The following is a 142977-nucleotide window of genomic DNA, read 5'->3' as shown; positions in this document are numbered from 1 at the left end:
TTTTCTGTGCTCCGACCTTCCTCCGCTGATAGAAAAGCTCAATGAATGAATGAATGAATGAATGAATGAATGAATTTAGTGGTGCTTTGTTTTACCGACCGTTCATGCATTCGCGTAGTCTTCTGCGTGGTTTTGAATGTATTCGCACGTACGCAGCAGATGCCAGCAAAAAAGTGCCTTTTTCAGGAGAAGCCGACATCTGCAAATGCACGTACGTAGCAGATGCTTGGAAAGCTGACTTTTCTGCTAAGGGTATTTTTATGATAAGAAGCCTACATCTACAAATGCACGTACGTAGCAGGTGTCTGTAAAGCGGACTTTTCTGCTAAAAGTATCTCTATCAGGAGAAGCCCACACCTGCAAATGCACGTACGTTGCAGTTGCCTGTAAAGCTGGCTTTTCTGCTAAAAGTGTCTTTATCAGGAGAAGTCCACACCTGCAAATGCACGTACGTAGCAGTTGCCTGTAAAGCTGGCTTTTCTGCTAAAAGTGCCTTTATCAGGAGAAGTTCACACCTGCAAATGCACGTGCGTAGCAGTTGCCTGTAAAGCTGGCTTTTCTGCTAAAAGTATGTTTGTCAGGCGAAGCCCGCATGTGCACATGCACGTACGTGGCAGGTGCCTGTAAACCTGGCTTTTCCGCTAGATGTATCTTTCTCAGGAGAAGCCCACATCTGCAAGTGCACGTACGTAGCCGATGCCTGTAAAGCTGGCTTTTTTTTTTCTTCAGATGTGTCTTTATCAGGAGAAGCCTGCATCTGCAATTCTCGTCGCTTTACCGACGATGACTGGTCCACTGAAAGTACTTTTGTCGATCGAAAACTTGCAGTCGAATACGTTACTACGTGAATGTCCTGTGTTGCTGGAAATGAGTATGATATATAGTGATGCTAATCTCAGTAAAGCACCCGCCCCCTCGATCCTGAGAACATCGCTCGTCACCTTCATTACATCCGGTATTTTTGCATGCGCAAAAACGACATTATTCCTGGAACGCTGCGTGCTCGGGTGTAATAGTAGGGGCATCCACTAGTAAAGTAGTGTCGCGACGAATAGTCTGTATCGAGGACACGACATGCGTAGTGATTATATGTGTTGTGGTGCAGAGATCCCTTGTGCGAAAGACCGCCTTGGAAATGTAAAGGCGAGTATCAAGCATTACGTAGACTGTGCAAAGGTTGTGGATAGGAATCACACGTGCTAGGAAACGAGGGGACGTCTGAAGCGAGTGCTTGGCACTCGAACTTTCAAATACTTGTCGCTGTCAGCACCTTGGTTTGGTCGCGCGGTACTGTGGAGAAGTTGGAAACTTTTGGCCAACTCTTAGAACCTGCACGATTGAGGACGAACTGTTTTTGCGGGTGTTCCATGTCACCCTCAGTAGTTCACGAAAATGTACGCATTATGTTTTTATTTCTAGATCTACTTATCTCCTATGCGACAAAGGTGGCCTCACGAAATGTAACAATACGTTTTTCTGAGAAGACGCGCGAGCACTTTACATAAGAGGATGCTTATATGGAGGATATTTTAACGGGCCGTTGCGATCCTAATGTCGATAGTCCACTACATGCTATCGCACAGTACAAACCTATTAGTAGGAGACCAGTTCTCACCTGGCACTGGTCGGGGAGTGCTCTTCATTTTTCGAATGCAGATGCACGTGCTGAAGAGTATGACGAGCACGGCCAGCAGGATGGCCCCCGCCGGGATCATGATGGCCATGTCCATGTAGATAGGTACCTCGTCATCCGCCGGCTTGTTCTCGATGGCCGAGCTTTCGTGTCCCGACGCTGCGTTTACATCGTGTATGGGTTAATAATGCACAAGGGTCAATTCAGTTTCAGTTTATTATAAGTCCAACGTATATTAGTTACAGACGATATGCAAATGAGACTCCCAAAGTCAAATTACTGCAACGGGACATTACGTGGAGTTTCAGTCATTTGGAAATCGGTAACAGCCAAGATGTTTGCGGACAAACTAAATAGTCATGACGGCCAGCGCGAAAAAGACTCGGGAAATGAAGCACGCGACACAAGGCGCTTGTGTTGTGTACTTTCTTCTTGTGCTGAGTCTTGTTTGCGCTGGCCATCATGAGTGTATTCCAACTCGCCCAATTTGCAACCTTATTTCAATTCAATCTAAATAGATTTATCAACGGGTAGTCCACAACTGGACCAACCACAAATAGGTATCTGGAGGCTGGGCCACAAGTAGACTACAGCCTACCATAATCTATATGGCCGGCTGTGGAAGTCATGTGACTTTGCAACTAGCTACCGGCGGGCGTTCGCTTACCAGAGCTCTCTGTCCTAACCAAAAGTATGGCGCTCGGGTCACCACGTCCCAGCACGTTGGAGGCTGTCACGTAGACTTGGTACACGTAACCCGGATGTAAGTTGGTCAGCGTGTACGTGTTGTTGGCTGTGTTCACGATCGGCAGTTCCAGCCACGTGCCACCTTCTTGCCTGTAGTGGATGTTGAAACCTGCAGCGGGAAAGGAAGCATTCATATGACACGTTCATTGAATCGCCGTGCTCTTCCTTTCTGGTCTTGGTGGGATGCTTGTGTATTTAAAATTTGTTGAGCGGAATCGCGATTTCGTTGTCGCGCAGTGTTTGTGTGCTGACGCGTTTCGCAGATAGCTGTTGAAGGGGGTCGCTTCATCATTAGTTTAAACGGTTTCTATGAACAGTTCTGTTCGTGAACATTATTACATAATCTTTATTTTCCACTTTACGTTCTTGTGATAATTACGGTAATTAAACTCGAAAGAAAAGAAGTATCCATTGCAGACGCAAAGATTAATAAGAAAAGTAAGGAGCACGACTGGAGTACGTCATCTATTTTTTGTTGTACACAGCGCACGTGTACACAGTTTGGATTGGGCTACAGAAAAATAAAAAAGAAAAAAAAAAGAAAACAGTTTGAACACTTGTGGAAATCCTGTAGACTTCTCATTGGTCCAAAGTTTTTAGTTCCAGGTTTTTCACGTCCCTTCGATGTGCTCCTGCGTTTAACTTAAATGAATTTAGCTTTTTGGGCATGCGGGAGTTCGTATAGCAGGTAACGTTTTGTTGGGTGGGTTCAGTTTTTTGAGGTAGAAGTGGTTAGCAATAATCGAGGGTACTGATTGTACCCACAAATTGAAGAATGTCTTATTGCACCTTGCAGGCTCTCCGTTCTTACCGGTGACGTCGCTGCTGGACCTGATGACCCACCGGAGCGTCATGGTATCGGCCGTCACTCCCGTCACGAAAAGCCTCGGTGCTTCGGGTACATCTGCGTACAAGAACGTGACAAAGCATTGCACGTGAGTTGCAGTACGTTTACTGGCTGACAGCGCTTCTAATTCGATGTATTACCTTGACAGGGGATAGCGGAAGCAAGATGAAGTTGCATCGAAGCGCACGCAATACAAATGGTATTTACAGTTTGCATGATAGCTTGCCAAGTAACTACGCTTTCCACAGGTGCAATACATATTCATTTCGCAAGGTCCTGGATTTAAAATGATGAAGGGGAGGTTTAAACGCCGGTGTTTCTCTGTACGTTTGCATCGCACATCTAGTAAATTTCTCCAGTACACTTCGCATATATATATACATCTTGCCAGTGCAGGGTATTCCTGAATCTGTATCTTATTTTCTTAAAGAGCCATTGCTACGTTGGATTTCTTTTGTATATTTATACAAGTATTTCAGCCTCTTCGTTCTCCGTACACTTTGAACCAGTAGGGCCGTGGAACGATAAACATTCTGTTCGCAATAGACCGCGATGGCATAAAGAACAGTTAGAGCAAAAGGGAGAAGATGCAGGGAAGACGCGATTGGCCTGGGTGTTTCGTGCATGTATCGGATGACGGAAGGAAAGCGTTCACACCTTCTGTTAGGTTGGGGGTTCGGAGCCCCGCAGCACAGGAACCACTCGAGGCAGCGGCTAGCAGGAGACTGTTTTATTGCTTTCTTTTAGAAGCGGACGAGAGGAGGCAGAGGAAGTTACAGCGAGGGCAGAAGACGTAACACGATATGCAGGAGCTGGGGACGAGAGTCTGAGGAAGGCGCCATGCGCGTGAGCGCGTCGGGCAGCACCGGCAAGCGAGGCACAACCTCTGGAGTGGCCGTGCGTCGGTTGATGTGCGCGTACACGACATCCCTTACCCCTTAGACGGGGTCACCGTATCGGTCAGGTGGACGCCGATCACGTTGGGGCCTCGGTGCAGTTTGGTGCTGCGCGGACCCGCTGGGTTGGTCATCGCGAGCTTGCGTCGCACAAGTGTCCAACCTGGCCTCAGCTTCGCTATGCTCGGAGTCGGGCGTTGTGGGCAGATCATGCGGCGGCGTCGCTTCCGCTGGGAGCGAGATCACGTACGGAGCCGGCACTGTCTCTTGTTGATCACTTGCTACTGGTCCGTTCGTTTGATCGTTCCGCGGCGAATCTTCTGTCGGGTAGGCCTCTGCACCTGGCTTTATGTGATCAAGGTGCCGACGAACCGTTCCGCTTCTTGACTTGATTAGCCAAGATCGATGTCCGAGTCTCTTTAACACGGTTCCGCCAACCCAAGCAGGACTCCCTGCAAAGTTGCGGAAAAAGACCGATTGCCCGATTTCTATCTTTCTTGGCAACTCAGCAACGCTGTGGTCAATGGTCACCCTCTCAGCTGGTCGCGGCTGAATGCGTGTCAGTGCCGTTGAGAGCTCGCGGCCGAACATGAGTGCAGCTGGCGTTTTGCCCGTCGTTACTGAAACGGTGGTGTGCTGTTTCAGCTGAAAACGAGCCAGCCTGCACGCAAATGTACCTGACTGATCCTTTGCAAGTGCCTGTTTCGTTTCATACACCATTCTTTCGGCTTGCCCATTCGTGGCCGGATGATAGGGTGCACTTGTGATGTGCGTCACCCGATTCTTCTTCAGAAATTCTTCCATTTCCGCAGAAACAAAGGACGGGCCGTTATCCGTTACCACCCTTTCGGGAATGCCGAAAATTGCGAACAGGTTTCGCAGTTCCTCGATCAGTGTCGGCGACTGTATGTTCCGCATGGTGCGCACTTCGAGCCACTTGCTGTATGCGTCCACTACAATTAGGAGCATCCTTCCCTCCACAGGCCCAGCGAAATCCGCGTGGATTGTGTGCCCTGGTGTTGTCGCACGTTTCCACTCGGGAGCTGGTGCTTTAGTTGGAGTTTTCTGGTGCTGGCAGCAAGTTGCACAACTCTTGACCACCCGCTCTATGTCGTTGTCGACACCGGGCCACCAAAAATAGCCTCGAGCGCACGCCTTCATAGCTACCACGCCCCTGTGACCTGCATGTGCTAAGTCGAGCACGTCTTTCCTTGCTTTCTCTGGAACGACCAGTCTGGCACCACGGATCACGCAGCCTTCCTGTAGCGAAAGCTCGTGTCCAAGCTTTGTGAACGCCGAAAATTCCTGCTTGGGCAACCGGCGTAGCTCTCCGTTTGAGACGGCTGTCATCACGCGGGATAACAGTGGGTCATTCCGGGTCAGCTCAGCCAGTTGACGCGGTGACAGCTCGAAACGTGGCGCGGACGCAAGCATAAGCACATCTCCCGGGGAGCATGGCTCATCTACCTGCGCGGGCAGTGGCAGCCTGCTGAGCGCGTCAGCATTTTGGTGCAGGCGTCCAGGCCTGTAGACCAAATCGTAGTCGTATGTGGCCAATTTCAGACACCATCGAGTCATCCTCGGTGACAATATCTGAGGGATTTGCTTCTTTTCCCCCATGATGCCTAGGAGCGGTTGGTGATCCGTTAATACGGTCACGTGCCGGCCAGCGACATACTGGTGAAAGTGGCTGACGCCATAAACTACCGCAAGACCCTCTTTATCGAGCTGCGAGTAGTTTTTCTCAGCGGTTCCCAAAGTTCGTGACGCGAATGCAATGGGAGCCTCTCGGCCGAACGCATCCTTTTGAGCGAGAATTGCGCCGATGCCGTATGGTGACGCATCCACGGACAGAATGAGAGGCCTTTTTTCGTCATAATGCGCAAGGACTGTCGAAGACCGAATCATCTTCTTAAGCATCTCGAACGCATCCTGATGTTTTTTCTCCCACTTCCAGGGCGTGTTCTTCTCGAGAAGCCCATACAACTCTGCAGCTACTGTCGCTCTGTTCTCCAAAAAACGATCGTAAAAAGCGAGAAGCCCTAAGAAAGCCTGCAGAGAGGTCTTGTCAGTCGGTTTTGGCGCCTCAAGGATTGCCTTTACCTTTTCTTCGGTCGTATGGACACCCTGAGCATCGATTTTATGACCGAGAAATTTGACTGAGCTGATGCCGAAGCGGCACTTCTCTTGCTTGAGTCGCAGACCTTTGTCGCTTAGCCTCGACAGGACTTCCTCTAGACGTTGCGCATGCTCTTTAACGTCCTTCCCGCTGACAATAATGTCGTCAAGGTAGACACTCACCCCCTGAATTCCGGCCAGTGTCGTCTCCATCATCCGCTGGAAGATGGCTGGTGCAGCGGATACTCCAAAAGGGAGGCGATTCACCTTGAACAGTCCTTTGGTGGTGTTGACGGTGAGCAATGCGGCTGTCTCGTCGTCCACTCTTAGCTGCTGATAGGCCTGGTACAGGTCTAGCGTCGAAAATGTCGTTCCACCGCGCAACTTTGCGAACACCTCCGCAGTTGTCGGCAGTGGGTACGCCGTCTTCTTGACCACCGCGTTAACTGTGCTCCTGTAATCTCCACAAACGCGAAATGTTCCATCCTTTTTGCGCACCCACACCAAAGGTGTGGCCATTTCGGCGTGTTGCGTCGGCTCCAGGATGCCTTGTTTTTGCAGGCGGTCGAGCTCTTCCTCCATAGGCTCTTGGTAAGCTAGGGGCACTGGACGTGCTTTGCAAAACTTGGGTGTGGCACCTTCTTCTAAGTCCAAGTGAACCAATGGACCCACGTAGCCGTCGATAGCTTCCTTAAATACATCAGGATGGCGTGCGAGAACCTCCTGGATCTCTTGACTTGGTTCGGCGACCTGGTTTATTCCGTGAACACGGATGTTCAGTGCTGAGAACCAGTCACGTCCGAGCAGGTTGCACCCAGTCCCTTTGATTATCAGCAGGGGCAGCACGTAGTCCTTTGATTTGAAACGCACACGAACCTGTGCCGAACCGACGGTGTCAAGTTCTTCCCCTGACCAGGTGCGTAAGTCTAGGGGTTCTCTCGAAAGCTTTGGGGCGTTCGATGGCCACGTTTGGTGGTAGGTAGCCTCACTGATGAGAGAACATGCGGCGCCCGTGTCCACTTCGAATTTCAGGGGCCTTCCCTCGACTTTCACGTCAACGAGGAATTTAGGGCAGGGTTGTCGCCCACTCACGGCATGTAGGTCGTAGCACCAATCGGTGTCCTCGAGGTCGTAGCACACAGGTTGGGCGTTAACCATGTGAGTTCCTTGCCGGGCGTTGAGGTTGCCTTCTTTGTTTTTCTTCTTTCTGGAGATGCAGGCGTTCTCGATGTGGCCCTTTTTGGAACAAAAACGGCATTGCGCTGTCCTGAATTTGCAGGTGTCAGCCTCGTGCCAGCCGTCGCATCGGTAGCAGCGCCGTTGCTGAGCCGAATGTTTGCTTTCCTTTTTAGGCTGTGAAGTCTTGTGCACCTCCGCGGAGCTCGTCGCTCCCTTAAGTCCTCGTTGCTGCTTCGACGCACTTTCGGACGACAGTGCCAAGTCCAACGCGCGTTGAAAAGTCAAGTCTTTCTCCGCGAACAGTCGCTGCTGGAGGTGCTCGTCGCGGATGCCGCACACGAACCTGTCGCGAAGCATCACATCTTGGGGCAGCATGGTGGGGTTCGCCAGAACGGCTGCGTGGCCTTCTGCCGGTGGCGTCGATGTAGCAGACGTTGTCGCTGGCACTCCGAAGTTGCAGTCAGCTGACAAGCTTCTGAGAGCTGCAACGTAGTTGCTGATCGACTCTTCCGGCCGCTGATCGCGTCGCTGGAACACGTACCGGCTGTACAACTCAGACGGTCGTGGATCGAAGTGCTTCTGCAGAAGGGCAACTATGTCGGCATAGCCCACCTCTCCAGGAGTCTTCGGCGCGACCAGAGCGCAGGCAGTTTCAAAGGTGTCGGCTCCGCATAGCGTCAGGAGGAGCGCGCGCTTCTTTTCTTCGTCGCAGACGTCGTTCGCCACGAAGTAGAAGTTCAGGCGCTGGATCCAGGATGACCAGTTCTTGCCGCTAAACGGCTCGATGGCGGCCTGCATTCCTCCAGTAGCCATGGGCGTAACCTAGAGAGCTGCGCACTTATAAAATTCCACTTCTCGTCGCCAGTGTTATGTTGGGGGTTCGGAGCCCCGCAGCACAGGAACCACTCGAGGCAGCGGCTAGCAGGAGACTGTTTTATTGCTTTCTTTTAGAAGCGGACGAGAGGAGGCAGAGGAAGTTACAGCGAGGGCAGAAGACGTAACACGATATGCAGGAGCTGGGGACGAGAGTCTGAGGAAGGCGCCATGCGCGTGAGCGCGTCGGGCAGCACCGGCAAGCGAGGCACAACCTCTGGAGTGGCCGTGCGTCGGTTGATGTGCGCGTACACGACACCTTCGAGACAATGTGGCTTCGTGGCCGATTTCGTGCGTGTTTTGCGAGTAAGGCTATGACCACTGTAGTTTATAAGTTCAGTGGCTCCAGTTAGTACATAGTGTGTTGTTTGTTGGTTTTGTACGCTTAGAGTGGGCGAAGGGGACGGGTGGGGCGTGCGCTGCGACATCGGCGAGCAAAGGAAACACTATACATTTCAGTATCTATAGGCTTACACCGTAGCTCAATTCATTTTGGTACTTTTCGTGCGGCCTCGCTGGTGTACGACTGACGCAACTCTTTCGGCATGTTTGTAAGACATAATTGAAGGTTGAAGCGCACAGCAAGAGGAAGACATGAAACACGCAGCGCTCGTGTGACTCATGTCATGTCTTCTCCTTGTCATGTTGCGTGCTTTAAGCTTCAGTCTTTCCTTTTGTTCACGACCTAACACCATGACGACGCGAGATGGTGGGAAGGAGATGGAGGCAGGAGGAACCATTCGCTGGCGAAGAAATAATTATAGCTCTCTCTTCGAAGCAAACTGTTTCCGCCTGTTCGTTCCCTCGACTCGCGGATCCGCCGCCTTGCACACACGCCGTCTCAAGCGAAGCGGCGTCGGCGGTGGCGACGCATGTGGCTGTTCCGGCAATTAGCGGCATGTCCGTATCGGCAATAAACAAATACCAAACCGATTGCAAGGAGAAAGCATCATCGGCTTGCGTCGCACGCACACGCACACACATGCTGAAGCTTTTCCCACTGCTTCGTCGGCGTCCGGTCTCACGGGCAGCAAGCCAGCCGGACGAGTAAGCACGCATGAAGGAAGGGAGCCCTCCTTCTCATCTCCTTCATGGCTGCACGTAGTATTCTTAACTTTCCTCGGAAAGCGACCTCGCCATCGGCTCCCGTTCTTCGTCGCTTCGTTTCTCTTTCTGTTTTATTCGCGCCTTTTTTTCTTTATCTTACGGGCGCTCGCCGCTTAGCTTGTTTGCATGGAGCCACCGCGCTGTACTACACCGCGGAGGCCGGCAGTAGGGCGGGACGGGGATATATTTGCCTCTAGCGCGCGCGAGCACAGCTTGCGCGAAGTCTTTTTTCGCATGTGCGCTGCTCTGCACATGCGCTGCTCTGCGTCACGTACGCAGTCGTTGCTTGAAGATAACGGGGCGGATGCGTGGAGCGCTAATAGCGAAGAAAGCTGGTTGTGAAGGCGAAGTCTCGTGCTGCGCACTTACGTGCTTCTGTAGCGTTAGCGGAACGAAAACAAGGTAGCGTGTTATCTATACGTACGGCACGCGGTGAGAAACGCAGTGCGGTACGTGGCTGGATTGACCTCGTTACGTGTTTTCGCTGTTGCAGAGCTATCTTTCCGAAACGATGGCTTGGCGGTTTGATCAGTAGGTTCGTTGTATATGCGCGTGTACGACATATCGTTTTTCCTAACACGTGTTTCAAGTTGTGATTGCGTTTTCCGGCGTTGCTCACATCTGCTTATGCGTGAAAAGGATGTATGTCAATTGTTTTGCCGGATATATCGGATATGCATAAGCTTCTCAGTCAAGTTTCTGTGCCGTAGGCCGGCACTTATTGGGTGGAAATAAATGATTAAAATGTGTTGAGAACAGATAGGCCTTGCAAATAAGTTCTGTGACTTCGTGCTGCGAACGGGTGGTTGTCAATGTCCCGTTCTTAAAACTGAGGTCTTATTGCGCGAGTGTCTATCCACGCTGTAATGATGACTTGTGTAGGTCGGTGATGACATGTGGCATGCGACAAACGTTTGGGACTTACTGCGCGCTTCTAAGTTCTCATTTCGGCACTGCTTAAAGTGCTACGTTACACTTTTGTAATTTGAGAGGTCGTTAGTTGAATTCAGTGGCGCGCCAAGTGTGTGTGTGTGTGATAAATTGTGGGGCTTAGGGTGAGAGCCATGCGCTGACAGATCCGCTTAAGCCAAAGCGCGGCTGTATATCTGCGGGAATGTACCTGCAGCTGTGTACCTCTCTGCAGGAAGTTGCAATCTAGAAAGCAAGCAAAAAAAAAAAAAATAGAGACGGAGCGTCGGCATTAAATGCGTTAGCTTTTCTACATCTGGCGCGTGTGTCCCAACCCTGGGCCCTATCGAGCGCATGGGTGCCGTTAGCACAGAACGCGCAAGCCGTCGCGTGTGATGATATAACACTAGGCTCGTATCTAGTTAAAAAAACAAACAAAGAAACCAACGAAAAAAAGGTTTTTTACGCTCATGCACATGCGCGCTTCGATCACGACTGCCAGGAGACCGCATAGCAGTGCATGAATATGGCAAAAAGATAATAAAAAATAAAGAAGGAGAAACAGCCATGTGGCTGTGAAAATACGTGCATAAATATTGCAGACGTCGCGCTTGGGTGGAGCTAGCGGATATCGGCTACGTGACAAATAGCTGTGCCTATACCAAGATGGAGCTTTGCTTCGAGCTTTCGATGGGGGCAGTTAAAAAGCTGGCGAGAAGGATACAAATTTCAAGGTAGACTTAAATATAAAAGGAGCTTGATGGCTATGTAGATAAGCACTCTGGGATGTTGTAAGGGCGACAAGGGTATGGGGCTGTACGTGGCATAGTTTATGCTCGCGTGTTGCTGCTAGCTCCTTGAAAGGAGTGATTGTCTTTTACTTTATGATGGTGTTGTTTGACATATGTGTGTTTGTGTGTTTTATTTTTTGTCATATCCCACTGTTTGTGTGTTTATTTCTTGTGTTGTACGCTCGATCCATTCGAGAGCTATATAAGTAGTACACTCTAAGAAAAAAAAATAAAGAGAGTCATTTGACCTATTTCGGGTAGTCCCGACTTGCCACGTATATGACTCTCTTTAAAGAGGCACGTTAACTCTCTTGTGGGTCACACGACTCTCCAAAGAAAGTATAATGACCCCCAAAGGGAGTTTACGTGCCTCTTTAAAGAGAGTCATATACGTGGCAAGTCGGGACTACCCGAAATAGGTCAAATGACTCTCTTTTTTTTTTCTCAGACTATATACGGCGCTTTATTTGAGCGCCAACGTCTCCTTCACATTCTATCAACAACAAAAACTTGAAAGTGCGAATATGAGCGTGGAATTAAAGAGTCAACTCAGTCGATATTACAATGCCTCATTTTAAAAGTCTTTCTTTTTAAACCATTCGCTGTTGCGTTCGTTGTATATTTAACTTTTTTCTTTGCTGTTTTCATTTCATTTTCGTTATTTCTTGCTGTTTAATTAAGATCAGGAATTATCGGAAATTGTACCACGTATGAGCGCGGATAAAATAGCTCTATAGGAAGACATCGCCTTCTCGTTTTTCGTCATGTCGGTGTTGTTAAAGCAGAAATTTGCAGCTAGTTAGTTTGGTTTATTGGACACATTAACAGCCCTAAGAAACCGAACAGACCGCGCGCGGAAGACAGGACCGGACGGGATACTACCGTAGGCGGTATCGCGGGCGGTGTCGTGCGCGGTATCACGGACGGTGTCGTGGACAGTATCGTGGACGGTATCGTGATAGCGCGCAGCGCGATTGTGATTACCCCAAGAGCACTAGCGTCCACTGTACGTGTACTGAGGGTGCGAGATAGCGTGACCTCCGTGTGTTGCACATCTCACCTCCGTCCATGGTGCGCACGGTCTTCTCCTGCGAGGCCGGTCCGGACCCGGCGCTGTTGTACGCCTTGAGCACGAGCGTGTACTCGGTGCCTCGCTGCAGTCCTCCGAGCAGGTACTCGTGGCTGGCGTTGTTGGGCGACGCCTCGACGCGCCGGTACGAGAACTGAGACTCCGTGTCCCGGGGCCGGTAGCCGATGTAGTAGCCGAGCAGGTGACCGTTCCAGTGCTCCCTCGGTGGTGCCTGCGTACATTGTAGCAAGGCGTAGTCTTAATTGCAGTTGCACAGGACGGCATATAATGTTCAGAGACAGTCACTGGCGTCCGTTCTAGCGCACCTTGACAGTAGACAAATGTCTGTTGAAACTATTCTTGCATGTCGTCGATAGAAGACATCGCAACTGAAGGCGACGAAGGCACTGCCATGGTTTTTAAGAGAGACAAACTTGGACAAGCGGCTGTGACAGAAATGTCGCGTACCACGCAAGAGTGACCGACTGTGACTGACTCTGTGTGTGCTGTGTCATGTGCTATCTTTCTCTCTCTCTTTCTTCTCCATCTTTAAATCTTCCTCACCCTGTCCCCATGTGTAGGGTAGCAAACCGGTTTTCCTAAACTGGTTAACCTACCTGCCTTTCGTTCTCTATTTCTTCTCTCTTCTTCTTAATCGCAGTTCACCTTTCGTTGCGATATCACCAGTTTCTAATAAGAGTGCCTTCCACGCAAGGGGGCTTGAATCAGCAACTACATTATAGGCAGAAGCTGTGGTCCGTACAGTGAGACGATTTTTTTCCGGTACTTCTCGGTTCGTCAGTGCTCCGAATGGCAGTCCGCACACGTTATTATCGGTATGAGCCGGATGTGAACGGCTCATTGCAAGAAAGGAATAGAATTGGCCACAAAGGTCTCACGGTCCCCTATGCATTCGCCTAAGACAACTCGAAGGTGAAAGCCACCTTCTTCTTCTTTTTCTTTCCAGTCGATTTTAGGACTCGTTGCCTACACATTCTTAGAAAATGAGTGACATGTTCAAAGCATAAAATGACGAAACGGTACTTGCCTTCCAAGATATGTACACCGTCGAAGGTCCTTTCATTTCCACCAGGATATCGACAGGTGCTGCTTCCGGCTCTGCGTAAGAAAACGGTGCACGGAAGAAAATTGCAGGGGTGATGATGTACGAAAGAATGTGGAGTTCCGATAGTAACCTAGAATATATTTACTATTAAAATATTAAGATTCTGAGGTTGCGTGTGCCAGGAGTCCAAGACCACGATGTCGTTATGAGTCACGCCGTAATGGGGGGACCTTGAACTAATTTTGATAATCTCGTATTCTTTAACGTGCACCTAAACCTAAGTACACTGGTCTTCTTGCATTTCGTACTCGTTTAAATGCGGCGGCCATGCCCGTAATCGAACCCGCGACCTCGAGCAGCACAATACATTAGCCGTCAAGCTGCCGCAGATGGTTTAATATTTCGAATAGCTTATTATTTTTTTTTTGCATAGTCGCATACTGGCAACGTCAGTAATCGTACTCGCGATTTTGTGGGAAATGATATACCCACAAATGTCAGCGGCTCGCACGACATCCATTGGCCAATTTAAGGACGCTAAAGTGCGAAGTTATGTTGCCTGCCTCAGCTATGGGGCAGGCTGTCAGCGACGAAACTAACGTTTTCGTGCTTATCAGTATGTGTTGCATGACAGCTGTGCTTGAAGTGCGGGCGAGTGCCCAGTGACTTTTGCGTGATCACCTTGATGAACTCTTCTGTAAAACGTGGACGTTTCTTGTGTGTGAACATCGTTGTTGACGTCTGAACACTGTTTATGACTTGTGAACGTATTTGTTGTGGTTTGACACGCAAATTTCCATTCATGCGTAAATTTCGTAATTGATTTATGGTTATTGATAACTTCACGATGCAGATGATTATGTAAGAGAAGAGAAGTAGCCGGAGCCAGACCTAGGAACCAACCTCTCTTTAGACACGTTTAATAATAAAAAAAAAACGGTGTCTGTTGGTCAGCCCCTGCTGCGCGTGTCATGTACCTTCTTCGCCGGTGTGGAAGACGACGGTTCTTGACGGTTCGCCGCGGCCGATGGCGTTCTCGGCGACGAGGTTGAGGACGTAGGCGGTGCCTGGCAGCAGGTTGCGGACCATGGTGTACGTCAGCGAGCCGATCACCTCCAGTTCGTGCAACCTGTGCGCCGTGCCTGGAAACATATAACACAAGCGATGACATTAGGCAGCTTTAGAATAGGCTACGGAAAGCTTTGCGTTACCCTTTGTCGCCACTGTGCATGCGTCATACGCTATCTTCGTAGGCACCCACGTTAAGTGACGGAAATAGCGTATCGTACCCAACAAACGCCAACCCTGCGTGCGCTATTCTAAAACTGCCTATTGACATCAAGGAATTCTCCCGGGGGAAGCTTTATACGAGAGCTTAGACGTTATAGCTAAGGCACTTATATATGGAACTTCGTATACAAACTACAATGGGTCATGTGACATTGTTTAGCTATCCCTTTAGAAACATTGTGGGCAAGTTTCACGCAGTGCTTCATTCCTAGAATGAAGCACATACCGATGTTGAGTCTTCGGAACGTATAGCTGAAAAAACGAACTGAGTATTGGTGGCGCGAAGCTATAAGAAAACACACAGTCAAAAGACGTCACTGTTTGGACCAACGTGTACATTTGACCAACATGTATATTAAGATTCGATATACTGTTCACAGACACCGATAATCTCAAGGGATGTTAAAACGAGCACCCGGAAAGGCGGACATATGTGACACGAGCGGCCACTTCGTCATTAAGGAGATGTTAATGAGGTCCATTAATAAAGAAGGTTATTGAAGGTGTACAGTGTCAGACCGAATCGAATCTACTATAGCTTTGATAGGCGAGAGATATCAGTCGGGAGCGGCAGATGTGTGACTGCGACGTAATGAATCCTGGACAGTTTTTGAGCAGTGCTAGCACCGTTCCCGCTTTTAGCACCGTCTCCGCTTTTAGCACCGGTCCCGCTTACTGCTGTAAGAATCCAGTGTTCTATGGCTGATAAAACGTTGTTCTCAAAAGCGAAATACTTTGGAGAGTGAGGTAATAAAGTAAATGTTAACCAAGTCGCTGTATCCTGGAGAGAAAGAGGGGGGTATTATGATAGGTGACTATGCTATAGTACAATGAGTCACTATCGTGTGCGGCAACGTGTACGGCGCGCGTAAGTTTTTACACATAGCACGTGCTCTAAAGACGAGTACAGACCAGAGTATAGGGGTTGATGCTTCGACTCCCTGGCAACCTGCGTGAAGGCTCTGGAGTTGCGAAACGGGTGTAGGTGCACCAGCGTTCTGCAGACACACAAGAAAACTCCCTGCGCTGTGACGCGGCTGCATGTGTTAACCTTGCGTCTGCCGACGTCTCTACAACTGTACGGATGTTTAATTTTATTTGGCGGCGCGCGTGCGTAGACCCGTTAAACGCATTCTCACTGCGAAGCCACTGCGGGAACCGAGGCGGAAGCGGGGTCACTGACTGTCTCGGTTTATGCGAGACCGAACGAGGTGGCGAGCGGCTGGGACCGCGATTATTTCCGACCACTCCCGGGGAGCGCAGGGGCACTGCCGACAAAGGGTACGGTCTGTTCTACTGTGCTCCGGCTCGGTCTGGTGCCGTCGCTGCTTCTCTCTAAGGTCTTTATTTATTCACACCCTCAGTTCCCGCGCACTCTGAAATGGCAAAGAGCGCCGAAAGCGAAGGCGCTAGGGACAATCTAAATGTCTTTTTATCGTACGGTGCGGTCTACGGTCGTAGTGTCGATAAGGGGTGATACCTCCGAGGACCCCCCCCCCTCCCCTCCCTCCTCCTGCTATCCCTGCACACCAGAAGAAATAAACTGGAGGGGCGACTATCTTTGGGCACATGTGTGGCATGCGGCGAAGCAGCAAAGGCGACGACGAAGAGTCGATCTCACTATGTGTGTGGTTGTGTTCACGTGAACGAAGAATAACGGTGCCAGCCCCCCCCCCTTTTTTTCCGCGGTGTTTACGTCGATCTCATGGCGCACGTGAAACTGCCGGCGTGGGTGCTGCTGTACGGGCAACAATGGGTGTTGCCCCCTTCGGCCATGTGTGGGAAATATCTGGCGCTCTGGAGAGCGTCTCCTTCAAAGGGCATCACGAGGGCGAGGCGATTGTAGCCCTTATCTTCTCCTCTGTTGCAGCGTAGAAATTATCGTTGCCGACGTCGTCGTCTGGCAAACATTTTTAGAGAGACCGCTTGTCGGGGGGAGCAAGGGACAAAGATACGCACTGCATGCTTATCTCGCGGCAATATACATAAAAAAAAGATAAATTTAGAATAATATTTTCTAGCTGCATTAACGTTTATGTCAACCTCTTTTATCCTAGGGTGACGACTGCTGTTAATATTTTGCTCATTAGCGGATTGAAATGTTTATGCCGCCAACTGTTCTCTTATCTGAGGTTTTCTACAAGAGGTATGCGTCAGAATGCGTGACTGTAACATAAAGAAAATAAAAAAAAAATCCGGGATCTTGTAAAACAAGCGGCAAACTTGGTCGCATAATATTACACGCTATCGCAGCAGCAGAGATTCATTATCGTTGGGCAATTTTTTTTTCTTGCACTCGGACTTCTTTCGCAATGTGTTTTTTTTTTATTTTCGAAAGTCTGCCCTTAGGCATAATAATTACTGATTCAGAAATACACATACAAATTTGCTTCCTGTATGAAGTCCAGTAATGAACTGTGGTGAGGTCCACTAATCCAGCGGTCAAGGTCGGGAGGTCGGCCAGGCCTGAGGCCTGTTGCACGTAGGTGACGGCGACGGCTTAATTGCAGACCCGTGCAAGTCCTCAATATGTTTGTGACAGTTACACCGCGGATTGGGGCGTCGCAAAATGGGCACGATGTACCATAGGGGCCGCGGTACAACCACATTTTTGGGAGCAAAAGTCTGGTTGTTTTAAGTAGAGTTGGGCCTCGCAGTGTAACTATGAGAAGCATGCCGCGCGTATTTCCTAATTCACCGTCTGCAATGAGTGCGAAGATTTGGTGACATTGTCCATAGCTTCGCTGCCTTCACGTACCGTGGTCCCGCCAGTACTGAACGATGTACTTTGAGATGGGGCTGTTGCCGCTGTACGATGGCGACCACGACACGCTGGCCGATCGGCTCCAGACGTCCTTGAGGCGCACATCCTGTGGTGGACCTGGCACCTCTGGGAACCGAGAAAATTCCGGTTGAAGTGTGATTGAGTTCATTAAACGTGCTTAGTTCAATTCATCGTGCAAGTTCAACAAATAAGGTCATTATTTAATTAATGCCGAGACTTCGATAATTGTTAATTTAACAGCACGCAAAGCCATGAACAGTGTCCTCGCGAAGCCGCGCTGCCCTCAGTGATACTTGTGGGATTGCACAGGCTGTAGCGAAAGTAATTCGCGGTCACTTGAGTTCACCTAATGCCTCCAATACTTCGAACTCTAGAATGACCGCCAATCATCGATCGATCGATCGATCGATCGATCGATCAATCAATCGATCAATCAATCAATCAATCAATCAATCAATCAATCAATCAATCAATCAATCAATCAATCAATCAATCAATCAATCAATCAATCAATCAATCAGTTTAATAACTAGAATGTCAGCGGCACTGGTTCATAACCAGACAGTCAGGTGGACTGTCTTTTTTCCCGGAACAGCAAAAGACTGGAACGGCCTTCCCCGCGATGTCGCCACAATCACCTGCGCATCAAGCTTCATGCATAGCATGTGAAATGTAACTTGACATTGAACATTGTGACAACCTTAAATTGTATATTAACCCACCCCTTATGTAATACCCTGTCGGGTGTCTTTAAGGAAATAAAGATGAATGAATGGATGACTGTCAGCTGAACCTAGATTACAGCTTGACTGGGTACCGATGACACTTGGTATGTCCATTGGCGTAAGTTTGTACATTCGGGAGTTGTTATTATAAGTGGCTACTTTCACTAAGTAATTATTCAGCACGCTTTTAAATGCTATCGTTTACACCGAGGAACGTTGAGACGTACTGGAAAGACGTGGTCAGTATGAGTGTTATACAATGAAGGAAAGGTGTTCCCTATTGCAGAATTGTGGTCGCTGTTGAGCAGTGTTGCCAGGTGCCAGGCCACGATGACACTGCATCCTGAAGCAGACGCAGCAGTGTTTTTTTTTGTTTTTGTTTACTTTGAACTGATGTTGAAGGTGCAGGATTTTATAAGTAGAATGAGAATTGGTAAATGAAGTGTTCGAATGATGGCTCTGCGTATTTGTAAGTTTCCTAACTTTTCTGCTCTCCTTCACTTCTGGCTCATAATTGAATTTTCTGTTGAGTTCTCAGCAACGTGGTTGTCGAACGGCTGGCTGCCCTTCCTATCAAACCGTAAGAAAATTGAGCAAAACGTGTCTTGTCAAATATGCGAATGCTCCAGCTTACCAAGACTTGTGAGCATCTGCTGACGCTGCTGAAAGGAATTCAAGTTTTTTGATGAGCGATGTCTCAGATATACTTGCTATAGGCTCGGAAATACAGTCCGTACAGATACTAGTAACCCTTTCCCTGAGAAAAGGGCCCGCCCTGTCTTCCGTGTACGCTTATGTTTGCGTGTTTTCCCGATAACATTGGTGACGTCACGATTATGAACTAGTTAGTAATCTTATCTTTACATACTTTCCTTGGACCAGTAGCTTGTTTTTCTTTTATTGTCTTTTCAGTTTAGTAATGAAAACAGGAAACGCAACAGAAATGTAGTTTTGCATCGTTTTTATATATGCTGAAAACAGGGGGGTACGCACTTTGGCTTGACAGATTAACTTCGTAAATCTAAACTGCTTTGGCGTGTGAGTTGGTTTTCTTCTATCATGCATCCAACTGTGTACGCGAAGGTTTCGTTTGTGTCAGCCACAAAAATAGTCGTCTACAGTCTCGTAAAGGAAAGATGATGTGAGTGCCCGCCGCAATGGTGTAGTGGTTATGGGGCTCGACTGTTGACCCGAAGGTCGCGGGATCGAATCCCCATCGCTGCGGCCGCATTTCGATGGAGGCAGAATGCTAGATGCCCGTGTACTTAGATTTAGGCGCACGTTAAAAGAACGCCAGGTGGTCGAAATTTCTGGAGCCCTCCACTGCGGCGTCTCTCATAGTGTTATCATGGTTTTGGGACGTAAAACCCCCCAACAAGTGTTATAACAGGTGATGGGAGTTGAGTGCACGCACCTTGGACGATCAGCTTGACTTTCCGGTCGTCCTTGCCGTACTTGTTTTGCGTGTGGCAGGTGTAGAGGGCGCCGTCGCTGCGGTCCGTGTCACGGATCACCAGCTCGGAGATGAGGCCGTCGGGAGTCAAGGTTTCGAACACCTCGTACCTGCGCGAATGTGGCGTTACAGCACCATCTGTACTGTCATAGTTTGCTGCATACGTCGTTGGGAAAACATCGTGGCACGTTACTTTTTACCGACAGGAAAATGTCTCGTTCAAAATGAGGAGATGTAGACGAAAGGTAGAGATATATACATATGGCGTAGGTATAAGGTGGTGAAACCGAAGAGAAGCTTCTGGTCTGCTATTTTACATGAAGGGATAAGGGAAACGGGGAAAAGAGAGAGGGGGAGAATAGTGGAGAGAAAAAGAAGACGTGCTAAAAGTAAAGTGTTATCGTGGGTTGATAACCCCCTTACGGCAGCGTACTGACATTGCAGCGTGATAAACGCCGCGCTGTTATGTTTACATACTGATGCAAATGAACGCATCTGATGGAATGGTTAATTAGCGCACAGAACGCACAAACAGCCGGGAAACATCACAGTATTGCATGATATCCGAACAAAGAAGCTTCGACAACAAACAAAGAAGCTTCGACAGCAAAGCACTTCATGATGACTGAATGAAAGAAGGGGAATTTTAAGGGCTCGTTTTTCTTTGTGAGACGCAACCTTAATGAAAATCAACAGACAATGAAGCTAAGAAAGGTATGGAGACGTTAATTGTAGTCTTTTAACTGTGTTGTAGTAATTATGATACAAATTTATGTCATAGGTTTATATGATAATTTCTACAATACAGTTAAAAGACTGCAAATAACGTCCCCTATACTTAGCCTCATAGTCTGTTGGTGTTTATGGACGATGACTGGTGTTACTGGAGATTATAACTAAAGCTACGCAGTTTGTAAAATTCGTATCTTAATGTTCTTTTTTTATTTTTAATGCGAAAGCCTTAAATGCCTCATCGAACAGGAAAATTGACCGTCGGAGTTGGCGTCCCGCCTCGGCGGCGTCAACAGGAGTGATGCAAGAAATCATCATCACGTGATGACGTCGCAGATCGCCGGCATTTGTGACGTCACATGATTACGTCATCACATGACGTCGTCGCTTGGTCAAACGTGGGCCGATCACGGAGGCAGCGCAAAACAAGGTGCAGAGCAGAAAGCTTGCAATGCCTCCGATCTTCGAGGCAGTGCAAAACCACGTTAGGTGCAGAAAGCTTTCGGAGGGGGGCGGGGGAGGATCAATAGATCGACTGAGAAGAAAAATAAGAAGATGGCTGTCGCCTTCGAGTCGTCTTAGGCGATTGCATAAGGGTTCCTGTGAGTAAAAAAAAATATGTTTTTGTAGAAAGAATGAGGAACGTCTGCGTCCGGCCTGGGTGAATTCACTTGTATTTCTAAAAGATGTCAGCGTTTCTGGCGACATTACCTGGCGCTGGTTCTCTTGTCCAGCTTGACGCTGCCCTTTGACCAGGCGATGGAGAGTGGCTGGTCACCCGTGGCCTGGCACTTCATCCGGGTCACCTCGGTCCGTCTCGCGGTCACCACGGTCGACTTTTCTTCGAACCTCGCCGGCACTGCGCGTGAGAAGGATAGCGAGAGAGCGAAGCTCGTTTTCGCTGCATCCTCAAGAGTTTCGCAACAGGAATGAACGGAAACATTGCCGTTTCAATCAACGCCACGACGATGTTACTTTAAGGTAAACAGTCAGTTTGCCTTGTTTCTTCAATGGTAATTCTGTAGCGGCTGCTTTTGTCTGAAAAAGAGAAAGGAGTTTAATAGTTTATCGATGAACACATGCATTCTTTTTCCACATCTGTATCTTCATACCGGGCCAGTAGCTGACATTCTCCACAACACCCCCCCCCCTCCTTTTTTTTTTGCTTGAAGGCGAAAGCCTTACATGCCTCATCAAACGCGAAAATTGACCGTCGGTGTCAACACCAGTGATGCGAAAAATCACACGATTACGTCACCATAAGACGTGATCATGACGTCGCAGATTGTCAAAACGTGTGGTGTCATCATGACGTCACATAACGTAACGCCACGTGATGACGCCATCGAACGGCATTGCTTGGTCAAAGGGTGGACCGGTCACGGAGGCAGTGCAAAACCATGTGAGGTGCACAAAGCGCGCAAAGGCCTCCGATACTGGAGGCAGTGCAAAACTACGTTATAGATACAGAAAGCTTTCGGATGGGGTTAGGGATCAAGACAATCGACTGAGAACTCAAGTGCGTTGATGGGCTAGTTGATACGACAATGAAACTGAAATAAAACTACGCAGGGTTTTTCTGCACCCGTCCTGTCTACCTCTACTTGTATTATACTTGTGGGGGGCGGCTTCATTTGCTAAGAAAAAGAAGATGGCTGTCGCCTTCTAGACGTCTTAGGCGAGTGCATGAGAGACCTTGTGACTTGTTTTTTCTTTTGCTGAATGCTGCGCTTGCGCAGCAGCACATTCGTTTTTAGCTCTGGTTGCAGTGGCTTTGGCGAAAACGCCATGTTCATTCACATCCGCTGCGGCAAGGGTAGCACATTGCCCTAGAGCGCTGAACATTTCTTAGCCAAATTGAGTGTAAGATTCAAGCCAGTTGGTCTGGCGACGGTTAAATTATTGGTTTTATATCGAAAACTATCGTACTTTCTGGAGGCTTTCGTCAACCTAGTAAACTGCGCATTAGTCGTCACAAATAACAGCCGCTAAAGGAACGCAATGTCGAGCTTCGTTGACGACACCTTCGGCGCGTGATCGGCGGATGTTTGCGCAAAATGTGAAGAACGACAAGAAGCAGCAGCATCGCAAAAGCAGCGTGCGTGGGTCTCGTTTATTGTCGTTTCCGTGGTAATGAGCGTCGTGTTTGCGATCGTTCTCGTTGTCTCGGTGCTCCGCGAGCGACGGGCGATCCGTCACCGGCGCCTTACCGTTGAGCGCGAGCCTGACTCTGTTCGTGATGGGCTCCCCGACTCCGTTGTCGGCCTCGCACAGGTACACCCCGCGGTCTCCAGGCTGCACGCTGTGCAGGACGAGGACGCCGCTGGGATCGAGCGTCACAGACTGGCTCGCTTCCAGCCGTGCCCGATTTCCATCTGTAATTGAAAAGCGCGGTCGACACTCAGTTCGTGGCGAGTATACCCGAGCACGCTTGCGATAACATCGAACCCGCATGGCTGGCCGCCATCCCCTCCCCCTCTTCTAGCTCTTGGAGTATATAAACGCGAATTTCTGTACTGTCCGGTTTTGAGTTTGTGTATAGGCGTGCACCTGCGGGTCAGTAAAGGTTGTCGCACGGCGCGGTATTGCTCCACCTGATGGTTATCGCAACTGAAGGCTATTAAAAAGAAAAAGCAAAGCAAATACCTAGGCATTGAGCTACCAGTGCGCTTCGAAAGCCAACTCGTTAAAAAAACAAAATTTGTCGGCTTCTGATGGATAAATGAGTCTGATCCAACTTGTGTTGTACGTCCTTGTATCGTTGGCCAACCTCTGTGTTTCCTTCTTTCGCTCTCATAACCGCAATGTAATTGTTTTGTTGTCAGTTGAAAAAAAAGAACTAGAAAAGAATAACCAAACAACATAGTTGCGGCAGTTCTAAATTGGCTTACAGTCGTAAGATCTCGTTAGGAACTTCCATAACTGTAAGATGTCAAGCCGCTAAAGCTAACGCTTCATCGTACTTTGGACACCACTAACAATGAAAGCCTGCTTGCGGCGAGACAATGACAAAGTGGCATTCAACGGACCTTGTGTCACTGCAATGCAACGTATGTGGACTGCGCCGGGTGAAGAACTTGTCTGGTCAAGAACTTGTCTGGCTCTGGACATTGCTAGCACGTGCCATTTGCTTTATTTCTTTTCTGCTTTCTTTTTGTGGCCGTTGTCGCATTCGAGGTCAAATTTTGTGATTATTCAAAATATGCAGGTCGAATTGTAATCGATGCCGCCTCCCATTGAGGTCATCTTCGCGCTGTAGCATTACCGGGGCTTCACTAACCGAGAGCCGAGGACTGGTATCATACGACACTAAAGTAGGGCGACAGTGCCTCTGGAACACCCGCTGCGCGCAAATGAATGAACTGTCGCTTTGAATGCGCGATAGCCGGTGGGAATATAGGCTTGACTAAGCTCCTCGCGTACCTACCTGTCATCTTGCTCCAGGTCACTTTGGGAGTCGGGTAGCCGGCGACAGGGCAGGACAGTTTGGCCTCGCTTCCGAGCAATGCCGAAACGTCGGAGGGAACCCGCAGCCATCGTGGGGGCGCTGTGGGAAGACGTATATAAACAGGTGTGACAATGCTGGTTCGCAAAACCTCAACAAACAGGGCCTTGTAGCAATGCCACATAATGAGAATGCGTGACCCCCCCCCCCCCCAACTCTTCCATCCTTTTAAACAAAAAGTAGTTCATGCGTAACTGGTAACAGGAGAGAGAGGAAAGGCAGGGAGGTTAACTGGTCTAGAAAAAGTGGTATGATATTCTGCACTGGGGAAAGGAGTAAGGGTCGAGAGAGAGAGAGAAAGGCAAAGGGGCAAGGTTGTTAACCAGGTTGTACACGGTGTGAGATAGGGGTCGAAGGATATGTTTTACTGAAGGGGTGTAGTTTTGCTTAGGCAGTTACTTGGAAAAGCTGCTTTCATCTTTGAAAAAGCTTGGAGGCTGAATGCATAAGCACGTGTCAACGGTTTCACATTTATTCTTCTGCTGTTGATGCGTGCGATGGAAGTTAGCGGATAACCGACAGGCTTTGCGTTGTTTAACATTAGGACAGTCGCTTCATGTAAGGATTTCCCAATGGCATAACGGTGGGAAATCATTATCTGCGCTTTGAAATTGTTGTGTTGAATTACTTGGCTCCTGCAAGCCAGTGTAATCAGCAAAATATTTCCTTTTATCAGCCGTTGCTGATAAAAGGAAATAACTTTTCACTCACGATTTGCTCGGTAGTCGCGTTCATTCGTACTAGTGTCGACTTAATGTGTTGCCTGAGCACTGTAAGAGTGCCCAGTCTGCCATACTTGTTCGTACATGTACCGTACTTGTCTCTTATCTCTGCAAGCGGCGATTCTTAGTAGTCGTTAGGCTCACCTCTAACCTCCAGCTTGACTGAGTAGCTGCCGCTGCCCTGCAGGTTCTTCGCGAAACAGGTGTAGTTTCCGACGTCTGTAGCTGAGACTCGCAAGACCTGAAGTACGGAGAACTGCTCGGACGTGGTGACTTTAACGTTGTCTCCACTGACGGTATTCCCGTCTTTGAGCCACGTGAAGTACACTGGGAGTGCCCCTTTCGAAATAGCGCACAGAACTTGCGCAGAAGATCCCTCGGAAAGATCTGTTGGGAAACTGAATGGCGTCACCACGGGTGCATCTGAAACAAAGAGGTCATGAGTAAAACTTGTTTCTGGGCTAGTTGGTACATGCTTAAACAAGACGCGCAACTACCACAGCAGGAGGAAGATGCACCCTTTTCTGTATCGCCTCGCTTCTGTGGTTGTTGTGCATCTTGTTTATTCAAGTAAATAATGAGGGTAAATTGCGCCTACATGTCGTGCTTGAAATATGACGTCACATTCGAGCAAGCAGGTTCGTTTGCAGCATGCCGCGTAAAGCACATCAACTTGTTTCACCGTCGCGATCGTCACTTATCTTGTTTCACTATGTATGCTCTTTTAGATTAGTAATGTTAATAATGTTCCTTAGGAATTACTTCTTGGCCTTTTCAGACTATGAACCGAACGCGAGGCACTCATTGTTGAAAAGTTAGGCGTGCATGCACGGACACATGATAAAGGAAACAGACGATCAAAACGCCACTCTGATCCCATTCTCTTGTGTCAGTGTTTGTACATCTTTGTCTGAGATGAATCTCTTCCAGCTAGCCTCTGTTTCCTGCTGTGTTCGAGTGCAGTGGTGGTTTTTACGCAGGCGGAGTATATCACAGGGCTCCCGTGTAATTTCGCTGCAAAGAGATATAACATTAAGCTAGCCAATGTGCGATTTTCGGGAACGAAATCCTCCGGTTCGGAATTCGTTGTTACATGCGGACGTGGGAAGTGTAGTGACCTGCATAGCTGTACATACCAATGAAATAACTCCCATGCATTGTGTATATTTACTTCCACACGGCTGTTACATGTACCACGGAGTAATTTGGTAACAGTTTCTTTCCGTAAAGAATAAATAAAAAAATGCGTGGTAACCAAAGACGCGCAAAAACCCTACGTGATAAAGCAGCCGTGCTGTGCAGGAAAGTGGACTCACCTTTCGAGACTGCTTGGCCGGCACCGCTGTGGATGATAAAATGAAGGGTCGCTATTATTTGCAGCAAGATTGCGCCGTTCGTCCGTCCCGGAGCTTTCGCGTTCGCCAGCATGTTTGAAAAGCTTATCTCGACTTATCGGGGTGGGTTCAAGTAGTTTGTAGCCGCGTAACTGCAGATGTGACGCGAAACATGTTTGTATCTGCAGGAAAGTGTGGATTCTAGGGAGCTCCGTCAGGCGTCCAGTTTACAGGATGCCCTCTCAACGGTACAGGAGGCGCCACACATCGAGAGAAAAGTATAATATCCTTGGATGTACGCAGAGCTCTGGGTTCGCGGATGCGTTGGAGTTGCCAGCATCAAACGCTTTCACGCTGGGTCCGTAGACTTGCTAACTCATTTGCATAGAACGTGACGAAACCAAAAATTGGAACATTATAAACCGAAATATTAGATATACACAATATTTGTTTTGATCATGCAGTCGCGCGCGAATGTGTTTCGTGGAAAAGGTAGTAACTCCTAGCGTTGTGTTTTCATACTAGGCAACAGACGGCGCAAATGTCAAATTGCCTGGATTTGACTGCACTCGAATACGTATGTAATATTTCCAACGTCGCAGAAGCGTTTGTCACTGTTTATGATGGTGTTGACGATGTCACCGTCTTTGTTCCCAACGTTTATCATACAGCGCTCGCGTTACACCGCGAAATGTCTTCGTTGGTTGGCGAAGCGCCGTCGTGGGCATCCGATGTTGGGTCCCCGTTTTCTCTCTTGGTGTTTTATTGTGCCAGTACTTGAGTGAGCTCTTTTGTTAGAACGGCTTTCACGCAGAAGACAATTTTTATGTACATGTAGATAAATGTGAAGGTGAGAAAATAAATCAAACACGAGAAGCCGCATTACAACGCGAAGTACTGTTGAAGCGCAGCGTTGTCGTTCAAATAGCTGTGGTGCTTATGTAATACGGTGACTAGAACACGAAATATAGCCCTGGTATGCGCAACGTTATGAGAGCGTGAAGATACTAGGAACCAACTGCCTAACTGCGGTGCGTATTTTACGTACGGAAAGCCGTCATCGTCAATCGTTTTGATCGTGTAGCGTTAGAAATGGCCCCGTTTGTCCGGTAATCTGTGTTCCGTATCGGTTTTAGTAAAAGAACTGGCTGTGTGTTGCGGAGTTACGGCATACGGCCTCGTCCCGTCGGATTTTTTTGCCATACCGTTGACTCGGAGTTGGAACGAAGCCGTGATTCCCGGTCCAATGCCGTTACTGGCGACGCAGGAGTACGTGCCAGTATCCGAAAGTTGGAAGTCCATAATGGTCATGGTCGAACCTTCGAACGAAATCCTGGAATCCGCCCTCATTTTCATCCAGCCATCGCGTGATTCTGCAAGAGGAAAGAAGGATGCATCAAAAATATTTTGGCGGTTACAAAACCTGCAGTTTTAATTCCAATTTAAACTACTGGAACAGTAGCGAGTCATTATTTTAAATGCTTACGAAAACAGCCTTACTCGAATGCAGAATCTGTGACTCTCCACGAGTGCTTGAAAGAGGTGTACGTGGCACACCGGCTGCCGCATCCGCAGTTTCAGTCACGGTAAGCTGCCGAAATTTAACACTGCGGAACGTTTGTAGTTTTTTTTCTTATTGTGGATATGACCATACTTTGCCCTCTTTTAGACTAGTAATAGCCAACGGCTACATTTACATTTAATGGCGAAACAGAAGACATCCCTGTGCGCATCAGTCGATCAAGGATCATGGTCGTCTTGAAAGACAAAGGAAAGGAGAAGTGCATCAACGCGCTCTTTGATGCTGCGGAAGTCCAGATGATGCTATTGAATGGATGGCATTTTTTCCCCTTAGGAAGTCACTCTGCGCTTGTGCTTGGTATAAGATTGCTCATTAGCGGGGAAAATCAAGGCTGGATGATTTTTTCTCTTTTTTTTTTTCAATTTCGTGCCGAAACAGTAGTTTTCTCTGCCTTCGCCGATTTCAGTCTGATTTCGCGCATTCGTGTCTCTTTTCGCCGGAAAATGTGGAAGCTTGAAAGGTTGCTCTTTGTTCATTTTTGATTGCTATATGATTAATCTTCAATACAACGTATATTCTTCATGGCCATGCTATACTGAGACATGCGACGTCATGCGAAGATTCTTACAAAGTTCAAAAGATGACTTCGCCACCTGTCTTTTGCATTTCTGTCGCTTCACTGCGCGGCAAGCTTGTGTCAGTCAATACGAATTGCTGGCTACTGCAGTCTACTAGTCTCCCGTAGCGCTGTGTGCACTTATCTGAGGGTCGAAGGGCCAATGCAGGGATACCCGCAGTCCGAATTTGTTCACTTCACTCTGTGATCGGTGCTTGTGAAGACACATAACATGTAGCAAGTCAGTGACCCGTTCGTTTTGTTCGCTGGTTTCTCCAGAAACAAAGTCCCAACAAGCGCATTCTCTGGCATACAAACTTCTACTCTTTCCCTCGTCGATTTCGCTTTTTATTATTTTGTTGACGTCGCCGCATTATCGTGTGCTTCAGTTTCTCATTTCCTAGATTACACGGATTTTGTTCTAGTGACAGTTTTTCTCCTGGACAATGTTTACGAGAAGCTTTTGAACCGATCTTTTGTTGAGCCGTTCTTTCTGGTTGTTTCCTCCAGAGTGATCTTCTCAGTAGGCACGAAGTATTTAAACTGTACTTTTAGCGTTCGCGCTGTCAGACTAAGGTTTGATGTTTTTCTCAGCAGTTTTCGACTTCCAGTTATGTGCCTCGTCGTTAACATATTTTGAAAAAGGGTGTTTCCCTAAGCTTTCCCACAGCGTAGACGGTGTTCAGATGGCGATCTGTGAGAAAGCAGCAGTGAACCAGAAGGAAGTACGCACCTTCCTTTTTGGACCACGTGACATTCGGCTTTGGGGAGCCGAGCGCGATGCACTGGAAGCTCCTGTTGTAGCCCTCCCGCACTTCAGTGTCTCCGGGCACTTTCTTCCAAGCAGGTGGAACTGCGACAAACACAGAAAACAAAAGCAAACATTCCTCTGATTTCATGAAGGATCGCTAAATTTAAACCCGTTATCGCGACGTCAAGTTCTGGGAAACGGCGTTTGATGCAGCCTTTGAGTGTCCAGGATACAATGGCGTACAAAGTCTAACATGCGTACAGGTTGTTAAGCCTCAGATTGTGTGACTTGAAAGACAGTCGCCATGTACACATAACGATTAGTTTTATTGTCTTGTTCTTATGATTGGTTAGGCCACTAATAATAGTTAGACCACTAATAGAGCTATCAGTATTGATGTGCCGGTATGTACAATCTTCACAAAAGAAAGTGTGTGTATGTTTGTGTGTGCGATTTCTTTCTACCTATCTCTGTCTCTCCTTGTTTTCTTCCTTACGTTTCTTTCTCCATTTACGCCTTGCCCAGTGCGGGGCAGCATATTGGATATTTACCTCCCGGTTAACCTCTACGGCTTTCGTATCTCGTCTCTTCTCTCAAACTCACTCTTTCTCTCGCGCTTGCAGAATTGATAGCGTGTGAACGAAGAAAACATTGGTACATTCATGAAAGAAGGACAAGTTAAACACTGGCATGGCTTTTCTGATTTTAACTGCGTACAAATTGCAACATGCATTAATTGAATTGGTTTTCCACAAATACTTCTAGAGAGTGTCGATTGATTTCACCACAATTTTGTTACCGCGTGCATATCTCGAATAGGAAGTGTTTCCGTTTAAGTACCGACCTGACACTTCGATGTGGACTGTCTGGACATCGCTTCCGAGTGCGTTGCTCGCCGCGCAAGTGTAGTTTCCCGAGGACTCCGCGCTAGCCGGGTCTATGACCAGCAGCAGAGTGTCCTCGAAGCGCATCACCCTCACGTTGGGCAACAGCGATGCGTCCACGTTGCTTCTCAGCCATTGAAACGTCATGCGCTCGGAACCTCGCTTCAGTAGACACGCAGCGGTCGCCTTCTCGCCGGCGTTGACCTTGGTGGAGGCGATTATTTGCTGTATTGCAGGAACCACGTCTGGAACGGGCGAGACATTGTTTTCTTAAAGCGACGACTGTATCATGTGCTGTTTGTTTCTCGACAGCTTTTTCTTTTACTTCCACTATATTTCAATACGTGTCGAGTGTCCTTTCCGCTTTCCTGGTTCTATGCCTCGGGTTATGCAGTGTATTTATTTATTTATTTATTTAATTATTTATTTATTTATTTATTTATTTATTTATTTATTTATATTGTCACTTACTAATTCATTCCTTCATCTAAAATACATGAAAAACCACAAGAAAGAGAGTTGGGTGAGGGAAGCTTAAGTGATATCTGCACTCTTCGCGGCGCAGATAGATGTTCATGACGAATTTTCGTACAGCGCTCACAAGTAGGGCAAAGGACAGAGGAAAAAAAAAACGAGAACAGGGGATGTTTTCTTCTGTCCTTTTTTTTTCTTCTGTCCTTTGTCCTGCTCGTGAGCTCTGCAGGAAATACATCACGAACACCGACCAACTAGCTAAACCTCAATCTTAATAAAAAACGGATGCGTTGGTTTTTAAGGCTGTTGCTTCCTTCTGGTATCAGCATCAAAATATATCCCTGATTACTTGTCTAGAAGTCTCATTGAGTGCGAGATTCTGTTTGGTTCTCATTTTTCGCGACAAAAAAAAAAAAAAGAAATGAGATTACCGGCTCAAGTATCGCAAGCTCAAAGCGACAAAAAAGATCACGATGAATTTCTCTGAAAGGCAACTTCGTGCGTGGGAACTATTGACTGGTCGCGCCGTGAAGCGGCAGGACCAGCTAACTGTAGGCAATACTGGCCAACATTAGACGACAGTTAGCAATCAGTAACAAGTGCAAGCGAACATTAAGAAATTTGAAATTTGCAAACAGCGCTAGGACGGCACAGAGAATAGAAGCGACGATACAGGGCGCAGAACATTAAGTAGTGCTGGTTCATGCGTCCAGGGTCCTCTAATTTTCCAAATCTGTGACGACTCCGCAATAGTGATTACGTTGAAAATGATTTAATATTCTAGTGTAAATTTAATTATAACTAGTTTTATGTGATGGTCTTTATAACCTACTTTACCTCATGACTGTTCTCCATCTCGCAATTTTAGTGCTCCAAAATATTTTTTTTTTAGATGAATCCATATACCGCTTTTGAGATTCCCGTTTCTTTCGAAAAGACCGCTTCGCATCAAAACTTCTACAAAATCTTAGCCAATTAGTGTAAACGTTGAAATTTAAAAGAGCGCCGAAGACGGAATACGAGTAAAAGAAAGACACCGACATTGCCACCCTTGTCTGTGGCTTTCTTTTACTGGTTGCCGTCTTCTGCGCTGTCTTCAACTTCTAAGTACGTCGTACCAACTCGCCTATGTATCGACTTAAGTAGTGTAAACTCATGATGCAAATATTGACGCAAATTTATGTCTGCTTGCTCGGCTGTCCATCCCTTTTCGCACCGGAGGATGGTCGCAGGTCAGTAATTAGCCGCATAAAATTCGACACAATCCGTGAAAATGGTAGAAAACACTGCATATGCAGACTTACCTTCCGCGACGCTGTGGTCAATGAGTACCGTCGCCAAAAGGCACCACAGGTAGATCGAGACGAGCCTCATGACGAGCGGCGCGTGCTGGAACCTTCGTATTAGGCGTGCGCGTGCGTCTGTACTTCGTGTATGCATACAACGAGAAAAAAAGAGCGCAGCGCCTATTAGGTGTGGAAAGGACGGCGTCTTTGCGGAGCACGCGGTCGCGCGACGCACGCGCGCGGGTCTTGGCAGCGTTCCTCTTGCAGCAGTGGCGAACGGGCCAACCGCATTGTCGCTGCTTGTAGGACGTGGGAAAAAAACGACGACGGCGGCGACGTCGTAACGGTGGCGGCGGCCTCTGTTTGTTGCCGAAAACCGAGACGACACTTCGCGGACGAATGCGTCGCTTCGCCGTAACAGTCGCAAGGAGACGAAACACATTCGGTGTCGCTCGGTGCTGGGTCATGCGCGCGTTGTATGCGCGCAAAAAGCGGGAGCTTTCAGCCTGATCAGGTGAACGTGGGTGTTGTTTTGCATTTGCAGTGATTTAGAGATCACCGAAAGCACCTTCATGTTAGTGTAGATATGTTTAAAATATTATTACTCGCGAAGTTATCGTCTCTCTTTATCTCTCTTTTAACCAACTTTATGTATAACAGTGCGCGTCACAGCGCCATATTAAGTGAAGTTACGCTAAGTAGGCCGATTTCAAGCCCTGCTTACTCTCAAGTGCTTCAGTTGCCTGTTGCTTTTTAAGCAATGCAGGCTGGCTGTAAAATTCCTCCTGCTATACAAACCAACTTCGGTATTTTGGTTGGTCGTATGTTATAAATATTCCTTTGGGCGTGAAGTGTGTTCATGGTTCTTGGTTGGTTGGGCTTCGAAAAGGCGGCATGCGCCCGGAACGCGATGAAGTGTCATCGTGTCGATTCCATTGTGGAAAAAAAGAAAAAAAAAAGGAATTCCGTAAAACGTATGATTGACTCAGTGCAAATAGATGTAGAATGAGATGGACGGGCATGGACCGAGTGTGCTGTGTGATCCTTTGTAACATCTGCCAAGTGGCTTGCACTGCTACTTAGTGGTTTGAGTTTTCTGCACTTGCTCCTGTGTTAGCGGTGTTTCAAGTTCATACCCCGGACGTGTAGGTACAGGGAGTGGCTGACTGATCCAATGCCGTTGTGTGCTCTGCACGTATACTTTCCGGCGTCCTCCGCTGTGACTTCGTCAATGATCACTGTGCCGTTGGGGAATGCCCGTATTCGGGAGTCGGATGCGGAAAGGGCGACCTCGTCTGCAGCACCTGCAAGTAAATACATATTTTTCGCACCTATGTGATATTTTCCAGTCATGCGTAGGTTCATTCATCGCTGTGATATGTTGTCAGATACCGTACCTGATGGTCTCGACCACTTCACGGTTGGTTTAGGCGACCCGGTGGCCTGGCAGCCGAGGACCACGCTGCCGCCTTGAACGACGTTTGTGTCGGCCGTTGTTTTCTTGAATACCGGTGGAGCTGGATAAAGCCACAGCGTTGAGCATCAGTTACCATATGTTCTGTTGCTTTTATTCTGCATGTCTGCATTGAGTCTAACGTGCCACACCGGTTTATAGTTCGTACGATCAACAGTAATAAAACGTATCGATTGTCGCTGGACCCAACGTTTAAAGATACTCGTTTTCGTCACGCAGCAATAATTTTCCTAAGGGTGCTTCCGCGACATTTTTGTCCTACTGTCTTCAACAACTTTAAGGCTCTTTTTTTCTAAGTTATATATAGTTGACGTTAATTTTGTGGGAGACCTTTAGTATCGTTGGGGTTGCTTGTAATGTGGCAGAGAGTGTTGGTCGTTCGATGCTTTTTGTAGCCTAAATAATTTTATTGGGCGTCCAAATGACATTCGTTTACATCCAGGCGTATTCGTACTAGGCGACTGACGTTTCTGGGAGTTCGAACCGCTTACTTAGAAGCCAATGAAAACTCACCTTCGACGTCTAGGTAGGCCGAGTGAGTGTCGAAGCCGAATATGTTCTTCACGATGCAGGTGTAGTTACCGGCGCTTCTCTCGTCGATGGAGCTGATTATCGTCAGGGAGTAATCCGACTCCGTCTTCACCTTCACGTTTTCTGTCGTCTGTACTTCCTTGCCATCTTTCGACCAGGAGAACGAAAACGGTGGCGTACCCTCAGTGACCAAGCATAAGATGCTGATTTTCTCGCCTTTGCTGGCTACTTTGGCGAATGAGAAAGGCTTTATCGTTGGTGGAGCTGCAAAATGAAGCGTAATGACATTGTTATCCAAACCTGTTCTACATAGATCTCTTATCTTTTTTATGCACAGTTGTTAGTAGCTGTATATGAGCCAGTGCAATACGTGCATTGTATCATGAAATGTTGTACTCACTTGAACAGGAGGATAAGCGTATCCCTACGTCCAGGAAAGCGCAGATCGCCAGTAGTGTTGTCGATCGTAGAAGAACCGCTCTCATGTTTTTGCACACCTTGGCTTTCATGTTGCTTTCGTTGAAAAAATGTGAAGTAGCATGCCTACGTGTGTTACGTTTTGACAGCCATGGTCCGTCTGGTATTAGTGCTCGCGTTCGACGCTAGGTGACTTTCTCCGACCCTTGGCTCACGGACAAGGGGCGCCACATGTCGAAGAAAAGTGATATTACGTGCTGAGTGTAAAAAGTGCGTCGCTTTTCGAAGTTGCGTTTTTGCTTGCTCGAATAGGTAGGGCCGCTGTTACCCGTTCATGCGTTTTATCGACGTAAATATTGCGTTGTCACGTCGCAAGCCTTGTTTCATTGTGAGGAATGTGGCCAGCTTACGGGTCAGGGCTTTTCAACGACGTTTTTCAGGCCGTGCCAGTGTAGTGTCTGAAGGGCCCAGAAAGCAGCGCTTCTCTCTACTTTAGGAATAGCAAAGTAGGCAGTTCAATGATTCATAATGCTACTAGCATATGCTCTTAAACATTATAGTTTTCGCTAAAAACAACGCCATCTAGATTAACATAAAGTTGGCGCCTTAAGCTCCAGTCCCGGAAGTTTACTTTTGAACTCATCTACCGAACATCCACAGCTTCGACAAGCAAACATAACAGGGCCGTATTGTCGCGTATGTGTAGATGTATGTAGGCAGTTGAAAAGAGCGGTGTTTCATGCTGTAGTGAACGGTGTTTGCGGCAAGTAGAGTCGTCACTTCATACCCCGCACGTGCAAGTACATCGAGTGGCTGACGGATCCTATGGAGTTCTGGGCCGTGCATGTGTATTTTCCGGCGTCCTCAGCTACGACATCTTCTATGAGCAGTGTGCCGTTTGGTGAAGCCAGCATCTGGGCCTGGGCAGCAGGAACGGCCGCCTCTCCGGCTGTTCCTGCATTTATAGATGTCATTCAGACAGTGGAATCTGATATCAGGCTTTTACTCGCGTTTCTAATAATCTTTTTTATGTGTGGTTATTGAATTTTCTGCCTAGTCATACCTGACGACCTTGACCAGTTTACTGTAGGCTTCGGTGAACCGGTAGCTTGACAGTTCAGGGTAACGCTGCCTCCTTGAACAACGTTCGTGTCGGGCGTTGTTTTCTTCAGCACGGGTGGCGCTGCGTAAAGCAGGAGAAATGGTCGTGACTTCGTATTTCCGTTTGAACGTGGACAGTACATTTAATTCATCACAACAATTTATTACTCGTCTTTCGACAGCATCTCTTCTCTATTGTGTGTTGCAGAATTTATTGCAGGAATACCTCGCACCTTCGCTGGCTGTTCTTTTATGCTTCGTCCTTCGCGACTTTGTTCAGGCCAGGAAGCAAGTTGCCGTGTTATCGAAAGCGATAACTACCACAACAAAGCTTCTTTTATTCTTAGATGGCTGCTTGTTCAATCTCGCGCAGTTCAAAACCAAATGCGCTGTATATGGTCGACTACGAATCGACTGGTAGATAGGCAGCACAGACTAATCTGACAAGATTTATATTGCTGGGACACAGGAAGAGTGAAATTATAATTGCGTCGAGGAGAGATACTGCAAAGCAACGAGAGAGATGAACCACTGGATGCACAAATGCTTGCCAAATTCACTTTTAAATATTAGAATCATTATCGTCGTTCAGGTGTGTTGAGACCGGATTGTATTGAGCGGAAAAGCCCTCCATGGTTCGTTTCTGGCGGCTTATGCGTAACCTTATAATGTGCACAAAATCGGGAAGCCGTTGAATAGAAACAGCAAACCTACCTTCGACATCCAGGTAGGCCGAGTAACTGTCGAAGCCGAATATGTTCTTTACGATGCAGGTGTAGTTTCCGGCGCTTTTCTCGTCGACAGAGTTGATGAAAGCCACGGAGTACTCGGGCTCCGCCTTCACTTTCACGTTTTCTGTAGTCTGCAGTTCCTTGCCGTCTCTCGACCAGGAAAAAGAAAACGGCGGTGTTCCTTCACTGACTAAACACACGATGCTGATTTTTTCGCCTTTGCTGGCTACTTTGGGCAACGAGAATGGCTTTATCCTCGGAGGGGCTGCAAAACAAAACAAACCAGAGCATAAGCGTGCAGCTAGCCATCTTGCTGTTCTGCATGCTTATATTTGCATTCAGCACGATGTCCTAGACGTGGTACAGCGTTTAATTTGTGCCGTTTATGATCAGGGCAACGGAAATCATCTATTGTGCGGTAAACAGACGTGGAACTTACTTGAACACTCGATGCAGCTTGTGCAGATGTAGAGCAACAAAAACGATGCGAAGAGCGTGGCTTTCGACAGAATACGGTGTACGTCCATCTCGGTTGTGCCTCCGTGCCCGTGAGCTTTCGAGGTGTGTCGTTGGGAACTTAGTGAAAACAACCTATGTGTCGTGGCCTGCTACGACAACCATGGTTAGTCAGTGGCTTTGGTGCCTACAGTCGCTGCCAGGGGGCTTTTCTTCGACCCCTGGCGTGTGGACAAGAGGCGCCACATGTCGTGTAAAACGGTTATTACTGGTCGAATATTGAAAATCCCTCTATATTTGGAGTGGTCTCTTTACGTGATTATACCAACAGGACCATATCACTGTGATCGCGTGCTTTTGTCGTGCATTTTTAAAACCACAGCGTGTAGCATCGAGTTTTGTGAACGAACTGTGTGTGCTGGCTTCGTGCGAGAAGCTGAACATGTAGTACACGGAAAGCCTCCGTTCCATGCAGCGATGATCACGGGCACTGGTTGATACTCTTTGATAGAGCATTGGCTGTCTAAAAAACAGAACTAACGGTGCAGAATCGATGTTAAGTGTATATCGTCAAGTAGTAAACTCGCACAGGTGGCAGTACGCAGCGCGGCACAAAGCGCCGTGTATTGTTGTCCCGTCTGCCTCTTCGACCGGTGCCTTGCACGCTATGCAGCGGATTATGTAACACAATTAAGCCTCAACCATGGAAATATAGGCGTCGCTTCATACCCCGTACGTGCAAGTACAGCGAGTGGCTGACAGATCCGATGCCGTTAGCGGCCTTGCAGGTGTACTTCCCAGCGTCGTCTTCGGTGACGTCTTCTATGATTAGTGTGCCATTAGGAGAAGCCAGCATTCGTGGATCTGTGGCAGGAATAGTGGTCTCCCCGGCAGTGCCTGCATTATGTTATTGTGTCAGTACGCAAAGGGGATTCGCAGAGGTTTGTACACCCGTAATTCCTATTGGATGATGGCTGTCGTAGCAAAATCGTATACGTACCTGACGGTTTTGACCAGCTTATTGTGGGTTTTGGTGAGCCGGTGGCGTGGCAGCTGAGGGTGACGCTGCCGCCTTGGACGACGTTGGTGTCGGGCGTAGTTTTCTTGAACGCAGGCGGTGCTGAAGGGAAAAAAATATCAATATTTATGGCATGATTCCTACGTTAAAACATGCATCATAAATAACATCACTTTTCGTGGCCGAAACAGCTCTGCTAGACCTGTGTTGCGGGCTCAGCTGGCTCCTTTTGCGCTGTCTCGTACGTAACTGACAGTTGTCTTGTAATAGAGCCACGAGTTCATATAATTATTGAAGCATACGAATGATTGGCTGCTTAGCACGTGTTTACATTCTATAATTCGGGTTTAATGGCGTAAAAGTGACTGGAGCTATGTTGCGCCACTTAACACATATTAACGAATTTTAATCTTGCTTAATTTTTTTGGTGGTGTTTCCATTTTACTTTTCTCTTCTTCCTCGCCTAGGTTGACAAATCAGAAGCTTCTATACCGGTTAACCTCCTTATCTTTCCCTCAATCATCTTTTTGTTCTCTCTCTCTTAATGTTGTTTAATGGAATGCAAAAGCTTCATGTTCGCACGCGTCGACGTTCACGTACTTCCAACCATCGTCTTCGGGAAGTTTCAAAATTGATAGGTAACTTGGATCTCGTTAAACATAGTGGTGACAGTATGAGCGTCTTACCTTCCACGTCTAGGTACGCTGAGTAGCTGTCGAAGCCGTAGATGTTCTTGACGATGCACGTGTAGTTTCCGGCACTCCTTTCGTCAATGGAGTTTATAATCATGAGTGAATACTCGGTTTCCGCCTTTAGCTTCACGTTCTCTGTCGCCTGTACTTCCTTGCCTTCTCTGGACCACGAGAAGGAGAAAGGCGGCGTTCCCTCGCTGACCAAGCAGATGATGCTGATTCTCTCACCCTTACTCGCTACCTTGGGAAACGAGAATGGCCGTATTCTCGGCGGGGCTGCAAATGAACAACGAAAGCATGTGCTCTATCATAATGCTCGGATGTGCTGAGGTTTTTTTCACGTAGTCGACGTGTTTTGCTGAAAATTTCTGTTGTTAAACGTTAACATTCGTAAAGAACATGCATTGTGGGGGCAAATAAAGCTCCAACTTACTTGAACATTCGGAATAGCGCACGAAGGCGAGCAGGAAGACACAGTAGAATAGAAGCGCTGTAGCCGACTGCGGTACATTCGTCTTCGCCGTGCTCTTTTCGGGGTGGGGATTCATGTTGTGCCTGTCGAAGAACTTGCGAAGACAAACCGGGAGCCTATACGCGATGGCTCTCTTTGACAGCCATGATCAGACATTTGGATTAGTGCTTGGAGTCTCTGCCAGGGGGCTTTATGCGACGATTCGTCCGTGGACAAGGGGCGCCACATATCGCACAAAACTGTTATTACTACCTAAAGATGTAAGAAAGCGTCCATTTTTAAATCGCGTTACTAGCTTGCTGTTTGTGTGTTGAAGCAACACAAAGAGCTGATGCATTATCGTAGGCGATATTGTTCGTGATCGCATCGGAACTCTTGTCAGAGTGTCAGGCCTTTGGGGTTTTGCAAACGAATGGCGCTTGTATACGTTATGAGAGCAGTACGATGCGTATGTATACTCGCCGCTGATTGACGCTGTTTGAACATTGCTGGTTGACATCGTTTTGCTTGTGCAATATCTGCATTAGGTGAGTGGTTTTAGAGAAGTTTTGAGTACATTTCACACAACTCTTGGAGCAACAAAGCAAATGCGGTATTTCGCAGTATAGAAGGTAAAAAGGCGAGCGACGTTCATCTCACCGTTCACGGTAACCGTGAATCCGTGCGTAGCGATGGGTGCGATTCCGTTATCTGCCTCACAAACGTACTGACCGCCGTCTCCAACGGAAACTTCGTTAATTACGAAGGTGCCGTTATCGCTCGAATCTGACTTTATTGCACCTGAAAACAAGCAAACAAAAAAGATAACCGTGTTTTCCTTGGAAAAATTGTAAACGTGCGTGAATCTAAGACTTTAGGCTGCGTCTCACTTACTTCCTTGCTTCCTCCAGCTGATTCTTGGTAGTGGGGAGCCGTACGCCAAGCATTCAAATATGGCGCGCTCTCCGATGTTTACCCTCACGTCTGCCGGAGTTTTCTTCCAAGACGGTGGAGCTGTCGGAGAAATAAGGGGTAAAATAGAGAAGTCTTGTTCTACCGCACATGTCTTGGTTTGTGATGTTTACCTTGAACATCCAGCACGGCCGTGTAGCTGTCGAACCCGGCCCGGTTCTTCGCTATGCAAGTGTAGTTTCCTGCGTTGGACACTTCGACTGGCTCTATGAGGATCATCGAAACGCCTCGTTTCGTCTCGACGAATATATTTTTTGCGGCGGTTACGTCGTTCCCGTCCTTGAGCCAGGTTATCGTGACTTGATCGCTGCCCGATGTTGTCATGCACACGGCCGATATGCGAGAACCTGGCTTCACTGAGCCAGGAAACACGAATGGCTGAAGCTTCGGAACTTCGGTTGTCGCTGAGAGAAAATGAGAGAGCAGGAGACGTAATTTAGGATATTGGAATTTCGTGCAACATATAGCAAGTTGGCCACCTGACCAAATATTCACTTACCGGCGTGAAGGCTTGGCCATCCTATTGCTAGTAGGGCCGAAATGATGAGCGTTGAAGTCATATTCGTCGACGCCTTGGGCTATTCCTTTTGTAACGAGAAGTACAGAACTTGCTGGACGCTCTCAAATGTGCATGGTCAGTTCTGTATGTCGGTGATGGTCACATTCTGACAACTTAATTAATAGCCGGACTTACGTCGGTGTGTATGCATTTTGCAGGCGTCTATAACCAAGCGAATAAAAGAGCGCAGGGAGAAGGAAAAGAACGCAGCTCATGCGCACTCTAGCGACGACGTTCGAACTTAGCGTGCAATAACGGACTGATCGCGACACACTGTGTGCGCATGCCAAACTACGCTGCTTCTTTGCCGAGAACCGCGATTTTACAGATGCCTATTTTGGAAGTTGTTTTGACGAAACGGCTTTCTGGAGCTTTTCGATTCGTACACCTTGCTTTTTGTCGTCGTTCTAATTCAAATGTCCAGGTTGCTGTAAGAATACGCAAGTTCAGTTACTGAAAAGCCTGGAACATGCCATGCCAGCGAGTTCAGAGTTGTACCGCGAAGTGGCCGTGTGTGTGCCTACAACCGGCCATTTTTGGTTGAAGCGTCGTCTCACCGTTTACGGAGACTTTGAAGATATGTCGTATGCTTGGTGGTACACCATTTTCAGCTTCGCAGGTGTGCTCTCCACTGTCCCCCAGCGATAATTGTGTGATAATGACAGTGCCGTTGCGATGAACAGTGGTCCGGTCGTTGTCCACTTGCGTGACTAAAGGTTTTTCTGTAATAGCAGAAGAAGACGTAAAGCTGAGCAATACGATCACATTTGAAAGCAACGGTACGCAGCGTTTTCATAAAATATGGGTGGGCCGCAGCGGTGGCCTAGTGGTTACGGTGCTCGGCTGCTGACCCGAAAGACGCGGGTTCGATCCCGGCCGCTGCGGTCGCGTTTCGATGGAGGCGCAATGCTAGAGGCCCACGTACTGTGCGATCTCAGTGCAAGTTAAAGAACTCCAGGTGGTCGAAGTTATCCGGAGCACTTCAATAAGGCGTCTGTCATAGCCTGAGTTGATTTGGGATGTTAAAACCCGTAAACGAACCAACCTAAATTGGCCGCGTGCTGGCAAAGCTCTTAGATGTGCTGTTCACGAGTAGAATCCTCTGTTGTACCTTACTATGACCGAGATGAATTTCTCCTGCAGGTCGTGACATTTTTCTTATGCGAAACCTGAACAGCGAAACAGAGGGAACAAACTGGTTTCAACTTAAACCACATGATAGAGCTGAGGTGCGATCTTGTGTACTTGGCACCGGCTCCGCAGAGTGCAATGGCAGAATCAATGACAACTTGTGGGCCGACCGTTGCCACTTGTATGAACTATTGAGAAAGGTATTGAGGAATAACAAAACGTACCGTGCTTGTGCGTCGTCTTTCTGAAAGTTATCGTTGGATGCGGAAAGCCGGAGGCTAAGCATTCAACGACCAGCGTGCCGCCCAGAACAACTGAGATGTCTCCGGACACTTTTTTCCACGTTGGTGAAGCTGCCGAAAGTAAACACACAAAGTCACGGCAAACAGCATAACGTAAACATAGCTTTCACTGATCTTCCATTAATTTCGTTATTGTTTACATGACCAGCTTGTTCTAGTTAGTTGGATGTACTTACACTCTACTTCCAATGTGGTTGTGTAGCTGTCAAAGCCGAACTTGTTCTTCGCGATGCAAGTGTAGTTCCCGACGTGCGAAGGCAACACGGGCTCCAGAAGGAGTACGGAATAGTCCGGGTCCGCTTTCAGTCGTGTTCCTTGAACCGTGTGCAACGACTGACCATCCTTCAACCACGAAAAGGTCACAGGTTGGACTCCGGACGTTATCAAACACGTAACGAGGGCTTTGCCGCCGACCGGAATGTTCTTGGAGAAGCTGAACGGCCGTATTTCGGGAACATCTGCAAAAATAGCCCGCAGAAATTGCGATGTAACGTTGCACAGACATTGTCTCGCATAGAGAAGAAAAAGCTTCAGCATTAGCGCTCACCTTTGCTCTGTGAAGTCGTGGGGAGGAGGAGAAGCACGAGAACAGCGATGTTCAGATGTGCGCGAATTTTTACGTTACACGAAAAGGCACATACGAGAGAGGTAGCCTTGGTCTGTTTGGTGATGCCCACCTGGATAAGCGACATGTTGGCTACGCGGCTCGAAGCATTGCAGGAAAAGCCACAGTAGACACGAACGCACAGACGACATCACTTACTGTACGGTACGGACACGAAGCGCCGCATGTCGGCAGATGCCGGCGTTAGTTTGCAGAGAGTCTCTTTTTACAGAAGAGTACACTCACTAATGGTCGACGAGAAGGAGCCATTTTTTTCCCTCCAAACTCGCGTTGGTATACCTCAACACTTTCGCATTAGATTCGCAGGGGAAACCGCACCGGTTACTTTGATGGCGACAGTCTTCCTCAAGGTTGGAGCGATGCCGTTGTCAGCCTCGCAGATGTACCGTCCGGCATCGTGCGTTTCCAAATGCGAAATCACGAGGGTCCCGTTCTTGTCGGTTTCACGGGGCTGTGTCGTCTTCGAGTTCGACGGGTCACCGTCTGCACAACATGATAGAAGACATTGTAAATGTGACGCCCACTTTTGTGAGAATAGGAAGCAGGAAACGGCTGCTAAGCGAACCTTCAAGCTTGAACCATCGAATGACTGGCGTGGGCGAGCCTGACGCTGTACACTGGATCACGAGCATAGTGCCGAGTTTTCCTCCCATGTCTTGAGGCTCACGTAACCAGCTTGGAGGTGCTGGAAGAAAATGTGGGCTACTTGAGACAAGATTTCCTGGAGCCAGTGCTTGTGCATTCATTTGTTCCTAACACTGCTACTTCTGAATATTCGAGGTTATTTGTTCTTCCGTGCCCCGTTCCCACGGAAGCGTATACGTGAACCACCACGTTGGTCAAGTGGTTATGGTGCTCGACTGCTGACCCGAAGGTTGCGGGATCGAATCCCGGCCGCGGCGGCCACATTTCGATGGAGCCGAAATGCTAGATGCCTGTGTACTTGATAATCATATCGTAGTTTTGTGACGTAACACCCCACCGATTATTGTTATATAATTAAAAACATATGTGCGATAAAAGTTCTACTCTATCCCTAGAATACTACTTTCAGATGTCAGATTTCGAGTTCATCAACATTGAATTGATTATGTAAAGCAACGTATTCAGTGATATTCATTTTATCTAGCTGCATCACTGGCATTCAGCACAGTGCCTCTGGCTGCCTAGTTTCACCTCATCTTCGTGCTCATTAACACATACACTTCAAGTAGTCGCAGTGCTTTTTCAGCACTGCTATATTATTATGTTAAACCTCCGTTTCCATCAAAATCGCCATGAACACAGAAATGAGCTCGGATACCGAAATCAGCGGCGCTTACCTTCAACGTCGAGAAATGCCGTGAAGCTGTCGAAGCCTGCACGGTTCTTCGCTATGCAAGTGTAGTTTCCGGCGCTCTGTCCGTCCACCGGGTTGATGCTGAGCACGGAGAAGTCGCTGTGCGACACGATGTGCACATTCTTCGAGTTCGAGGCGTCCACGCCGTTGCGAAGCCAGGTGAAAGTGACCGGCATGTCGCCTTCCGCCAGGAAGCACGTCGTTCGGACATTGTTTCCGGGCTTCGCGGTTCCAGCGAACGAGAAAGCGATGATCTTCGGAGTAACTGCGATGTTTTGTTCGAAAGGACAAGGCTTTCAATCGCACAATTGACCAGCGAGCGCGGCTTCAAAATAACTTACCCTTGATGTTGCTCGCTCTGATGCATGGAATGCAAGCAAGTAGAAGGTGCAGCGCTGCCGTTGCTTTTAGGCAAACCATCACTGATCGAGGCATTCCACTTTGGAGGTATCCTCCTGACGCCCGAGCGTGTCTCCTGCAGCCGTGTGGCAATTCGACGTCGCCCGGATCACTGGTAAATAATTGCGAATGGCGTTTTTCAAGTGTCGGCTTGATCGCGTATACTCTCGCTTAACAGACACGGTGCGCCACATGTCGTCGACTGCAGGGAACATTGGAGACGCCCAGGAGGCTTTGCGCGTGAATCGGGCCAGTACAAATTCGCTTTCGGCCTGTTCTGTACGTCGACGCGGTTTTTATTAATTACTGGAGTATTCCTCGTGGATTTAGTGGGATAGTTTCATCACCTGTCTTACTATGCGCGTTAAGACAGTGTAGTGTGTTGCGGCAAACGCAACGTGTTTCCCGTAGAGAACACCCCGAGAGCGCGTATATACATGGAGCGTCGTTGAAACATTGTTGGGAATCGCCTCGTCTTGCGATCTTCCTGTGGTATACTGAAAAAGTTTTCACGCACTACGGAGCGCAATGAGAGGAACTGGGAGGAGGATCGCTAAAGATGGAAGTCACTTCTATACATCGGCGTGAGATGGGTCAATTAGGGTTGGGGGGGGGGGGGGTCAAGTATTACCGCGGCCCCTCTCCCTACCCTTCGATTGGTCGAGTTCGAATGAAAACAAGCTTCGTAATGGATGCAAAAATGAAAATGAAGCGATGACGTGCGTCTGATAATGGCGAGTCATTGGTTCCCGGCTTTCTGGGAGTAGAGGTGGGAAAGTAAACAGTTCTTGGAATGCAATATCAGGGGACCTCGGCCGCCGTTAGAGTCAAAAACTTGCGTCGCCATAACAGTGCATATTAAACAGTGACAGAGCATGTCCGACTGAGTAAAGGTATGCGGTAGATTGTTGTCATTCTTTGCCGGTTGCTGCTCTTACCGTTTATCTTCAGTGTAATCGTTTTCTTTAGCACAGGAGCCACCCCATTGTCGGCAGTGCATGTGTACTGTCTGCTGTCAGTTTTGTCCAGTTCGTGGAGGACGAGGGTTCCGTTCGGATACACTGTAGTTCTTGATGGAATCGCATCGCTGACACTTTGCCGGAGGCCGTCGCCTGCACGAAGTTTTAGAGCGAAACGTTTAAGCGGCCTATTCATACATTTAGGACTGAATTGATGGAACACGCGCAGCTTACCTCGTACGATGTGCCAGCTCATTCTCGGAGACGGTGAGCCTGAGCCAAGGCAGTCGATGCGCACTGTGCTTCCGACCACTCCGGACTTGTCCATTGGCTCTCGCTTCCATTCGGGTGGAGCTGTAAATAACGTTGTATCAAGGCGTGTTGTACACATTTTTTTGTTAAACGTAGCAGTGGTATAGTGTCAAGTTTCACGCACCACCAACGCAACTACACAACAATAAGCCGCTAAAGTGACACTGAATCTGTGCATGCGTTCGGATGTCCACGTTCACAATGTCGGTGAACTGTGTCAACGTGGTTATGTCGTCGCACTCACGTTGAAGTCACTTTACAAGCATGTAACTCAGCAACGATAATGTTTAGTAATGTGAATGCATGATTTTTGGAACAGAAAAGTGGAAGTGCCAAGCACTGCCACTTTCCTGAATTCGCAAATTGTACCAGCAGAATCCAGAGAAGCCGTCCGCATGCTGTAGCGTATCAAGTGCTCTCTGAAATGTGTTGCGCTATATAGATTACAAGTGGAAAAACAGTGCTGTACACCCTGCTGCTATAGTATAGATTGCAATGGCCGCGCGTTTTACCTTCGACCTCCAGAAGCGAGGTGAAGCTGTCGAAACCGGCCTTGTTTTTCACGATGCACGTGAAGTTCCCGGCGCTTGATGCACTCACGGGCGAAATGGTCAGCAGCGATACCTCCGAGTGAGTGTCAATTTTGACGTTTGGCAAAGAAGATGCGTCGTGTCCGTTTCGTAGCCAAGAAAACGTCATCGGGCGATCGCCTGCTTCTACAACGCACGTAGTTCTCACGGCCTCTCCAGGCTTTGCCGTCTTGCGGAAATGGAAAGGCTGTATCTTCGGCGCCACTAAAAATAATTTGGGGAGCTCAGTGGTATAGTGAGAGCTCTCGTAAACATTCGTGTAGTTCACGGCTTACCTTTTTCGGCGTATATTGCTGTCGTACATACACTAAGTATCGTGAACAGTAGAAAGAACATAGTTCTTCGCCTTGGAACACGGTGGGTACTTAGTGGTACACTAGAACACATCGTGCAGAGCACAGTGAGCCGATGTCACTGGCGGCAGCGCTTCAGCGTGCATGTAACGCCATATTGTGCGTTGACTGAGTCCAGCTAGCGCCACAGTCGCGTAAAAGCTTGTGTCTTGTGGACAGGGTGCGCCACTCCGTGTTGATTTTTCGAAACGCCAGCTTTGGTAACACGGGCAGGTATTGTGGCTGTATTCGAATCTGCTGGATTTCCTTCTGATGAAGTCGAACGTGCAAGCTTCGGCGCAGGGATTATTAAACATTATACGCTTCTTGCTAACGTGCCACCACCCTCTGAATGTGTCAGGACTTGGCCATAGCATTTTCATAATTACTGTGACTTGTTGCTTGGGCTGTTTCCTTCGCACGAAGGTAGTGCTGTTTTGCAAAGACCGGTGTTTCGTTGCATACGCTAATACGTCCCTTTATATATGTAAGGGTGCGCAGCAATGCGACATCGGCTCACTCAAACCGTGTGGGTTTTATGTAGAACTTTTGTTAAGTTCGCTCGGCATTTGTCGAATGCTCGTTTGGGATCATGCAACTGATGTATTTCATATAGCTCTTCCGCGCTTCTTCAGGAGCTTTAGCGATTCTCGGCTTGCATTATCACCGTTTTGATGTTAGCTTAAGTGATGGATGATGAACAAAACAACAACAAAGCAAGGAGGATTGAATCTCTAGCGGCTCCCACTTCAACATATGTTATAAGTACAGCCCCTGTAGAGAGAGAAGCAACTTTATTAATTACAGCCCCTGTAATTTCTTTAGAGAGGACCAATTCTTGAGCAGGGGCTGTCGCTGGAGCCAACGTTTCGACAAGCAGAGTTGTCTTTGTCAATGCAGTTGGTGCCTTGACAAACACTGGTCTGCTTGTCGAAGCGTGTGCTCTAGCGACACCGCTTGCTCAAGGATTCTTAATGTCTTCAAGGTTCCATCGTTCCCTTAACTTGTGCCTCTAATTTCTTTATAACTTCACAAAAGAAAAAGCTTTGGAGCTCATATGAACAGTACATTTCTTCTGCCTGTTTAGGTACAGCGCGAGAACGAAGATGGAGTGAAACAGAAAAGGGACACGGACGCGCGCTTCCGTTTTACTCCGTCCCTTTTGTCTTACTCCGTATTTGTCGTTGTCGTGTTGTACCTAAACATGGTACCCTACCAACTAGCCCAACTTTCAATACTGTTGCGATTTCTTCTACCTCGGGTTATTCTAGTATCGAGGATGCAGAATGGCCAATTCTCGGAGTTAGCTCGCCTCGCCCGGAGGGTGATTTAATCTTCGAAAAACTAAATGTCACGAATAAATCGGTGTGGCTGAATTCATTGTTTCGCTTCGTAGCGAAATACTAATAGAGTTTCGCCAGCCTCAACGTTCATCATTATTTCTTTAGGCTTGGCTGTGATAACACATGCTGTTAATTTCGTACGGGAACGTGCTCTTAATATATATGACTGGCACTAACGTCGTCTTTACCTTTTAGTTTAATTGCTCTCTATTTTAAGGCAATTAACAGAAAATTATTTTACTCATACGAAATGCTGTCAATGTCATTGACAAATGGTCGCACTTTAACCGTTCTAGCAACCATGTTTCACACACATGGAATATTGTGTCTAGATAGAAAGCATTAAGTGTGATCAGCTCGGCCTGTCGTAGCGTAATGTGAACAGGCGTGCATTGAGCATCAACAGCATTGCCTCTCATCCTGCTGATTTTGTGTTTCGCACATAGCATAATCGATATCATATTGGCTTCCGCATGTACGACAGTAATTTTCAGGTGTCTTACCTTCTACGTCTAGATACGCCGTGAAGCTGTCGAAGCCTGCCTTGTTTTTGACGATGCACGTGAAGTTGCCGGCGCTTGTGGCGTCCACGGGACTCACGTTCAGCACCGAATAGTCCGAATGCGTGTCGACGTGGACGTTCTTCGTCGTAGAGGCGTCCACGCCGTTTCGAAGCCACGAGAAAGTCATCGGAGTATCTCCGGCTTCCACCAGACAAGTGGTTCTCGCATTTTCTCCCGGTTTTATGGTCTTGCGGAATTGGAAGGCCAAGATCTTGGGAGGGACTGAATGAGGAGAGAAAAAAAAAGTTATTTCCGGTTTCAAAGCAGTGGATGGTTTCTGGAATGAGTGATTTCGTACCGTCATAAACGATCCCAGAAAACGAATGCAGTCTCACCTTTGTTGGTGCTTGCCGATGTTGCGAGTGACGGAAGAACACCTAGAAGCAGCACAGCGAGGCAGTACGCTATGGCGACGGCGGTATTGTTCATTTCTTCGAGAACTGCGATATCCTGACGAGAGACAATTGTAACACTGATGTTTCAGTCGGAGTGTTTGGCTCGTCGCGGCGAGGTACGCGCAAACGTAAAGCCGTATGACAGTGTCGCACAATGTTTGCTTCAGCTTCTGCGACCACGGACACGGCGCGCCACACCGTGTCAGACTTCGGTTCTAAGCAGTTCCTAAATTTTCCTGTTGTAAAGCTTCAGGCTCACGCGTGCAGCCCGCAGCTCGCCTTCCTGTATACACGAAGTGTAGAAGCAGCCATGTCGCTGTGGCTCTGCGACAGCAGCTTGCTTAAAAGAGGTGAGAAGTTGTCTTGTGGGCAAGAGACAATAATTCCTTTGAATATCCAGAAAATGACGCAAGACCGACAAGAACGAAAGGGACACGAAAAGCACTGGTCCTGTTACTTGTGTAAGCACTCGTTCTTCTTTTTTTTTGCGCTTTTGTAGACATAAATATCACGCAGCTGCTGAGACAGCTATGCATATAAGTCATTGTTGTTATGTGTTTTGAACGATTACAAGTAGTTTACGTCTAGTTTTGCTTATATCTCAGGCGTGTTTTCTTTCTTACCGCGTACTTTAACTGCGAACGTGTGCGAGACGGGCCTTCCTATTCCATTGTCGGCGCTGCACTTGAACTCTCCGCTGTGCGACTCGGTAGCCGAGTCCAGAGTAAGGGTTCCGTCCGGTCCCACGACAGCTCGTGCCTCGTTCCGCACAGCTGTCCAGTCTTTGGATTCTTCTGTGAATTGATCGTTAAAGAACAAAATCTCAAGTTTGTTTCCGCATATATTTTTTTCTACACGAAATGACGAGTATTTCCCGATCAGTCACCTTTTCTAAACGTCCACGTAACCTTTGGTGTAGGAGATCCGTGTGCCTTGCAAGACAAGGCAAGCTTCTTGCCCTCTACAATGTCTTTGTTCCCAGGAACAGCCTTCCACGTCGGCGGAGCTGAAACAGCGATGGTTTAATAATAATAATAAAAAAATATGTATCGCTGATGTAAAGGACAGTACTTGTTTATGTTACTTTACCTTCGACTTCCAAGTACGCCGAGTGGCTGTCAAACCCAGCCTTGTTTTTCACGATGCAGGTGTAATTTCCGGCGTGTAACGCTTCCACCGGCTCGATAATCAGCACGGAGTAATCACTCTTCTTTTCTTCACGTACGTTTTTGACATCCACCACGGACACGCCGTCTTTGAGCCAGGAAAAAGTGAACGGCTGCGTGCCATCCGCGGCAGTGCACATGACCGAAGTCCTCCCGAGCACTTTGAGCCGGTTCGGAAAGCTGAAAGGTTGAATCTTGGGTGCGCCTGCGAGAGTGTTACCCAGATGCGTCGTTGTACCTACACGACCGGTAGCGCTCGGCTTTACGAGGTGCATGCATTAAAAGATGACTTACCGAGAAGGAGCACTTCCCGGGCCTGCATCACAGCGAGTAGAAAAGCCAACTTCCAGGTTTCCAGAGAGCATTGCGGTGGAACGCGGTTCAACATGTTCTCAGCACTGAGGACACACGCGATACCACTCGGAGACGTAAGTAATTTCGCCGAAACTTCACAGTTGAGAAAACACGACACACAACTTTCGAAACGAAGCCTTCGGCGCTTGTAGCGGTGGCGTAGTCAAGCGGCAAGCCGCTGCTGGTTCTACGATCCCAGCACTAACAAAACGTGGACTGGAGGCGCCACATACCGTCGACCTAGGGAAGCACACTTAGGTTTCGAGTATACAGTACCGGCCCTCACAGAGCCAGATGTGCTCAAACCGGATGGCCAAATACTAAGACACACTTTCCCCCTTAGCATTTTCCTTCATAATAAAGCTTAAAGCATAGCGAATGCACCACGATGTACTCTGCAAGTGTTGGCACGAACGTTTTGCTGTTGAAGTGCTCACCGTAAATTGATATGAGGAAGTCGTGGCTCGTCTCTGGCATCACACCGTTGGCTGCCTTGCAACGATACCTGCCAATTTCGTTTATGGTCACTCTGGGAATGTCCAAGCTTTCTCCTTCGGGTCCCAGCTTTGTCCAGGCCTGCATCGTCTCTGTGAAATAAGACGTACGATTTAGTCATAGGGTCGTCTTAAGTCCTTTCGTTTTGATGTTCCGGTGATGGTTAAGCGGAGTTTCATGACGTGGGTAAATCGTGTTTGACCACATTTGACGTTTAAAGTTATGTCAACTTATTCGCAGCTTTCCGGAGTCCTTGCATTGAAATAAAAAAATAAATAGACAGAACAGAAGCTTGTTGGCTTTCATAGCGTTGACGTCAGTCTCACCTACATATCGTTCCCATGTCACTGTGGGTGGCGGAGACCCTGTGGCTCGGCAATGAAGTTTCGCCTCGCTTCCAAAAGCCATTTTCTGGTCTCCAGCAGTCTCTACCCATCTAGGAGGTGCTGGAAAAGGCAAATATTGCAGTTTTTACTATTACTGTATTTTTATGATACATATGACGTGGTTACGGCGAAAATCGCAGGCTGAAGGCTTCGTTTGTGCCGGGAGCAGCTATGGAAAAAATGAAGTTGGTTCTACTTTTGTGGCAGTTCTGATCAGGTTCGTTTAGTTACCAAATTAATATTGTCGTGTATATTTTTTATTTAGGACTCAGATCTTCGTATTAAAAAAAGAAAGATCTGCACTTGCCTTCGACATCCAGGAACGTCGTGTACGAGTCAAGGCCCGCTCTGTTCTTGACGACGCAGGTGTAATTTCCTCCGCTGTTCACTTCTACCGGTTCGAAGAAGAGCATGGAGTACCCCGACTCGTGCTTGAATCGAACGTTCTTCGTCTCCGCCAGCTCTTTGCCGTCCTTCATCCAGATGAATTTCATCGGCGCCGTCCCGGACGTAACCATGCATATTACCGAAGTCTTCTCGCCGGTACGCCACCGTTTCAGGAAGGAAAACGGGTTGACCCTTGGAGGTTCTGCGTAATATGTGCATGTAGTGAGGTTTATTTATTTATTTGTTGCATAAATTTACATATTTTGCACATTTGTGAACGCAAATACAAAGCACGGTTTCACACAAAGCGAACAGGGCTTTGTAAGCAGGAAGCAAGGAACACGCAAAATATCGCTAGTATCGAGTTATCATACACATAAAAGAACTACAGGATCAAGCAAACGCAGCGCGATAGATCTTGAACGCGAGTATAAAAGTGAGGATTCGATGCAGTGTTTACAACAGTTTCAGGAAGTTTGTGTCATTCAGATATATTCGACGAAAGAAATTATTATTTGAGCAAATCGCTTCTAGCAGTTGTCTCCCAATCGTTTAAGAAAGACCATGGTCTCGGCGATTCGAAATGTGATGTGGTGCAAGCGTGTAACTCTTCCGTACCTATGCCAGGTTTTGTGTGGGTTTTTCGACGTAGTGGAAGCGCACGTTTCGCTTCATTCGCGGTCACTCAAAAATAGTGTAGAAACAGATACAACGGTTTGCACGCTTACCGACGGAAGAAATCGTTGGGACTAGTTGCAGCATGGCAGCGAAAATCCACAGCAGTACAGAATTCATCCTTTTCACTTTCAAGCGAAAAAGGAAAATATGCCTAGCATCTACGTAACAGCGTGGGTACAGCGGCCTACCTCCATTACATAGTCGGCGATGTGGCTGTTTTGGCCGCTTGGCGTTGGCTGTTTTACTTCTGGTAAACGGACATGGAGCGCCACACATCGTCAGATAGTCCAGTCTTCTCGCAGTTTATGTTCGCGTGGAAGTACTTGCGATGCTTGACGGCACGAAATATTTTATTAGAGGGTGTTGTATTTAACGAGCAGGGTGATTATAACGCTACAAACGGGCGTGCGCGAGGAAGTCTGCCTCCGAGAATTATAAATCATGAGTTGGGGCTTAATTTTTTAAGTACGCTGGCACAGCGCGGAAGCAAACTTGTGTTCTATTTTGCTGACTGTAGCAGCTCTGTCGACCGCGTCTTGCTCATCGCTCGCTGTTTTCTATCTTACTGCTTTTCATTTTTGAAGTTCTTGTTTAACTATCACGGAAGCAGCTCTAATTTACATGACTTCTCTGAAAGAAACAAGCAACTTCGCACTATACAAGTACGCACACATGATTCTTTATCATTCACTTGGCGTGCATTTAAGCTGGTCACCGTTCACCTACCGAATATCGTGCAAATGTAAAACATGTTCGGATTTTTTTTCCTGCTAAATGTGCATGCAGAGCTTATAGGGTCCTTGTTTTACGTAGATGTTCGTCTCCCTTCTCTACGGCGAACAACTAACGTAACTGTTCTTTGTTTGGACACAGTGTGGTTTTGTTCAACTTGATACTGCATTTACAACCACCTACAAAGTTCTGCACTTTACCTCGATAAATCCAGTCTTGGGTTTGCTCTTCACTTGCGCGGAAATAGAGGCTTGTTTAATGGCGAACCTTTGGTTAACGGGCGAAATATGAACGAGCCATATTTTCTTGAGCAATATCATAAACGTACAATGAAATATCGAATGACAAACAGATGTAGCATCAACTGATACTAAGTTTGTTGAAACTCGATAATGCCATTTGTCACAGGAGCGCAGAAACTATCGTTTGCATCGTGTTAAAGGCGCCGTAAAATCATCTGGAAAGTATAGTTCGCGATTAAAGGCCGCACCCTCGTGTGGCCCTACTTGGAGCCTACTGAGTGTTTTGTGTATAGATTCTCATTTCATCGATGCGAAATTTTAGTATCCGGGATGCGTCACTTGTATGATTGCGAGCAAGAAATAAGTATATTGATTTTGAAAGTATATTCTAGCTTCCTGGTGCAAAACTGAGAGCATCCAACATGGTTCTTCTTAAGATGGATCATACCGAAACTGCTCGACCTGCCCCCTTTGTTGCACCAGCTTCCTGGTTTTGCCAGTTTTGCACCAGCTTCCTGGTGCAAAACTGAGAGCATCCAACATGGTTCTTCTTAAGATGGATCATACCGAAACTGCTCGACCTGCCCCCTATGTGCATATGACGACTAACCGCGCTATAATCAGCCCCTGTTGGCGTTCTGTGGGATATCGATCCGCAGCGGCCATATTTGACGAACGCACTTCGCTCTATATAGGGACTCCGCGCGAATCAGGTTTCGCCTGCCTCTAGCATGTTGAGGGATCTTTATCGATTTTTTCCTTGTTCTCAAAGCGCCCTCTGGTCATCCTGGGGCTTGGTGGTCAAATTATTATAACCAGAAAATGAAATTTTGCAAATCCGGGTTTCCAATTTCGATTGTTTAATCATATTTTCATCTACCGTCTGTACCTTTACAATGCGCGTTCGCGTATAATTGTTTAGTTGACACAAGTTCACTTATACGGCAGAGAAGTGGCGCGAAGCTCGAACTAAGGGTTCCGTATCGGCAAAAATTACCGTCGCTTTCCTGCGCCGTTCACTTGTACGTGAAGCGCGGAAAACATCGGTCGCGGGCCTGAAATTGCAGGCTGCAAATGCACGCGACGCTATTTTTTCGCGGTCATTGCTTCGATGATAGGCCGCAGGAAGTTCGATTTCGGGCATCGGTTTGGGCGTGGCCGCCGTACCGCCGACGGCGGCTCCGCCAATCGTCAGACGTATAGTTAACAGCTTTTTCCGCATCGGCGCTGTTGTCGTAGCGGGAATTTCGCGTTGCCTTTGAACGGAAATGTTGTGGTTTTCCGGCTTTTTTCAGGACTGTCTCAACGTAAGGGCGGTGTCGAGTTGACGCAAATATTTTGAAGCTGTCATGTGACGCTCGCCGTGAATAAACGCACATAGTATTTCAACACAGAACGGGCCTTTTAGAAATCGTTCTATCACATTATGGCGAGAACATCTTTTCAAGGGACCTAATGATTGTGTATCTTAACGTGTAATGCGAGAAGAACCGACCTACGATATCTTATCGTGTTTTTTTTTTTTCTTTTTGTCTACAACCTGGAATGCTGCTCTGACACTTATACGCAAACGTGTTCCTTTCTGTCACACGGAAGCGAGTTTGTAGACGTGCAGCTATCCCATTAATTACCGCAGAACTTTATGTAGCCGAAATCGCCTACCCTGAGTGCAACGGGGAGTGATCACGGTCTCGTCAGATAATGCATTGACGTATAAGCGATATTTGGCACCACTTACCTCTCTTCTTCGATATCTTTCTTACCTATTCAGTAAACATTTTCGAGGCTTTTCCTTGGTTGCTTTCTTGCCCACGTGCTGGTGTATGCGACATAGAGGAGACTGGTATACCTTGATAGAAGAGGCGAGCTGTCTCAGAATTGCAGAATGTTGAGCTAGTTGGTAAGGAATCATGATAAAAGAAGGTAGATGTTCATTGTAGAAATTGATAGTAGGCGTTTGTGTTGTCTTTATCTCTTCTCTTGTGTCCGTGTTTGCGCACCTACCATCTTTTATCACGTCTTACTGGTACGACATAAAGCTGAGTTTGTTGGTAAGTAATCGTGATTAGTGAACGTAGGCGTTGACAGTAGCAGTTGATGATCGGCGTTTGTGTTGTCCTGATCTTGTGTGTCCATGTTTGCGCGCCTACCTTCTATTATCACGTCTCGCTTCTAGTCTTCCAGTCTTGCTCGCAAGTTGAAGACTGACGTAGCCAGTCCGGCCGTTTGCGTATTCCTTGAAGAAAGCTAGAGTTGACGTTGTTCTGGAAACCCGAAACATGCTCTCCCGAAAGAAGGTAAAACAATGTTTGGTGATTTGAAGGACAACCAAAACGGCGGTCTTTTCTTTATTTTTCCGTTATTTACAAATATGACAAGGTATGTAATGCCGTTTTACAAAAGAAGAAGGGCTCATTCAGGACTCTCGCGTTGATTCAGCCACAAGACAAAAAACAGTGTGACAACAGCAGTGTTCGATTTGTTTTTTTCACATCACGCACACAAAGACGATATATGAAACACCATTGCGATGTATGCTTGCACACACGAAGAAGGTGAAAAGGAATATACACTGTACACGAAGCTCGTAGCTTCTCGTCAGCACTGCGGGACACTTCGTCGCAGTCATTTATCTGTGGTTTAGTTTGTAATGTATGCAGAGTTGTGTTACGTTATCATGAACCATAAAGTGTAATTAAACATCTTCATGTCGTCAGAAAATTGCCTTGCTGAGTGTCTCTGTGGCCCTGTAGCCTTCTAGGTATTCGTAAGTATGTAAATCGAAGTTTAATGTGGACATGCGGTATACCTAAAGGGTGTATTCGCAAATGATTGGATTAAAGGAAAAATGAAGTAGCCCACAGCCGCGGTTTACTTGCCAACATAGCGCAGGAAAACAAGCCAAATGGCTTGGCTTTAGTAAGCACACCAATGCTTAAACAACCCTCATTAGATGAAACTTCTTGCGAAAATATGTTTTCTCGTTATGTTTAAGCGATGTTCGCGATCTTCCATCGCCATCTGCCTGTATTCTTGCGTTGATTTCGTGTGTTTGCAGTACCGCAAAGAAAGTATTGGTAAATACCTTTGTGGAAATCTGCTGAGGGAGAGAGGCAAACGTAGAAGGAATGAAATATTTAACCTGTGGCGTTAAGGTTAACTAAACATCTAAAACTTCAAAAAGAACAAAACTATACTTATTCCAAACTTGTGAGATTGACCATAAAGGAAAATTAACGTGTTGATTGAAATGGCGATGTATATTTTAAAAATTATATATTGTTTAGGAGATTTTGCCGCTTTTATATAGCGTCAGTTACTCCTTTTCACAGATAATACAATTGGTGAAAATCACAGCCGTAAAAAATTACACATAAACTCCCACCCAAGCACAGTTCACGCAAGTCAGTCGGGTCATAAAGAAAATCACGTGAGCACGTAGTCCATTCACATATCGGCACGAAAAACAACAGAAAATGCAGTCCAGTCACATAACACTACAGTTCACAAACACGGTTCATTCCCATAACACTGGAGTTAACATGAAACGCAGTCACGTGGACCGCGAATATGTTAAAATAACGCTACACATAACATCCAGTCACATAACACTGAAATTGGCAAACTCCACTTAGGAAACGGCGATGTTGTCGTTCCTAACAAGCGCTTATTCTTGTTTTCCGTGTCGTTGCGCAAATGTTCAGGTTATGCCGAAGTTGTCCCGCAGTGTTGCCAGCGGCCACAATTAATATAAATAATTTTTACATTCCCGAAAAAAGGTTGCATGTTATCTAAGCATTCATTGCGCTCAAGTGGAGGGACACCATAAGACATGCATTCAAAAAACTTGAAACCTAATATTTACAACAAACAACTGTGTGAAAGAAAAAGGTGCACAATATTTTTTCAACACTGCATGCGGCTAGGGGCGGGAGATAACAAGAATGTTTGTTGTGACCTCGTTTAACTACGTCGAAATATCGTCTAAATAGGAGGACCCACGGCGTACGTACTTATATGAGCGCTGTCGCGAACTAGACACTTCACTCGACGAAAAAAATATGTTGGCATACAAAGGAAGCCTTTGTACGATAAAGAAATATCTTGCTACTAACTAAAAAGTTCTGCGCAGCTGCTCTGACCGTGTCACCGGATGTTCTGGTGCAATGCGTTGACCCTGCGTGTACAAAGACTATTTCAATTGTGCTGACTGCGTCTTGTTTCGAACATCGTTCCGAAATTTGTTTTACCCGCTTAATGCGACGATCGAGGCGCATTGCTGACTTCCGCGACCCTGTTTGCGTGAACCTGCAATGTTGCCAGATGAGGGAAGCCAGAACTGTAAATGTCCTTCAGAAGGACAAGATATTTCTCGCGAAACGATTTCTAATGCCGGACGTCTCGGCCACACTTTTACGGTCTTGTTTTGGCTGCAAAAGTGTCCCAGAGCTCTTTTTGCGGGGAACGGGAAACGAGATAATTGAAGCGACGCATTAGCGTGAGGGTTTTCATCTAACGGGTACAAAGTCGACGAGCGAGACTGAACAAAGTTTTTTCACGACCACACCGCAACGTTACAGCACAGTATGTATGGCAGAACACGCGCGAGACGTTGGGTCTCACCCTGTAACGGCTGTCCTTTCTACAAGTATAGGAATTGTCCTACCACGCATCACCTCACACCTGCCTACACACGTTTGGCAACTGACGATTACCCTATATAGATTAAACCTTAGCGCCGCCTCTTCAGTTGTCGCGCTGCTGCATACGGCTGGCTGCTACTAACGCTGACGTTAGGCGCCGCGCCTTTGCGGCAGAACCATAGTGGCCGCTACTAACGTTGACGTTAAAGACACCGCGCCCTCGCGGCGGGTACCGTCCGGCACATTTGGCATATGGACGAAGTGTCATCCGCACCGTGTGACGTTGGTTCTCGCTTCGTGTATTTCTCAGTTAGAGCTGTGTGCAAACGGCGACGGGATGAAGACAAAGATATTATATAGGGTATGACACGGGGCACATTAAGTCTACGGGAAAGAAATTTGGTAGGCGTGGTCAATGCGTACGGAAAACGAAAGCGTGTAGGGGTAACCGTTAAACGTAACGCTCGCCGCGCTGACTCGCAGCAGCGACCGCAGGGACACACTATTGATGTTAAGGAACGCAAACGAAGTGAATTAACGTGCGTGCAGAAGTGAACACTCGACTGAAACGTGTGTGGAAAGCATAGAATGCAATCTATACGGCAGTAAATCATAAGTACATATGTACAGCGCGAAGAGTTACGATTTCAGGTGAACGCCTGGCTACCATCTGTCATACGTATATCCTCACGCACCATTCAGAACAGACTTGAGCATAACCGGAGCGTGGCGTTCGAAACAAGTAATAATAATAATAAACAAACGAAATCAGATCGGGCCCTCAAGCGTTTCGCAAGGGCTCCCTGCACAACCGTGCGAAGGTTCAAAATGATAATCTCGAGCTTGTGCTGCCACGATATCGACAGTCTCTGCGATGCCGTCAATCAGTTATCGCATCACCACCTGCTTCCTCTCTGATAGCTTCTGTCTTCAGCAACCTGAAGATTCATTTCCGATGGACCACTTTCTACGGTAGTTTCATTGCATTTTGATTGTTGGAGCTAGCGAAAGTGGCCGTGATGAAAGCAAGCACGCACGCCTCCTCCACAAACGAACGTTATTTTCGTATCCCACAGTTCAGTTCGCGACTTCGTTGAAAGGTTTGATGAGGTGTCTCATTGGCCGTCACATCATACAATAGTTGTAGTAATTGTTGTAATTGATCGACCAAGAATGCGGCCACTGTGGTGACGACTGCGCGTTGTTCACTCCTGGATCATCAAACAGGAGCGTAGCTATAACTATCCGCATGAGCATTCTATTTTCGTGAACCCAGCCACGACTGAGGATAGAACATAATCGATGTAGTAACTTCAAGTGTTATGACCGCACGGCATCACCAACACTCCTAATCTCGCGCAGAATCACAGGGTACACAAACATCAACAAAATGGAGGAGCCTCTCTTTGGAGTAGTGCCAGTGAACGAAGCAAAACACCGGTGATTGACACCGTGGAACGTCTTACAAGCGCCGCGTGAGCTTCATGCATTGCTGAGAACCGCGTTGCATTCACAGGAAGCCAGCTCCATAGTTGTAGCATTCAAACACATATTCGCCATGTGTAGGGTAGCAAACTGGACATAGTCTAGTGAACTTTCTGCCTTTCCTGTATTCCCTCTCTTTCTCGCACACAAATATTGGCGTTGCGCTGTTGTTGCAACAAATGGTTTTATGCTGCCTCAACGGGTTCTCTAAATATCGTAGGTCACTAACTCGTTGAGGCAACATGTTACCGTTGAGGAATGAGCAAGCTGCTAACTAACTCATCGGCAGGCCAGCATAAGAATGCTGTGACTAGTTTGTCGAGGCGCCAGCAGCTCACGAGTTCTCCATGTTGGCGCGTACGCTAAGCGCGATATCTATAGCATATTTAACTCACATAACAGGACAGTAAAGAGCACTGCATCGTGACACGCCAGGCACGCTCGTGGTTGAGCGTAGTAAACTTGCGAACGCCGAGGATCGGGAAAACAGCGGGGTCCGGATGTGTGCTCTGTGGTTTCCGTTTTGTTGCGGATGTGGTGAAACGTGAGAGAAGCGAAGTGCGACGACGACGACGATGGTAGTCCGAGGACGCCCGATGCCCGTGTCCACCTCCGTGGTGGAATCCGTGCGCGTAATTCACGCGGCGTGGCATCACTGGGCGCTCTCGTACATGTGGTCCTTCTTGATGGACATGGAGGCCTTGGCGCCCATGGGAAGCGTCGGTAGCTCCCGGTTCTGCGAGGACACATGGAACGGTGTTTTTAGGCGAAAGCCTCATCAAACGCGAAAATTGACCGTCGGCGTCAACACGTGTGATGCAAGAAATCAAGTGTTGACGTCATCATGACGTTACGGAACGCCATAATTCGTGGCGTCACCATGACCTCATGGCCCACCTTCGACCAAGCGAAGATGTCACGTGATGACTTCACCATGACGTCACATAACGTGACATCATATGGCGATATGGTGGCGTCATCGCATGGCATCGTCGCTTTATGCTCGATACCAACGAGACCAACTTTCCGCCTTAACTGTCTCATCCTCGTCTCCTTTTACGCTAGTAATCATCTCCTGTTATGTCGTCGCTTGGCCAAAGGTGGGCCGATCACGGAGGCAGTGCAAAATCAGGTGATGTGCAGGAAAGCTTGCAATGCCTCCGATCCTGGAGGCAGTGCCAAGCCACGTTATAGGTGCAGAAAGCTTTTGGGTGGGGCGGGGGAGGATCAGCACATCGACTGAGAACAAAAAGAAGACGACGGCTTTCGCCTTCGAGTAGTCTTAGGCGAACACATAAGGGACCCCGTGAGTTCTCGCTGCCAAATCGGCTAATAATAATTTCTGGGGTTTTACGTGCCAAGACCCCCCGATACGATTATACGAGGCAAGCCGTAGTGGAGGACTCTGGAAATTCTCGATCATATGGTGTTCTTTAACGTGCGCTGACATTGCACGGTACACGGGCCTCTAGCATTTCGCTTCCATCGAAAAGTGACAGCCTCGGCCGAGATTGAACCGGCGACCTTTGGGTCAGTAGCCGAGCAGCGTAACCTATATACTACCGCGGCAGACTGCCAACTCGGCTAACGGGAGCGGAGAACGAAGCGAGTGGTTACATAGGGCGTAACCTCGCGCGGTACTTATTGAACCAATAACACCGCAGCGTTGGTATCAACAATAACACTTCGCATTATGGCACATGTTAAAACTTTTCACTGAACCGTATTTTTATACGCGAAAGCACACCTGAGTTTTCTACAGTTTCTTGCATTGTAAGTATTTATTGTACGTTTACCGCGATGCCGCTGTAGTGGACTGTTAAGTACTACGCGCTTTCATCGAAAGTCAGCGGCTTGCTTTATTTAAGTATACTGCCACGAGGCGTCACTGACGTCATGGTGTGCTACTTACCGCTGCAAGACAACTTACAGCGAAAATGTTGGTATTTCACCTACGGTCCTATTTTGCATGTCGCGATACTGTGCTTAGAGAACTCCTCATCGTTAATGAAGAAATTTTCCTCCCTTAAGTTGACAGCAACGGTCCGAAACTCTTCTCCCGAGGCCGTGTCTGGGAGAAATCTATTTCTCATTGCTTGCGCTCGAACAATGTTTTTTAGATATTTAGGTACACACTGGGCTCTTTAGGTACGCATTGGACTAGGCTCTTTAGGGCACATTATGGCTAGGAATGGGCTCTTTAGGTACACGTTGCGCCTATTCGGGTGCTGGAGCTTCAGTGGAGATGGCGAAGCAAAATGTGATGAAGCTGTACACTACTGGTACCAGTTAGTTATTGTAGCTGCGCTTGCTACGAGAACAGCCCGCGTAACTTGATAGCACGCGGTGTTTCGTATACCTGTGCGAGGAACGTCTTCATCTCCTGGTTGACGTTGTGCCTGGCCATCTTGGCCTCGAGCTCCTCGGTCATGGGCAGCGTAGCACAGGGCGCCGGGTACAGCGCGCACGGGTGGTCGGCGGGCAGCGGCGGTGGCTGCACCTCCACGTAGCGCTGCGATAGGCCCGTGTACTCGCCGGCCGCCTGCTGGGCCTTCTCGGCGTGCCGGGCGCTCGTCGATGTCACTGCGCGAAACATCACGGAGTATCACCTCGAGTCCGCGCAGGCTCGGAGGGCAGTTTGTCGACGTAATGTCAAATCCTCATATTGCTGCGGCTGCTCCGCTCAATTTAGACAAGTTGTCTGTCGGTCCCGTCGTAAGAAGTGCAACATACTTTTCCCGTGCATGGAATAAATTATTCCTTTCGTCTGGGAACTGCCAGCCGGACAGCAGTCAAGTGAATTGTTTTGTAATGCACGCTTACTGTGAATGCACCAAGGACATGGACAAAAACGCTGTCACGCTGCTATTCAAGAAACTACGTAGCAGCTTTTTGTTTTTGTCTGAATATTTCTTATAACGCTGTAATGAATCCCAAATAAATTTGGCTTACAGTAAGTAATAGAAAAGAGGAATACCTACATCTCGCCCCCCCCCCCCTTCCTAAAAAAACAAAACAAAAAAAAAACAAGGGTTTTTTTCGATACTACTGAGTTTAAGTCTGAACACGTTTGCGACGTTCAGGCGGAAGAAAAGAACTTTTCCCTCGAAAAGTCTCAGTTACACCGAGTTTTCTAAAAGCGGAGTTTAAGGATCTGCTTCCCAGCAAGGCAGCGGAGACAGGCAGCGAAAGCCAACTCCGCTTCTGTTTCGTTTGGGTGTCGGTTCGCTGTATTTGCAGCTGAGGCAGGGCAAACCACTTCCTTGGCCATTCCTGTGGTCTACAGCATTTTACATATTCAGGCCAATCAGCAACAGTAAAGTTACTGTATAGGCTCCTTTACTGTAAGTAAGACTGGACTCTAAGCTAATGAAACCGACATACAATTAAGCCAAGCAAAGCATAGGGCACATTAGTTGTGGCTTCTTAACGGTAGTGGAATGATTCTTACTTAAATTGAAAGGAATTGAAGTGAACGCAAAATCACCCTCTCCGTCAATGGGATCTGAACCCACAGCCTTCGAATTACACATCCGATGCTCTACCATTTGAGCTACGACTGAGGGAGCCCCCTCGTCCACTTTTTGTAACGTATTTATGTGAAGCAAAGCAGAAAGGCGAGCTAGTTGGTACTGATTAATTCTTGTATAACAGAAGCGCTTAATGTGTGCTTAATGCCTGGGAGTGTTAGCCAGCGGCACTCGTGGTAACTCTAAGTAACACTAGAGTAACACTGAGTAACTCTAAGTAACACTAGAGTAACGCTGAGTAACTCTATGTAACAGTGGAGTACAATGCCGCGTGTCGCGGCCTGAATGTACGGTACGGTCCTCTGTTAAAGGGAACACTCGAATGAACACCTTTCATTTCGTTGGCCCCCTAACGGCTGGTGCATGTGGAAAGATTGTTCGTACATGTTAATAGTCTGTCATAAGGGTTCAGAACTGTCAACCACCAGCAGTGTGTATGCAAATCTAAGCCACAATGCTGTTTGTAGGAGAGCGAAATCCGGACATACCCAGAACGCAAGTGTTCCCTTTATAACAGTCGACCCGTTGTACAAAGAAAAGTCCGTTCTCACTCTGCGGGTGTCCGTCGAGGCCGGCGGCGAACTGCTTGCTGCGCCTCTCCATGGTGCCCGGTGGTGGCTGGAGAGGCGGTTGCGGAGGTCGGCGTTTGATTCGCTGGAGGCATACGCACGTCACGATGACAACGAGCACGATGGTCACCAAGCTGGCCAGCACGGGGATCATGATGAACAGGTTCAGGTAGAGCGGGGTGCTGGCGTCTCCGAAGATCGGGGATTGCATCACACCGCCTGCGTGTACAGATCGGAGGCGATTTTCCAGAGTGAGATTTTGATAGTTCTACCAAATCGTCCGTCCATACCTTAATGTAACGAATTCTGCACTGTCGCTTTCGATGGCACACGACGTCACAGTCCTAAACGTGGACGTTGCGTTAGAAACAAATTGCCCATGACAGGACGCGTATGGTGAAACTGACGAGCCCGACATTAACCGATATCGATTTCAGTTCTTCTCAACGATGAAGTTTAACACCTTCTCAGAAAAGTTTTGTCTTTTGGTGACTCCTCCCGAGCTTGCTTCACCTGTTAGCAGCGAGTGAATGTGGGGAATAAACCTTGGCTTCACTGTGTCACTATGTGCATAGTATCTCCAGTATAGTTCGACTTGCGTGTCACGTGCGCGGGCTAAATCATGAAGTTCAATGTTTCGATTTATGCGTATTTCCTACTGAATAATAATAATCGTTGGGGTTTTACGTCCCAAAACCACGATATGATTATTAGGGACGCCGTAGTGGAGGGTTCCGGAAATTTAGACCACCTGGGGTTCTTTAACGCGCTCCTAAATCCAAGTACACAGGCCTCAGTCATTTTCGCCTCCACCGAAAATGCAGCCGCCGCGGCCGGGATTCGATCCCGTGACCTTACGATCAGCAGTCGAGCACCATAACCACTAAACCACCGTGGCGGCTGCCTACTGAATTCGGGACAGTTATCACGTTAGCCCTACTTTTGCCTTTACATTTTTTTTTTTCGCGATAACTTTCCGGGTAGTAATGAAAAGCAAAAACAAAACGCGTGGTTCGTGAACGCGTGCTGGCTGCGAAAGTAATGGCATACGGTGTTAAACACTACAGCGTGATTGACGTACAGAAAATGCGCATGATTCTAGAGGTTCACATTCAAGACGAGAAATGCAAGAGCTTCATTAACTTGTCTAACTTAATTTACTACTTTGATGCAACGGACTTCACCGGGAAAAAGAGGTAAGAAATAGTTGTTTCGTGTTTTCATAAGTGTAACAAGCTCGCAGAATCTGCAAAATAGCAATTCTAAAAGAAAAATTAAGGTGCTGTACGACACGTGCTCGCAGAACGTTTAACCATTTAGGCATGTTTTCATTTTATTCCCCATTTTCTTCTTGATAGCGAGATAGATCTTTCTTCGGAATGGGGTGAAACGTTCGCATACTTCTCAAATAACTCCGCCATAGGCTGTGTATCGCAGTCGGGCAAATCGCTGCATTTATATGAAGCTGCTCGGTATAGGAAAGAAAAAAAAAGCAATACAGAATCCGGGACATTATTATGCAAGGCGTACTGGCAGGCATCCTGTCCTTTTTTTTTTTTTTTTGAGAATTTTCGTCGCACGGCGGCGTTCGCTATGCACTCCCGAACAAGCTCTTTCGATCCTTTCCAGCTTTATCTTCCGCATGTAATTGAACGCTTTCCGTCGTGAGCTTCCGGTTTGACTTTCATACGAGACCCGACCTAAGCCTCGATTCCCGCGGTTGCCCCACTGACTGAAAAAAGAACGTAACCGCTTAAAACGCTGCTGCATGAAATTCCTCGCGTCAATCGAAGCCTGACATGGTTGGCGTTATGAGCGAAGCTTCAGCGATTCCTTTGGCTCGCTCTCTTGCTTGCATTCTTGCCGACTTTCTTCGGTGTATTGCCCGTTTCCTGCTCAAATGCACAGCACAGACTTTGAGAGCAAAGAGGAAAGCGAGGGAGGAGCTCTGGGTGGTGGTGGCTTGCGTGCGCGGTGGAGCGCGAACGACGTCGGGACCTTTTGACCTCGACCCTGCAGGCGGGCGAAATTCTCGGCTTGTTGTGGGATTTTTTTTTGTGTTCATTGTATATTTTCGTTTCATCGCTGTACAGCTTGACAAGCTTCACCTTTCTCGTTTAAATTATGCCGCGTCATCCATGCGTGTCGTCGCGCACGTCGCTTCGATGAGACTCTAGAAGCTGCGCTCTCTTAAGACTCCTGACGTTAAGCTGGCGTCCGCGCGCAATATCGATAAGGTATACAGTGTTTGTGTCTCACTCTCGTGGCGGTTAAGGGTTCGTTAGTGACAGCGAGCTTGATCTATACGCAACCATTTGTCACGGGGTAAACACTCTTAGACGACTCGGAGTATGAACGAGAACCGGCTGGCTCGCGTTGGAAGGGGTCGAGAAAACACCCGAGGAAAGTTGGAGAGATCTTTAAACTTTCCTTTGCGCGGAAGCTGTGAAAGCGAGGTTGATCCGTGGGATTGCAGTTTCGGATACACTGCGTCGCGCGATGTTTACGAAACGGCTAGCACGGTATGTTCAGCGCTTCCTAAGCAGAAACATCGTGTCAATTATTGGCGACGGATGTTAAATAGCGAGCGCCGCGATCATTGCGTCTTTTACCCTGATATGTATATTGCAGTTGATTCCTGTAATCTAGAACCTGTATTTACTTTTCCATGTAGCTCAGTTCCTCGTAGTGAGGGTCGCAAAGGTTGACAGTGCTGCTAGTTATATTCAGGCGTGGAGGCGTGAAACACTACATTCAGGTACACTTCTCTTGTAGTCGCAGCAATAAGAGCTGGTATGCAGTATCCGCGTCGTTCGGTGACTAAGCGTTGACTGACATACGGCGATGCACTTTATACGCATTATCATTGCGTATTATTATTAACTGCATGTGAGGAGCTGGGCAAGAGTCCGATAGCGCATACTGTAGCGACAGGTAGGGCATGAAGAGAATACGAGATATGCAAGCCCTTTGCTTGAAGAAAGGCTGGCACCTATCCCGTACGTTCTTTAGGCAGCAGTTATTTGTTTTCTCGCAAGCAAGCACGGCGGTGGTTTTCTGCTGCAGAACGTTCTTTGCACATGCCACACTTTTGGTCGTTTCCGTTGGAAAACTGTCGTTGTTTGCGTTCTATAACCCGCGTATACTAAATAACGCCGCTGCAACTGCCTCCTTATATGCACTAAAGTTACGTTTGAGACGGTGACATACAGCAGTGTGGTGGGCACTCACCGGCCTTGTGCGTCCTGACGGTGATGATCTCGCTGGGGTCGCCCGTGCCGTATTCGTTGGTGGCGCTGACGTACAACTGGTAGAGGACGCCGGACTCGAGGCCCGACACGGTGTACGAGGACGTGCGCGAGTCGAGGTTCACCTCTTTCCAGTCCTGGGTGCTCTCTTCGGGCCGATGGTGCAGCACATAACCTGCACAGAGGTGCGTGTTTCGTATACTACGCTGACGCAGATTCCTGTACGCTCTGTGTTGCACGCAACTAGCCGCGTTTGCGTGTGCTCTTCATCATACAGGGATTAACGTTGTGTACTGTTTCGGGAACTCGGTGGCAGGAATTTCCGTTCAGGCGGGAGGGTTAGCAGTCACACATATATAAACCTCTTTGGAAAAGTTCGTAGATGCATGCAGCATACGTTAGTGCATTGAAACCGATGTCATTAGAATTGAACAAAAAGATAATGGCATTTGTGCTGCGTAGCTCTACCCGTCGGCTCGTTACATATTGTGCCCCCTTGCAACTTTTTAATGATACCGCGAGCGTCGACCTCAGGATACGGTAGTTTCTAATATCGGCGGGGAGCAACGCGATCAGCTATACGACGATCAGCGTCACACCGGGCTTTCTTAACGCATGATCGCACAGATAAGGCTGATATTGTGTATGCATCTCTAAGCAAACGTAGCACTACATACGGCGCTCGCGCACGAGTGTGCTCTCTGCGCTTCCGCATCATGTAGGAAATCTCGTTTCTTCTCGCCCACATTAGGCGCTAGCATGGGCAGGTGTCAACGCTCGCGCTATAATAATAAAAATATTGCAAGGCTGTACACTCGCTCACGCGAATACAGTTAGCATACGCTACCTCCTTCGATCACAAGGACGTCCGCAGAGCCCGTGTATAGCCTCACAATGCGCGTTTAGCGCAATGCGTGTTCACCGAATAATTTATGCCTTAGTTAGCGCACGTTGCCGGGATTTACGTCGTCTGCATTGGAGTCGCGCTCCACAGGGCGTAGTGAGCCGATGTGTGACCGACTAGACATCGTGTTGAGCGACACGTGCGTTGAGGGTGTGGCGCCCGATACACACTCTCAACATTAAGTTCCTCAACCAGCTCTCGGAAATGTCGACATTTTCGTGATTGATTGATCAAATGAGCTAGCGCGGCCTAATAACCTCGCGATCAGCCTCGATACATGTTGCTTCCGCAGCTCCGCGATTGTGGTGGCACGTGTGTATAAGAAATGGCCTGGCATGTATACATATCAGCGTGCGCGTATACAATCCACTCGCTCGTACGTGCGCTCGACGGGCAACTGCGAAACAGCGTTCGTTTACCTCTCACTCCGCCGGCGAACTGCTGGTGCCAGGTGACAGTGATGGACGAATGCGTCGTGCCGGAGACGAACACCTTCGGGGGCGGTGGCACATCTGAATAGGAAGAGGAAGAGAAGTCAGCACGTATAGGGAGGGTGAGTAAAAAGTAGATTTGATATAAATATATTCGTGACTGATCACCCTCCGCGAGTCACCACCTGCGGCCGAAAGGCGAATACACGCTGATTGTGCCTAATCGAACGCTTGTCTTCTTCTGGCTCAGCCCATACGTCGAAGGGGCAACTTGTTTTAAAGGGAGTGTTTCAAGAGCTTATGTCCGATCGCTGTTACTGAAGACGGTATTCGGTTTAGTTCATATTCACATGACTGTTTCTCAAATGCGAAGCTTCATAGCGATACTAATGGCGAAACTGTGTTGTCTGTATTAGTGATTAAACCTATAAAAGTTCAGTAAAGAAGAGAAATCGTAGACAAGTCAATTGTTAGATTGAGATCAAACGAAGGCATTGTTGCTGCTATAACAAGGTATAGGTAACATTGCCCAACAATACCCAGCATTAGTAATCACTCAGCCATCTTTCGTCAACGTTGCCAACCCTAGCCGTTTACGAGCCCAACCCTAGCCGTTTACGAGGCAACACTAGTAGGCTCCAACTAGCGCTGGTATGAGCGAAAATGGTAATTTTATTTAGTGAGTATAGTATTCGTCGTGCTCCTTTGCTGAATGTGCGCGGAACAGGTCCCGGAAAACACATTTAAAAAAGAAAAATGGAAAATGGGCGATCGGTTGCATAAAAGCTTAGAATCTAGTGGATTGAGTCCACTTCGGTTGTGTCGTGAAGTCTCAGCACAAGTAGAGAAATCACGCGCTTATCGGCTTAGTGTACGCTTAGCCGTATACCTCCGTCCAGTGTCTTGACGTGCAGCTCGTGCGAGGCGACCCCGGAGCCGGCTGCGTTGTAGGCCTTCACGATGACCGCGTACTCTGTGCCCCGTTGAAGGCCCGTGAGGAAGAACTCGTGGCTGGCGTTCGGCCGGAACTCGCTGGTGCGGTACGAGTAAGGCTGGCCCGACGACGTCGGCTTGTAGCCGATGTAGTAGCCCAGCAGGTCGCCATTCCATTCGTCGGGCGGTGGAGGCTGCATCGAAGATGAGTGAATCCGAGTTGGCATGTTTGACCTTGTGTACCGTGCTATGTCATGCGATACCCGCGTTCATCCTCGTAATCGCATACGTTCTTCTCGACATTGTAGGGCTCTGCATTAAAAGAAACAAAAAACTCACAGGGTCTCTTTGCATTCAACTAAGACGACTCGAACGCGAAAGCCCTGTTCTTTTTCTTCTCAGTCAATGTAATTCATTTCATTCATTTCATTTATTGATTTATTTACAACAGTAGTGTTGCGGGAGGCCAGAAGAAAAAAAAATGGCCGCATGTCTGCGTGCTTCGCTGCAAATGTCGTCGAAAGACGATAGTCTTCTGCCGGCCATTTCTACGCTGTTTCAGCACAGCCTAAGAAACACAAGCATTTTCAGCGCAGCCTAAGATACGCTAGGATCTTTAGAATTACATATCTATGTATTTTCTAGTAAAGGAACACACCACCTAATACTTACGTATTGATGTTGCGCCTCAGATATGTGTAATATTTGCTTTTTGATTGACAATGTTCACAAGTATGAACGCAGCTACCAGTTCAAGATGGCTGGGCGTTCAGCAAGTGCTTAAACTTTGGCCGGGTGGCTGAATCGTGTGACAGACAGACAGACCAAAATTTCTGCGTTCAAGTATCCCAACAAAGACTATTGTCTTTAAAAAGCTGATCAATCAGCTTGATGGTGTCCTGGCCACCCTACACGTATGTCAGCGTAAACGGTGGCTACAAACAAGAACAGCAAAAAAAAAATGCGAACATAATATATTGCACATGGCTCATTTATATGCAAGAAAGAAGTGTGCTTGCATAGACAACATAAAGAAACTTTCTTTTCGATTGAGAGACAACGAAAACGAAACAAATAGACGACAATGTTTGGAAGGCAAGTTCATGACAAGGATATTGTGGAGAACAGTCTCAGTAGTTATTTAAATGAGGTTTCTGTGATGTTAAAAAGCTGCTCTTTACTAATTCTATTTAGCAATGCTGGTAGCGTGAACCTAAGCATTTGTTTACCGTAATTAGTGCGACATTTCCCAATTTGCCATTCTTCTGGTTTGCGTATCTTGTACTTTACTAAAGTGGCCTGTAATCCTGCTAGAGTTTGTAGAGTACAATTTTTTTCTCATTAAACTAGATTTATACTGGCTACATAGATTATAGTTAAAGATGGACTTCACCGGGACAATGTTGTGTCTTATGAAGAGGTCATTGGTGTGTGAGAGGTGTGAAACCTTGCATGCTAATCGAACCACACGTTTTTGATCTTCCCCCGCCCCCCCTCCGAAACCTTTCTGAAACTAACGTGGTTTTGCACTGCCTCCAAGATCGGAGGCATTGCAAGCTTTCTGCACCTCACCTGGTTTTGCACTGCCTCCGTGATCGGCCCCACCTTTCACCAAGCGACGACGTCATGTGATGACGTTGCACATTTTGGTGATCTGTGACGTCATAATGACGCCATCACGTGATGATTTTTGCGTCACCTGTGTTACGCCGACGCCGCGGGACGCCGACCGTCAAATTTCGCGCTTGGTGAGACTTTCGCTTTAATAAATTTACATTTTAAAGACGATAGTCTTTCTTGGGGAACTTAAACGCAGAATTTTTGGTCTGTCTGTCTGTCTGTCTGTCTGTCTGTCTGTCTGTCACCCGATTCGGCCACCCGGCCAAAGTTGAACCACTTGCTTACCGCCCACCCATCTTGAACTGGTACGGCTGTTCATACGTGTGAACGTTGTCGATCAAAAAGTAAATATTACGCATATCTGAGGCGCAACATCACTAAGTAAATATTAGGTGGTGTGTTCCTTTAACAGAAAATACACAGATACGTAATTCTATAGACCCTAGTTTCTTAAGCTGCGCTGAAAATGTGGCTGCGCTGAAAATGCGACGCGCCAACGAAAGCCCTCTGCCTCGGAGGAAGGAAAGAACTTTCCTCCTCCGTGCCCTCTGCACAAGCTCGTTTCCCGACGTATTGCCAGATGGCGCCCATATCTCACGCAGCGCTCCTCTATCGTCTTTCGACGACATTTGCTAAGATCATTGAAAGGCTTCATTTGTTATGACCATGTAGTGGCGTAGCCAGAAATTTTTCAGTGAGTGGGAGGGAGGGAGGGAGGGTCGCCCACCTCTTATGTATGTTCATGCGTTTGTTTGTTTATATGTGTGTGTGCGTATACACATGCAGAACTTGAAAATTTCGGGGGGCGGGGCGGTGTGTTGAACCTCTCACCCCACCCCCCTGCGTGCCTATGCCAATGCTTATGACGTGCGATTGTGATGCGGTCGCAACTTCGACTGCTTTACGCTTGGCATTGTATTCGGTGTTTACGAGTGTCCTTGGTTGCTTGCCCATCCTTGGCGTCCTGAAACTGCCCCGGCCGAAATGTGACCACAAAGTCACTTACAACTGTTGTGTGATGAAAACCTTTGTTCGCGCGTCGGGAACGATAAGACAAGTATCGATTAATTTGGTTGTGGTTATATCGATATGCTCACTTTCCGAAAACCACCGCTGCCGCTCTTTGGTCTTCGCCAACCTCAGCCGTTATTCTAACTTTTTTTTTGGATTCTTAGTTCTAGCCGTTGTTCATAAAATAAGACGAATAAAAATGACCTTTATATCAATGAAACTGGCCCAAACGAACGCGATTTCATTGATTTCTCATCAGCACCCGATTTCTTTCCTCCGAATTCCAGGCTTCATTTACGAAAAGAAGTAGAAAAAATACGTAAGGTTGCTAAAAAAATTGTAAACTTATCCAAGAAAAGTTAATCGCCTCACTTTTACCGAGAGGTGGTCAGCAACTATGTGCCCTCTAAAAGACCCTGTGAAAGCTTATCTCATCCTTACAATGTACATGAGGTTGTATATATTGCGCATTATTCGGGTTTTCAATATTGCCCTGTTCCAAACAAATGGCAAGAAGTACAACATCCGACCGCTTGGTTACTTTCTGAACTTTGTATTTTTGCCTGTCTTTGGATAAATATATGCGATCGACCGGTCGTCGAGCTGTTATTTCGCTCAGCCCCCACCGTACACTCATGTGGTCAAATATATTAAAAAGGAAAAGTATCAGACACTCTCTATTATACATATGAACCTTTGCACAGTAGAATAATGTGATTGTTCAGTTTTCGAGCAAACGTGCGTCCTTGACTGTATACCGTCGGGCTGATTGTACAGACGCGGTGTGAGAACGTCATTTCAAGGTGAAATAGGCGCAGAGAGTGAGATCGACTTGCCTTCCAGGAAACGCGCACGGTACTTGGCCCCCTGGCTTCAACATGGAAGTCGGTTGGCGCTGCGCTTGGCTCTGCAATGTCGATGAAGAAAAAAAAAATATTAGAATACATGTAGTAATGAAGGTCGAACGTTTGAACATAGGACAGGCGTCAAGGTGATTACATGAAAGACGGACGCGTACTTATCATTCCGTGTATTTTAGTGGCGCTAATCTCTTCACTTAATCGTAATGCGAGGTACAATGTACGGAGTGGTTCTAATGCAAGTCTTCGAATACTTAATGGCTCCCTCTTAAAGAAATCAAGCAAAAGATTCGAACAATCGCTTATCTGTAAATGTGGAGAGTAATCGTAATCTACCGGACACCTGCAAGCGCAACTGAATTATGCAAAGCGAGTTCGTATTCAGTTCGTATCACAAACAGGCTGTCTACGACCTTCAGATAACGAGCTCGGAGAATCTTGCCGATTTTACCAGTGCTTGCGTTCTACGACCATGAAATACAGTCGTCGTTGTGTCCGTGATAAATTTTTGGAAGGTTAGATTCGGGAAAAGCAAAATAGTGTACAGCAGACGCATCAACTGTAGCAGCCCCGAGTCTTCAATTTTTTTTTTTTTTTTTTGCGTAAGGTCTGTTACCGTTTGCCCCATTCGATGCAAAATAGAGGACGACAAGCGGCGACTGTTGTAAATATTTCTGCGGATTTGAGAGTCGGGTGAGTACTACTGCGCTACCTTCTTCGCCCGTGTGCAGCTTGACAGGTGTCGAGGCCAGACCGACGCCGACTGAGTTTTCGGCAAGGATGCTCAGATGATAGGTGGAACCGGGATGCAGGTCTCCCACCAGAGCCGATGTCTGCGATCCGGGCACGGCCACTTCTTGAAGCCTGTGCGCTGTGCCTGCGGTTGTAGGAACAGTGAGACCTATCGGTTAAGTTGAGAGCCGCGAGAGAACAAACCTGGTTGCTAACCGCTGTGACAAAAAACAACAACAGAAGAAACAGAGAAAATATGCACACTCTGTCCAACTGTTCAAAAAAATTCGAAAACAATCAGTGCGAGCTTCGCGCTCAACGCGACTGTTAGAAAACAAACACTTTGATCACATGGGGTTTAATATGTAACGGAATACGCGGGAATTCGCCTGATCGATATTTAAGCTACTCCTGATTGAAGAGCCTGTGGCCTGCTTCGCATGCAGTGGACAAAATATTGATTCCCTACACCGTTGCTACGCGATAGCGCAAGTCAAGCCGAACAGCTTTAGAGAGAGACGTTGAATGTGCTCTTTCATTGTGAACAAGGCATTCTTGTGTGGATCAAATCTTCACTGTCTTCAACATATATTTAGCTGGGATACGAGTGTTAGTCATCTTTTAGTCAGAGGCACAGGTGACCAATAGGCCTAATAATAATAATTGTTGGGGTTTAACGTCCCAAAACCGCGATTATGAGGGACGCCGTAGTGGAGGGCTCCGGAAATTTCGACCACCTGGGGTTCTTTAACGTGCACCTAAATCTAAGTACACGGGTCTCAAGCATTTTCGCCTCCATCGACAATGTGGCGGCCGCCGCCGCGGGGATTCGATCCCGCGACCTTCGGGTCAGCAGAAGAGTACCATAACCACTCGACCACCGTGACGGGTTGACCGATAGGCATACGTATTACGCGGCCATTGAAAGAAACGCGAACAGCGCGGCATCTACATTCTCTGCAGTTTCGCATTTCTATTCAAGTGGTTGTAGCCTGAATTGTAATAAAAAGCCAATAGAGTCATCCATGATGCCCACTCTAGCATTTTTTTATTGCCGCCAAGGTCAGAGCGCGATGAAAACAGCCCACCGCGCTGTTCGCGTTTCTTTCATTCCCCATTGTACGCGATCCGAAGCGAACGCAGTGCGCTCTTTCAGGCCAAGCGCATTGACGACGACAAGGTTGCCAGAACTCTTAACATTTTGACTTACTTTTCATCAGCATTATCGTGCGCACTTGACTTGTAGTTTTCCTATCTTTCTACTGCGTTCTGTCTCTTTTCCGAGCTTTTTCCTCTATTGTTTTATTGTGCGCATATATTTAGCCTCTTCATGTTGGACCATGTCATATTCATCAGTGGTCGGCCTGTGCGGGAGCGCGAGCTTGTTGTGGTGTTCTCGTTTCTTAGGTAATTTCCTTGCGGCGCTTGGCACAGTGTAAATATTGTCTTTTTTCAATTAGCGCCTGTTCGCGAAGTGCGCGACATTCACGGTTGCGTCGTGCGAAGATAAGCAGCATAAATTAACATGTAGGCAGCTTCTGGAGAGGGATGTGAGAGCGATGACATAATATGTGCACACGACGTACGCTCAATTTATCGAAAAACAGATGAAGAAACCAAATATGTTGTTAGAACAAGCACCTGTGTTTACATCCTTCCAAATTTCAGACGAGACGTTAATGACGAACTTGGCCTTTCATCTGTGCCTTTTTGTCCCGTCTACATGTTTCATACTTGCATGACTCTTTGATGATGATGATGATGATTGCCTTTATGAATGGCTCACAACCACTCTGGGGGATTGGCCAAGAAACGAATAATTTCTTGACAACCATTTATCTTTTTTCAGAACAGCTTGTGAGAAACACTTGGAGCTTCAAGAAGGCGTGTTAAGGGTGTGCTATGGCAAGAAAGAAAAATATTTTAAGAACAAAAAGGTGAGGTCGGCCGAAGCTCCAGCATGCTGTCATTTTCTGAAGTACCTGCTGGAGGGAAGTTGGGGGGGGGGGGGGGGGGAGAGATGAATTCTGAAATAGTTATGAAGCACAATGATAAAGCAGAATATACGAATAAGAAACGGAAATTGGCAACTACCCGTCTGTAGCACGAAGCCACAAGGAAACCCATACGGACTTCTCAGAAAGAAATGTTGTTAGTACCCGAATTATTCGTCCTGGTCCGGGGATCGAACCCGCGACCAACGCCTTTCCGAGGCGGTCGCTCTACCAATTGAGCTAAGCAGGTAGCTATAGCAATTGACAGCGCGAGGGCGAATCGATCGACAACTCGAAGCGCACGGGCACAGTATACAGGTGGAACCGGAATGCGGGATCGCCAGAACCGATTCGTCATATACGAGTAGATGCAGAGAAATACAAACAAGACAGAAAGAAGTCCAGCAAAGATGGAGGCTTGAAGATGTGGAAATATTTCTGAACAAGTGGTGTCGCTGGAGCTTCAGCGATACCCACTGTTCCAAGAATTTTTTCATCTCTAGATGCAGAGAAGGTATGTATAATTTCTTACGAAGCTCACCGGAGTCCTTCCAGTATTGTATGACGTATTTGGCGACAGGGCTGTTGCCGCTGTATGGCGGAGACCAACTGACGCTCGCTGAGCGGCTCCACGTTTCGGAGACCTTGACATCTTGTGGCTGACCGGGAACCTCTGCGGAAGAAGTTGCGAATGTTGAGGGACAATTATGACAGCGTTTTTTTTTTTTTCAGTACATCCATTCTTGCGAGTCGCGTGTGCCCACTCTGGGTTCCGCTCTCGCCGAATTTGAAACACACTGAATTCATCGGGCAAGATTGCCGAAGTCTCGAAGTACCTCTGTACAATTTCTTAGTGGTTTGTTGCACACCTGAAGTTAACAAGCTATAAACAGTAACACTAGTCTACGCAAGCTTGTCGACAATGAACCCAGCGGCACACAGAGTATGTCGCCAAGTTAAAAAAAAATATTAGCGTCGGCCGTGGTGGCGAAGTAGCTACGGTGGTCGGCTGCTGACCCAAGGACGCGGGTTCGATCCTGGCCGCGGCGGTCGCATTGCGATGTTGGCGAAATGCCAGAGGCCCTTATACTTTGCGATGTCAGTGCACGTTATACGACCCCTGGTGGCCGGAATCATCCGGAGCCATTCACTACGGCGCGCCTCATAATCATATCGTGGTTCTGGCTCGGAGAACCCAGAAATGAATTATTACTTCTGTACAGCTGTCGACAGAAGGCTTGAAGTTGATGCATTTACTGGTTGCATATCGAGCTGTATAAATGTAGCATATTTGTAACTATATTGACAAAGTGAAAGTAATATTAAAACAAATATAATTTGGTGAGAAGTTGTCACTGTTGTTGTTTAACATTTTCCGACGCTGAACGGTTAGAAATTTTGTTGAGTAATGTGGGCGGCTTCTTCCAGCGGTCAGCGGTCAGGAGTTGAAGGATTAAGCAGCGTTAGTATAAAGTGATCTGCGCTTATCATTCCGTTTCATAAGGTCGCCTAATTCTCTAAGCCCGGCGTAAACGTTCGGCTTCTTTGCGTTCAGACATCTGCTTCTGGAATGCCTGGTGCGTGTTTTACAATAGCAAACCTAGGCAGTTTTGCGTCACTGACAGTATACGGACAACTCCCTCTCAGTGACATTGGCTCTCTCAAGGTGTTTGTGATATATGAACACGTTCTTTGCAGTGGGCTCATTGAGCACGAGGTCCTAAAAACAAACACGCAAAAACAAGAAGAGTAGTCATACCGACGACCAACAACTTGCTGGTGCGTTCGTCGTGGCCAAACTCGTTCTCGGCGCGGCAGGTGTAGACTGCGCCGTCGCTGCGCTCCGTGCTGGAAATGAACAGCTCCGAGCGCAGGCCGCTGTCTGTCATGGTCTCGAATATTTCCAGCCTGAAAACACAGAACGATAACGACCTTTGAGTGCGTGCAGCGGAAGTCATTCCGCGGCGAATGACAGGGGGCGCTGCTCTGGCATTCCTGTTTTACCCAGGCGACGTGTAAAGTTTGTGGAGAGTACTCGTTGAGTGCGGACGTTTCTTCTCCTTCGGCGCATCGCGCCAAACAGCGTGTTAGGGCTGGCCGGCGTCCCCACCGGTCGCGTTGGTCACCGCCGGTCTTCGCCTGCCGCTGCGCCGGGACTACCAGCCCGCAACACAGCACTCATGTTTCCCGACGTATTGCCAGATGGCCCATATCTCACGCAGCGCCTCTTCTATCGTCTTTAGACGACATTTGCAGCAAAGCACGCAGATACGCGGCCAATTTTTTGTTCTTCATTTCATTCGTCTTACTTTCGTGTTGTCTTCTTTTTTTCGTGATTGTGGTTTTGAAGCACCTCGCTGGCAACTCACTGGTCCAGTCAGAAAAGAATACGCGGTAGCGATAGCAACATCAGCTGCTCCGTGGGATGGTTCAGATAAACGCATCTATAGAGTTTCCTACAATTACCTAGAGGAAACTCTGGCGCTGCGATCGTTCAGCCACCATGGGAATGATGGGTAGTACACGGATTTGCCTAATCTTCGTGCTTACGGCTTCGAACGCACTTGTGGCTTTGTTTATTGCTTTGTTTTGGCTTTCGTTTCGAATAAAATAATAGACCGTTGTGAACTTCGTGACCAGATTTGAATTGGTGAGCCTAAAACGGATAAAGTGGTGAAGTGGAACTGCTGACTTTTGCTGAACTTCGTTTTGCAACAAAAAGGATGCAGGCGACGTGGAGCCAAAGGAGCCGAAAGAACGAAGTTTAGACAAATCCGTGTACTACCCATCATTCCCATGCTGGCTAAAGCGGTATGCGTTGCAGCTCCCATGGACACTAGCGCCAGAGTTCCCTTTACTAAATATTGTAGGAAACTCTATGAACGCATCCAATTAGCCTAGGCCTAACCTAAGCCTAAGAACAATCTATAACCTAACCTAAACCTATAATCCTAACCAAAGCATAAAGACAACCTGACAAAACCTTAAACATTGACACTGTAATCGAAAGGTGCCGTTCTTTTATTGCCGATCCATTCATCCACGGAAACCAAGACACTTGAATCCTCGTACGGCCCTAACCTAAGCTTAAGCCTATCCGAAGGCTAAAAGACAGCATAACCTGACAAAACATTAGACATAGCCTAACCGTTGATGTTGTGATGGAACGATGCCGTTACTTGACTATCGATGCATTTAGCGACCACAACCACGACACGTGAATCACCATGCGGTCTCACGCCCGCAAGTCGAGTGGCTGAGGTTCTTTTCTCATGACGAGACTGGTGCTGGAGTCTCGCGAACGCAACCGCAGCTTGAAAAGCAATACGGTGCCTACCGACCCGTGGCCCGGAGACTGCAGGAGAGGCGGCGGAGGAGGAGACGGCGGTTCGCCGTTGCCTTTCTCGAATTGGTTTGGCCTCCGTCTCACTTTACACTCGCAAGCGGCTGGCATGCATGTCAAGACAGCGAAGAAGCGAACGGGGTTGAAGAGCGCGTCCTTCGCCTTCTGTCATCCCCCACTGGCGACGCGCCAAGAGCGAGACGACGCGGTATAGGAACAAGCATATGGTTTTGCCGGTGGTTCCAGATGCTGAGCGCTTCCATTACCGGCTTCACATCGCCACTTGTGTTGGCGTTTTCAAAGTGGGCACGCTAATTTTTCGTTAAGCAAATCATGTTCAAGATAAAGAACAGGGTCTTGTTTCGCTGAACCTGTGTACACTTTAATAAAAATAAATATAATAAATATTACCCACTACTGTTTCTGGTGAGTCGTGACTTCTGGCATATATCATTCTCTTTAAATATACGTGAACTCTCTTTTAGAAAATCGCGCCTTCCACGACTTTCCGAAGGGAGTATAACGATCCCCGAATAGAGTTCGCGTGTGTCATTAAAGAGGGCTATATGTGGCAGGTCAGCACTCGCGAAAACGAGTAATAATACCCTTTCTTTTCTTAGTGTGTAGGCGTTTTCGGATCAGTCGCCCTCGCCCAAACCTCCTTGCCCTCGCCACACGCAGTGTTTCTTGACAGCTGTCCTGTAGTGTTATCGGAATGCTTTTATTCTTGTGTGGCGGGAACAATTAAGATCGCTTATGGTAATGGTGCGTTAGCATCTCGCCTGAAAAATTGTGCTTCCTTCTACGTGGCTTTTGAGATCGGCTTCGGCAGCGCGACGACATCAAACAATGTTGACTCAATGAATACACCAGGACGCACGAACGCCGACGTGCGAGTGCCACTATACCAGACACCTAAGTCAAGGTTTATAGGGTCGCCTCCAACTTTCTTTTTTCCTCTGCAGAGTTTAAGAACTCTCTCGGCACATCCGTCATCTACGAGCAAGCTCCGGCGGTTTCGTAGGGTCAAAAATATTCGCGGAATGATTCAACACGCTGGCGTCTTTATTTGGGCTCGACGCGTTCATGCCCGCACATTAAGGCGTCGCTCACGTCGAGTTGTTGTTGAGGGTGTCACTAACGTTGCGAGCCGCTTGTGCGGGGCGTTGAACAGAAAACACGCTAATGCGTGCCTTTGAATGAAAGGTTGCCGAGAAGAATGCCGCTTAATGCCTTGACGACGCCCGTGGGAGAATCTCCATTTTGTGAATGGCGGCGGCGGAATGTTCTGGCACGGTGTTCCGTATCGACGCACACAGTAGATGCAAATTTTTTACAGCGGACCTGTTAAGCTTTTCGTTATGCCGTGCGGAGTCGACAAGAAACTATCATATCAGCGGCCGGCGCGCCCTCTCTTCTTCATGGCGTCTGGAAACACCTCATCGTTCGCTTGTTTTGATTCGCATTACACGAGATTGCCAACGGAACGTTTTCATAAATTTGCCGCGATATTGGCATTACGAACACTTATTAACGTTGACACATTTGTGCACTGTGCTCAGCAGACTTGCGTCTTTCGTGCGTTTTGCCGCCTACTTGTTTTGGGAAGCTGCTGTTGCCGTCAAGGAGGAATGGTCGATTCGGGTAACCTTCTACAATTTTGTTAAAGACAGTTTTATGGCGGCATTTTTGTAGTAACAATGGACTAGAATGCGTGTTATAATTTTAATTTATTTATTATTAATATTATTTTTTTTTTTTACGTGCGCAGGAGCGTCCTGAAAGATACGGTGGCGCGACCAGGTGGTGCCTAACCTCGGACTCCTCAGCACTCGCCGTCTAGGCGGTGCGCCGGAGCGAAGCCATCAGCACTCGGCTTTCCCAGGTATGTCTTTCTTCGTAGTCGTGGAAAGAATGACCTGGCAAGGTCAGCGGCCTTCCCTCTCTCCCTCACCTCCATTATCTCTTTCCTTCATTCACTTGCTTTCTTGTTAGTTGCTTTTCTGGCATTTTCCGTTACGTATTAGCAAGCTGGCTGTAGCTGCCTGCAAAACGATACCGCGCCTACCTCCACTTTCTTGCATGGGTGTTTTAAAAACGATCGTTTTCGAGTAAAATAGGCAGAAATGCGTCCTGGTACTGTATGCGATGAATGATTGATGTAGAAAGACCAGTTTCCGGCGTTTGTGTGAGTGCTGTTTCATAGCGTCTTGAGTACAGAAGAAGGTCTTCCATATATGATGGGCATCTTGGCAGAACACTACACGCATAGTTGTTACAAATCATCGTAACAACTATGCGTTAGGGACATTTTAACCGGGGCACACCAGTTTCTATCGTATACCCTTATTTAATTTACTTCACACTTAAAGCTGCTTGGCTGCTGGCCCGAAGGTCGTGGGATCGAATCCTGGCCTCGGCAGCCGCATTGCGATGTAGGCGGAATGCTGGTGGCTAGTGTATTTAGGTTTAGGTCCACGTTAAAGCACAGCAGATGGTCGAAATTTCCGGAGCCCTCGTCTACGGCGTTCCTCATAATCATATCGTAGTTTTGGGACCGAAAATCCTAATTATAATTATAATTAAAACGGCAGTTGATGATATTCTTTGCACAGTCGCCCTCTGACTTTTTGCTATTTTGGTGTCGAAGAGTGAGTTGCTGGAAATGTTGCTGCCAACGATCGATCGCCTTGCTGACCGATTAATTCCGATAGACTGCTCAGCAAACACTCCTTTGTTTGCCGCCGCGCGTTAAAAGAAAGCGGTAGAGCTGAAACGCGAAAAATGGAGATTCTCGTGTCTGTCATGAGACGCGGAGCGTACGAGGAGACGGCGAGAAACTGTAGAAGAGACCAAAACGAAAAAAGAAAAAAAAAAGGAGAAAGAATCTCGTCGCATGCGGTGTGTGACTTCACGAATGACCGCTCGGCTGACTCCCCAGAGTGGCCGGGTAATTGCGCGGCCTCGGCACGCCTGGGCGCCCGTTTTGACAACTCTGCATTTTTCTTTCATATTTTTCCCCGCTGGGGTGGCAAGTAAAGGGCGAACGAAAATAAATTTGTAGATGAGCGCGCGACACTAACTCGGCGGTGAAGCTGTGTTGGTAGGAACGAGACCTTGGGTGAAGAAAAGAGAGGTCATCGTGTATAGATATAAGAGAAAGAAAAATCGCGAAAAATTAATAAAACGAGTAAGTAGGCCGTGAAACATAAAGAAAAAAGAAAAAAAAAACTAAGGCGAGACGTATATGAGTGGGCCGACGAATTACGGCGAGAGGAAGCGCGCGTATCCTGTTTTTCGTGTAAGCGCATGGATAAAAACATGGAATGCACGCTGCTTATGTATATATAGCGTCAGCTCCGTATATTTTTTTTTACGTATGTCATTTACCACGTGACTCGTGTCTGTTGCCCTTCTATTCTCGGGGCGCGTGACGAAACGTGGGAACCGCTCGTCTTCGTGCGTGGTCGCCCGTAGTCTCGAATGAGCAATTCGCCTTAGAACAGAGCGTGGCGTTACTCGGCGAGAACATTAGTCACGCTACAGCGTAGTTCTTGCGCATGCGCCTGACCTTCGTGTTTATTCGCGTGCGGTACGTCTATTCGAGTGCTTAAGAGATTTTTTCCATTCTTTTTGTTTGCATACACCTGGGTGCATTGCTCGCTTTTCGAGCGGTATACTTCAGAGAATCCATTAAGCACTGTGTACCGTTTATGGCAACTGTGAATCAAATTGGCCCGTATTTTAGAAAGAAACATCGTTTAGGTGATCTTACGTGAGGCTTGTCAAGTTTGTTGGGGTTTTACGCCCGAAAACCAACATATGATTATGAGAGACGCCGTAGTGGAGGGCTCCGAAAATTTTTGACTATTTGACGTTCTTTAACGTGCACCTCAATCTAAGTACACGGCCCTCTAGCATTTCGCCTCCATCTTAAATGCGTCCGGTGCGGCCGGGATTCGACCTCGCGACCTTCGGGTCAGCAGTCGAGCACCCTAACTAGTAGACCACCGTGGTGGGTGCGTGAAGCTTGTCTTGTTCAATAATTTATGGCGTAAGGAGCTAGTTTGCTAGACTGTCGCTATATTTTTGAAGTCATATTGAGTACATACGCGTTCCAAGAAAAAAAAAAAGGAGTCCTCTGACTCTTTTGTGTGAGTCCCGACTTGCCACGTTACGACTCTTTTTTAAAGAGACCCGTGGACTCTCTTTGGAGGTCATTAAACTATCGTCGGAGAGTGGTGAGACCCAAAAGAGAGTTTAAAGGGAGTCATATCCATCGACAAGTCAGGATTCAACGAAAACGGTAACACGTACTCCTTTTTTCTTCTTTTTTTTTTTCTTACAGTGTGGTCTCGAATGAACGATTCGCCTTAGAAACACAGCACGTATCGTCGCTCGGCGACGACATTAGTCACGCTAGCGCGCAGAATTCTTGCGTGCATCCGACCTTCGTGTTTATTCGCCTGCGCTACGTCTATTCCAGTGCGTAGACGATGTTTCGTTGTTTCTGTTTGCATTTGGGCGTATACACCTGGCCGTATACACCTGGGCGCTTTGCTCGCCCTTGAACTGCTTCTTCGGAGAATCCACCTGCTGTGTGTGATTGATTCATTGGTGTCATTGAACTGATTGGATTCACTGAGTCGCTGAAACAGTGAATCATTCGTCCATGTTTTAGTCACGTTGTTTACGCGCGTTATGTGGGGCTTGCTTTGTTCAACAATTTCTGGAGTAAGGAGCGATTTTGCGTGATCTGTCGCTGTATTTTTTAGTGCATATCGAGAACACGCGCTTAAACGCGATCATCATACCGCCAACATCGGCGATAGGCGGCCGTCGATACAGGATACGAGAAGGCACAAGTCATTAACGGCTTGCATTAGAACCTATGGCACTGAGAGGAATGCTTAGTTGTGTGGATGCGTTTATGGAGGTTCACAGTATGGCATTATTCAAGCTCTAATGAAACGGTAGACGAAAGAGGAAAAAATATAGGGCCCTGTTCAGGCAATATCTCCATGAGTTATTACCCATTCCATCCGAGTCCACCTTTCGTGGAGTCAGTAATAATAATAATATGTGGGGTTTTACATGCCAAACCACGATGTGCTTATGATGCACGCCATAGTAGAGGACTCCGGAAATTTTGACCATCTGGTGTCTTTTGACGTGCACCGATATCGCAGATCTAGTGCGCCTCTTGTGTATTTTGCCTTCATCGAAATGCGACTGCCGTGGCCGGGATCGAACCCGCGACTTTTGCGTCAGCAGTCGAGCACCGTAACGTCTGTACCACCGAGGCGGTCTAGCCAGGGCATAGAAAAACGCTTTATCGGGAACTCCGTAGCCCTCTAAGTTAAGACGCCCCTTATTACGAAATTATTCAAATCACGTTGACATGATAATCATTAGATTATGTTTTCCGTTTTGCATTTTAGCGTATAATTCGATGGTAAGATAACGATGTTCCTCTGTTTGGTATATTAGGCATACAGATCACTTTGCTCGAATTTTTATTCTCGGTGTAGTCGAGGGTTTAGAGATGCTCGGAAATGCTCGCATGCTTGAAACGGCGCATAATGTCTTCCAGTATGGGCACCCAGAGTTAGGCCTCCTGCGGTTTCTCGATCCCTAAATAGATCGGGGCTGCGCACTATATTTGCACGCTGTCGGCGCCGCATTCATTGTTCGCGCTTGGATCTTTCCGCTGTAGGCACACAAGCTGATATTCTCCGGTCTGCGGGTGCTGTTGAGTGGTGCGCCGCGTAGACCGCGTGCGAGTTACTGTGGCTCAATATGGAGGCTCCACCTGCGTGCAACTCTCCTTAGAGGTGATGAAGCCGTAGGAGCAGTAGAACTTGGCTAGACACACTGTGTTCCATTCTATAAAATCTTTCTAGTACGAAACTCTATGGGTAGACACATCGGCACATCTGGCTATACTGGCGTATATGACAAGCGGCAAGCTTTCAGCGTTTTACTTCCATGCAGAGTGTATCTTGAACGTGTTGCGTTCAACATCATCAACAAAATCGGCGAAGGAGGGACTTGATGCCACTAGAAGATGAAAAAGCGCAGTTGATCTGAAGTGAAGCAAAATACGGACAGGGATGCTTAGTGGGCTTTATGACATAAGGCGAAATTTTGTGTTTGATCAAGAGCTAGAGGCCAGATGAGTTAAATGTGTCAAATTGCAAGCTTAAAATGAAAGCAGTCAAGGTTACTGGTTTGCGGAGAAAAGAAAAAAAAAAGAAAAGAAGAGGAGGGTAGGTACGGTGCTGCGTCCGCTATCGGCAGCCATCTCGCTCTTCCTTCGCCATTTATGAAAAAGCCTTTTTGAAGGGCAAGGGCACGTTTACACGAACGCTGTGTTCATTCGAAATGCCGATATAATTTTTTTTTTTTACCGCAACGGTCATCATTAGCCTCTATAAATGGCACTAAATGCATGCGCTATAAGAAAAAAAAAGTTTTTTTTTACTCTTTTCGGGGAGTCTTGACTAGCCACCTATATAACTCTCTTTAAAGAACCACGTCAACTCTCTTTGGAGATCCTTGTGCTCTATTCGGAGAGTCGTGTGACCCACAAGAGAACTAACGTGTCTCTTTAAAGTGATTCATATACGTGGCAAGTCAAAACTCCCCGAAAGGAGTCACACATACCCCCTTTCTTTTTTCTTGGAGTGTGGCAGTCACTCATTCGTATAACAATTTGTACAGAACGTCTTCAAATTAAATTATTAAAAATTGGTCACTGATCAATTGGACGATAAGTGATTACCGCACATTACTTTTGTACACCGCCTGTAATACTGCACTGAGCAGAACAAAAGCTATATATATATATATATATATATATATATATATATATATATATATATATATATATATATATATATATATATATATATATATATATTGCGTCTTCTTCAGGGAAGTAGGCTGTTCTTCCGCGACGCGGAGGGTATTGTGTTCGTAAAGGAAGATCTCGGTGCCTGAAAGCGAAGGTTCGAGAGAAAGAACTGCACACACATCCTCGCTGATTAGACCTCATCAGCAGAGCGAAATGAAACCTGTCGATGTCACGCGTCCCAGCTGTCGCTGCGTGCAGATGGAGAAAGCGCAAAAAAAGGGGGGGGGGGGGGGTGTTCGGCAGAACCGTAACCTCCCTGCATCACTTATAAATACGCGCACACACACCGAGCTCTCGCAGGAGTGCTGCCAGGAGCACCCTCCCTTCCTTGCGAAAAGAGATGCAGGTTCGTTGCTCCCAAATAGATGACGTCATCTTTCCCTGAGCGCGCCCCGCCGTCCAGACTACTGCGGTGTGGGGAATGGGAGAGGAGGTTCGAGGGAATGCAGAGAGGGAGGGGCGGGAGCGCTTGAGGGGGACGGCGTGCGCGGAAGCACGGCGTGTGCGGAAGAGAGCCGGAGAATAATATTGATCGCGTCTCCGGCTGTGGGCCTGGTGGCCCCGTTCGGCGGGCGGTGTGGTGTTGTGTGGCGTGGCTCGCCTCGCGCTCCCCTGCTTGCCAGTACTGCCACTGGCGCCCGCGAGCGATCCTCCCGCTCGTTGTGCCATAAAACGGGCCACTCCTTAACCTTCACATTTTTTCAGGGAGGGTCGCCCGCCTCGCTCCGGGTTTTTTTTTTTTTTTTTTTCCCAGACACTATACGCAGTTACAAATTGGGTTTGTGTATACTTTCGGAGACGATGTCTTCCTGGATCATTTTCCACCCACCATCTGCGAAGGGATCTTTCTGACCGAATTCGACGACTGTATTTACCCGCATACTAGTACCATTGACTAATACTGGTTAAATATTGGCTAGCGTTGGCTGAATGATTGCTAATGTCCAGTGTTGCCTAATGCTCAATAAGGTAAAAGGGTAACTTTACGCTAATAATGTACGAAAGAAGGGAAACTAAGGGCTCGTTTCTTTGTTTAACGTTGTCTAACCTTAAGCTAAGTGATTGCTGTAATTGGCTAGTGTTAGCTAATTGAAGCTAAATGTATGATATTGTTCCCTAATGTTCAGTTTTTGCTGTTAGCTCTTATAACAGTGAAATCGTCTTCATTCAATCTTAGTTTAATTATTGAGTTCTGTAATCTTCCCCACGCGTGCTTTCTTCGATATTAGCATCTCGTGCGCACCAGGACGCTGCCCTTGTTATGCGGGCTTAAATTAAAGCTCAAGTAAATGCTCGTTGAAAATCCGTCCCTACGCAGCTTCCGTATTGTATGCACAATACTATGAACTTCTGTTATGAGGTCTTAGTGCCAGAAATTGCGTGTACTTGAAAGCTCATGTCGTATTAAAGCAGTGTGCGCAAAACAGTGTAATGGTATATAAAGAAGAGCCGTCCGCAGCGACGTATTTCGTATTCCTGGCGCTGCTTTGGGATGTTGAATATCATTAATCAACACAACCCTCAAATCAGTGCTAATGCCGTCAGAGACAGGGCTTCGGCTTTTCCTCGATTGCACCAGCGTACATACACTCATCTTTATTTTGCATTTCTTCGCGCAGCCTCGGGCATGAATGCTTTGCACGTGTATTGCTGTACGAGAACGCTTTGCAAGGATACAGACCTATACGGCACACCAGATGCAGAAACCACTGTCACCTGCATGTTCATGCTGTGTGTCAATGCCTATACGGCTCTGGAAGCTTTTGTATGTAATATATGTAAACATTGCTGGTCATCGACTCTGATTGTGGTAGTCGTGTGACGATTTGAAAGACTGCGTGCATGAGACTTGCAGCGGAAGATGCGAAATACAGGGTGGCCAAGCAAAAAGCTACTTAATGAAATTCTGTATGTGTATCAGGTACGTCGTAGCACATTGGGTCGCTTTCGTGACGTCGGAATTTTCAGTGATGCGACCGGTTTACATTGCGCATCTGTGCGCGCAGTTAATGTGCAGACGCCTCCGCCTTGGCTGCGATAAGCCAGCGTCGTAAAATGCGCCGCCATTACCCGTGAGCTAATGTGCATATACAGTAAATCCCACCGAAAGCATTACTGCAGATCTAGTCTAGTAGTAGTTATCGAGGAGGCATTTGCTGTTTTTTTCAGCGGAACTTTTCCATCAGGACTTTACTGTGAGATATCGCGTGCACTCAAGCTTTACAACTTTCACTAAGAATATGGAGCTGGGCTAGCCGCGTAGGAATCGGTGTGAACGCACAGCTGCAAATTGGGCGGGCACATACAAAAGAAGGCAAAGGGTGCAACGATGCGTTCCATAATTGTTCCTTAGTCGAAAGAAAGTATGCGCGAGCTGACATAATTGTTTTTTTTAAATCCCCTCATACGTACTTTACGTCGAGTTTTAACTTTCTTCGCTTATAAGCTATGAGGAAGTAAAGCTCGTTCGGACAGGATTTCTTCGCTGATGTCTTGGAGCATCTTGTAATGGCGCACATCGCGTTGCGTAGCGGAACCGTCGATTAATTATTCTGTCTCTACGTACTGTTCTTGCTATAGATATATATCTTCCATATGCCATCGAATAACCCTTCCCTTTCGATCGTCCCCATTTCTGGGCGTTCCTTTCTTTATAGACATGGCGTCGTTGCGTTTCTGGGCCACAACAACGAGGGTATGTATGTTTGTGTGCGGACATTCGTGGTTCCATAATGAATGCGAGGCACACGGGGTCGCCGTTTTGCCGTCATGCTTATTTGTTCGCGCCGACCAGACTGTTCGCGATTCGCGCTGACCTACCCTTCCCGTTCCATTATATTTGTCCTCGGGTGTGTACATATACCACGACGCGGTAATCCGCCCACATTCCACCGGAAGCAGCGTCCTCTTTCTTCCAATACAAACAATCGAATTAAAAGTTAAAAGCGTTGCGCGCTTTCACGCGGCCCTTGAATGCCTATGCTATGTATGCAAAAGCTATACGGGGCTGTGATATAGGGTCATCGTATATATTGAACGACCCGTCTATTTCTCATTTGAAACGAATGCCCACGCAGAAAAAATATTTACCGTCGGGCGTTCTACAACATTATGCGAAAATGTACAGTTTATTAGCAGGAGAAGATTGTGTGTGCGCAGTGTTATCCATTAGAAGACCTTAACGCCCTCCCCGTGATCGTGCACGTTGCGAATAGTTAGTGGTACGAACCTTCTTCTTCTATCGTTTTTCTCTTCCTTCTCTCTCTCTCTTTTAGCGTGTCCCCCTAGGCGGTACAGCGGTGCTCGGCTGCTGGCTCGAAGGTTGTGGGTTTGATCCCTGCTGCGGCGGACGCATTTCGATGTAGGCGAAATGCTAGAAGCCCGTGTGCAGTGCGATGTCAGTGCACGTTCAAGACCAGTCGAAATTTCCGGGGCCCCCACTACGGCGTGCCTCGTAATCATGTCGCGGCTTTGGCAACCACACATAATATTGACTACCTTTTGTAGCGCGCCACACTGTTCAGCGAGTGCTGCGTTCGTATTTCTAATAAAAAATGCAAATTTTTCGCACATGAAGCTATTCCGCGGGCCTGAAAACGTGGATCGAACGCGCCATGCGTGCGACGTGATTTAATTACGCGATTAACCCAATTAAATCATCTCCCTACGCCGCGCTTCCGGCCCAGGCGTCTTCGTGCGCTTCGATCGGGTGGCGTGAATTTCCTTAACTTTCCTGGATGCACCGGCAGTATTTCAGGAATGCTCCCACCTACTGCTCGCCTTTGTTTCGTTCATATAGCTCCAGCTTGAATTTGTTAAGGCCACGTCTGAGTAGTAGGCTGGCATAAAAGCGTGGTTGGTGCATGAAAACGGAGTTTTCAGATACTATTTATCATTTGTTGGTACTACAGAGACTGCATGACGCCCAGAAAGCAACGCGCGCGTTCGTGCGTGTGTGTGTGCGCGCGCACTTTACCTTGCCATTTTATCTATATGTATAAGGCAGTGATAAGCTTGCGACGTTTGAACTGGAGTTGAGTTAGCACTTTCTGTCGTGCTGCGGCATCTAAATGTGTTGAGGTGCTCCTGTATTCGTATGGAAATCAGCTTCATCCGCACTTTTCAGTTTTGTAATGATATTGAAAGAAGCGTCAAGCTCGACGCGTGCATGGCGAGTTGCCTACCAGCTGCAGTCCGCATTTGTAAGTGTCTAGCAAGAGGACGAACAGTCGCAGTCAGCAGTGGTAGGTTTCTTGCCTTGTTGGTGCGACATAGTCAGTGTTAAGCGCAGAACAAGTGTATGACTGGACGACAAGGAACACACTCACAAGCGCTAACTTTCAAAAATGCTTTCGTTGTAGTCAGTTTGTTAATCAGTCGTAATCAGTATTTTAACCATACATTTGCATAGCGTTGATGGCTTCATGTCCGGACAGTGTGCGGAAAACGCGCTTAATGCACATCGTTTGCCTATGAGATAGAAAGCTCCACACACGTGAAGCACATACTAGACAACAACAACAACAACAACAACAACAACAACAACAACAACAACAACAACAACAATAATAATAATAATAATAATAATAATAATAATAATAATAATAATAATAATAATAATAATAATAAGCAAATGTGACGTGACGTTGGAGTAAAGTAGGCCTAGCCTCAATATGTTTACCGCCGCTGCGTCTAATTTATCTCTGGAACGATAACAATGTAAATGACGTCGCCAGTGCTGTCGTGAATGATATTCATTTTTGAGAGTTCTGTGCTGCGTGCTTAGCATCGGAATTGATTTTTCATCGTGCTAGTCGGTGGCAATTCCATTTTCGTTATTTGCTCGTAGATTTTGTTCATATCCCCTTATGCGCCTCCAGCGTGCAACTTGCCACTTGTTTGTCCTCGGTGGTTGCCTAATCTGTGCACGTTATCTTTCATCCGTCGTGTTTCGTATTATTCGACGTGTGAGGAAGATATCCTTCGTTTTATGACAGGAAAATAAACTTCACTTCGCTTCACTTCAGGAAAAAGCCTGTGTAGATATTTTTGTCACCGACTCATCACTTCCCGAACATGAACGATGAGATGCCGTATCGCTGTTTGCCGCGTCACAGCTGGCAACTTACTCACAAAGTCTGGTAATCCCGTCTGGATTAGTCTTTCGAACAGGCAGCTATTTGTGCACTACTGCTGCAGTTGTTGAGGAACACAGGTCCTCAATGACCAGTTGTATAGCCCTGTCGTGCGTCGTTATGTTTCCTTTCAATGATCCCTCTCTCCCTCTTTTTGTTACCCATTCTCTTACCACCGGTGTAGGGTAGCAAACCGGGCGATCGTTTGGTTGATTTATCTACCTGAAGTCTTCTTGCTTTCTTTCTCTCCTGCCTTGATAAGTCATCTTAGTCACCTCTTTGTGGTTTCAGAATTCATTTGACTAACATTTCTTGTTTGTGCACTCAGTTTATAGTACTCGTAAAGTGCTAGCAAGGAGAACAGGAAAACGAAAAATATAATAAGAAGGCTCCTCACCGCGAGTTTCCTCCGCGGTCGATCTTCTGCACGCCCTTGGACCAGGCGACCGTGAGCGGCTGGTCTCCCTGTGCGTCGCATACGAGCCGCGCGTTCTCGCCTCGCCGAGCGGTCACCACGCTGTGCTTCTCGGTGAACTTGGCCGGCACTGCAAGTTGCCGCGGCGGAGAAGCATCGCACGATTAGTCGACGCGCACGATGGCCACATATCGCGATGCACAGTGTTTGTCTTACGTTTCGGCTGCAGCTGAAAAGACTAAAAACAAGGTACTGAGTTGCATTAAACGGCCAAAGCAAGGGATACCACAAGTGAAGTCGCAGTTATGGGCTGCACTGCTAGATAAGATGCCAAACGAGGCACCTATAAACAGCGACGTAACACGTTAGTTTGATGCTGAAACAATATGTGTTCACCATTGGCGTAGCCAGGCTGAAAACAATTTCTGGCTACTCCCTTGGTGTTCACTTAAACCCTGTGAGGGGCTTACAGTGCACGGGGACAGTCATTTGCATGATGTAGGCAACCTTGTTTTAGGCAGCTTTTAAAACAATCTTTCTGCACGAAATCAATCAATCAATCAATCAACCAATCAATCAATCAATCAATCAATCAATCAATCAATCAATCAATCAATCAATCAATCAATCAATCAATCAATCAATCAATCAATCCTAAGCTGCACTCAATACAGACCAGGCATGCGAATCCATGCAGTACAGCAATTCAGTTTTGATTACTATTGAAGTGTGGCGCTAGGAGTCCATTTTTAAAAAGGTAGGAAACGAAGCGAGACACGCGAATGCGAAGGTTCCTTCGTAAAAAGCAACCAGATGTCGCGGGATGAAGATAGGGACGAGCAATCAACATCACTTGTGGAGGAGACATTTTCCTCTTGATGTTTTTCTTTATTTCCTGTAGGAATTGCGCATGTGCTGTAAATTACGCGCACATATCGAGCAAGACGGTCATATGACTACAATTAACGGGAGAATTTTGATTCGTTCTAACAAGAACGCTTGGCATTCAAGCTTGCTCCAGAGATACGAAAAACAAAACGAAAAAGATGATATCCGGCCCCCTTTTTTTTTTCCCCGAAGAAAAGACACTCGGGACGTGATAGTGTATCAACGTTTATTCCATGAAAGTCCCAATGTACAAACTCCACGCGATACCTTCTTTGAAGGAAAACCACTCGCGACATTATACAAGGGTCGTGTAGCACATATTAGGTGACAGGATAAGCTAAGGGATCGGCCTGTCGCCGACTTAAGACCACCGCGGTCGTTCGGCAGGCATGGTATTCAGGCCTGCTGGTTTTGCGTTGGCAGCCATTGCAGGAACAGGCAATGCGATACGAAACTGTGCAGAGCATACATTCGCGCGCACGGACATGGACACAAGTGCTAAAAAAAAAAAACACACACACACACGTTGAGGTCAAAGCTGTCGCAATATATACGTGCTCTTGAAGAGCTTTCTCTTTAAGAATTTGGTACGTCTATTTCAACTAAGCGTATTACGTATGCAAGGGTGAGCAGGGCGAGGTTTTTTACCCGACATGGATAAGCACGCTGTAGCCTCTGGCTTCGAAGCATCACGTTCGGCTTTACAAAGCCCACCTTCCTGCGCAGGTGAACTGGTTAGTACACCTCTCCTGTAGTGCTTCCTTAGAATGACGTTTGTTCTTGTTATACTCTCCCTGAACAGGCCACGAGGTATCTCCGGCGTGAAAGTGATTCGCGGGCAAACAGTGCGCCGCACCCCGTAGGCAGCCAGAACAATACCGCGAAATGGAAAATTTGCATCCACGCGTTTGTAGCTCAAAGGTACGAGAAAGCGCACCGACTGTCATATTGATAAACGGCACGCTGCTTTAGTGCGCTTGCGTCGGTTCGACTTCGGGAAGCGGCGTCGTCTTCATTTTCTTTCTTTCCTTTCTTTTTTTTTCAGTGGCTGAGTGTTAGATGACGTTAAAGAATGAACCGCAGTACTTGGAAAGTTGGTTCTGAAATTCTTTTGCCTATAGCGTTACAGCACTTAGAATGTACCTTACCTTGTGTACGATGACATTAGTTGTTTATGCGTGGAACTTGGCAAATATCTTTGTACTTGCCTCAGTGTACTTAGATATTTAAAAATCTGTGTTTCTAGGGTCACTTTTCAAGCGAAGCGAAGTAGCTGACGCCACTAAAGGCGGCAATGTTTCTTAACAGACAACAAATAAACACATTCGCTTAAACCGTGCCTCTAAAAAAATCTTGTCCTTGTGAGAATACCCTGGAATACAACTTTTATCACGCGTTTATTAAAGCTCGTGACAACAGCTTAAGGCAATGTCGCAGACGCGTAGGGGCGCGGGCACGTGTCGCGCAAGCAGGAAACCGCAAGCTCTTTACCACAGCATGGCTTCATCGAACCACGCTCTGCTGTAAAGGGCTTCGGATCAGAGGCTTTGTATTGCCTTCCTCGTATTTGGGGCTTCGCATGGAGACGGGTGGTGTTCGATATCTACTTACCGTTGACGGCCACGCGGATCACTTTCCTAAGCGGCTTTCCGACGCCGTTGTCCACGAAACAGGCGTACCTTCCTTCCTCCTTTTTGGTTACTCGTACGAACGAGACGCTGCCGTTGCTGGTCCTGACGGGCACCGGTGTCTCGGAGTCACCGCAGACTAAGCTGTGTTTGCCTGCAAGCAGAATTGGGTGCGCTGGATTAGAAATGAGTCCAATGCCAACAGCCTTGCGTATACGAAAGGGCCGTAGGAAAGCTCTCTTGTTTAACTATTCGTCCGGCCTTATCTCCCTTTTGTACCGCACTCCGGAATGTCTTGACCGCGTGTTCTCGTTAAATAAATACACTCTGAAATGGTCTATAACTAGGCAGGCGGTTGGTAGTTGCTATCGATACGAAACAACGATCTTAAACACCGAAGAGAAGCAGTGAGACATAGCAAGTTTTACACCGAAAGGTAGTTTCAGCCTCTAAAAAAGCACGTCCAATTCTTTTTGCATGCTTGAAACCAGCAAAGGTGCTTGGTAAACTTTATCCGGGTTTCTCTATTGGGTGTTCGCGGAGTGTTCCAAACAAAAGCTAGAGCCTGCACCGGAAACAATAAAATGAGGCAACGCTGTATTTGTGCCCTCTCGTAACATCTAGTGGTGTGCTTCAACCATCTAGAGTGACAATTATTTCTGTTTCTTTTCTGAAGTTCACAAACGCTCGCCTTTCTAAAAACTCAACTTCCTTGATTTGTTCACATCATATAGCACCTGATCGCACCGAGTACGGACATAACAAGGTAGCCAAATCAACAGGTGTCTTCACTACCGCGCGCGTTGTTACAACCAGGTTAGATATGCGTGTGTGTTTCCCTTGACTGGCGGGGCCCTCATGCATATGCCCACGATATGACTGCGGGGCAGGAAGTGCGCTAGCTGAGGGGCGGCAAGGAGGAGGGGGGGGGGTTGCGAGGTGCGTCTGCCGTTCCGCGACATTGGAGGCGCGCAAGTGATTTCCTGTCCCGCGGCGGCGCTCTACCGCGTCTCTGCCCCCCGTCACTTTCACCGCTTTGCCGTGTATAGACGAAGACCACGACGCGACGCTCCCACCGAAAGAAGCCACGGTCAAGGATGACCAGCTGCACGCTGCAGCCACCGTGCGGAACCGGCCGACTTCCGGCGTCTCTCGTCCTCTGCCCCACTCCGGTTGCGACCCTCCCAGCTCGCCCCCCCCCCCTCCCTCTTCTCCTTCGCGTCAAGCTCGCGCTCTTCCCCTTCCGCTGGCTCGTTTTCACGTCGTCATCGTGAGAGGCATTCATACCTGTACATTTCTGGGCTCTCCAGGTGCTTAGCAATCTTGAAGATTTTGAGCGCGAAGGGACAAGGACCGAATACAAGAAAGGGACAGGATGGTTCATTGCGCAACAGCGCAAAAAAGGACTAAACACCGGAGAAGGATAGCACAGACAATTAAGCGCTGACTATCAACTGAAGCTTTATTCCTAAGAATAAGGCAATATAAGGTAAAATGTCATGAATACATACAGCGATTGCGCAAGGGACGTAGGGGAGAGGGCGGGCTTGTTTGTGTCTCCTTCTCTGGCGTTTTGTTATTTTTCTGCGCTGTTCCGCAATGAACCATTACCAACTGGCCCAGCTTACCATGCTTCTGGACAGGATGGATTTCTTGTCTTGGTCCTTGTCCCTTCCCGCTCAATTTTTCGAGTGTGCTACCACACCAACTCGCTGCAACTTTCCATCCTTTGGACTTGGCAATCTTTCGAACTTGTTTCCGAAACTCCACACTATATTAAATGAAGCTTTCCGAAGGTAAACAAGCGGCGCGAAAATGATAAGAGAACACCAAGTAAAAGGATTCTCTCGTGTAATCGCGCCGATTGCTCCACTTTAACATAAACGAGTATATCTCAAATCAACATTCGATGTAAAATCTTTATTCTTTCAGTGTTGATCTGTGCTGCTGACATTCGTCATATATGGCGAATATGGCATATGTGGTATGTTCGACATAGTCTGGGTTTAGTGAACAGTAACTGTACTATAGACTCCGCGTACAGACTATAGTCTATAGCCTGCCGGCATAGTTCACTAAAACTATATTATGATGACTATACGCAGACTATGGCGCTGTCTCAGTATAGCACTTTGGCGCAGCGCTCGCGATTAGCTAGTACCTGTGTTTTTCATTTCTTTAAAGTGTTAATTCGTATATGTGGTGTTACATGGAATGAATAAACCGAGGAATTCTCATGTGGCTGATAGGATTGCGTAGTAGACGCTCGCCAGAGGGCAGGCAGTAGAGCCAGAACGAGGGCATCTTACTGCATCCAAGGAAATGCAGTACGATGCGCTTTTTCAGAAAGATGACAGTCACAGTAGACGAGTTGCAAAACCTCCAAGAAAGCTGTGCCTACCGTCCTCGCTAGAATGGTTACGTGCAGTGTAGCGAGGACGGGAGGCGCCGCCATTGTGCATGAATCTCTGTTGTGCAGGAAAGCCGCCTTGTAGCTTTTGCAAGTCGTCTTATACGGCATTCACCTTTGTATACTATACAAAAAAAGGGAGTCAACTGGAAAGACATTTCGTTGTTGCGTACACTCACCTCCTGAGACACACCGGCTCCATGTAACGGTGGGCTTGGGGCGCCCTGTCGCGGCGCACATGAGCCGCACTTCGGAGCCTTCGGCGGCAGAAATATCCCTGGGTTCCTCAATCCACTGAGACGGCTCTGTCATGCACACGCACGAAAAAAAGAAACAATAAAAGTGAGATTACCTTACAATGCGACAATACGAAGTGCAAATGGTGCTTTCGACACGCTTTCACATCACATGACGAAATGGAACTTCATAATTCTTGATTGCTGACCCGAAGGTCGCGGGACCGAATCCCGACCGCGGCGGCCGCAGTTCAATGGAGGCAAAATGCTAGAGGCCCGTGTGCTATAACAGATTTAGGTGCACGTTAAAGAACCCCAGGTGGTCGAAATTTTCGGAGCCCCCCACTACTGCGTCTCTCATAATCATGTCGTGGTGGTTTTTGGGCGTAAAACTCCAACAGTTATTATATTATTAAGTTCATTATTTCGCTTGAACGGCGCCTTGACCGATTTACAGGTGGACGACCGCTTCAACGAAATGTATGGGCTGAATAAACGTCGGACTTTGTGACGAATAAAGGTGTTTCCTTTCGATGTCCTAAAATAAGAGGCATTTAGTGAGACCTGCCATTGTGATTTAGCGAACAATGCCTTGCGCTTGTAAGCACGAAATCGCTGTTTAGATTCCTGGCCATGGTGGCTGCTTTAGTGGAGCGAAATGCCCCCCCCCCCCCTTAACCCGCAAAAATGTTCAAGAAACACCATTGTGTGTAGATTTAGGTGCACGTTAAAGAACCCCAGGAGGTCACAATTACCCCGTAGTTTTCCATTGCGGCGTGCATTGTAATCATGTCTTGGTTTCGGCACCTGGAAACCCACAACTTGATTTTTATTATTTGGAATTGGCATGAAATATTGTATTGTTCATGAAACGGATTTTATGCACGGCAGCCAGTATAGACTGCATCTCGCGCGAAATGATTATGGAGCCCTGTGGCCATGACTTGCTTTGCATCGTGTAAAGCTGAAAACATCCTTCTAAAATAGTAAGCTCCGGTTTTGTGCATGCGGTGTCGCTCTTTCGTGAAACTCTTGAGTTCCACTCACGTTTCACTTCCAACGTGGACGTGTATCGGTCAGTCCCCGCTGCGTTGCTCACGACGCAGGTGTAATTTCCGGCGCTTTCCGCCGTCACTGGGTCTATGCTGAGCAGCGAGAAATCATCCTGCGACGATACACCGTCGCTGACTGAGGCACCGTCTTTGATCCATGCGAACGTCAGTGGCCGTGTTCCTTTTTGCACGTTGCACAAGAGCCTAGTGTTCACTCCAGTCACAACGTCGGACGGGAACACTAAGGGTTGAATCACTGGCACATCTGGAACAAACGAATGCTTGTCAGCAATTAACCATGTATAGTGCTGTAAACTTAGAGCCATGGTAACAGAGGCAGGCATGCCGAGACGGTAGAACGTGCTTAGCAGTGACTTAATTCAACTTACGGTCTAACTTGTGTACAGTCGCGCCCAATATTAGTTGAAACATGCTTCCCTTGGTCAAAGCGGCGCCGACCTAAAGGAGTGACGTGAACACAGTTTCGACTACTGGTCTTTGCAAGACCAATTTTCAGGTTTGCCGGTGTTGCAGTGTAGGCTTGGGGCCCCTTCAACCACGGCCACCGTGTTGCAAACCATATTGAGCGCGACTGTACACCTCTGGTATTCGTTTGTTTCAGACTTCACGTTCACGGAAACTACAGCGATATACTGGTACACTAAAGTACATAGAATGCAGAGTGGACTGTGACGCTTACCCTGATGCGATGTAGCTCCGCTTTGCGACGAAATCATCAAAGGCAGGATGAACACGATTCTCATCGCGTAGCACCAAATCCTGGAACGTGGTGGTCGCATCACGAGAGCTTCGCCTGTGCGATGGCTTCACCGCACGGCTAGACACATCTGCACAGCTGAGGCACGACGCGAGACGGCGGCTAATCCGTCGTTAATCCAAGCTCGGTACGCGTTTGCTTCGGGCAAGTCGTCACACGAACGCTGACATCTCTTCGTGGCTTTGCGGTTGTTAAAGCCCACCTCACGGACTTTTGGCGCCACATGGTGGATGCTGGCGTCACTGACGCCGACTGACGGTTGTTTGTTGTCTATGAGGTTATTTTAACTACGAGGTCCCTTTCGGCACACAAGGCCCGACTTAGCCGGTGTATAAATGGAAAAGTGTGGCGCCAGTTGACGGAAGTCGTGGGGGCTCCCTCCGCTGCATGGTCGCTTTTTTGTAAAAAAAGAAGCGGGTTATTCGTTCACTCCGAGTCAACGCTTACCTCTGACGAATACGGAAATCGTTTTGGTAAGTCGCCCGCCGATGTCGTTACTGGCATCGCACGTGTATTTGCCCCGGTGAGCCTCCGTGAGTGGAAAGAGGGATACGACTCGGTTATTCGACGTCTCGGGGGAGTTTTTATCTGCGAAGAGAAACAGGGAGAAATTTATCACAGGAGTCAGCACGGCAATGATTGGCGGGGCATTTCTATAGTTGTCATGGCTTGCGCGCGATGAATTTTTCACTGGGGACTGTATAAGACTCGGTCATTACTCACCGGACAATTTCTTCCATGTGATTGTCGGCTCCGGCGATCCAGATGCCGCGCATGTTAGGTTCAACATGCCCCCGACCGTTCCGAACGCATCAGTGGGTTCGACAATCCAGACTGGTGGCACTATAAACAAAGTTGTACAAAAGGTGCTCTAAGAGTTTTATTCAGGGTATATGCGCATGCAAATATGCAAGCGAACTGTCCATTCCCATGTTATTTAGTTTGTTTTCACTTTGCTACATGTTTCGTTTACTTGTACATTCTCGTTCGTGGCTAACTATTTTTTTTTTCGCCGCAGAACTTACAGAAACGGAGTAGCCGAGGGGATATAAGCCTTAAACTCTCCACAGCTAGCTAGTTAGATCAGAACATATATAGTTCGAGAAAGGCTTTGTACTGTGCTGTGGTGGCCAAAACGGAGTAGTCGAGGCTTAATGTGGTGGTTTACACTGCTCTTTACCATGCATGGTCACGTGCATTATTTACCTCTCTCTCATTTTTCGTAAGTAGTCAGCGACGTACGTTTGACAATATCCGTATTGCACCTCAATCCCATGTTTTTTTTTTTTTCTCTCAGCCTTTCAGACAAGATTGAAGTCTTTAATGTGGGCGTTAATATCTTCTGCAAGTGTTCAACTTCTTAGTTCCGCAGCTTTGGTTTGAGCCGATGACGTACCTGAGTAATTCAATATTATATACACAAACCTACTAGCGATCCTTCAGTATTATTACTTGAGCTAAGCGATACGAAAAAGCGGAATGAGGAATGCTGCGCACTTACTGTCGACCTTGAGCTGGACTGTGTGCGAGTCGCTGCCATAGGTGTTCGATGCCGTGCAAGTGTAGTTACCCTGCGAGTCCAGCGACACCGACGAAATAGCCAGGACGGACACAATGTTGCTGCCGTAGCTGATGTCCTTAGAAAAGCTTGTGACGTCACTGCCGTCCTTGTGCCACGAAAACGTGACAGGCGGTGTTCCCGACGCAAGATTGCACGTTGCGATCACTTTGTCGCCAGCTTTCACGCGGGCGGGCAACTGGAATGGCTGGATCTTGGGCGCGTCTGTAATGAGACATCAACTTAGTACAGGTCTCCAAGTAGTTTGCCCCCTCATGCACCCTGTCTTTATTTGCAGACTTGCATGATTCCCTATCTTTCAATGTTGTAAAGTGTAATTTTATGAGTATCGACACTTGCTGACACCATGTTAGCATGAACGTCATTCATATATGTTTAATACAGTATCTCCGAGCTCGCCGAGGCGTTTTCTCGTAGCCTGAATTATAACGCCGAATCATACCGTGCGCGGGGGCAGTTTCGTTTTTTTCATGCCTTCCACATCAGCTAGTATTGAACCAACAGCCCGCATGACATGAGTAACCAACGAATCTTTCAGTTTCAACACCTTTGCTTCAAAAGAACATTCACGATTAATCTGTTTTATTACCATGAGATTAGTACGTTTTAGAGGTAGATCTAAGCACATGCTCAAGGTGAAGATGGGACAAAATTTTTGTTAACTTTTCTGACACGGCATTTTTCACACGGGCGGCTTGATCGTTGCTAGCGTCAGAGTCGGTGACGATTGCTGTACGCCTATGCAAGATGTCAGTGTTCTCTTCTTTAATCACTCAATTTAAGTCAGATATGTTGGTGGAAGTAGCTGAAACATCCAACTTGGCGAGCTGCGAAAAGCGTATTGAAATCTGTGCATACGTACCTTGCCTTCTGGCGGCGGTCGTCCACGCCAGAATGGTCCAGAGGCCTAGCAGGCGCAGTTGCAGGAACATCCTTGCGGTCAACGGGACGTGCTCACGCGTTCTGTGTAACCGGGATCATCGCGAAACCGTGCAGTCCGTCACGGGCAGACCCGGTTTCCATGCTTGCGCGAGTAGCGGCATCGCAAGCAGGGCGCAAAAACAAAAGCCCTACACGACGCAAGAAGGAAGGGCCTTCTCTACTCCTCCCGTGTCGCCACCCGTTCGCCATGCGCGCATATCTCGGCGTTACGCGAGAACCCTGGGAAGCGTTTTCGTGGTGCCGGTCCCATAGCAATTGTACACGACACAGGACCGTGGCGCCGCGTCGCGGAAGCAGGCCTAAGTTCGCCGACAATCTGTAACAAGTGTTTGCAGGTGGGTGCCGCGAAAATGTGCTAAAATTGGATCTCTGAAGCTTGAGAAAGACTTTCAGAGCACGCTGACGCTATAACTGACGTATTTGGTGACGTGTAGTGGCTGTTGTAAGATCCGAATGCCGGCTTACTCTTCACGAGCACGGACAACGTTTTCGTCAAGGCAGCGCCGATTCCGTTGGATGCCAGGCAAGAGTATTTGCCGCTATCTTCGCTCGTGGCGTTCCGGATGACCAGCGTTCCGTTCTGCAGGACTTGGGCCCTGTCTTCTGAAAGCCTCTTCAACTCGGTACCTGTCAGCATTTGGAAATTGCAGAGAAGACAAGTGAGGTTGTTAACACGTTGTGCTTACCGCACCTGTTAATTTAAAATATTACGACCGGACCTATTAGCGCCGTTACGCTTGAATTACTGGAACCTCTTCAGACAGACTGACCTGTTCGTAAACACAGCAAAGTTGTATTCATAGGTCGGCGAACTCACTCATGAGTCGACTCACTCAGACTCGCTAAGGCTCAGATGGAGCCACGAGTCTGAGTCTGAGTGAGTCCGAGTGAGTCCCGTTGAGGAAAATTTTGGTGAGCCTGAGTCCGAGTGAGCCCTCAGGGCAAAACATATGTCATGAGTGAGCCTGAGTGGGCTGCACATTTTTTGCCGACCTATGGTTGTAGCAGAGATAAGAAATTCGAGCTGGAATGCATCTGCAGTAGCGCGCGTCCGCGAGATGGACGGTCCTTACGTGGTGTAATGGTTACTGTGTCAGTTAACCACATACTGCCACTCTATGAATTAGGTGAACCCAGTTCCTTGCTCCTGCTGTGGTGACATTTCGCGAAAGTTTGAGAACGATGTACATTTGTGTCGTAACTAAGCTTGCGTTGTTATATCGAAAGTTTCTATGAAAGCTAAACAAGGACGCAATATTTTGAATAAGGGATGCGGTGTAGTGTAGACTCAACGTTGACACAAAATCTGTGCAATGTTGTGATTTCACACGCGACATTGATGTCTTTCGGATGGCCGTTTTAGACGGAACTAAGTGGTGCCAGGAGCATGTTTCTCATTCAGTGATCACTTTAAGCACTTGTTTATGTAGTGAAGTTGGACAGCGAAAAACACTAAACAAGGATTCGTTAAACCTGCTGCGTACGTACCTTCTTTGAGCCACCTGACGTCAGGTAGCGGGTATCCCACGGCTTTACACTGAAGTTCCACGGTCTCCCCTCGCTTGAGGACCACATCTTGAGGTTCCACTTCCCATTTAGGTGGCGCTTTTGGAAGGACAGGAAAAACGTACATTTAGCACGCCCTTAATTGTTCTTTTCACCGTCTGCAACACACGCGACCAGATGTTATTGTGCGAAACATTATGCGCTGCATTAGACCTTTCTTTCTTCTTTTCTTTTTTTTTTAATCAGTGGTAGGAAAGTGCAGAATCGTTAGATGGCGGTGGGCACTTATTGTCGTATTTTGGTGACCAAGTTTAATTCCGAACTATCTAGCCACGTACAGCTGCATATATGTATATCAGTTATTGCGCAGCAAGGACTTCAAATACGGGGACGAACTCGCTAGGAGAACAACATAGAACTATGCAGTATCGAAATCTGCTGAAAATAGCGAAGGTATACTGTCCAGATGCGAATGCACCAGTCGCAAGTACATCAGTCAAAGGTGGACTAATAGATCTCGTCTTTTCTGCACATATGCACATATGGACATTTGCGTGCGATGTAGTCCAGCTTCACATACAGACAGGTTGAGAAGTATTTAGGAGCACGGAAGCGCGGAGATGAGTCTCGCCTGGACCTTTTAAAGGAAGCCATTGGTACGGAACCGCGCACAATCGTCTTCTTCGAATATTGAAGTCCGATTTCGTGCTTTCACATTTAATTTCCGGTTGTACCGATTCCTTTTTCTCCTACCGACGATTGCACGTTGCACACTTACAGTATTATGAACCAGAATTTTGGTAGATACTGATAAATGTTCATCAATAATTATTTGATAGCGCCGAAGGTATACAGTACGTTGGACTTGCCAAAAAATATTCTTTTGTCTCTCATGCGCGTCACTCAGGCATCTAGACTTAGTTACGGGGAGATAGGCGCACAGACCAAATTTTGTGAAGCGACATCTTATCACGTAAATGTTAGTTAACATAACGCTTCACGCAATTATTAGTGCCCCGAAAATACGGCTGCGATCACGCTGTGAATTATAACATTAAAAAACTATCAGATGGAATAGAAGCAGTGGTGAGCTGTCATGATGCAAATTCCAGTTTGGTTGGAATAATCTACAAAATGAGAAATTTATTGCCATTGTCGTTTAAGAAACAAATCTGCTACGCTCTTGTGCAGTCATACCTTCATTACTGCCTATTGGTCTGGGGAAGCACTACGCAATTTAATTTGCAATCACTATTTCTTTTACAAAAAAAGCCATTCGTGCCATCAGTAATATGAATTATCGAGACAGTACAAACGAACACTGGAGCAAACGGGGTTTACTAAACATACACAACTTGAAAATCTTGTGGTTAGCTCTTGAGACACATCACTTATTTGAGAACGACACTGCCTTTTCACTCACTTTACACGACCCTCAAAAATGTCCGCCATCTAGATTTCGCCGTGTTAGCTACAGGAATAACAGGATCAGGACGAACTATGGTTCACAAACGTTGCACCAGACTACAACACTCTTGAACAACAACAAAGGTATAGAGGAAATAATAAGAAATCACAAATCAGGAAAAATAATAAAGCACCAAATAAGTCAACTACTTCTTTCATAGTTTTTTTTTTTCTGTGCATATTGCCTGCTATTTGTGTTCAATGATTTCTGTCCTCAACAATGATACGTTTGCTTTTATATTTACCTGTAAAATGTTATTTTATCTTTCTATATCTTTCTATATGTATTCGAAGTGGTACGTGAACTATTACTTCTTTTATGTCAGTTTTCAGTCGCTTCCGTTGTTGTCAGTGCTTGTGTGCAAACTGTTGTTGTTTGAGGTGGGAGGACCTCGTCAGGCGTGAATTCCATTAGTCCTCTCTTTCCGAAGTGTAACATTTTGGACTTGAATAAAATCAATTCAGTTCAAAAAATCAAAATCGTGCTATGGCTTATGTTTTGATGTTTTTTTAATTGCTGCTTTAAATTTTAAGTCAGAACATTTTTCTATTTCCTTAAACTATCTATGACCCCTTCTGTATAACTACGTTGGGAAAACGTGCTTGACTGTAATACAACGTAAATGGCCACAGCATTTGTGCAAGCCCATAATATCTCCGTTTGTGCGATAACTTCAAGTGCAGTGAGAAGGATATATCATTCTCACTGCACTTGAAGTTATGACAAGATGAGAAGATGCAGTACTCACCCGAGACGAGAATATATTCTCGTCTCGGATGAGTACGGCATCATTTCGTAAATTGTTCTGTCTTGCTTAATTTGACAGCATTTGCTGACTCCCTTACTCAAGCCGGCCCACTGCCTTCGTAAGAAAAAAAAAAGAGAAAACATTATCCTTACCATTCACTTGCAGCGCTGAGGTGTAGCGATCGTATCCGTACTCGTTCCGAGCCACACAGGTGTAGTTTCCGGAATCCGCAACTTTGACGGGCTCGATGGAGAGCACTACTATCGTTTCGTGCTTGATGAGCTTCACAGCACCGCTACCGACGACCTCGTGCCCATCTTTGAGCCACTGAAGCTGCACTGGTTTGGAGCCCTGTGTGACGGTGCATGTTACCGCTGTGCTCTGTCCTTCGGATAGTGTCTTGGTGAACAAGAAAGGATTCACCTTTGGCGGCTCTACAAAAAAAAATAGAACAGCTTGTACGATATCGAGACCACCAAAACTCCGCTGTAGACATTGACTGTTGATGAAGTGACAGTAGAGCGCTTACCTGCTGCCGCTGATGTTAACAAGAAGGCCGTGAAGATTAACCACTGCGCGCTTGTTGCTGGACACCTGTGTCGTGCGGTCCCTCTGGAACGGTTCATTGTCTACAGTGAGGTGTTCCGAGAGGTTCGCTCCGTGCTAGAGCCCTGGCTCTCCATAGACTTTGACTTAACTGGCCGAATGGCGGATGAAGCGTAGCTTCGCTTCTGGGGGGGGGGCTGGGATGGCGCTAGACTGTATGTATTGTACGGGGAAGCTGCGCCACATGTCGGTAGCACAGCGGACTACACCGCAAAAATCTGTGTCCTTTCAACGGGTGGGGATGGTACATCCAGTTACGTGCTTTGACGCATAGATGACGCCACTTTGCGCTTGTTAAAAAGGAAGTGTGGTTGGCGCCAGTTATGAACGTCCCTGGCGTCTCTGAAAGTGTCGTAACGATATATGCTTTGTACTTAGAGAGTGACGGTGATCAGTGATCGTGTGCTTTTCGATAACATAAGAAAGAGACAGTATACCGCTTATCGTGACTCTGATCGACTTCTCTATCGCTGAACCGACGCCGTTCTCAGCTCTGCAAGAATAAATGCCAGCTTCGGATAGGCGGACGTTGTGGATGAAGAGTCGACCGCTTTCCGTTGGCACAGTTGTCGAACCGCCATCTGTAAAGGTGGTGTTAGCGAAAATAAGATGTGGCATCTTGCTTACACGCTACAGTTTCATCGATATTGAATGCGCATACCTTTGCTTCTGGTCCACGTCATCTTCGGAGGCGGCGATCCGCTTGCCATGCACTGTACGGTGACGTTCGATCCACTTACGGCGGACACGTCTCGAGGCTCACTTATCCACACAGGTGGAGCTGTGGCGAGTAATAAAATGGCTCATCAGTGCTAACCATGACTCCAGGTATTGGTGAGCGCATATGTGAAGGACGAAGGTAGCTGTCATTGTTCGTTTATACGTAATGAAGCGCATAGGCGTGCGCCGGATTCTCCATTAAAGGGACACTACAGAGGAACAATGAATCGTCCTAGATCGATAAATTGTGCTCTGAGAACTCTTATGTTAAACTCTTATGTTGTTAATTTCGCCATCACAGGTTTAACAATAGAGGAGAAAATCTTGTTCAAAGTTCCATTTTTAAATTTCGCGCCGAAATCTTCCTGCGTGACGTCACGGATTTCTACGTGTATTTATTGTATTTGGTGCCATTGGCTCAACAGAATTACCCCAAACTTAATATGTTAAGTCTATGACCCTCTAAGAGGACAATGTACTTCATTTTTACCGATTAGGAACTACGTAGTCCATGTAGGCGCCGTCAAAACATGTGACGTCACGTCGAATGGTGCGGAAACTTCAAGGTGGCGTCGCCACTCACATTTTGTTTTTGCGCGTTTACTCGCTTACTAAGCATCTTCTCGCAGTGAGCGTCGTGATTTTGGTGTCGGGAAAGAGTACTTTACTAATATGAAAAAATCGTTTTGCTCTTTAGTGTCCCTTTAAGGCGCCACTCATGGAAATCATCTGGGGGAGGTGGTAGAGGGAATTACGGCGATCTATAACCACCACATCATTGCTGGTATGAATGATTATCGTTGTGCGCAGAGGTCTGTCTTCCTTTTGACACAGAAGTTATGCGAAACGATAGACAACGAATTTGGCCGTCGCTCGCGAGGTGGCAGTTGTGCTTGAGTGCAGTGGAATTATTGTTTGTGAACATACTTCTCAGATTCTATTGCGTAATATAAGAAAAAAGTTTTGACATTGTAATGAAGTAAAATGGTCAGCTGGACTAGTAGGTATGCTTTCATCATCAAAACATAATTGCGCTTTACAAAAGACGCGAAATTTCCTGTTGTTTGTTACGTCTCGTCTTTTGTGGCGCTTGATAAGTTTTGAAGATTAAACTTATATGTTGAGAGAAAGGAGCATTATGCTCTGCACAAACACATAGAGCGATGTCAATTTATACTCTGCGACTTGCAGCATTACCAAAATGGCCATGCGCAGCAAACAAGTCTATATGGCCCAAGTGCTGTCTCTACCTTGTTTTAAGAATGTCTGCATATTGCTCTCCCTTACGGTAATTTTTACTTGATATAAAGCCCTGTGTTTGGGTAGCTTCAAAAGCACTGGGACTTCAAGCATACGTTCAAGGGATGCCGATTATAATATAATGTGCACGAATGGTGCTTCCTGTTATGAATACACTGAATGCGCTCACAACTTCCGCCATGTACTTGGTCGACCACATCTAAGGTAGCACCTCATTAGTATCCAAGCCGGTAAAACTAGAACGTTTATTCTACTTCACGAGGGAAATGTCCGTTATGTGACGTCTAACATCATGGTATCGATAAATACAATAATAATTTTCCTAATTATGTATTGAACATCATCTTTTATGAGGTCTCAAATACTAATGATTTGTTCACCTTAGATGTGGACGACCCTGTACATGAATGTACGCTGCGAAAGAGGAGTTTCGATCGCTTACCTTCAACAATTAATTCCGCCGTGTGCTCGTCGGCCCCCATCACGTTGGAAGCTCGGCAGGTGTAATTCCCGCGACTGGACGTTTCCGTGCGTTGTATGACGAGGAGAGAAACGAGCTTCGTCTCCTGTATCGACAGGCCGTTCGTTTCTTGTAGGCGAGCGCCGTCTTTAGACCACGTGAATATGACGGGCGCTGCATTCGTCACTATCGTGCAGGTAGCTGTTGCTCGATCACCTATGCGCACTTTGGTATTGAAAGAGAAGGGCTGTATCTTCGGGGCATCTGTCGATAGAAAGAGAAAGCGAAGCGAATGTTCATTTCATTTATTCGCTGGTGGTGCGCTTGCTTTTGATCTATAACCAGATAGTGCAATTACTCATGAACTGATTGGCAAAATACAATAGGTCATTTATATTTTGGCCAGCGCTCAACACCATGCATTGATGTGAACACAAGGAGGCACCAGTACTCACCTATACTTGCGACGAGGTTTAGACGCAGTAGGACGCCACCGAAGAAAAGGAAGGTGTATCCCGCTTCCATGGTTGTGTGTGGGCTGCTACGGCTAGTATTTCGTCTCGGTACAAACTCGCAAACGTTCAAACCAAGAGCGTCGTGCGCGAAACGAACGCCCAGTTTTCATGACTCGTCATCCCCTGACACCGCAGCTACTTCATGCTCAGTCTCTGCGAGAGATGTTACATGGCCGATGGTGACGCTGCGATCGCTTTATGGTTGCGACGCTTTCGCAGACAACTGGCGCCGCGTTTTGTCGATCAGGTGAACTAGGATTTGTAACGAAACGCGAGGGATTATTTTGAAACCCACACGCCCGAGTAAAATTGTGGTGCGCATTTAAAACCGTAAGAAGTTTTCTTATGGTCATTGCAGTTGGAAGGAGTCATTCCATTCGATACGTGGAGGGTGGTATTGGGTTGCGGTGGTGAACGGCCTAGCACGATGGTCACATAGAAGGCGCCACGGCTGTATTGTCTAAACATATGCTCCGTGAGCCACCATTTTCTCTTTCCTCCACATATGTCGAACTCACACTTTCCGAATTGCTGGAACTCGGCCTCCATGATTTAAAGCCGTCGTTGAAAATGACTTCAATGTCATAGTGCGTCTACCACACGGAGCACATGAAATATTTTGGGACTCTTACACTTGACTTTAACGAACACTATTTTCTTCAGGGCCGTGCCAATGCTGTTGTCCGCCTCGCAGACGTATTTCCCTTCGACGTCCTTAGCAGTTTTTGGCACAATCAACGCTGTCGAGCCGCTTGCAGTGGCTATTGATGTCTTGCTGGCATCCTTTCCGGGTTCTGTGGCGGAGAAAATTGCTTTAGTTTACACAGCAGCGCACCAGGAAATTGTCGCCTATGGCAATGCTTTACCTATTCTTCGCCAGGATACATTAGGTACCGGAAACCCAGACGCTGAGCATTCTATTCGAAGCGCTTGTCCAGCAGTGACTGACACGTCTTTCGGTTCTACTGTCCATTGCGGAACGGCTGCAAGGAAAAACAAGATGAGCGATTCATTGTCGCGAATTGGTGCAAGAATTGTGGCGATACCACACAAGCCGTCCACATTTAGTCATGGCACTGCAGTATTTCTTTATATGAAAGTGTCTCTGGATTACGTGATTTACGTATTGTGTGGCTCAGTGTTAGTTAGTTCGACGTAACTTCTGACGGTAGAACGGCGTAACAAATGAAGAAATACCTTTTGTTAACCATTCCTCCTGCTTAGCTTTACATGGATGTGCCAAGTCCTTGTAACGATGCTCTTTTGTTTCACGTGTTTGGATTATAGTACTCTTGGCTGCTGCCACTCTAACAAACCCCCCAAAGCAGCCCTTTGTGGTGCGTGTACTCATTTTTCCAATCTGTCCCTTTTTTTTTTGAGCTTCTTACGGTATATGATTTTCAAGGTTCCCAAAGTGTACTTGCATTTTTCTATTTGCTACCTTCTATCTACGAACTAATTTATTGTGTTCTTTTTTAACGCAGCACATTCAATACGTAGCAGCACTTAAATAACAAGGAATTGTGATTCCTGGCTTAAGACCCTTGTTGCATTATTCGATCGTCTATAATGTTTATCTGTTTATGTGGGAATAGGCACACCAGTCTCCTGAATTAGAGGTTCGGATGCTCTTGGTTCACATTTTTAAGCTCTCAAGGTAGCTACAAGTCTCTTGATTGAGGGCGTTACACTTAGTGTTTGATGGTCACTGGTCAATCTTTTCGTTGCTCAGCTAACATTCACATTTTGTTATATGTTAGCTATTCATGGGATAAATACGTTTACACAGCTAACATCATTCTTCTGCGAGAGAACGCGATACGGCTTCTTTGTGAGTGTCTTGGTGTCTCTAAAGATGTCACGCATCTGCGGATGACATGCGACGCCTTCAAAAGCTCCAGCAGGAGACATGACTCACCTTCGACGACTAACGTGGCAGAGTTGGCATCGTGGCCGTAATTGTTCTCCGCCGTGCAGGTGTAGTTGCCGGCGCTTTGGAGGGTGGCGGGCTCGACGGTAAGCACAGACACCTTTTTGTCGTTCTTCACTTTCACATTAGGCACGGCACCACCTATCTCGACGTTTTCCTTGAACCACCTGAACTTCACGTCGTGGTCGCTGGCCACCAAAGCGCACAACGCACTGGCACTCTCGCCGGTGCGAATTCGGCTGCGTGTGAACACCAGAGGCTGGAGCTTCGGCTTCTCTGCAAGCAAGACGCCGACGTTACGAAAGAGAAAGCACACCGTTAGCATTGATGGTCTGTGATTGCCGCCTACCGCCTCTCTAATAGAACATTGATGTTGGTGTTACTTGTACGGAAAACAGCTTACCTGCTGCGCTGTTATACAAAACCATGGTGGCGAAGACCACTAAAGCAGGTAGGCCGTGATGTTCGCAGAACCGTGGCATCATTTGTGGAGCATAGGTCTCGGCTTCTTTCTCTCGTTGCAATGCGGCTCGGAGTTGTGCTGTGCGTCGGCTATGGTGGCAAGGAGGCTATGGCGTCGCGACAGGGCGGCATGTATACGGTCGGTTATGTGTACTGACGTGCCTCTGTCGTGGGTGCCTAGCGCCACTCATCGCAAATGCCGAGAACTACGGCCACTGTCGCGTAGAGAGTGAGCTCGATTCAAATCGTGAGTTGTCTTTCTCGTTTCTATAATCACTATTTGCAAAGCTTATCCCTTACTTTACCTACATTTAACTTCCAGACGCACTGTTCTTGATAACGGAGTTCCTATGCCGTTGTCGGCGACACATTTGTAGGTCCCCTGGTGTTCCTTCTTGGCGGCAGCAATCCTGAATGTGCCGTTCTCGTGTTCCAATTGAACATCAGCAACTTCATCTGCTCCTAAAGATGATGAGAACAATGAGTTACAGGTTCTGTCTTTTAGAAAACGTCACATGCGGCACAATCTGCAAAAAACAACTTTATATTGAATGATGTATGCAAGAATGTAAAGCAGTTATATTTGGCGGCTGGCTGTTCGTCACATTTTCCGCTGTATTATAACGGCTGCAGTTCAAGGCCTTGGTGTTGTGAAGAGTTCTTTTACATGACTTTGCGAAAGTTGTTTTAGTACAATTTCAAGTGTCTCTTATGGGCTCCTAGGAAGTCAGCTCTAGCTCGCTGCCGTGCCCTTATTGTACTCTGTGTCTGCAAACAATAATTCCACACATATCCTCCTTTGTCTAGTAGTTGTATATTTGTAAGTTTTATGCCAGCACACGAAAAACAAATGAACATTCAGTTACCTGTTTTGAACCAGCGTATGGTCGGGCTTGGAAATCCCTTCGCTTTACACGTAAGGCTACCGGTTTCTCCTGCAGTGAGTTCTTTGTCACCCGGAGCTTCCGTCCACGACGGCGGCGCTGAAAAAAAAAAACATTGCAAATAATAGTTGCCCTCACAGTGCCTTTAATTTGTACTGCTTGTGTAATTCTCGCTTGTTAAGAAAAAAGAACAGTAACTTACCGTGCACTGCGAGGAAAGCAGTAAACGATGCTGATCCTACGCTGTTTCTGACGGAGCAAGTATAGTTTCCGATGTGTGTCGCTTCCAGAGATCCGAAATTGAGGTTCGAGAACTCCGCGTTGCTCGTCACCTTGACGTTATCGTTAGTGGTCAGCGTAGACTCGTCTTTGAACCACGAGAACGTGAGTGGCTTGTCTCCCGCCGTGACGATGCATAGCGTCCCGCTCCTTTCCCCCACGTTCAGCGTCGCAGGGAACGAGAAAGGTTGAATCTTGGGCGCTGTTCCGGAAAATAAGTGATCGAACATTAGAAGACGTGCATATGCTTAAGTAAGGCATTAAACGACTTCAGCCGGCACACTCTGAATACTTTCTCACGTAGGGACAGACACAGATTCTCGCAGCTACCCGTAACGGGCAAAATGCAAGCGGTGTCCATTGTAGACTCATATAACGTGCATATTACAGGGGACACTTAAGCAGTAGCTAACGTGATAATCTAACATCGAAATCTATTACCAGGTTAGAACAAATTATCGAGGTAGCAGTAAGCACTTTGGTAAGCGTACGAGAGGCTTCCATTATCTTAAGGACACAGATTGGGTGAGATCTTACCTTTCATGTTTGATGCTCCACATCCGACCAAAGCGCGCACGCAATCATCACGAGCCGTACATCCAGTGCCATCGCTCTTCACAGCCAGTGATTAGCAGTGCATTTACACTCAGCATCTGGTGGACAGTGACCACAGACGGGCAAGCCCCTGTCGCCTCGGCCGATGTGAGGCTTGGCGCGTATACGAGAGGAATGGCGTGCGTGTCGTACCTTGTTCTCTGCGCTTACAATAAAGCTGTCGACGGACGGGCACATCGCGCCACGTTTCGGTGCCAGCGCGTACTACATGGTGAATATCCTGCCGAAAACGAAACCGCTTCTCTGCGGCGGTCTACCGTTATGCCGCTGCGACTCAAACGACAGGGAATTCGTATTCGACGATCACGTACGTTTGATTTTGACTGCGATTGTTTTCGAGAGGTCTCGTCCGACTCCGTTCGAAACGCGGCAAGTGTAGCGTCCTTGGTGATGCTTGCCGACATTGCGGATAAGGATACTGGACGCTCCGTGGCCATCCTTCTGGGCCCCCGTGACTGGCGTTTCATCACCTGAACAGAAACACCGCTTTTGTGACTGAAGGTGACCAGCATAAACAACAACAATTTATTACGAATTTTTTTAACAGCCTCTATTACCTTGCCTGTGCCATGTCACTGTCGGCACAGGAAAGCCGTCCGCGGAGCACAGGATCGTGACATTAGTTTCGGCAGTGGCCACGACATCTTGCGGCTCCGTCAGCCATCTTGGTGGAGCTGCATAGTTGTATAATCTTGCAAACCTGATTTCATCACGACATATACGGCTTGGTACACCCTTGCGCGCCTCTGCTGGCAGCTTGCATGAATTTGGACTATCTTACTAAAACAACAACCCACTCAGACAAATGCAGCTGCGCATATGTAATTTCACATAGATGGAAATATTTATAACCAGCGCTATTTTCGGTCTGTGTGCTTCACAAACGCATTTCGCAACAGTTTGACTTCGTAGACTGGCACAGAAGTGCATGCTTTAATGACTTATTGTGAAGGTTTAAACTGACAAACAGCGTGCTCAGGGGAGCACAGATTTTATAGGAGCATTCAGAAGCACCGCTATCCTCCCTTAGTTCAATGTCGGAATTATGAACATGAATAACAACACTTCCAAATGCATACCGTTTGATGCTTTGCAATAAGGGTGCTACGATCGGGACATTTGTACTAACTCTTTCTCAGAAAAGTATAAGCAATTCCAATATTTTCCTATAGCCATTCAATAGTCATTCAATAGCATCCAATCAATAGCATTCAATAACCATTCAATAGCAATTCCATTAGCCATCAGCTCTACAGGCACCGCGATTCGACCTACTGGACGACATCGTAAAACTTTCTAAATGAGAGCACTAAAGAAGCACATTACAATTCGGTCATAAAAATGGGCTTATTACCGTGAACTGCCAGTGGAGCCGTGTAAGATGTGTATCCAGCCTTGTTGGTCACCGAGCAGGTGTAATTTCCGGCACTTTCGAGCGTAAGCACGTCGATGTGCAGCGTAGAAGACTCGGCATTATCTACGATGCGGACGTTCCTCGAGCCGCTGGCCAGTGCGGAGCCGTCCTTGAGCCAGGCGAATTGCAGCGGCTTTTCTCCGACCGATATAGTGCATATAACGCTTATGCGTTGCTGCACTTCGAGGTTCTTCGGGAATTGAAAAGGTGGTATGGACGGGGGCACTGCGTGGTGTGCGGAATATCGCATTATGATGCATTCAAGAAATAGTGCAGCTTCTACAGTATAAGGAAGTCATAAGGAAATGAAAGAGAGGACGCTCACCTGCCGCTTGCAGATGTTCCCAGAGCGTGCTGAAAAGCAGCAAGGTCCACAGTAACGCTGTCTTCGCAACGACCGCGAGTTGATGCATCGGGGGTAAAAAACACACGCTCTTTGAAGGGTACCGCACAGACCACAGTCACTTGGCGTGTGCTTCCGTCGTCTGGCTTCGGCGGACATTAGTGCTATGGCGTCAGCATTACGCTCGCTGTGTACGGGGGACTTCTCTGACAAGGGACCCCTGGCGCCACATAACGGAAGAATGTCGCACTACTCCGATGACTCGGTTGTTTGCGAGAGATCCGAACTAAAGTGCGCGGAAATGAATGGTGTGTAGATGTAAGATGTGCGAAGCTGGTTACTTTTCACGAAAAGTGCCACGGTCTTCCGAAGAGGTTCTCCGATCCCGTTCGAAATCTCGCACACTGTATGAGCCTTGGTGCTCCTTGGCGGCATGACGGTATGGTCAAGTTGCCCGCGGATGTGTCCAGAGCTCTTACACCTCCTGAAATAACATAGTTTGCGTTTAAACGTTTGTCAGTCAGTTGGAATAGAGATAAATGTTGTCGTTGCAAGAACTGGTGTTTACCTTTTACGCTCCACGTAACCGTCGGAGACGGATGACCAGTTCCTTCGCACATAATACTGACTTGCTGACCAGCTTTGACGGTTGTGTCATAAGGCTCTCTTTTCCAGAACGGTGGAGCTTCGCACGTAAAAACAAGAAAAAAAATCGTACATCAGTGACAAGGTAACATTGTATAGGTAGAGCTACAGCTTCTGTTTTCTTCGTCGACTTATATTATATTCTATTTGGTGCTCCACTCTCCCGGTAATCCCTGGTCTGATCAATGACTTCAGTTTTTCTCTGGCTATCCGCAAGTCTGGTCTCGTAGGAAACAATGAAAAGGTAAGCTTGGGATGGCGTCTACCCGTCATAGTATTAATGCTACTTTTTAAGGACAACAGACTTCCACGAGCGGCTGTAGACTGATAATGATGCCGTATACCGCACAAGGCCGACGGACTGTGACATTGTGCGTGTGTGTCTGCTCTCCCTCTCTCTCTCTCTCACTTTCTTTAATCTTCTGACTTCCAGTCTCCCCCATCCCTTTCCCCTGCGCAGGGTAGCACACCGGTTATTCTAAACTGATTAACATGCCTGCCTTTCCTCTCTCTTATTTTCCTACTTTCACAGCAATTTTATGTGCATTAATTACATCACATATCCAAGTACTGTGGATATGTGATAGTTTTGTGCTGTAAGGAATATCACATGTTTGAACTGAACACACTTGTTGTCCCATTAGCCACTCCAATACCATGTCACCTTCGCATATTATTCAATTGTTACTACAAACGGAGTGCTTGATAATTTGTGAGCAACGTCATCGGCAAGATAATTTTTTTTATTGCGTTGTTATGATAGTTTCCGAATTAATGTTTGTGTTGTACAGTCTCTTGGATTATTTGTATATTTTAATTAATTGCTTCGTTTAGTGTCCTACTTCCCGCAGAGTTGTTTATGAACGATTAGATCTTCCAGTGTACTTGAGACACACAGCGTTCGAGAGCATGACATTTCCTTGGACCTTTCTCTGGTTCATCGAAAACTTGTATTACTATTTTACGGCAGGACAGAAAATTCTCATTATTAGCTAAGCGTTAAATATGGTTGAAGTGACATGGGGAGATTGAATATCCTAGAAAAGCGTGCTGCTCTTAAAATGCATGAGTTAGGATTGGTCTTGTGCGGGAAATAAAGAAACGTTGAAAAACATTCAAAATTGGACAGTACCTCTAATCTCCAAGGTGCTCGCATGGGACACTGTTCCTCCGGCATTGCTGACGACGCAGGTGTAATTCCCGGCATTCTCTAGAGTCAGCTTGTCGATCTTGAACACCGAAAACTCGGGCGATGTCACAATCTTGACGTTAACTCCCGGATGCACAACCGAGCCATCTTTGAGCCACAGGTACTTGAAAGGCTCATCACCGGCCGTAGTTGTGCACGTCAGAGTGGTCGTTTCTCCGACGGTCAGCGTGCGTGGAAACGCAAAGGGAAGAATCTTTGGAGGTGCTGCGGAGAAGAGCAACATAGGGCCTTAGATGCGCGGGCGCTTGGCGTCGACGGAATGTAAATTTGTCGACAAAGGTTTCGTGATACTCACCAGAGCTGTGTACTGTCCATGGCTGGAAACTAAGTACGAAGCTTGTGACGCAAGCGAAATTCGTTAGCGAGGTCATCGTTCATTCCTGGTCCTATGATGCGGACAAGCTTGAGAGGCTTCGCTATCGCTGTGCCACTGTCTGAGCTCAATGGCCGACTCGGTTACGCGAGGCTGTTGTGACGGTGCTGTAAAATGTGGGACCCCTAGCGCCACCTCTCCGGTTGTTTTTGAGGTACGTTGCGTTCGAGTGAGAAACCGAAACTAGGTTAAGTTTGTGAACGATGAAACTGCATTCGTTCTCGTACGTTTGACGAGGAGTTGCACAGTTTTTTCCAGAGGACGGCCCACGTTGTTATCAAGCCTGCATGTGTAGGATCCTTCGTCGCCCTTGGAAACCGTGGCGATTTTGAATGTGTCACTCGGAAGCTTCGAAGTAGCTTTGCCTGTAAGAGGAAGTTGTCCTTCAGTACGCCGTTGTACCATATATAGTCAGTGGGGCAATTTGGTTAGTTTTAGTTACCGTTCTTGAGCCACGTTGTAGAGGGCGGTGGAAATCCTTCCGCTTTGCACGGTATCTCAACAGATTCACCAGACTTGACGTGGACGTCGACGGGCTCCGCCACCCACGTTGGTGGAGCTGCGTGGAGATATTCGTTTAACGTCGACAAACACATTCAAATGAATACCGCAGGCACATCGCCTTCTTGATACAAAGTTCCAAAATGTGATATTCGATATTTGTTTCAGCATCTAATAAGAAAAATATTAACGGCGAATTACGTGCACATTCCGCGACAGTCGAGTGCAGCTTGTCATTAGCACGTGTGGTGGTTTTATGAGTGTCTGTTGTTGAAATTGAATCGCTGAACAGAGCAGCATTTAATAATGAATATGGTGTCCTCATGTTTACAAGCAGCGGTGGCTGTTGCCAGCGCTAATTATTGAAGCCGAGATGAAAAGAAAAGCCACTGCACTTTCGTATATATTTGGTCCGTTCTGCAAGCTTGCTGACCGTCCCGTTGTTTCCTTTGCGAAACTTAAAACTGGCGCAGACTCATACTGGACGCTCAAGTTATGTGGTTTGTAATGGCTGCCTGTACATTTCCCCCCTTATGATTCGTGTAATGTAATAGTGCGATTCTGTATAACAGAGCTGCCCTTCACAAATATACGGCCAACGGGGCATGCCGTTTATGCCAGCAGTTAACGTGTCATCCGAAAGTGGTTGCCTAGGCACTGACCGGCGACCTGATGTCTTTCATCTGAGCTTTACTGCCTTTTACCTAAGATAAGTAAAGATAACTAACTTGGAGAATAACGCGAGCATTATATCATTTACGCTAGAAACAAGAACGAGAACAAAAGCAGGACTACACTGACGCGGTCCTGCAGTCACAGACAATCCACTTTGGCACCGAGTTCAGCATTCTATATTACTTAATGCTAGGTATGATGTGTGCATGTTGTGTAAAGCCGCGAAAGTGTGAATCTGCGTGCGTTTTTGCTGTGGTATTATTCGATTTAACCGATCAGATTTCCTTGTGTGATGGGGCGACGTCACCTTTTTTACCATCATGACAACTAGTAGCATTTAATTATAAATAATAGCATTTCCGAAATCCAAACAGGGTAGAAGCAAAGGAGGATATGAAAGCTTGAAGAGATTAGACATTCTTAAACAGAGGATGTCGCTGACGCCAATGTTTCAACAAATGGACGTGGATGCAGACATGTCCACTTGGCAAAACGTTGGCTCCAGCAAAATCCCCTGTTCAAGCATTTGCTATTGTGAATCAAGCTATAATTCAGTGTTCTTACCTCTTACTTCTAACGTGTCCGTGTAGGATACCGTTCCGTGTGCGTTGCTGACCGAACAGGTGTAATTTCCCGCGTCTTTGAGGTCCAGCTTGTCTATGGTCAGCGCCGAGTACTGCGGGTTGCTGGCTACGTTGATCTTCGTACTTTGCTGCAGCGGCCTTCCATCCTTCATCCAAGAAAACCTGAAGGGCTGGTCTCCAGACGTCGTTGCGCACATAACGCTCGTCCGTTCTCCAACCAACAGATTCTTGGAGAATATGAAGGGAGAGATTTTCGTCGACACTGGAAAAAGATGAGGCCAGGTGACGACATTTTGCTTGCACGGTGGTTCGAAAACAAGCAGTTGAGGGCACTGGGCAATGCTTACCGGCTAGACTCGTCGCTGCTGTGTAAAGCACGAAATATGCTACTTTGAAGGCGCGCATGTTCTGTCGTTTGATCCCAGGTGCAGAGTATCCGAAAAGCACGCGAGCCTACGGGGCAGCCCGATTCGACGGTGAGAAGCGCTCTGCTAGAGTGCAGTGACAATGGCAAACTCCGTGCCTAAAGCTACGTAAGCCTCGGGCAAGTAGCATGTTGTAAACTATGGACTCCTAGCGCCACACTTCGAGCGGTCAGATCACTACGTTGGTGTTGCAGGGTTAGCAACCGCGAAATCGGCGCTTGCGCCCTCGCTGAAGCGTTGCTTTGTGTGCGTTTGGTGGTTAGCAAATGATGTCTTTCTGCATACACTTCACTGTCACCGTGACAGTTTTGTAGAGGTCGGCCCCTATGTCGTTCGAGATGTGGCACTTGTAGTGGCCTTCGTCCTTCTTGGAGGCCGATGCTATCTGGATGACACCGTCTGCGGAATTCTCGGATGCCTGTACACCTGTGAATATGTGTGGAATCGGTAACGACGCTCTTAACTAAAGCAATAGTGCGCTGGGGTTGCTGGTAATTTGTAGAAAAAGGTACTTACCTTCTTTCGTCCACGAAATTTTTGGCGGCGGAAAGCCGGTCCCGTTGCATTTTAGCGTGATGGCGTCCCCGGCTGTAACGGTGACGTCTGCAGGCTCCACTGTCCATAAAGGGGCAGCTGAAAAAGTTTTGAGAATGCTACGATTTACTTTGTAGTGTTCCCAACTTTGAAACGTTTTTTTTTTTTCTTCGCTAGGAAATGAGCAGGTCACCACAGAAGGACAGTTTACTTACGGCATGTGTATCAAGTCAACAGTGTAACGGCATAAATCGAGGGGCCGTTTACTTGAACCATAATGTCGACAGACATGTCACAAGTATGATACCTTTGCCAGGTACTTACGATAAGGGTGCCGAATACACGGAGCATTTCGTTCCTGGGTTCGGTCTCCAATTTCCCGGCTGCTTTCGCTAATGATATGTCCAGCTTCATTATTGGCTGGGATTTCCCCTTACAAACTGTTCTAGCGCTAGAACGTTTTGTGAATACGGGTCAGTGTGATTTTCCTAGCCTTAAGTGCACTCAACAACAACAATAAAAAACTGGCATGTAACAGTGGTGGTATGCAATACAAGGCGCAGTGAGACGCCTTTACTTTCGCGAAACTGCCGCTAGAAACATATCTGAGCACGCGTATATCAACGCCACGTCTAGGTGATCGAGAAAACTATAAGCAGTGGTTTATGTTGCATTTCGCGTGCCGCTCAGCGCTTATTGTTTGTTCTATTTCTTTGAGTGCGATAGATCTGCTTACCTTTGACATGCAGGACGTCCGAGTGCGATACTGTTCCTCCAGAGTTGCTCACAACGCACGTGTAATTTCCAGCATCGCTCGTTTTCAAGCTTTCAATGGTGAGCGTCGAGTAGTCCGCACTGTCCGTTATTCTTAGGGCAGTTCCACGGTGTACCGTAGCGTCGTCCTTTATCCACACAAACTTCAGCGGTTTGCTGCCCGACGCAGCCGAACAAATGAAGCTTACGCTCTCCCCGACCAGTAGGTTCTTCGGTATGACGAAGGGTAGAACCTTTGGCGGAGCTGGAACGTTCGAAGAAACGTCATCCTGGTTGTTAGGCTCAATTCCTTCGAACATCGTATGCGAATAGCTTTTCCTTCGTAAAACTTACCAAAGCTTGCTTGAAGCTCGTTGACGAAGGCTGAGCACACGAGGAGCGCTGATATCCACCGAGTTTGTTGGACGATGTAACATCGGCGCATGATGTATACTTGCCTCCGACCAAGGCTTACACGGTTTGTCGGGCCGGGAAAGTTGTGCAGCAATGGCTGGCATCGGACGCGCTGATGGTGCGAGCGCGGGCACTCTGATCAGTGGACTCCTAGCGCCGCACAGTGTGAGTTGCGTGGACTACGCGCAGCCTATGTAATCGCGCAAAATGGGACTGTTTTGAGGCGGGATAAACATTGTTGTGAGTGGTTTTCGCTACCCGTTGTCAATGTTTATACGAAAATATTTGCTTGGACATAACCGGTAAACTTATCCTTATGATTTGTGCATCTTCTACATAAGTCATTGTAGCACGAACGAACACGGACAGAGGAAGTATAGGACACCACGAGGACTCTGTACGTGTAAACTAAATCGTCCAAGAAGAAGTTTCACTGCGCATGTGCTAGTTTTTCCAGTAGGCCGTAAGTGTCGTGCCTGTAGGCACTGGAACCGGTGATTGGCTTGATATGTACATTGCGCACTTCACGTATGGAACATCAGTCGTTCTATCCGCAAGTACACTCATACACAAATACGCGCATTACTAACTTCAGTGCACGTTCAAGTGACGCAGGTATCGCGTTTGTGAGTATTTCATACGTTTTACGGTGATAGTGACTTCGGCCTTCAGGGAGTCTCCGACGGCATTGCTTGCTTCGCATTGGTACTTTCCGGCGTGCTCCCGCGCAGTTTTCATAATAGACAAGGTGCCATTGTCCAGTATCCTTGCTGGCGTCATGTCTTCTTTCATGAGGTGTCCTAAGTGAAAACAGTACGTTTACTAATATACACTACGTATTAAGAAGAGAGATGCAAACATGCTAGACTTTCAGCCAGAATGCATGCAGTTAGTACAGCTTTAGAGCGAATTTGGGCATGTTGGTGTAGCATAGTGAAACACACAGCGCGAAACAACGACGGGGACACAGAAAGGCGCTGTGTGTGTTTCCTATCTGTGTCCCCGTCGTTGTTTCGCGCTGTGTGTTTCACTATAGTACAGCTTGTCAAATTTGCTTCGCTGACAGATTTCCTAAACGTCGCCAAAACGTACTGCGTGCACTTAGTCGTAAAAAAAGTCTAGTTTTCAATACGAATATTGTCTGTACAGTACCTTGAAATGATTACTTAGGTCTCTTAATTACTGTGGTGTATATATTTCTGAGGTCGCAAAGCAAACGCTGTTATTTCGATATATGTACTATATCACGTAATATGGTGTAATATATTGGGGGTGCTGGGACCCCTGTTAGGCATTGCTAGCATTTTGTTCCTGTACCTTTGTTGAAGTTATATTGAAGATCAAGTAAATATTCATTAATTTCCTACGTAACACGCTTTGCCATTGGCCACTATGAGGCACACAGTGAAGGAGCAAATACGTACCGTCTTTAGTCCATGTGATTGTTGGCGCAGGGTGACCAGATGCTGCGCAAGCCATGCTGATGCTTTCCCCGACACTTGCCACTGTATCTCTAGGCATTTGAGTCCACCGTGGCGGTGCTGATTAAAAAGAATAATAATAATGAGGAATAGAAAAATCCGCATGAGATCTCCGCCGACGGTCGTAATTTCTGTAATTTCGACAAGTGATGACACGAAGGAATCAAATTCGCCTTCGCACAACTCACCGTAAACTATGAGCGAACTGGATGCGGAGTCTGAGCCTGCCGCGTTGCTGGCCACGCACGTGTAGTTACCGCTGTTTCGCGGCGACAGGGGACTTATGCTGAGCGTCGAGTGAGCCTCTCCTTCGCTTTTTTCTACGTTCTCGCCCTTGGAGAGGACAGATCCGTCTTTGAGCCACACAAACGTCAGTGGCTGGGAACCCTCGTAAGTGGAGCATGTCACGGTTGCCCTTTGGCCGGCAACTAGTTTGGTCGCGAAACTGAACGGCGTAATCCTGGGTGGCACTGCAAAACGACATGCAAGGTTCAACCGCGTTGAAGTGTTGGATGCGCAGACATGTCCGGAATCCTCAAGCAGCTTCGCTCGACTCACCGGTAGGCTTAGCCGACGTGAATCCGGAGAGTATGATGACCACAACTGCGGACAGACTGTTCAGGAGCATAGCTGGCGGTTTGATGCGTCCTTATCGTGCAGGTTCATAGGCGTTTAGCGCGCATTAAACTGATTCACCACGCACAAGCAATCGCTCGTTGGCTGTCAGGACGGACGGACGAGGCGCGTATGAAAGCGCCATCCGCTGGTGTTCGGATCGCTTGTATATGGTCGCAGGATACAGACACCTAGCGCCACACTTCGACTGCTTTGAACATCACAGGGTGAACTGGAAATACACCTTGTAAAGAAACGTTGCTTCACCTTGCGGGCACTATTAAAAACTCGCTCTTTTCACCGTGGCGTTGAAAGCCTCAGTGTGGATTTAGCGCGTATCGGACTCTCCTTAGTGCTTTATTACTTTATTAGTTTTGTAACCCAAGCAGAAAGATTACATATTCCAAAGTTAAGCGGCTAGATTAGTTTCAGCACACTTGGTCTGTGGCATTGTTCTTTCTTCGTCTTTCTATCTTGTTGTGTCAGCCACAAGTTTTAGCCGAGGAATGTTTCTTTAATGCCACATCGGACGGAAGATGGCACATTCCTGCAACCTAGTTTAGGATGGTGTCCGTACTTTGTTTCGCATTTTATAGATTTTTTTTTCGGCACGCATCTTTTGGTGGAAGCCAAGCTTACGCTTAACGGTCACGGTGACTGTCTTTTGTAGGGACTGTCCGATCCCGTTGCTGGCCTCACACTTGTATTCACCGTTGTCGCTCCTGCTTGTTGTCGTCAGTATCAGCGTTCCATTGCTGGACTGTAGGCGCTCCTCCTGGCTTTGACGTCCTACAGAACAGAGATGGCATATAAGTAAAAATGATTTATCCGCCGCTTTAAAACGTTGGGGGCGTTTGTGTTTGTTGAAGCGACATTGTTAACCTAAAGTTCAGCGGATTTGGCGTATTTAGACATAGACGTTTCTTTTTTTGTTGTGCAGATTTATTTTTGCTGAGAGGTTCGTATGTATGATAATAACAGTACATTCAGCTGCAATTCACAACTGTGTATAGATATTTATTTACATATAGGAATATCGCAGGCATTCATATTAAAACAGTTAGACATCTCTGGAAACACCTGTTTTTCGTGCCTATTTATAGAGCGCCGCTCTACTGTAAATTTCTGAGAACCATGCATATCCATACGTCGTTGTAACAATCTGCTGTAGGAAGCCTTAAGGGTACATCGCGCATAGTGTCATAGTCCTGAAAATATCTGGATCCTGAAAATATCTGGAATGCAAGCTCAGATCTAGATCAGAGGGCTTGTGGTGTCTCACTTGACAAACTTTATATAGTTGCATTCGCAGCACAGGGAGAGACATCAAGAAACAAAGCCTACAAAGATGTCGAGATCACGTCACTGCTTCTCAGGGACGCGCTGAGTAGATGCCATCTTTGAACAAGTTGTACTTAAGCATTTACATAATACAAATTGAAAATTTTATTTGCGGAAATGCAGCATACAAATATACCAAAAACTGGTTGGACCCATAGCCAAAGCCTATTTGCAGGTGCAATGAAAATAATATACAATAATTACGAACACATAGCGAGATACGTCACGTGTGTGACGCAATAGGTCCAGGTAGCGTTGTTTCACATCGGGTGGATCATTTAGTCAAGAAAATTGCTCAAGTTATTCTAACGGATAGCTAACAAAGGCGCGGGGGAAAATGACCGAGTCCATTCATAGATATTGCTCCAGTTGCGCATTTTCTGAAGGGAAAACCGTTAATATTTATTTATTTATTTATTTATTTATTTATTTATTTATTTATTTATTTATTTGCTTGCTTATTTATTTATTTTTGGCACGCACCTTGTCTTGTCCAGGTGATCGTGGGTGGTGGGTTGCCCGAAGCCCTGCATGGAATCCGTATCGTCTCCCCAGATGTTGCGACCGCACTCGTTGGCTCTTGAATCCACCGAGGAGGTGCTGATGGATTGAAAATTCGTTTTCGCGCGCAGTCCACTCATCGCGCAGGCCCCGCCAATCGCGATTCTGTATAGATAACGAAAGTTCCGTACCGTGAACGGTGAGCGTGGCAGATCGGGACGCGGAGCCGACGAGGTTGCTCACGACGCAAGTGTAGTTGCCGGAGCTATTCACGTCCAGCGACTGTATCTTGAGCACGGAGAAATCGGCGTTGTCAGTAATTGTGGAGGAGTCCCCGACGTCTATGCGCCGTCCGTTCTTCAGCCAGCGGAAGGTGAGCGGCTGATCGCCCTCCGTGGCCGTGCAGGTCGCCGTCCCCCTTTGGCCGACGGTCGCGTTGTTTGGAAATGAGAAGGGCGATATCTTCGGTGGAACTGCACGATGCCCAAAGGCACGCACATTGGTATCGTGTAGGTCCGTACTGCATATTGTGTCAGTGCGGACCTACACGTAGTACATTAACACAGGAGATATCGCTTTGTGGTTGATGAAAGAGATCGGTAAGAAGGAAACCGTATGCATCTGCCATATGGAGCCCGCATCAAGATTATTTAATCAATGCACTAGAAGCAGTGCAAAATCATGGCGCTAGTAGATTCATTCACTCTGCTTACTCATACGACATGAGCATTTCATCTTTGAGAGCAAAATCCGGGATGCCGCCTCTTTCTTTACGTCGCCGCGTAACAAGTCTCGTCCTTTATCATAAGTTCTTTCATTCGTCACTAAATCAGCTACTTTATACAACAGCCGCAGCGCGCATATATCACCTCAGAAGTCATCCACTTCAGGTTGCCCATCCATCATCGCGTACTACTACTTTCACTGCCTCGTTCTTTTTTCGAGCAGCTACAGACTGGAACGGCCTACCCCGGGACATCGTCACCATCCCTTCATCATCTTTTTTTCAAGACCACGTTGCTGATCACCTTCAATATTAAAACAGTCTTCACTGCTTATTGTTACTCATAAATAAAACCCCTCCCCTTATGTAATGCCTCCTCAAAAAGGGGTTCTTTAAGGTAAGAAACTGAACTGAGCCGTATTTTTTTATAAATAACTGCAGCTACCAATGTGCAGCTTGCTCACTTACTGTAACGTCGTCTCTAATACTTGTCGTACCGTGCATCGATAAGCTCGTCGCTGCGACTGTTTTTCTCGCTTATTTCCGACGTGCGAAATGCGTGCGATTGGAGTCACTGGCGTAGCCGCTACTACCTTTTCGAGTCTGCTGTGACCGAAGCGGAGCCATGGCCACTTGCGCTTACCTTGTCGTGAGCAATGGTATCCTTGAGGAATGATCAGGACGACGAGTAGTAGTCCTACGGTTGCAACAGCGTATTCCATGGCCCGACGGTGTTCAGACTCCAGACGCACCGAACATGCATCAGCGCGTCCTAACGCTCCGCAAGCAACTTGTACCAATGGCGTCGGTACTGCGTCCTGGAGCTGTAACTTTCGCTGCTGAACAGTAGGGAGCCTAGCGCCACCCTGACGACACCACGCGAACTACACCCATGGAGTGGCTTGGACTTCTCGCTTCTGTGGCGACGTCCGCGTTGTCTTTTCAGTTCGACATCATCTCGAATAGTTTCAGTGGTGCAAAGATCAAGCTGTGCAAGATGACGCCTGCTCAAAATATTCTGCTGTCGCTGCACGCTTATTACGGCCACATGCCTTTACTGACGGTCTGCTTCTGTGTCTCCGTTTGATTTATCAGATGAAAAATACTGGATTATTTGTCGCGTAATGCTTTGGGATTTCGTAACACCTCATATGTTACTACGACTTTTGTGTCGAGGGCTAAGGTGGGCAATTCGTTTCTGCATCGAGTTGTCGATTTAGAATAACCGCCAATTGGGCGTGTTTGTATACATTCATGATGGTGAAGCGCTAAAAGAAACGGAGACTTGTGAAGAACGCAGGACACGGCGCATCCTGTGTCCTGTGTCCGCAGTGCCCTGTGTTCTTCATAAGTCTCCGTTTCTTTTAGCGCTTCACCATCATGAGTTGTCTATTGTTCTTCTATACAAACAGTGGTGGTCGATGCTGTACTTAGTGACTGTGTTCTGATCGACGGACCTACAGCACCCCTTTCTTCCTGTTTTTTTTTCGTTTCGCTATGGGTCAGATGGCGAGGTGATGGCTTTAGACTTTATCGGTATTAGATGTGAACAAACTATGTATTAGCAGGCAGCACTATAGTGTCAATATCGTTCTAGAAGTGATCAAAGTATTGGCCAGATAGTTTTCACTTATCGAATGGCCTTTGCGACAAATGCGGAGAAAGAGACGTTACGATGAGCCTTTGAAAAATGATGAAAAACTTGAGCATATCCCTGACCACCTTTTCTTTCTTTCTTTTTCTGCCTTACAATTGTTTAAATCACTGTTCTTGAAACAAGTCGCATGTGATTGCAACGTCAAAATGTCCTTCGCTCTTTAAGTTTGAAAGGCCCTTTCATGAGAAATTACCTGTAAAACGATAATCGTTATTGTCGTAATTAGGCAAGAGCAGAGCTATTTGTTTTCTGGATGACTCACATTCTTTGTTTTAATTGCTTGGTTGCAATGGAATTCCAGTTGATCTCACTCTGTTTCTAAGAAGGAAAAAACAGTGAATCAGCGCCTTTTCACATTGTTGGTGAGGTAAAATAGCTAGATCAAAAGGAGACGCGTCATGCTATATTGCTTTCAGTCTTCTGATTTTTCAGTGCCTACCTGGTTCCGTGGTATAAGACATGTCTACTTTACGTGCAAATAATTTCTCCCGCTTTGCGATGTTATGCGTGTATCCACACGTCAGGTGCTTTAAGTATCAATTTCAGGTGCGTGGGGACTATGTAGCGATGTCAAAATGTTTGTGGTATCCGTTTCGCCACCGAGCGCTTGTTCGACCCCGATCAAAAGCCGCACCCGTGATGCGAGTTGGCTAAGTTTCAGTTTCGGTTGCGCCGCCGATCGACCCGCCGCCATGCGTCCGTACGTCTACGTCTTCGGCCGGCAGATGGCGCATGCTTGACTCTTTTGTCGCCAAATATCGCCACCAGGCGTTAGAAAGCGACTGGACCAATCTGATCGTGTAGTTGTAAAACCTAATCTCGCAAGGAGCTGTAAATAAGTGTACCTGGGAATAACCGATTTACTTATGTAATGCTTTCTCGTTACCCTAACTGGTATCAATGCCTTTTTTGTCAAGGGCATTCTGACTCCAATGTAGTCCCATCTTAAGTTTGAAACTGATGTATTTGATAACGTGACGCTTGTTCTTAGTTTAGTGCGTTGTGTAGTTAGTCTTTTCCATCATGCTGTCGGGATCAGGGAATAGACGATAAATTATTTGTTTTCCTTGAGCCTACAGATCTCCGTTGTTGGGCGCCGTTGTCGCTTCCCACAAGTGTCGTTTCGACGGCAATAAATGACGCGTCAATTTCTTTACAATTTCTGACGAAATCGTTCTGTATTCGGAAATAAGTAAACGCATTTTCAGGCTATCTATTATTACTTCCACGTACAACAGTAAACCAATAAATTGAAAAGGGTAAATCTTGAACGCAGCAAAAACCTGTAAACGGGTGCTGTTGTCGCGGCGGCCCGATAAATCGATAATAGGGTGTGGCTGGTCTAGCTTCCGCTTCCGAATTATGACGTGGCTGTGACGTGGCCTCCCACCGCCGCCGGCTCACCGGCGGTAACCATGGAAACCACCGGTGAGGGATAGGAATCAAACAAATAAAGCGAGTGCGGGGGGGGGGTCTGGAATGGGAAACGAGGGAACCACGGGGGTGTGCGTACAACTTTCAAAACATCGAAGCTGGCGCGCTGTGGGTCCGTGGCCCACTGGCCTTGCTTGGCGCGTGTCGAAACGCGTGAATGGCCCTTCCGCGTTGCGCGGCGTGGTGGGTGACATGGTTCGCGCCCGCGTGGGCCTCTTCCGTTTAGGATCTGTCCGTCGATGTAGTCGTGCAACAACTGTGCTTCTGGCGCTATCGGTTTAACGCACGCGTAGCTTTAATAAAGCTACGAGCAAATAGTCATGGACTGGCTTTCCTGTAGCTCAGCTTCCTTTCTTTCTTTTTTTCCCCCGTGTTCTCCGACGACTACACGCGGATAGTAAAAGAAAAAATAGCATGGTTGTCTATTACTTCCCCCTTTTAAAAAGAATGAATTCACGTGCTCGCGTAATAACGAAAGCCGTTTAATTCCATTCTGTGTTAATTTGGTAATTGAATTATTCCAGAGGAGCAAAAGAAGTATATTTATTCTGACTATAGCAACCCTCGTGCGTTTCTAGAGTGTTCATTCTGATGGTACGGGGATCGATACCCCGCCTCTCCACCACTTTATGGTACGCGTTTAACGTTGAGGCAGTGACGCGTTTATTAGAAGATTGCCACAGCTGAAGCGATCAGCGGTCCAAGCTGAGCAAGCGCGAGCACCAACAACCGTCCTCGTCGTTTTCTTTGCTGGCGCTCCTGTCTGCGCCCTATCCATGCTACAATTCTTATTTATTTCTTGCGATTTCTTGTTTACTTTCCGCAGGCTGGCTTAAATGGCAGAATATAATGTGTTGCAGTGATTACGCGGCTAATAATAGCTAGGCGCGCTGGTAGGGTTAGCTACGTTATAACGGTCAGCGTACCGGTTAATTTGTGCCGAGCGTTAGACCTTAGAAGTGCCCTTTTAAAATTATTTATTCTTCCGCTTAGCTTCATTGCCCTCAAATGTGTGCCGAGCGTTAGACCTTAGAAATGCCCTTTTAAAATGATATATTCTTCCTCTTAACTTCACACACGCCCCTGTTTCGCTTGTTTGGCTTTCCCGCATAAAGGCTCACCGTACAGTGAAGTACCCTCTACAGGCGGACAGACGCGTTGCAGCATTTTTCCCAAAGTCCCAACAAGCGGGCCATTTTTTGATTTCCCTATGATAACATGCTGGCTCATGGCGTATGATCCAGGGGTATAAAGTTAGCACTGACTGTCGGTATTAACAGCTCTGTTAATGGATCAAAGGGTACGCTGAGTATATACGTTATATTGGCTAACGCATTCTGCTGGAATTACAGCTCGTATTTTTAACGCTTAAAAATATAGTGTACGCTTGCGTATAAAGCCCCCTGGTATACATGTCATCTTATTTAATCACATTTGTGCCACAAGTACTGTAATCAAAGTAAGGTCGTGGCGGTTTATGATGGTTTTGCCATTGTTTGAAGTGCATCATGCACGCAGCGCAAACGCAGACATACCGGGTTTAATTGATAATTTTATTACACTGAACTGTACAGACGTTGCTCACATCTTGAATGTTGTTACGGCGTTTTCGGGAAGTGGTAAGCAAACAACAGCGTTACGTAGTTTAACTGATAGGCGATCTACCACGCACTTAGTGAAAATAATTGTTATAATAATGTACTGTCGGCCGCAAAAGTTTGCGGGATCTGCAGCGCGTGGCGGAGCGACTAAAAATTGCATTGCTGCGTCACCTACCGTGACGCGGCGGGTGTTGAGGCTATCGGCCGCGGCCTCCGCGATTAGATCCGGCAATGGCACGTTGTCTACACGCGCCGTCGCTAATCGCCGAGGCCGATAGCCTCAACACCCGCCGCATCACGGTAGGTGACGCAGCAATGCAGTTTTCCGTCGCTCCGCCACGCGCTGCAGATCCCGCAAACTTTTGCGGCCGACAGTACATATGATAACCACTGTGATTGAAAAGTAGCAGGTTTGAAACTGTCACTTCAATCTCTACCAACAACTCTTGATGGCTTCATCTTTGATACACCTGTAGAAGCGAATTAATATAGCAAGGAAACAGAACTGGGCTATAACAACAATGCCACCGGGCTAGTTAGTACGATTCGATGGTTACAGGTAGTTCGAAATTGACAGGGACACAAACAATCCTAGTAAGAAAACAAATGATGCTGGTGCCTTTACTAAAGAAATACACGATTCTATTAGTGTATGTTTGTGTTTTCTCTGTTGTATATAAAGGATATTTTTGTTATAATCAGTTATAAGTGGAGTGCTTGTTATTGTTTGTTCCCAAGCTTGTGTCAAGTTAGGGCTACCTGTAACCATGCTGTACTGCAAATCAGCATACTTTGGGATCTAACTTTTTCTGCACGTAGATTGAAAGGTTAATATGGTTAGTTATGTGTCATACTTTTGGAGACGAAAAGGAAAATAAATCGCTGAACTACTTTGTTCGAAATTGCAGAGAATGTTTCACAACTTGTGGAACCTTCGGCATCACAATAGTTACGAGGGGATCGTGCCTCAGTTGTTAAAAAAGTTGCGTTCAGTTTTGTATATTGAGTACATTCGTGAGATATCCAACTCTTCACATTAGCGTTCAGATCAGATGGCAAATGTGAATATCTTTGAAGCAGCCCTCGTATGACTGGCGTAGATTTGCAAAATGTCCCAATTTCTAAAAAAAAAAGTTTGTTCATTAACTTCGCGTATTGTCCACGTTGCCTCAATAAAATTATTCTTGGTCCTGAACCTCAAGAGCGAATTCTCGGTCTTATATATCGCTTGGAGAGCTAACCTTCACATTGGAAGTTACATTGAGGCATTCATGCTGACAATAGGGTAAAACGCTAGGTATAATTGGCACACGTTAATTTGGTATATTCATGCACATAGCGCTGCGGTACCCTGCAAAGTGACGTAATTTGGCAATGTTGGTCTGAACTAAACAGTAATATCCATGAAATAAGTGCAGAACAACGCGTTTTACTTGTATAGTTGAGCACTTCATTCACTCCTGCCCTGTACCACTAAAACGGCTCAAATGGAGCCTTTAGCACTCTTTGAATTGCATAAATAAATGTACATAGAGAAGCACACAAATTAGTTTGTTGAGCAAGTAACGACTTGAGTTGGCAAGAGCACGGCGATCATGGAGGACAGAAAAGAAGCCATGCACATGGGATGACGCTACCGCGAAATGATACTGAAAAGCCGTCCTTCCGTGTGTACCATTTCAGATTTCTACACGTCGGCACTGCTGTTCTTACTGACTATATTAACATAATAGCACACATGTGCGCATCTTGAACTGTACACGCGAGAAAAAAGAAAAGTCAAAGTAGCATTCACAAATGTTCACCTTCGAACAACACATTCACGTAGTCTTTACAGTCACACGGTGCTATCCTCGTGGAAGCGACGACATGTTTAGGTCACTTCATCCTTTGCTATGCGTTGGAATAATGGCTTGATCGCGAATCTCGCAGTCAATTCTCCGACCACCTCATTGAGATATTGATGTTAAAAATTTTCCTGATGTTAAAAATTCTCCTACGATTTCTATAATCAAATGTTAGAGATTGACGTTAAAGCCTCCTCAGTGTCACATTCGAGTTCTTTGAAGCTAGCAAAACACCACGCATGATGTCAGCCAGAATAACGTATACACCAGAAGACATTTGTAACAAGCACCGAGTGTGGTCTGAAGACTAGGCGTCCACGTGACGCCAGAACGAAGACAAATACAGTGATTCCACTCCTGCGCCAACTGCGCCAAAGTGCGCCAAATTGTATTTACTGCGCCATCCTGATAATATCGACGAAAATTGCGCCAAACTGCGCCAAACCCTCGGGTTTGGGGGCGTCTATCACCGGCAGTCGCACGGCCGGCGCGTCAGAGCATGTGCAGCTTGATCTCGGGGCTGCCAAAGTCGCAACCATGGACCAAGAATTATTCCGCTGAATAAACAGCGCTCGCGCGTGCGTCCCGAATAAGCCACGATGCCATGCACGGTGCCGACGCAGCTTCTGTTCTGCAAGTCGGCTCGACAGCAAAACGCGCTCTCCGCAGAGGCTCGTGACGTCTAGGCCTCTCGGCAGCGAAAAAGTGCGACGGCGATTCATCGGCGGACGTCGTCTGTTCTAGAAACGCTGCTGATAGCTCGTTTCAAGCGTCGCACGGCAAGTAAGGAAAGCAATGTTCAGTAATAACTACATGTGTGCTGCTGAAATGTCTGTCACTTCTGTTTCCGGACATCGCGGAATGAAATCTGGGATCGCTAGCAGTATATATATGGAACAATATCGAATTTTCCTTGCTTCGCGTTTATGGAAGGGCACGCGAACGGTGGAAACGCGTTCACACTTTCCTCAGATATACTTATCCATGGATCTTCATTCGGAAGAGCTTTTTCGTAATTGCTTATACCAGCACGTCCGAGTTTAATCACTCTGCGGTAAATACCCCCTAAAAGGCCCTGCCCTTTCGAGCTCACGTGCTAGGGTTCCAATTCGAATTTTTTGCTTACTTTGTGAAAAATGTCATCTCATTAATAAAAGTGTATATCCTGGTCGGAGCAGCCGCAAATACGCAGCTGTCAGTAGCGGGCCCGTCGCTGACGGCCCACAGTGAAGCGGCTACCCCATGTTACACGTCCGCCCCTCGCTTTCGGGGGTCAATAGCTGACGGGTAAAAAAACTCAGTTTCGCTTAAGGGCGAAGCAATGAATGCGCGATACCAACAAATTGTATGGTGGAGGACAGTTTGGTATGTAAGGCCAGGTTGTTAACGTTGAATTCGCAATATGCTTTATCAAACACGAAAATTGACCGTCGGCGGCGTCAATCGATTGACGCAAAAAATAATCATGTGATGGCGTCGTCATCATGTGATAGATCGTCACAACTTGTGACGTCATCATGACGTCATATATCGTGATGTCACGTGATGACGCCATCACGTCATCGTCGCTTTACACTGCTTCCGTAATCGGTGCGCCGATCATGGAGCTAGCGCAAAACCAGGTGAGGTGCAGAAAGCTTGCAGAGGAGGAGGGGGAGGATCAACCCGTCGATCGAGAAGAAAAAGAACCTGGCTTTCGCCTAGGAGTTTTCTTAGGGGAATTCATTAGGGACAGTGTGGCTCTTTGGCATTGAGGCACTGCTGTACATCACGGCGTTTGTCTACAATGTCTGCTGATAACCACATAGATGTATTTTAGAGTGTTATTTCATAAAGTGCAATTTTATTGATCTGGTATTCTGTTTATTTGCTAGTGTTGAAAATAATCGCCGAAGAGGTTAATTCAGAACACTCAACTGCATGAGCCCTTATTTTTTCATTAGCGAGTGAAGTATGGAGTTCTCCGGAGATGATTTTTTCCATTAGATTTGCAATGAATCGAAATATTTCTAGCCTTCATAAGAGCCCCATAGTAATATTCCGGTGCTTGAATGTTATTGCAATATGCTTCTGTAGTGCACTCCAGGATGTAAAATTCGCTGCTCCAGAGTGCTCCCAGATGCAAAATGATCTGCTCCAAAGTGCTCCAAGATGAAAATTTTGCTGCTCCAAAGTGCTCCAAAACGGAAATTTTGCTGCTCCAAAAATTGCTCCAAATCAGAAGTCCTCGGTAGCATCACTGCAAATACAACTAACCCGCAGTGCACAACACGAAGAATGAAATATTACTTATGTAAGGAAACATATGACTAGAACGTTTGGTAACACTTATCATATACAACGTGTGACTAGGACATTAAATAATACTCATTGGAAAGTACGCAGACATTCACTTGGCGCATTAAACGAGAGGTTTATGAACAGTCTAGCGATATTGACACCTTATAGAGGTTCTGTATTAAAATGGTGGCTTATAAGGTCAGTTTTGCTTTCTCCACACCTCAGGTATTGACAAGGTATTGACATAAACATCGTCACGGAGCACTTTACCGTTTCTGCGACTTGTAACACCTCTGCTTCCATACTGTGTGTACGTACATTGCTAGGTGTCCAAAAGATTTGTCATAGAGACCGGGTTTTCTAGTTTGCTTCGTGCATGTGGGGCACACCGAGCTTATTTTCTGGAGAAAATTTCTCATGGCTTAACGTGAGGACATTTAGGAGACTAACTTTTAAGTACAGATATTGTGGCCATAACGTGCTTGTACGGGTCGCGCCTGACTAGAACAACAGATGAGATCAAATTCAACAGTAATGAAGAAGTCAACAGCAGCTCTTCCGGCGTCTTCTTTCGTGGAAGAATCACGCAGCGCTGTCGTAGACGTGGGAAGAAGCGCTGCTTTTGCGAAGAGACGAGCGCCGCCTGTCTTTGGCCTGCAGAGAAAAGGCAAAAGGAAAAAGGAAGGATATATATGTGCAAAATATTAAAAAATGACAGCTTGCGACTAGTAACGTATCTCTATTGTTCTCTGACTTAGGAAGCATTTGGTTGCGGATATTCGTATCCAGATTTTACCTTTAACACAGCCCCATCTGACCATTACACTAGTTATGTCTTGACAAGGAAACTGACGGCTTTTACAGCATCATTCACATAGCCAGAAGGTAGCACTATGTCAATATTTTGTAGACGCTGTGGATATTCCACTTTAGAAGCGTTGTCGTCCACGACTTCTGTCTCCGTGTTCTTTAGTTCGCTCATGACGTTTAGTTCGAGATCCCGTTGTGCGTGTGCATACTCTTGAAAAACCGGGTAACAGCTCAAGTTTGTCTCAGTCTGTTTGTCCCATCCTTGCGCTGTTACCCAGATCTTCTAGTATGCGCCAACCAGCCCAAGTTAACTTATTGCATTCTGCCCCCCCCCCCCCTCTCCTACCACGCCCCGCTTCGCCTCTTGCTTTAACAGTGAAGCTTTTTAAGCTTTTCGTTCCGCCGGTTCGTGTCACCAGAAAACTGCCACAATGATGAAAGGCCTCTACCTTATATGGCATCTCGCGTCGCCTAGTAGTAACGCTAATAATACCATGCTAATTAAGGTGCTCCTAATTAAGACCTCGATGTCCAGTACGTCCTAATTAAGACCGTATTAATTAACACCATGCTAATTAGGGTCATGGTAATTAGGACCTTGATAATAATCTAGGTCGGCAACAAGCTCCGCTGTTAGTCCAGCCTTGCACCACTAATGCTGGTTACCCACATTTCTTTTTTCCGACACAACTACGCGCCCGCACAGACCTAGAATTGAGCACAATAAAGCTGGCTGTCTCGCGCAGTCTAGCAAATTGCCGCTTGAGCTGATATGGTTATCCAGGTAGCAGGTATGCTGAACGTTCTGGTAAATGAATGAGCGATTTAACTCACGTCCGTAGTGTTGTATCCCCTGTTGGGTGCCGCCGAGCGTAGTTCCTCGATCTTGTAGCTTCCGGAGAGGCTCCTCCGGCTCTGGATGGTGGCGTAGTCGGAGCGGTTGCGCTTCTCTGTGACGTCGATGTAGCGCTGCTGCTGCTGCGTCACCTCGCCGTAGCTCTGGCGCTTCTCTGCTTCCAGGGCTGCGACCGAACCACGAGAGGAAGAATTGGTCATAGGAGGAGGCGATGGCGGAGCGGCTCGTTTGGCGGTGCTCTTACCTTGCTACTTTATTCACCAGGGTATGATGACGATAACTTATGCTCAACAGAAGGCAGCAAGACGGAAGTGATGCCGAGCCCCCACCAATTTCTCTAATACAATTTGTTATACACCAGAGTGGGCTTTTTAGTGAACATAAGCGAAAGTTTAGCTAAACAGAGTCTTTAGTTGTGCGCGTAGCCTGAGTAGCTTCCCCCATTTCTTTTTTTTTGTCATAGTTGTTCGTCCGACTTTTCTTTTTTAATATAGGAGGCATAAATGTAGGTGTAGCAGATTAAAAAAAGAACGAAGTTTCCAAGAAACATGCGTCGCACAACCCAGTAGTCATTGCTGGTTTGAAGTGAGCAACGTTTGAAACATTTTAGCACAGTTGAGTCGTATTTGTATATTGTCAACCGTCCCAGAGCCATATATAAGTGCAGTTTCATTGTTTCTTTTTATCTAGAGTTATTAACTCTGGCAACTTAGGGCGGTAGTTTTTGTGTCATATATATATATATATATATATATATATTATATATATATATTAATATATATATATATATTATATATATATATAATATGAGCGAGATAGAGTGTGTGAGCAGAGAGAGAAACACCAGCATCAAAGGCACGCAGTGAAGATCACTTTTGCCCTGTGCACCTTAATACAGGAACACCCTACGTTAAGTTCACTGTGTCAGTGTACTTCTAGACACGGTATCGCCTTTTATTTATTTTTTTTCTGTGAAGTTCATACGCAGATTCCTTGCTTCCGGTTTTCTGTGTCTTGTCTGATTTGCATAACACTAAGTCCTCATTCAAACAACATTTCCGCTAGTTTTCTTTGCGTTTTGCTCATCCTTATTTGTGCCACTTCTTATCCCTATTAACATCGGTTGTTATGAGGTACTCACATTTTTCGAAGTTCTTGTGCGCTTTGGTCTTCTTGATGCAGACGCTGACGACGGTGATGACGACGAGGAAGGCAATGAGAAAGGAGGCGGCGGGAACCAGGAGGGAGGGATCCTTGTAGAAGACCCAGGCACGGTCATATCCTGCGCCGCATTTAGCACGCCTTGCTGTGAGCACGTCGGTTACGCCGGGCAGATGTGTCATGCGCAGAAACCTCGGCCGAATGCTGCTGAAGTGTGTAATAAAACGTTACGGGGCTCTAATACCCTAGTTAGAGGGACAGTTTAACCGCGGTTATACTTAACCGGGGTTGACTCGTTCAACCGTTGCCAGCGCCAACTGAGCAGCAATTTTCTTTTCCTTGAAACTGGCGCCCTGCAGTCCTTTGGAGTCAATACAGCGCTTATTAAAAAAAAAATATTCTAGAGCACCTTTCGTAAACGTTTGCTGTGTTATAACACAGCAAAGCTGGCTCGCTGGTTGGGAGAATAAGAAAGAGAGATTCTCTAGCCCAGCTTGACCAGAGATATTGTCTCAGTGGCCGTCAAAAAGGCGTGTCGGCCTCAAAACGCTGGAGCTCTTGTTTTTAAACATTGCTGGATATTCAACTTCCCTGTTTAATAAGCGCCGTGTCCAACTCTAACGTTCGCCCTTGCATTTCTCTCTTCATTAAACAATATTCTTGAAGTAACTGTTTGCACTTCCACATCGCGCGATTAAAGCAAACATGTAAAGCCACTGCCACTGGTACAGTCGAGTGCGATTTGAAGGGTATCGCGCGAGCATCGACCAAGAACTACAACAGCGTAACGGCCCCGAATCCTCTTTGGAGGAGAGGGAGGCAAGCTTCACTCACTCTTTGCTGTTCCTTAAGCTGCGATCACTCCCATCTGAGGAAGACGCATTTTCATTTCTTTTTTTTTTATGACAATGCGATATATTTTGTTCAACTTAGCAAGTCGTTCAAGTGAAGCAGTGCCAAGCACCAGCTTTACCATATCTCTCTTATCAATTTCGTTATCGTCCCCGGCGATAAGAGCCAACGACGCATACTCTAGATCGCAACAAATAGAAAGCTTAAAATAGAGAGAAAGGGTGCAGAGTTCGTCGTAGGGTGATTGTTGCAGCATGGAACAGTCAGCGAGGAAGAGAAGATTGCGTAATCTTGATTTTCAGTGTTGCGAAACGTGCCACTAGGCCGGTCGACGCTCGCGTGATAACCTTCAAATCTCGTTAAACTGTACGCCTGGTGGATGACGGTAACACGTCGATGCACTTATGTCTATGTGAATACAGCAAAGGCGCATGCTTCGAATGATTTCTCGTTGTTTCCGTGATGGTAGATGACTGAACGAGAGCCACCTTAAGGCAATGTGGCCTGCCTTACGATGAGTGCTTACCGTTATTGGTGGTGTTGATGATGATGGCTTCGCTTCCGGATCCGCGTCCAAACTGGTTGGAGGCGGTGAGGTACACCTTGTACGTCGCACCACCGTCCAGGTCTGTGAGCGTGTAGCTGGTGTCGTCCGAAGCCACGACCGGGATATGGTGCCAGGGACCGGCGTTCTTCTTGTAGTGCAGAGTATAGCCTAGTGCAAGAGAAAACAATGGGGTACTTGGTATTTTAGCTTTCGAGAAGAGCGCCAGGCTCTTGCGGCATGTGTTCTTGGCGTTGTCTTGCATGCATGCATTGTTTAGTTTTCATTCGTAATCGCTTGCAGCCTATTCGAAAGGTGCTGTAAGGAGTCGCATTACATCAGTTTTGATAACTGAAGCATTCTGTCAGAACGCTGTTTTCGTTCATCTTACCGAAAATGCCGAACTGTTAGTTTTCAGTAATAATAATAATAATAATAATAATAATAATAATAATAACAATAATAATAATAATAACAATAATAATAATAATAATAATAATAACATGGAAGCGCTTGTAACGGTACCACAAAATTTTGAACTACAGATATTTGTTTACTGTCTCACTCACTCACTCACTCACTCACTCACTCACTCACTCACTCACTCACTCACTCACTCACTCAATCACTCACTCACTCACTCACTCACTCACTCACTCATTAATCACTCAAATAATCAATCGGTCAACAATCAATCAATCAGTCAGTCATTCAATCAATCGATCGATTAATCATTGTTTAGCGATCTGTTAACCAGTCAATTAGTCAACAATCAATCAATGAGTCAGTCAGTCAAGTCAATCAATCGATCGCTTAATCATTGTTTAGCGATGTGTTTGACGCAGAGGTTTTCGACGACGGTACCTGTTACGGGAGCAACGGTGGCCTTCGAGTGGGTCCACTTAACCTTGAACGCAGAGTCGGTGCTCGAAATCAGGGTCAGTGCCGGAGGGAGTGGCACATCTGTAGGAAAAATAGGTGGCGCTTAACCATAAGTACAAAACAAACACATGCTTTATCAACGACAATCTCTTCACTGCACGTTGTAAAGTGTTATGCCTTGCTTATATATTTGTCGAACCACAGAGAAGTCCATTGGAGAGGTGTATCTTCGGAAGACCTGTTCAGAGTTTGAGCACTTTCCGTCGGAGTTTGCGCAGTGAGACGCTAACTTGTGAAGCCTCTCAAAATTGTCGGACTGAATCATTACAGCGTTTCGTACACTCTAAAAAAAAAAGTGTCATTTGACTCTCTTTTTATACATGTAAGAGTCACATGTGTAGCACTCCCTTTAGAGAGGCAAGTTGACGCTCTTTAGGAGAGTCGTGCATTGACTCGCTTTTGGAAAGTCGTTCGTTCCACGACTCTCCTAAAGAGGGTCAACGTGCCTCTCTAAAGGGAGCGCTGCACATGTGACTCCCACATGTATAAAAAGAGAGTCACAGTTCTTAGAGTGTAGAAGCGCGCCTTGTAAAGAAAAAATCGTGATTATATCAAACATTTGCTCATCTTAATGAGTTCGCTTACTGTGAATCGCTGAAGATCAAAACAAAGCAATCTCATTAGGTGGAGAATTCGTTCAGCACGACAATCCTTATCGTTCACTTAGACTTAGTAATAATGTAACACACTGGAGAAATCGCCGCGCAAAAGATGTAGATGAAGTCGTCGAAGACACTCTAATTGCCGTAAAGCTGCTTGCTTATCGTAATAGGTGCATTGAGTTTAGATGTGCGTCGATGCCAAGTTTTACTTTCCGTTAATTAGCTCGTCTGGACATACATCTCCCAAACCGATAATTCAATGGGCTTATAATCCTTAATTGGTTTGCTTCAACTGGGCTTCGTCACAACGATGCTTGATTGCTTCATCGCAATGATGTAAATTGGTTTAAACTCTGATCTTAATAGCAGGTAGTTCGTTTTCGAAAGGAAACTTCATTAGAAATACTCTGGGCCTACGGAAGGTGTGCAATAGTATACATATCTAAAACCACCTTGTGAATGAGACCCAAGGTGCGTATGACACAGCTTAGCTGAGAGGAAAGATAAAGAAAAGAAAAAGAAAGAAAGAAAGAAGGAAAGAAAGAAAGGAGGCGAGGATGTTAACCAGAAAGGCGTCTGGTTTGCTAACCTGCGCATGGGGAGGTGAAATAGAAAGAAGAGAGAACCACAGTGAACGTGTGCTTGTGCGTGGACAGCACCGTACAGTCATGGTTATGAAACGTTCTGTGAATAACAGCCACGAGAAATCACCGAAGCGAACGAAAGCGGACTCAAGACTACCTGCGACGTGAAGACATAAACTTATTGGATGTTGTGCTCAATTCAGAATGGTGTTGTCCTTTGTACTAACCGCCATCCAGTGTGCGTACGAGCAGTGCTTCGGAGGGCGGTCCGCTTCCGATGGCGTTGAAGGCCTTGACGATGACGCTGTACCGCGATGACTTTGTAAGACCCACGAGCGTGACTTCCTGAGACCCGTTGACCACCGTCTCGACCGTCTTGAACGAGTACGGCTGGCTGGACTCGGCCGCCCGGTACCCCACGTAGTAGCCCTTGAGCACGCCGTTCCACGAGTCACGTGGTGGGGGCTACAAATGCCGAGTGATGACGTGTGCACTCGCGCTCAATATAACTTGAAACATGGCAGCGCGTGGCCTCACAAGTTTAAAGATTGCGCTTGACTTATACTTGCCCTCATTTCCGTAACTAAATCTAATTTTCTTACTTGGGATAATCTGTAAGTGAGAGAACAGCGTTTAGTTGTTGAAATAAGGGCTATTGTAAGCCGTGCACAATCTTTGAGCTTGTGAAGCCACGCAGTCTTGTATTGCAAGTCATATTGAGTGCGACTCACTCAAGTGGTTCAAGAAGATTAGTACCATGGTTTTAGTGTTAAGTTGGTACATGATGACGGTATGAAGGTTTCAGCAAGGTACAGACGCTAAAGCTAGGTTGTCTTTGCGTGTTTTTTTACTGCATTGGGTTCTTTACGCATGCGTGGTTGAGCTCTACAGAATAAGTTTGTAATAAACTTCACTTGTAAGTCCAGCGTTTGTTTTGTGTGTTTCTTTTTTGGTGTGCTCACGTCTTTACTTTGGTGGAACCTTCACAGTGTGGTTCAAGAAGACTTCCTGCTTGGTACCTTGAAATGGTTAGCTGTACATTGTTATGATCGTGCGAAAAGAGACACTACGAAGAAACTTCACTAGCAACATAGCGCGAAATGCGAGATAATTAAATACGTTAGCATTACGCCCAATCACATATATCTACTTTTATTATGCTGGTAAGTGCGGTAGACCAGCCACTAAAACTTGTGCACTTTTCTTCACATTGTCCCTGCAAATTCTAAAGCGTTAAAACGTGCTCGTGTATGTCGTGTTCATCTCCGTGATCTCTGTTCATGACTCGCCAGAAGAATGTGTAGTGGCAAGCGCAGATCATAACCACACGGTATTGGTATGCATGAGTAGTGGTTATAAGGTTGCCGACGCACCCTAACATTTCGCGCGATCACGAATTATACTGTACGGCTGGACCTGCGAGCATCTCGAAGTCGAACGCTAGCTGATATAAATGTACACACGCACCAACACATACGCGCGTGCACGTATGGACGTAGTACAAGAAAGGTATTGTGCATGAAGCGCGTGTTTTATAGCCGTCTATTACGCTGACAGGGAGCGTTCCATTCTCATCTCCTGATTTATGTTACCGGCACAACAACAGGTTGGCGCATGTTTAACGCGTCGAGGAGATAAGCGGTGAGATATAGTTCCGTGTCATGAACTGGCCGGAAAGGAATACCTTCCACGAAACGGCGATGGATGTAGGTCCCTTGGCAGCCGCCCAGACGTCGGTTGGTGATCCACCGGGCTCTGAAAGAAACGTAAACAAGCTCATATATTACACGAATTACCGAAGTCTTATGTTGAGCGCTCTATGGAAAAAAAAAAAAAGGACGCTGGCACAGACGGCATTACTTGCTTGAGCATAGAGTCAAATACTCCCCTTGCTTTTATGGCATCTTAATGGAGGCTCTGCCTTAGCAGAGGCACGGCCTCTTAATAGAGGTTGCTGTCGCGGCAGTTGTATTAAAACAAAGCACCTGCCTCCCGGCCTTTGATCTCAAAGGTCTATTCATGCTATTTCATACTCTCGCATCTTATCATGATCACCTGTCATGCATTCAACAGCGATAGACCACGCGATGTGTCACTGTCATAATTTTATTCTATAATCCTATGTAGCGGTTGTTCTTGGGGTACTTTACAGCCATATTACATTCACCTTGCATCATATTAGAACCAGTAATAATTTTCAGTATTCATATCTGTTTTACGCACGTTTAGTGCGCAGGTTTTCAGCCCCTTTAGAGGTACCTTAAGCCTACGCATTGTCATTCATCACGGCATTTCATCCACATTATAATTTCTGTTGCTTCTTTGTATTGGCGCTCTTTGGCCGTAAGCGGCCCTTGCTCCATTAAACGCTATTGATCATTATCATCTATTTATAGCATTTCTTCGGTTGTTTATGTTTCGTTAACTTCCCATTGGCCGTCCCTTTCAGTGAAAAGAATGACGGCTGTAAGTCATGCAAAGGCTGTCCCGTGAACCGTGACTAGAAGTAGCCTAGGTCACTATCATGAAACACCACAAGCAGTCCCATCATTCATTGCCATCCCTTCACCACTACTCTGACGCTGTGAACTTATACGGATCATCGTAGCAGAAAAGCAGCACGCCAGTCGCTTAAGTCATTTTCGAGGTTACGAGAGCTGTTGGCAGCGGTACAGGGTAGCCTTCAGGGACATGCAAGGTTGGCACCGGCTAGCGAGGCAGGTGCGAATTCGTCGGCGCCACCTTTGAGCGTAAGCGATCGTTCGCGAGCGTGTAACGTGTTGAAACGCCAGCGAGATTCGCCGCCTTTTGTGCGGGGCTCTTGCGTGATGCATATTGCATGCAGGGCGTGCTGACTCACCTTCTTCGGCGGTGAGGAAGCGGACGGGGTCCGAGGGGGGACCCTGACCTACTTCGTTCTCGGCGGTCACGGTGAGAGAATACGAAGCTCCCGGATGAAGCTCGCTGATCATGGCCGAAGTCTGGCTGTTCGGCACGCTCTGCTCCATGAGGCGATGAGCACCGTCTGCGAGGCAAACGCAAGGCGCATGCGAAAGGCATAGTCCTTTGTGTGAATGGAGAGTTGCACGATTACCACTCGATGCAAACATCCGTTCATTTTAGATGAGCTTGAATTTGAATACAAAGAACGGAGTGTGCGAGCGAATTTATCATTGAGGAGTATAACGACCAGATACCAACGATGGGTTCCGCGTTATCGCCTTCGTGTTGCACTTTACGTAAGGTTATAGCACTCAAGAAGATGTGTTTGAGATTAATATGATTGCGATTAAGATGTTTGTGAGGATGACGTGGCCGCTGCAAGCACAGGACAGTGTTAAGTGGAGGAACATGGGAGAGGCTTTTGCCCTGCAGTGGGCGTAGTTAGACTGATGACGATGATCATAGCACACAATCTACAGCGATACAGGGGAGAAGTGTAGATGTATTTACGCGCTTGCTGCAGTTATGCAAATTGATATTGAGAAAGGTAGCTGAGGAACTTTCAGGCTGGTCTTTCTCCTAAGCTGGAGTTAAAGCACTCTCAACAGAACTTTTCCGGCTGCAGTAATGCTTGCCTCAGCTGTAGACGCAGATTTTTTGGATTAAAATAACCGTTGTAGAGCCAAAGTGCCCAAATAACGATGTTCCTAGTACCAAAGGACCGGCTAGGTCCGTTCATTTCAGGGCATAGAAGTGCTGCTTAGGGATGAAGCTACCCCCGCCACGGTGGTCTACTGGTTATGGCGCTCGACTTCTGACCCGAAGGTCGCGGGATCGAATCCCGGCCGCGGCGGCTGCATTTTCGATGGAGGCGAAAAGGTTTGAGGCCCGTGTGCTTAGATTTAGGTGCACGTTAAAGAACCCCAGGTGGTCGAAATTTCCGGATCCCTCCAATACGGCGTCCCCCATAATCGTGTCGTGGTTTTGGGACGTTAAACCCCAGATATTATTAAATTATTATTATTAGGGATGAAGCTACGTCGTCGTCGTCAACGCCTGCAGAAAAATGACTGGTGACTACTGCGCTTGCTAACACCCTTGAGCCCCCCCCCCGCCCCCTATTTTCCACTGTCAGAAGCAACAAGAAATG

The 142977-nt window shown here is 47.0% G+C and overlaps 5 protein-coding genes across 11 annotated transcripts in view; all 5 read right to left on the bottom strand.

Annotated features, from left to right (window-relative positions):
* Positions 1 to 44610, bottom strand: part of LOC119397553 (Down syndrome cell adhesion molecule-like protein 1 homolog) — a 47617-nt gene extending 3007 nt beyond the window's left edge. The window contains exons 1-13 of one of the 6 annotated variants that reach the window (XM_049417097.1): positions 25764 to 26209; positions 24592 to 24870; positions 23648 to 23767; positions 22431 to 22595; positions 20932 to 21079; positions 19450 to 19598; positions 17284 to 17415; positions 14213 to 14377; positions 13218 to 13288; positions 12161 to 12401; positions 3192 to 3284; positions 2301 to 2489; positions 1616 to 1792 (exon numbers count right to left, since the gene is read on the bottom strand). In XM_049417097.1, coding sequence (XP_049273054.1) covers positions 1616 to 1792; positions 2301 to 2489; positions 3192 to 3284; positions 12161 to 12401; positions 13218 to 13288; positions 14213 to 14377; positions 17284 to 17415; positions 19450 to 19598; positions 20932 to 21079; positions 22431 to 22595; positions 23648 to 23767; positions 24592 to 24870; positions 25764 to 25875 — 2041 coding nt within the window. In that variant the 5' untranslated portion in view covers positions 25876 to 26209. Of the gene's footprint in view, positions 1 to 1615; positions 1793 to 2300; positions 2490 to 3191; positions 3285 to 12160; positions 12402 to 13217; positions 13289 to 14212; positions 14378 to 17283; positions 17416 to 19449; positions 19599 to 20931; positions 21080 to 22430; positions 22596 to 23647; positions 23768 to 24591; positions 24871 to 25763; positions 26210 to 34523; positions 34689 to 36753; positions 36919 to 38845; positions 38941 to 40273; positions 40294 to 44450 lie in introns of those variants that run through there. The other 5 variants (XM_049417100.1, XM_049417102.1, XM_049417101.1 and 2 more) reach the window with 5 other exon arrangements.
* Positions 44611 to 54754: 10144 nt separating this feature from the next.
* LOC119396416 (Down syndrome cell adhesion molecule-like protein Dscam2) lies at positions 54755 to 97431 on the bottom strand. Its single transcript, XM_037663627.2, has 15 exons — positions 97130 to 97431; positions 96425 to 96694; positions 95321 to 95446; positions 92715 to 92885; positions 90198 to 90345; positions 76166 to 76314; positions 74948 to 75079; positions 72393 to 72557; positions 71657 to 71727; positions 68146 to 68383; positions 67245 to 67337; positions 65905 to 66096; positions 62656 to 62892; positions 60934 to 61157; positions 54755 to 59310 (listed from the first exon to the last, which is right to left on the bottom strand). The coding sequence occupies exons 1-15, from the start codon at positions 97227 to 97229 to the stop codon at positions 59227 to 59229; spliced, it is 2400 nt and encodes a 799-aa protein (XP_037519555.1). The 5' UTR covers positions 97230 to 97431; the 3' UTR covers positions 54755 to 59226.
* A 491-nt stretch (positions 97432 to 97922) lies between these two features.
* LOC125759027 (Down syndrome cell adhesion molecule homolog) lies at positions 97923 to 100125 on the bottom strand. Its single transcript, XM_049417105.1, has 3 exons — positions 99649 to 100125; positions 98709 to 98990; positions 97923 to 98050 (listed from the first exon to the last, which is right to left on the bottom strand). Exons 1-3 carry the CDS (start codon positions 99716 to 99718, stop codon positions 97923 to 97925), a joined length of 480 nt encoding a protein of 159 aa, XP_049273062.1. The 5' UTR covers positions 99719 to 100125.
* On the bottom strand, positions 100084 to 124436 carry LOC125758882 (hemicentin-1-like). Its single transcript, XM_049416596.1, has 21 exons — positions 124358 to 124436; positions 123182 to 123463; positions 121788 to 121937; positions 121092 to 121163; positions 120722 to 121003; positions 118622 to 118903; positions 117868 to 117966; positions 117637 to 117777; positions 116907 to 117188; positions 115609 to 115725; positions 114716 to 114997; positions 112536 to 112820; positions 111580 to 111651; positions 110490 to 110768; positions 110270 to 110386; positions 108930 to 109217; positions 107644 to 107805; positions 104718 to 104837; positions 103603 to 103884; positions 101217 to 101333; positions 100084 to 100355 (listed from the first exon to the last, which is right to left on the bottom strand). Exons 1-21 carry the CDS (start codon positions 124434 to 124436, stop codon positions 100084 to 100086), a joined length of 4062 nt encoding a protein of 1353 aa, XP_049272553.1.
* Positions 124437 to 132989: 8553 nt separating this feature from the next.
* The window catches only part of LOC119397552 (Down syndrome cell adhesion molecule homolog), a 409196-nt gene continuing 399208 nt past the window's right edge, over positions 132990 to 142977 (bottom strand). For both annotated transcript variants that reach the window (XM_049417103.1, XM_037664975.2), the window contains 8 exons: positions 141745 to 141909; positions 140569 to 140639; positions 139112 to 139349; positions 137621 to 137719; positions 136739 to 136927; positions 135341 to 135481; positions 134178 to 134365; positions 132990 to 133187 (listed from right to left, as the gene is read on the bottom strand). In XM_049417103.1, the coding sequence (XP_049273060.1) occupies positions 133116 to 133187; positions 134178 to 134365; positions 135341 to 135481; positions 136739 to 136927; positions 137621 to 137719; positions 139112 to 139349; positions 140569 to 140639; positions 141745 to 141909 (1163 nt within the window). In that variant the 3' untranslated portion in view covers positions 132990 to 133115. The remainder of the gene's footprint in view (positions 133188 to 134177; positions 134366 to 135340; positions 135482 to 136738; positions 136928 to 137620; positions 137720 to 139111; positions 139350 to 140568; positions 140640 to 141744; positions 141910 to 142977) is intronic.

This window comes from Rhipicephalus sanguineus, chromosome 6, assembly GCF_013339695.2.
Source record: "Rhipicephalus sanguineus isolate Rsan-2018 chromosome 6, BIME_Rsan_1.4, whole genome shotgun sequence".
Lineage (NCBI taxonomy): Eukaryota > Metazoa > Arthropoda > Arachnida > Ixodida > Ixodidae > Rhipicephalus > Rhipicephalus sanguineus.
This window is presented reverse-complemented; position numbering and strand designations above follow the sequence as displayed.

Excerpts from the sequence above, each read along its gene's own strand:
- LOC119396416 (XM_037663627.2), bottom strand. The coding sequence starts at position 97,229 with ATGCGACCACCACGTTCCAGGATTTGGTGCTACGCGATGAGAATCGTG. Across the intron at positions 92,886-95,320 it reads GAGCCGGTGTGTCTCAGGAG|GCAAACACAGCTTAGTCTGC; the intron begins GTGAGTGTACGC and ends TTCTGCTTGCAG. Across the intron at positions 90,346-92,714 it reads GATCCGCGTGGCCGTCAACG|TGCCGGCCAAGTTCACCGAG; the intron begins GTAAGTAGATAT and ends GGCAACTTGCAG.
- LOC125759027 (XM_049417105.1), bottom strand. The coding sequence starts at position 99,718 with ATGTTCCTGCAACTGCGCCTGCTAGGCCTCTGGACCATTCTGGCGTGG. Across the intron at positions 98,991-99,648 it reads GACCGCCGCCAGAAGGCAAG|ACGCGCCCAAGATCCAGCCA; the intron begins GTACGTATGCAC and ends GTCTCATTACAG. Across the intron at positions 98,051-98,708 it reads AGTCCAGCTCAAGGTCGACA|TGCCACCAGTCTGGATTGTC; the intron begins GTAAGTGCGCAG and ends CTTTGTTTATAG.
- LOC125758882 (XM_049416596.1), bottom strand. The coding sequence starts at position 124,436 with ATGGAATACGCTGTTGCAACCGTAGGACTACTACTCGTCGTCCTGATC. Across the intron at positions 123,464-124,357 it reads ATACCATTGCTCACGACAAG|TTCCACCGAAGATATCGCCC; the intron begins GTAAGCGCAAGT and ends GGCATCGTGCAG. Across the intron at positions 117,189-117,636 it reads TGTCACGGTGACAGTGAAGT|TGTCGACGAAAATCTCTCCC; the intron begins GTATGCAGAAAG and ends ATCTTTTTCCAG.